Below are 144179 nucleotides of genomic sequence, written 5' to 3'. Positions count from 1 at the left end.
GTATTCTTGGCCTACAACTCCCAGAAATCCTGGCCAGCACAGCTAGTGGTGAAGGGTTCTAAGAGTTTTAGTACAAGAACATCTGGGGACCCAAAGTTGGGAACCACGGGTGTAACAGAGCATCATACTAGGACTCTAGAAACCTAGATTCCAATCCTTACTAGACCATGTAAACTCACTTGGGGTTGGTAAAGGTAAAACACTCTTTGAACGTCTCACATATCTAAAAAACCTGTCAGGGTTTCTATAAGGGGGAAGTAACTTGATAGAAAACAAGACAACAATGTCTTTTTTAAAAGAGGTTTTCTATCTTTAAAATTCTAAATAGCAGAGAAGGACAACATAATCCTCTTCAAGATGGGAATAAGAGTCTCTGATGAATGTAGCCAACATAGATGGGAGAACACTTTGTTTTAGTTCATGGTTTAAAGAATTTACCAAAATACCACAATTTCAAAAACTGAATGCAGAAGAAAGTGAAATTGACAGTTTTCCCAAATCCTTCTCCAGGTATTTTGTCACTTCTCTCTTCTAGAGATGACAGCTTTCCTTGCTAGAAATTGTACATACTGGTCAGAACAATGCATTGTTCCAAAAAAAAATCCATCTCTGCTCTCACACGACTACTGCAAGGGCTGCAGCCAAACTTGGAGGAAAACTGGGAAAGTCTGAAAAAAAGCCCCAGCAAGAGCACTTGGTCCTTGGTAAGAGGAAACAGCTAGAATAGGAGAACACAACACAGACAATCTAAGCTTTGGTTAGTCTAAAAGAAAGACATTTCAGAAGGTTGAGAGGAATTGGCAGGAAATGGGTACTTCCTGCTGAAATGACATAAGCCAAACAAAGGACCTAACCTAGATGTCAGTGGCTAGAGTTTCATGGCTCTGCAGTCCCCTTCCCACAACCAGCAAAAGCAGAAGAGAAAGTGGAAAACAAATATATTCAAAAGCCTATTCCTTGAGTAAACTACTCAAATCACGATCCAGCATTTCTTAGCACAGAATTTGGGCTACCTCGAGATAGAATTTGGGGAAATTCCTTTTTTTGGATTACAGTGTCTGGAATCCCCACAGTAGCATGCCTAAGTGGGAGCTATAGTCTAAAATGTAAGTGGGGGCTATAGTCTAAAATGGTGGTCCCCAACCTTGGGCCTCCAGATGTTCTTGGACTACAACTCCCAGAAGCCTTCACCACCACCTCTGCTGGCCAGGATTTCTGGGAGTTGAAGTCCCAGAGCATCTGGAGGCCCAAGGTTGGGGATCACTGGTCTAAAATGTACATGGGAGCTATAGTCTAAAATGTAAATTTTCCAAGATCTGATTTTATTTTCATAACAACCTGGGTTAGACTGGAAGACACCAACTGATCCAAAGTCATCTGATGACCCTCATCACTGAACATTGCTTCATTGCCGAATCATCTTTCTGGTTCTTGTCTGGCACCCAGATCATGACACTGGTACACAGAAGACAAAACCCTATCGCCAACATAATGTAAATGGCATAGTTTTTGAATGTGCAGAGTTATGATGTTTGTGTAGCTATTATCTGTCATGCACCACGTCACACAACAAACAATGTCTACATGGACTTCATAGCACTACATTGTATCGAAAACCCACAAATTGATATAGCTACCTGCATGCTGTCTGCTTCCATTATGAGCACACCACTAATATCTATTGTTTATAGCCAAGCCCTCGGATCACATCTGCTCAGATGCATAAGAGAGAGACTCCAAATTCAAGGATCTCCAAAACACATTTCTCAAACGACAAAACCTACCCAGTATGGTTAAAGAATAAATTAACTGGGCAAGATGAATACTCAGAAGCAACCTACTGCAAGACAGACTCAAAACAGAAAACAACCAAACAGCACTAGTTGTCATATACAGCCCACAACTGAGAATATTCACACACATCATAAATGATCTCCAACCCAGCCTTGACGAGAATATTTCACTAATCCAATCACCTGGTGGCAGGGCTATACTTGCCTACAAACAATTTGACAATCTCAGCCAACTATTGACACACAGTGAGTTGCACAACACTTATATAATGATGGGGACTGAAGCCTGCTTTCAGGAAAACATACATTAAAATGTAGCAGTTAGCTTTTAAAGTGCTAAAATGTTGTTTTTCTTTTGTGTTTCTTGTTGCAATGTTGGCAAAGAGGAATGTGGCTACAACTCTGAAAATGATGACTAGAAAAGACACTAGATTTATACTGAGCTTGTATCTAACAACAGCTCAGTACCATATCTTGCACCATTTGAGTTAAAGCAGCAATAGGATTTTAGCTAGAGTCTAGTCCAGCACAATCCAGAGTCATAGTGGTTATTAAAGTAACCTCTGTGTGTATATGTGTCTATTGTGGGGTACCTCTGATATCATAAAACTCATTTTCTTATATATATAAGAGATGCATCTGAGATGAATGGTCACTATGTGGGCTGGGTGGGGTATCTCTGATATCATAAAACGCAATTATATATATATATATATATATATATATATATATATATATATATATATATATATATATATATATATATATATATATATATATATATATATATATATATATATATATATATATATATATATATATATATATAAGAGATGCATCTGAGATGAATGGTCACTATGTGGGCTGGGTGGGGTATCTCTGATATCATAAAACGCAATTTTTATATATATAAATTGCGTTTTATGATATCAGAGATACCCCACCCAGCCCACATAGTGACCATTCATCTCAGATGCAGATTAACGATAAAAGGGCCATTCCTTTCCATTGCTATTGCAACAAGGGCCCTCTCCCAAATCAGGAGCAAAAATGTACACATTTATGCCTCCACAGAAATGGGGATAGTTGAGTGCCTTAGACTACAAATCAAATATATTAATAAGTGTAAGAATCACTGTTTACCACCCAGAAATGTGAACATCTGCAACTGCTTTATAACTAGAGGTTATAAAATAAAATGTAATCTTTCTCTGAAAGTGGGTAGATTTAATTCAAAATTTAGTCTCAGAGCACAATAAATGTGATTGTCACAATAATATTAATGTGCCTCCAAGTCATCTTCAACTTATAATGACTCTCCCAAGGATTGCCAGGAGTAAAAAACTCGGAAATGGTTTATCAGTCTCTTCTTCTGGTGGCACTACAGGAATGTGGAGCTTGCTCAAGAACACAAAGGTGCAAGGGCATGTAACCTTATCAGCTACATATACTTCATGAGACTGAGGCTGGTCCCCCTCTCCCAGCCGACAAGGTGAGTTCCAACTCCCAGCCCCTGGTTCCACAGCCAATGACTCCAACCCAATGAGTTACACTCGGTTCATGCAGGTCAAACTAAGTGTTTAAAGAAACACATCTTCTCTTCAATCAACCTGTGTTCCCTCCCAAAATATACAAGTAACCCCACTCACCACATTTGCAAATTAAGGCTGTTATCTTTCAATGACCAATTACAAAATAAAGCATGCGAAATGCACTACAGGCAAATAAGGAAAATGATATGTGTTTCGTCTTTATTTGTATTTATTGTTTTAGTTTATTGTAAACCTCCCAGAGTAGTACAGTACATCTGCACTAATGGGGTAGTATACAAATTAAATGAATAAAAACAAATAAATGCTACAAAAAACAAACATCTATTACCGCTTAGAGGGGTACCTCTTCTAAGACCATCCTAAACATTTCAACCAATCTGACCCTGTTCCGTCTGGCATGCCAATAACTTGCAGTTCTACTACTATGACAGCAGCAATCACACAATTACAAGGTAATAAAATTTCACAATATTAGTGTTGTTCATTCACAGATGGAAAATAAGCAAAATCCTTTCCCTCAAGCATTGACACAAGAGTTGTTGCTATGGTTGGTAACTGGTATATTACTTGGTTATGTAAACAATTTGGCCAGAAGGGTAGCAACGGTAAAGGACGGAATCAAACTCAAGTAGCACAGAACAGATAATCAAGAATCAATAACTTAAACAGAAAAGTGCTACTAGGTGTTCTTCATGTGCCTGCCAATGCTTGTGTGCCCACTGCTTCAACTTGCATCAGATCTGCTTTGTGAGAGGGGGGAATTCTACAGTGAACAGCAGCAAGAGCAGCAGAACCAACAAACAACAATTTAAAAGTTCAGGCTGGGAAGGGGCTCTATGGGTCACTGAGTTCGGCCCCTGTCAAACTCCCGACAGCTGGCTCCACAGTCAGATTCCTAAACCACTGAGCTATCCAGAAGTTCAGTGTGGTCATATAAAATATGTAATATGAATTGTTTTCATTACATTACAAATGCCGGAGCAGGTGATACCATTAATCGACCATTAAGAATATATAACACACAAAAAAGCAGTGAGCTTTCGAAGATAAATGAACTTCTTCAAAGCTGTGCATCAAGTTCTTATGGGTAGTTCCAAACTTATATGCTGTTATTAATGTCCCAAATTCACATGGCTGATGATGTTGAGGCCAGGTTCATTTTTTAGATGGAGCCAGTGCAGTATGCAACTTGGTTTCGAACTACTCCTCAACTAGCAGTTTGGAATTTGTGGCCCATTTCTTAAAACAGAGGACAATCAGACAATCTGTTTTAAGTACAAAGAGCCAAAATCATCTTCCAGTGTGTGGAGCCTTCTTATATTGCTGGAAATGTGAGCCGAAAGCACGTTCTCTCCTCTCTCCTGGCATGACCACAAAGAGATGAGAGCTGGTGCTTTGATATTGGATCAACTACAGCTTACAATGTCATCTGAAGATTCAACCGTGGTTTATCTCTAGTTTGTTTACCCAAGCTAAGTTTGTAAATCAAGATTTGAAGTTTGCTGGTTCCAGCAAACCACAGTTATGACCAACCTCAAATCTGGATTCAGCAGGAACCACTCTCATAATCACAGTATAGTTTGCATATCTGTATTCTCAGCTATGAACCAGTTCACTTTCAAAAACCTGGGTTTTTTACTATGGTTATTCTGCCTAGAAGTTTAATAGTGCTCCCTCATTTACTAAGAGTACAGTAAACATCTGAATAAGGAGGGATTAAAGTGGGAAAACAAGAAGCACTTCTAAAAACCAAAAGTACTGATTTCAGGAATATTCATTTTGCCATCTGCTTAGAGTTAAAAGACTAGATACATCCTGACAGCAAATGATTAATTGATCAGAGGAAGAAGAAAAAACAACACCCTCTCCCTTTCCCCACTATATGGAGTTCTCATTAATCCAATAAAATACAGTGCTTTGCTTACATTGCATCTACCTCACATTGTTATGCAATAATTGGGCCAGTTACCACCCAGCAATGGACTGGCTAGATTGTACACTCCGTGCACCCTTAAGACTTTTTTTCCCCCTCACGCTCCGCAGTCACTGCTGCAATCACAGCTTTGCAGTTCCCATGAAACCCAGCCGAAAGATGAAAGATCTCGTGCATATGCCCACACAAGATAGGCAGGCAAGGCATCATGTGAATGAAGCAGGTTGGGTCCTACAGGGCTTTGGATGCCCACTTTGATCCGAGAAACAGACTCCTCAAGAGCGCAGAACCCAGAATTTGGTCTGCTGCCGAGATGTCACATTATCTCTTGGATGCATCAAAGGCTAGAAGCAGTTATCTCAAAATAAGGGAGCAAGGAGGCAATGAGCCAGCACTGGGCATGGTCTACATCTTACGCTCTGATGTGGCAGACATCATCTCCAGCTATGGGGCAGGTGGATGCCAACCATCTCCTGGAGGAGCAGGACAGGAAAGGAAGCAAGGCAGGTGAAAAATGCCTCCACTCTGGACCCTCAGTGCAACACAATAAAACTCCCCACACCACGCAGGAAAGAGGTTTGCTTTTCCTTATACCACCCCCCCCCCGCAACATCTCTCTCTCACACACACACACACACACACTGCAGCAGGATGATGAGTTTTGGAAAACACCATTCCCATCAGCCACTCCAAACACAACAGAAATTCAAAAGCCTCTCCCTCTCCCCTGGCTCTCCCATTTAAAAGTAAGAGAGAAAGGCTCGGATGGGGATGGGGAGCCTGGGATTCTTGCCTGGGCCAACTTGACTTTCCCCCAAATAACTGCTTCCCCACCACCACCACCACCACCTTCTTTGGACCTTCGCTGGATCCCGGCCTGCTTGCATTGCCGCCGCCTTCCCGACCCTCCGTTCAGCCCCGTTCCCGGCCAGCCGCCCCCCCCATCTCACTCGATGCCTCCCACCTTTCCGCAGGCCTTCGCAGGAACCGGGGGGAGGGGGGGCCTCTGAGCTCCCCTCAGGCGCAGAGGGGGTTAATCCTGCCGCCGGTTGCCACCCGCCAGAGGTTATTTCAGGCGCTGCGCTCGCCCCGGCCAGCCCTTGGAGAAGCGCTCCCCGGACGCGGGCGGGCGGGCAGGACACGACACCGCCGAGATCACCCCCCCGCACAAGGCGGCGAGGGTACCCAAAGCGCCCCCGAGCACCACTTCAGCAGCCCCAGCCAGCCACCCGCAACGGTCCCCGCTCTCCGGGCGGCTGCTGCTGCTGCCGCCGCTGCCGCTGCTGCTGTTGTCTCGCCTGCATCCCCTCCAACTGCCGCAGCACCAGAGTGCAAACACAGCCCAGCACCCGGGCGACATACATGGGGGTTTGTTTTTGTTTTTATATATATATACAGTATATATCTAAAAGGGCCATGGTCTTACCTTGGCTGCTCTGGGCTGCAGGCAGAGTCCCATTCTCTCTCTCTCTGTCGTTTCTTTCCACTTTGGGGGTGGGGGGGAGAGTGCGGGGGGGGGGAAGGGATACTTAATTGCTTTGATTTCCCCCCTTTGCTTTCTTTAGGAAATGGACTGATGATGCTGTGCTCAGCTGGCGCGGGTTCCCATTCTTTCACGAACACCTGTTTCGAGACGCTGGGGGGGAGGGAGGGAGGGGGGAGGGAGGGGGAAAAAGAGGACTGGCGAAGGGGATTATTAATTATGTCATCTTGGGAAGAAGCAAAGCCCGGCGGACCGCCCGCGATTTCTTTAAGGGAGGGACGGAGGGACGGAGGGAAGGAGAGGAGGGGATGAGCCAGATGGGCCGGGGCCGGGCTTCAAACCAAAAATCAATTGGGGGGGGAGAGAAAAGGGGGGGTGTCGAAAACACATCCACAGAGCGCGACTATCCCAGGCAGCTTAATAATGGGCGATGCTGTCGCCTGTGAGCATGCTCCGGCCGGAACCAATCCTTCCCTCTGTTATTCTTCGGAATAAAAAGAATCCACGCAGGAGGAGGAGAAGGAATCCAAACGGAAGCGTCTTCTCGGCGCCTCCGGAGGGTGAGGGAGCCTCGCCGTCGCATAACCGGGGCCGCTCGGCATCGAGCTGGCCGCCCTTCGCCCGCCGGGCGCCGATCCCCGTTCCTTCTTCCCCGGGCCCAAGGCACACCCGCGGCCGGGGCTCCCCTTCTCCGCCGCGCGGCGCCCCGCCGATCCCCCTGCGCACCAGCAATCTAGGCCTCTCGGAAACGGGTTTGATCTTCTTAAAGATACAGTGCACCGATTCGCCTTTCGGCGAGGGAGGGGGGACGGGAGGGAGCGCGGTGCCCGGCCCGCGGGCCGCCCAACGGGGCGCCAGAAAACGGGCCCCGTGGGCGGCGAGAGAGCCCCGACGCCGCACTTTGGCAACCCCGGCGGAGCTTCCCTGAACTCGCGGGTCCTTGGAAGGAATCCCATTGCTTCCAATGCGACTTCCTTTCGAGGAAGTGGCTTCCCCGCATCCCGAGCATTTTTTTTTCCAGGCTGTTTCTGTTTTAAACGCAGAATAGACCCTAAGCACACGCGGGCATGAAACCGCTGCCTCGGACAGCAGATTTTGAGGGTCATGGCAAGAGAGCAAGGGGTTAATTTATTCGAGGGGTTCTTGTTCGTCCATAGCGGCTTTTCTGCCTCTTGTGTCAAAATAACTCGGTTGCGTTTGGATAGCAAGGACCTTGATAGGGGGCTGGGGGGGGGCGGCATTGGCAGCGGTGCTTCAGGCAGCGAGTTGTCCAGGGTCGGCGCCAGCGGGTAGTTTATCAATAGAACGCGTACGGCGGAGCAAAGGATAAGTAACCGCTCTATTGACCACCTCATTGGGCGGATGTTGCACTCCGAAATAAACGCAACAAGAGTTCCTCCCGCGAACGTGTGAATAGAGGAGCACCGCAGACTGTCGGACACGAGGTCCACTCAGATCACCCGCGTCTCCAGTGTAGGTGCCGCTGGGTTCACAAATGTGCCCAGAAGGACTGGCAAGGTCAAACAGCCTTTTGACCACCAAAGCTTATGGTAGGGTCCCTGCTCAGCTCTGTGTACACGGTGGTGCTTACGAGGAAGTAAATCCCATTCAACCCAGTGCGATTGACTATCAAGGAGACCCATAGAAAAGACTAACACTGTAAATCTGTCGGTGTTCAACAGCTGCCCCAGGAGTAGATTCCTGGCACGTAAGGGTCCCTTGTAGCATAGAAAGGCCGCGGGCCTAAACATACTGCCAGGGGAGTAAAGGGCACTAGTGGGATTTACTTCAGAGTAAACTTGCATGGCAGACTGTTATCCTACGCATACCTGACAGAGAAATGGAACTCCACTGAGTACAGTGCGACTTACTTCGGAGTAAACACCCATGGATGGTCGCGTCCGAAGTAGCATCGCATGCACAGCTGCCTTTAGTCCCATTTGGATAGAATAAGGATGGAATAAGGAGGCTGAAGGTTGGTCGTTATTCATCATCAGACATCATAACAGCAGAAAAACCTTTCTCGACTCTGCAGTTCAGCAGAGCTTATTTATACCCCAATAAGTATTTGTATGGAATCTGTAGTTCCCCATCGCCACCCCAAAAGCCAAGTGAATCTGTTTCCTAGGGAGGTCTACTCACGGGTAAGAAAGCACTCCCCACCCCCACCCCTAACGTTGGCTGGGAATGGGGAGCCTCACCAACAGAGCAGGTGACAACCACAACACACCAGCTGATGGGTTTGCTCTCCAGCTTCTCCCGGCTGTCTCCAGAGCAAGACAGAGAGAAAGGGGGGGGGGGGGAAGAGATGGGTCCTAAAACAACCGGCAGAAAGGGCGCCCGGCGCACCTGCGCTACAGGAGCACTATAGGGCGAGATTTTTTTTTAAAAAAGGAAAGAAAGCCCCTTCTCCCCCCCCCACCCGCCCCTGCTTCGCTCTCTGCCGCTTCTTGCTCCCGGCCCAGCCTGGCGGCTTCCGAGCTACTCACCCGGTCAAAAGCCGCCTCGGCGCCCCGTTGGCGAAGCTGGAGGAGCGGGCGAGGGCTCCTGGGAAGGCTCGCTCCTTCGCCCCACCAACCCCTCGCTGGTCGTCTTTAGGGTTTCAAAAGATCCCCCGCCAGTCCCACCCGCGACCCACCCCGAGGGCCCGGATCCGCCACCGGGTGTTTCCTTTCCCGTTCAAAGAAGCGCCCTCGGGCTGCCTGGACGCGGGCGCCGCAGCCGGGGAAGCGCGGGGACCCTTTGAGGCGCGCTCGCTCGGGCCAGCAGCCGCATCCTTCGCGCCCGGGCCGGGCAGGGATCACGGCCGGGCCAGGCTTCCGCCCCCGCGCGAGGCTTAATCCCGGCGAGGAAGTCGCCCCCGCAGCTGGTCGCCCCCGGACCGATGTTCAGGGTTAAGCTTTTCCGGAAGCTGGCGAGAGGAGGGGCCTCTGAGCGTGTGCAGAGTGCATCGCCCGCCTTTAAGCGCCTCAGCAGACCCTCGGCAGGGTTCTTCGCCTGCTCGAGTCCCCCGGGCGACCTTTCGGCGCCAACCGGGATCGCAGCCCCTCGGGGAAAGGGTCGCGTCGTTACCGGCGCGGGGGGGAGGGCGTGTGACGGCATGAATCGGTACGGAGGAGTTTTCCAGGGGAAAGGACGCTCCCCCTGCACCCCGAAGCGATTTTCAGCAGGAAAACTGAGGAAGACGCCTAACAGAGAGGTCTCTGAGCGCGTGCAGAGTGCACCGGGACGGTGCCTGGGGTTATGTAAATGATGATGGCACAGAAAAGCGGCGCTTTGAAGATCGGAGGGAAGTTTTGGCCCGTCTCTTCGCTGTCTCCTGGCTGGCCTTCCCTCCCCCTTCCCTCTCCCCCCCCCCCGCGATTCTTCGGCAGGAGAAAAAAAAAGCGCCTCTGGGCCTCGTTGCTCCGGCGAGCAGCCGCGGGGGGCCAAGGGGCCGGGGGCTCCGGCGGCCGGAAATGCCAGCAGCCCCGGGCCTGCCGCCTGCCCAGCGCGCCAGCAGCCCGAACCGCCTGAGCTCAGCAAAATCTGGCCTCCGGAGGCTGGCCGGCCCGCGCGCCCGCCCTTCCTCCGCGCTCGCCCCCGCCCCGTGTCCGGTCACTGGGTCAGTCGGAGCCGGAGAGAGCGCCTCAAAGCCGGGGAGCGGGCGGGAGGATCGGCCCCCGCTCTGGGCAGGGAAGGGGGAATTAAGGACTGACGGAAGGATGCAGCCAAGCCCCAGCCTACCACCGCCCTCGTCATTCTCACCAAAGCCAGCGGGAGGACCTCTGCGGGGAGAAAAATGTGCCAAGACTTTTTCCTGGTGCTCTTTCGGGTCACAAAGTCCAGGCTTCTTCCCGGAGGAGAAGGCCGAGAGGGCAGCAGTCAGAGTGACCATTGCATGGGATGGCATCTACTCTAAGCCCATGAACTTGCTCAAGAGAGCTGGAAAGCCAAGAAACTTGACTTCTGCGGGACCTGTGTGTGGAAATGTTGTTATATGGGGGTTCGTGTGGTCAGGTCTCCTTTGAACCTGGATCGGGGCAATTATGGGCTTGCCTTTGCCCCAGAACATCCCCCCCGCCCCCCCCAATCTTTGGGGAGGAGATTAGCAAATCACCTGCATCCTCTTCTACTGGGTCCCCTGCAACATTCAGTCTGTGGCACAAAAAGCACGCAGGTGGGCACACCAGTTTTACATAAAACTGGAGGCACAGGGGTCTTTTTAAGGAGAAAGGTGGGGTAAAATATTTTAAAACAAAGAAATGAGATTGCAAGTTTGTCACTAACACTCCTCTGAAACTCTACTGCTTTTGCTGTTATGTTGTGAAGCCATACTAGGGAACCTTAAAACAATCTTCACTTTTGTTTTATAGGGTGTTTTTTTCACTTTCCCTTTGCTTAATATCTTAATTAATTGCTTTGATTTTTTTCAATGCTTCATTTATTGTTATGTTATTGCCTTCAGTTGCTATAATCCTCTCTATGACTGAATGATTGTGGCATCCATTTTAACACTACTGAATAAAAGACAACAAACTATTTATTTATTTATTTGGGGCATTGAAAAATCTGTTGTGGAAACACACAAGAGATTTTGGCAAGCAAAATTAATCACAAATTGCTTGCCAGTCTTCCTCTAGTCTTCTACCCCACTCCAAAAATCCCTGGGTAGCCAAAGGTGGAACAAGATGATTTTTAAGTTAACACTCCTTCCAAGCCATCTGGCTGGATGCAAAGGCTCAAAGGACAAAGTAAGGCTGGCTCAAGGGTCACTCATGCAAACACACTCTTTTACATACCTATTAACCCCCACACACACACCTTTCCAGAAAGCTTGATATAGAATCATTCATGCTGGTCCTAATGAAAATGATTGGACACAAACATTTCCATACCAAAAGAGTAAAGCTATTCCTGCTAGACTTGTGAATTAGAAAGGTGATTTTGTCAGACCGCCATCACCAAAGAAAGAAGAACATGCAATAGGTAACTCTGCTGCTTGTTAACTTATTACTTGCAGGTTGTGAGGCATGACAGATGTGTGTAAAATTAGTCATGTTGTGGAGACCCCTCTCCCCCTTTTCTTCTCTTGTACTGAAACCTAAGGCTGTTTGCGGACGCTGAAAGACAAAAGATTCAGAACCAATTGCAATGTTTCTTCACATAGCACATAGTGAAACAGTGAAAGGGACACCACTGTAAAAGGGAATCAGATCAATTAATGGAGTGTGGATTTGTCCATGGCCACTAATTGGGATGCCTTTAGATCTCCTCCAGTAACAGAGGAAATAGGCCTCCATTAGTCCATTGGTGGGGAAGCATGAGAAGGAGGCTGCAGTTACACCCGTTTGAATGGGTTTGTGGGTCAATGTACTATCATTGGCCAAGATGGGACTTTGGTCTGACCCAGCATGGCTGTTCTCATAATAGGCGGAAAGTAGTGTCGTGATTCGTGTTCTGGCCCATGACAGAAAGGGGTTCTGCTACCAATCCCCATTCAGACATGAAGCTGAATTTGGGACAGCCACTCCCTCGCAAGGATGTTGTGAAAAGAACAGGCAGCTGGAGATCAAAATCAGTAGCAAGAGCTCTATGGAATTAAAACAGAACATAAACATAATAAAAATTTATGGAATTACATTTGAAGTAATTACCTACCCTCAGGTGATGGAATGGCATGAAAGGGAGAGAAGGGTTAATGATAGCAGTAATGAGAGGTAAGTGAATATTCACTATTTATTATATTTTTAGCCTGCCTTTTCACTGAAAAACAGTGGCGGTCAAGGCTACTAGCAAACATCATAAAACAAACCAAGCAGCAAAAACTATTAGAACTGTCACCGTAATCAAAATTATTAAAATCTCTATGATCAGTCGACCATCAAGAGGAACAAAAGAATGAAAGCTTAATTATTAACATGAGTCATGTCTTAAAGCTAAAGTCAACATTAATCCTAACTAGGACCCACTGAAATCAATGGTACTTTAGTTTATTTCAAGCAGTCCCACTGAAACTTCCCTCTCAACACACCCTATTTATTTCCAAAAGCATCCTCTAGAAACCTGTTGGATTTTGCTCTCAGTTGTACAACTGAAAATTCTAAGTTGATATTGGAAACAGTTATGTAAAACAAAGGGGAATCAATCTACTACTACTACTACTACTACTACTACTACTATTATTATTTATTTTATTTATATCCCGCCTATCTAGTCAATTAAGACCACTCTAGGTGGCGGCGGCGGCGGCTACTACTACTACTACTACTAATACTAATAATACTAATAATACTACTAATACTAATAATACTAATACTAATACTAATAATACTAATACTAATACTAATACTAATACTAATACTACTACTACTACTACTACTAATAATAATAATAATAATAATAATAATAATAATAATAATAATAATAATAATAATAATAATAATAATAATAATAATACCACCAAGAGGATGTCAGAGTTAATTTTGGCACCTTTAATGAAATCCAATCTGCTTTTATATTTTGCTTGCAAAGAAGGGAACCTTGCTTGACTAAAGAAACAGATTGCTTTCCAATGAACTGATCCTGTTTTTCAGCATAGATTTTGGTCTTTCACCGGAGTTCTTTATTAAAACTGTCTCATGGCTATTTGTTGATCGAAGTTCCCCTTCTGGGCTGAGGGAACTCCCTTTCCAACACGAATTAAGTCTTTTGATTAGTCACTTCCACTAGAAGATTTGTTGTTGGTGGTGGTGGTCGTTTTTTGTTTTTGTTTTTTTTTCTTTTTAATTGAAGTAGGTGCCCATTTCCTATGGGGAAAGAGGAAGCCAGAGATAGAGGCCCTGTGTTTTGTGAAAGGAAGACTATTTCAGCTGGAAATAATGACAACCCAACGACTGAGATTAGAGGAGAATTCACAGGTGAATCATAGAAGGGTAGCATGGGGCTCCTGCTAAGAAGGGCCAATGCAAGAGATCAGTGTTGGCCTGAGGACTGCCAAGTTTCAGAATGTCAGCCGACACTGTGAGAAAGGGGTCAAAAAGGGTGATACCCTCCACCCAAGTGCTATCCCCTGGAAAGTGGAGGGGGACCAAGCCAGCAAAGAAGTGAAACAGGACAATGAAGAAAAGGAGCATCCGCTGTCAGACCTGAGAGAAAGGAGACGGAGAAAAGGGAGAGAAGGAGGGGGGGGGAAGAGAAAAGGGAGGAAGCTATAAATAAGAAAGACCACAAGCAGAGAGGAAAGAGTGAAAGGGGAAGAGAGGCAGAAGCCAGTATGGTAGAGGTGAGGAAGTACAGTATGGACAGAAGGGTCGGAATGGTTTTTGATGGCAAACCCATGGACAGAGAGAGGAACTATCAGCCGTCCTGAAAGTCTTCCTAGTGATGTGAATGAGAGCGTAAGGGAGTGGAGCTGGGACAAGAGGGCTCAGATAGAGAGAGAAAAAAAAGGAGAAAGCCAAATGGAAGACCTCTCAACCCCAGTGGGGACCTTCACCCACAAGATGGTGGGGAATTGTCTTCCCTGAGAAGACTTCAAGAGGGGGAGAGTGGTGGACTGATGAAACATTGCTGTATTACCCAGTCCCAGGGGATCCTTGCAAGATGTTAAAACTGGGACCCACAGAACTGGGAAAGTCAGACACCCCAGCGCATCATGCAGTGAACCCCCTTCATCTCCCTGTTGGAGGAGAAGGTGGGAACGGAATGGTTGTTACCTGTTAATCTGTTATCAGATGAGTTTGAAGAAAAAGTTGATGGGAGAGGTTTGATCATTTTGAGTTTCTGTGGCCAATCTGTCCCCTGTATCCCGGCTGCCCTGGAGGGAAGCAATCTGACATCATAGATGGAAACAAGACATCATATGCCAGGAGATGGAGCATATGTGCCCTAGAGGCAAAGATACAATATACAGAAAAGTCATAAACAAATACTTCATTATATATGTGGAAAACCAGCAATATATCATCATCATCATCATCTTAGAACTGCAGAGCTCGAAGGGACCCTACAGATCATCGAGTCCAGGCCCTGACAAGGAAACACAGTGTGGAATTGAACTCCCGAGGTCTGGCTTCGCAGCCCGATGCCTTAACCACTGAGCTATCCATTCCAAATGAGTTTGGGGTTCATGGCTTAATATAACAGAAAGACTTGAAAGCCATCTCCTTCATGAATGGGGGAGGGGAAAGAAAGAAAAATAAAACAGAAAGACCTCTTGGGGAGTTACCCAGGAGTTTCAGATACCTGGAGCAGTGATCAATAAGAGCTTGAATTTTTCTCTTGCCTGCCAGACCAGTTTGCCTTTAGCAGATTTCACAATACAAGAAGCTGCCGTACATGTCAGACAATATAATCGATTCATCTAGACTATAATAGTGCGCAAGCAGCCATTGTGATACATAAGCAATAATATTCTCCTCACCAGAGGTAAAATCTGCACAATGAGCCCTAGGCAAATCTAGTACAGTGTTCCATAAGACCCTCGTGGCTTTTTAGCAACTCCTGGAAGTCTCCAGAATTGGTTGCTTTGCATTCAGACTCTCAGCCAGAGCTGTTTCGACCAATTTTGGCAGCCAGGACAGTCATGACTATCTCCTTCCCCCTCACCTCTCCCAAGGCATGGTTGTGCACACCCCTCACAGAGGGAGGGAACATGGTGCCACCTACGAGAAAAAGTGTATGCTTTCAACAACCACAAGTAATGCAGTGAAGGAAATCTAAACAGGAAACAGAAGAGGAGAGGTGTGCATGGTCAGTTTTTGTTAAAGCAAGTGGAATCTTTTTTTTTTTAATTCAAACCCTCTAAAATTAAGATCAGTTTACAATCAATGTGTGTTGCCACCTGTTCTATACAAACATTTTTCTTATTATTGTACTTTAATTTATAATGGAAAAGCTAAAAAAGAGCAATGGAAAGACAGATGCTAAATATCAGACTAACATGCAAAGTAGAAAATGAGCATATTCAGCAAAGGCAAAAAATAATAAAATGAGAACATTCAACAAAAGACAAAAATAACATTTTTAAAAGAATGAATAGCATGGACAAAAAGAATTTGGTCCATGTCATGAGACAAATAAATAAGTGCTGAAATGAAGAAATGCAACAATCATGACTTTAGATCAGAAGGAGGAGCAGAAGAACACAAACTAGATAGATAGATAGATAGAGAGATAGAGAGATAGAGAGATTAGATAGATAGATAGAGATAGATAGATAGAGAGAGAGAGAGAGAGAGAGAGAAAAGAAAGAAAGAAAGAAATATACAGAGATGATAACATCTGATCTCCAGCCCTTTGTTTGAAATCTATTATGAATATTGCTAAACAATCTAGTCTGTGTATTCTTGCTGAGCCAACTCATTCTAATTCTTCCTTGATACTGTATATCAAGAATTAATTATCTATCATTACCAGTTACTGGGATTATATCAAAATTGTGGAACATCTTTTAGCTTAAGTTTTAGGGGGCCCTAGTATAGTTATGGGCAGGGCCAAAGAGTAGATCCAAAAATGTCAACATATCTGTGTCTTAAACATCTAAATTCCAGGAGCTAAAACCCTTAGGCATTTCACCTTTCTAGAGTGGCAGAGACAGCTCTACGAAGGCTTGGAAACCACCAAATAATGGTATCATAGGAAGGGATATGGGTGTCTGATGAACCCCTAAAGGCTGGGAATAGAAGGGCTGGATTCAGGCCCAGAACCAAAGGTTGTCCACACCTGAACTAACCAGGCTCATACAACATTTTCCAAGAAACATAAATGTACACAAATCTTTTAACCACCACTACCCACCCCTTTAGCAGACCGTTCATCTGCTGTAATGCAACATCACCACAATAGCCCACCATGGAACTTTCTTTCTCCCCTGATGCTCTGGGGAATCTTTGTTTCCACTTTCTTATAACAAGCAATTGTTTCATGCCTTTAATGAGTTACAAGAAAAACAATACCAAAAAAAAAAAAACTTAAAATCAAGAGACTTCAGTGCCCAGGGAAGTGAAAAAAAAAAAGTCATAATTAAATAACACAGGCAAAATAAAGCTAGAAATAAAATTTAATCACATTATAGAATACAGCAGATAGTTTGCTTTAATATCTATCAGGAGTTTCAAACTTGGTTATTTATTTCCTATTTCCTTATTTCTACTTCTCCAGATTCCTTAATGAAGACTGCTGACTGCAACACCTCCTTTCTCAAGCTGTACACAAATCAAACAAGATGCTAACAGCATAAAGAGAACCTTCCAGAATGATCACCAAACAAAAATCCAAGTAAGCTATAGCAGGAAGCCTCTAAATTGGATTCATATTCATGCAATGCTTCACCTCATTCTTGAGCTCTTGGTAAATTTACCGAGCTCATTCAAGAGCCCAGTAATGAGGTGAAATGTTGCATGCTGGTAATTACCCAGGAAGATAAAATACAAGTCATGTGTTTGTTTCAAGGGTGAACCTCTTGAGTGTTCGTATTGGCATAAACCCAGTTGCATGACCCAACTAGAGCAGACTGGACACAAGTGTTGATTTATCCCTTAGCAACTGATTCCATGGACCTTCACCTATTGCCCCAAACAGGGTCAAGTCTTGCCTGATTTTTAAAGCAAAGCAAGATTGACCTTGAATGGGTAATGACCAAGGCATATCAGTGATCTTCAGGTAGGACTAGGAAAAGATTCTACCAGAAATATCTGAATAGCTAACAACACTGGATTAGATGCAGCAATGACCTGACTCAGTGTAAGGCAACTTCTTATGCTCCCATGATGTACTCCAGTTGGCTCTAAGATACTGTTGGATTGGATTTAGGATACTATACAGTACTTTTATTTAATACCCATTATGGTGTAATGGGTATTCCATACATAGTGATGCATGGAAGTGAGAGCTGGACCATAAAGAAAGTTGACCGCTGAAGAATTGATGCTTTTGAATTGTGGTGCTGGAGGAGGCTCTAGAGAATCCCCTGGACTGCAAGCAGAACAAACAGATCCATTCTGAAGGAAATCAACCCTGAGTGCTCACTGGAAGGACAGATCCTGAAGCTGAGGCTCCAGTACTTTGGCCATCTCATGAGAAGAGAAGACTCCCTGGAAAAGACCCTGATGTTAGGAAGGAGTGAGGGCAAGAGAAGGAGATGACAGAGGATGAGATGGTTGGACAGTGTCATTAAAGCAACCAACATGAATTTGACTCAACTCCGGGAGGCGATGGAAGACAGGAGGGCCTGGCATGCTCTGGTCCATGGGGTCACGAAGAGTCGGACACGACTAAATGACTAAACAACAACAAAATTGTGTAATGGATTAATGATGTAGAACTCAGAAGACCTGGGGTTGAATCCTGCTTAGCCATGGACACTCACCAAGGAGACTTGCATTCATAAAACCACTTCATAAATATTTCACTTATATTGAAAGCTGTACTAGGGTCACACACTTAGAAAGTTGGGTTATAAATCTAATAAACGAAGAAATGTATAGCTGTGTAATTATTAAGAAGATCCAAGACAACTGACCATTTTAAAGGATCCAGCAGAAAACGTCAGACGCAGAGTGCTGGAGCATGAGCTCCACTTCCCCTTCACACACTGGAATCAGCTTTTGAGGGGATTCCCAGCAGCAACCAGGATCATGGGGCTCTGCCTGCAGAAGGAAAGGAAAATGTGCATATATGATATGCTATTAGTATATTGACTCTAGAATTTGAAAATAAGTGGTGACAAATAACTTAGTTACATATAACTAATTATTTTGGGTCTAGTGAAAATGTAATGAAGTTATGTTTCAAACATAATATAATGAAAAAGATTTAAATTACTGTACTAGTATAATGGCTACTTACTATTTAGTTTCCAATTTTATTTTAAAGAACATTCTAATGCATTTTAAATCTTTGACATTTTTGTGTGTATTAGTTTGCATAAAAGTTTTGAAAATTTTTTATGGCCAATATGGTGACTTCTGCTTTCTTCATAATAAAATGACTCCAACCACTTACAGCATTTTTGAGACAGATATCATTTTTACATTATCCTTGAAAAGATATGAGATCCGCTTTGAAGGCCTTTGAACATAACCTGTTTCTAAATCAGTGGAAGCTCTTCTAGCTGGCTGCTGTGGTTAAGACCTCATATCTAAATAAATATGTCCCCCAACTTTCTCATGTGTCTATTCTTTGATGTTACTCCAAAGTGGAAGCATCCCGGGGGGGGGGGGGGTTCAGTGTCCATGCCAAGATTGAAGACAAATAAACAAACACTATCCATGTTCTTGAATATAACTTAGCTAATTGTATCACTAAGATCAATTTACTTTTCCAGTAAAACTGCCATGCTGATATCACCCTACAGTACATGAAGTGAGGCAAGCTTTAAGACTAAAAATTATTTCAGCATTTACCTTTGTAGATTATCATCTACTTTTAAGATACCTCAATTAGTGTCCCAAGAATAGACTGTAATCCACAAAAACTGACAATGAAAAAATGTATTAGCATTAAAAGATACAATAATACAGTTGTTGCTATTACTGAAATAGATTAACATAGTTATTTCTCTGGAATACATTACAAAGACTTTTCTGAATTATTCTACTTAGAAGTAGAAATTAGTTCCACACACACCAACCCTAACAATAATATTGTTGCTTTCAGCAACAACCTTTCATAATGGGTGTATCATACCATAGTCACTGTCTCCACAACAAAATTGCTGAGGAAACAGAACTCCTTCAGGTGGAATATGGAAGTACTGCCTTTGCCCAATCCTCAACAATTATCACTGCATGAGAGTGCAGAGATGATATTGTACAAGAAGAGCAAATCTACATACTGTACTAAAAGACAATTCTGAAAATTTGGGCAGCCCAAACAAACATTATAACTTTAAAACTGGCCTTTGAATTGCCACCATCTGGCTGCATATCAGTCACACTTGTTGAAAAACAGCCCTGACGACTGTTTTATGTTTGGGTGAGAAGGGGTTAACTGGTGGGATGCTTCTGGCATTTCCCCCTTGCTTGGTGTCACTTTGTGAATGGTATGAGGACAAGAGGGTATCCAGTAGACTATTTTGACTGCTGTCATTGCTGTTACCAACATTCAGGCTGCCCTTTGCTATATAGAGCTTGGTATCCTTTTTCTTCTTGGCCCACGTGCAAGATACTGTGCAGCAATAGTGAGCCATTTCCTGCCATTCTGAATCATGGGTACAGAAGTCCAATATCCCACATTTATAAACCAGAGGTGTGTTTTTTTAAAAAAAATCAATTTTATTTCATGTTATTCCCTGCCTTTCTTTTCGATTATAAAAGACTCAAGGCAGCCTTGTGGAATGATAGCAAAATAGAAACAGATAAACACAGATAAAACTTCAATAAGTTCTAATAACAACATGTAGTTAAACATATTATCATGTTAAAACAATTGATAAATCAAAACAATGTAAAATCATTTAAAGCCATTGAGAAAAAAAGAGGAATAAGTGAAAAGGTACAGCATCTCCCATTAAATCTCCTCCACAGCAGTCAGACAGTTGGCCTAAAAGTTACCTGTCAGAATAGAAATGGGTTTGGCTGCTACCTCCAAATTATTATCATTTTAAAATGTTCCTTGCCACATCAGCCAGCAACCCTGGCTGTTTGCTCTCCCACATTCTTCCACTGTTTCTTCCTCCTCACATGCCAGGAAACTTGTGAGGTCCAAGCCAACTGGAATATCCATGCCTAAGCTTTGCCCACACCCTTCCTAAGAATAAGAGAACAAGAGAAAAGAAAGAGGAAGGAGAGCAGAAGAAAGAAAGTGAAACAGGAAGACTCTGTCAAATAATGGCATCTTAGAAGGAGACTGGATGCAATATAGATCTGGAATATTTATTTAGTGTTTGGCTTATTAAAGGCCTCCGAAAACAAACTTGTTCAAGAGTGACACAATTTAAAACATGCTGATGAATATTGCAAAAAAAAGAAAAAAAGAAAAGGAAATTAAGAAAAATAAAATAAATAAATCCTGATCAAAAACAATCAGTGCTATAGAATGAAAATGCATAACAATATTATTATATAAATTATAATGATAATTGTGGGCCCTCGAGTCAGTTCAGACTTATGGCAGCCCTGTCTGAGGTTTTCTACATATGTTGTTGTCTGCCACCAAGTCAGAATCAACTTATAGTGACCCTCATAGGGCTTTCAAGGTAAGCAAGATATTTAAGGAGTGGTTCTAGCAGTTCCACTCCCCTAGTCGGCTTCCATGACTGAGCGGGGATTTGAACCCTGACATCCTGAGTCCTAATATGTCACTCTAACAACTGCACCACACTTGGTATGTTTTCTACATACAGTGGTGCCTTGCTAGACGATGATAATCCGTTCCATTGAAATTGCTGTTTAGCGAAATCATTGCCTAGCGAAAAGCATTTCCCCATCGGAGTGCATTGAAACCTGTTTAATGCTTTCCAATGAGGAAGAATCATCGTTGTCTAGCGAAGATCGGCCATAGGAAAGCCGCTTTGCAAATGGCCAATCAGCTGTTTAAATCGCTGTCTTGCGAAGCTTAGGTCCTGAAAACACCCGTTTTGCGAGCGCGGAGGGAGCTGTCAAAATCGTCGTCTAGCGAAAATCAGTTTGCGAAGCAGGGAAAAACATTGTCCAGCGAAATTCCCCCATAGGAATCACAGTTTTGCGAATCACTATAGCGATCGCAAAAAGTCAATATCTAGCAAAAAAAAAAAAAAAACCTGTCATGCGGGGTAACTGTCTAGCGAGGCACCACTGTATACTTAAAAAGAGATTCCCATGCCTTCCTCTGGAAACATTCTACGACTCTGCATCTTCTCCAAGGGTACAGGGGCTGATTTCTATCCTGGAACTCACTCAGCTATCCAGTCAGCAGATACAAATATAAAAGCTATAATAAAGGGGGGGAAAGTCATGTAGCCTTATGCAACCCAAAGGCATTATGATAAGTGATAACTTTATTAAAGCTAGAATAGTCATCTGTTGTAAGAGATCTAAACCATGCCACAGGAACTAGAAAAAATGACTCTTAAAACATGTGCACATGGAAAAAATACTTAAAATGTAGTCATTTATTCCTGTCTGAGCAAGTGACCCAGATCATTTGGGCAACAACAACTGCTTCTAAAAATAAAATTTCTAGCATTGTAGTGAGCCCCATAGCTGGATTGTGTGGATAAGTCCAGGAACTGTAACATAGAGCACATTCACTTGGAAGCCGTATTGCTGCAGTCAAGCCTCTGCTCATGACCTGAATTTGATCCCAGTGGGTTCAGGCAGCAGGCTCAAGGTCGGCTCCACCTTCCATCCTTCCAAGCTTTGTAAACTGAGTAGCCACCTTGCGGGGGAGGGGGGCAAAGTGTTCTTTGTGTAATTACATTGTAAACTGCCCAGAGAGTGCCTCAAGCACTATGGAGTGGGATACAAGTCAAAACAATAAATAAGAAAAGAAATAAAGTCCCAATCAACCAATTAATTGCAATTTTCAGAGATACAGCTGTGTTAGTCTGTTTCAGCAACAGCAAAAAGGAAAGCACAGTGGCACCTTTGGGAGTACAGTGGCGCCTCGCCAGACAGTTACCCCACATGACAGGTTTTTTTGCTAGACATTGACTTTTTGCGATCGCTATAGTGATTCACAAAACAGTGATTCCTATGGGGGAATTTCGCTGGATAATGTTTGGTCCCTGCTTTGCAAAACGATTTTCACTAGACAACGATTTTGACAGCTCCCTCCGCGCTCGCAAAACAGGTGTTTTCGGGACCTAAGCTTCACAAGACAGCGATTTAAACAGCTGATTGGCGGTTTGCAAAGCGGCTTTCCTATGGCCGATCTTCGCTAGACAACAACGATTCTTCCCCATTGGAATGCATTAAACAGGTTTCAATTCATTCCAATGGGGAAATGCTTTTCGCTAGACAATGATTTCAGTGGAACGGATTATCATCGTCTAGCAAGGCACCACTGTAATATATTTATTTTAGCTATTTCACTGTGAGAAAGAGATTACAATCTACTTCTTCAAACATGTGTGTGTGATGAAGCAGATTGCAGTCCATAAAAGCTCACAGTGAAATAAATTTGCTAGTGTTTAAGGTGCCGCAGTAATTCTCTCTTTGTTTTCTCCTGAATCCTGTTGCTTAGCATAGGAACTCAGTGGAATTTATGGAGAAGTGGACTACCAAAAACCCACTGATTCAATGGGCCTACTCTAGTTGGAATTTACTGCACAAGCTATGTCATTCCAGCCACTGAAACTTGAACTGCAACTGCAGGGGAAATGAATAGTTGTGTGCACGCTTACTTGGAGATTTCTGTCTAATATTTTATGATGAAACGCCACCAAAAATCTATAGCTCTGCTTTTAGGAAGCTGTGGCCCTCCTGCTGGACTTGTATACCTATTATCTATAAACATTATTCTGTCTTCTATCAGGGCTGTGACTGATGGGAGATGGCATCCAACATATGGAACATATTGCATATATTTTCCTGGTGAGTACAAAAGCAGATGTGAAAAGGGGAGGCATTTTGACTGTGAAAAGAGTGCAAGAGGGAAAGGAGAACCCTTCCTTTCTCCACCTAGGATCCCCTCAGCAGCCATAAAGGTTTTTGAAAACCAGAACCATCGCACAAACCATAACATACAACATTTTATATATCTGTCCTGTTTTCACTATGAGATCAAGAAATCTGGGAAGCTTATGCATGACAAAGAGTTAATTCCAATGTGCAGGGACATTCTGAAGTCTTTTACTTTAATGAATCTTAAGCACGGGTAATTGTGCACTGGATTGCAGCCAAATCTTCACAATTAAACTGCAAGAACCACAGTTCAATCCAGAAACACCCACCACCCATATTTCACCACTAGTGTTCCAAATGTTGGGAGTATGTGGTGGAATCATACAGAACTTTCCTTGAGGCCAAAATGTTCGGTCGGGAGGAGCAGTGAGTAAGTGGGAGGGAGGAAACTATATCTCTCTGATCCATAATTCTTCCCTCAGCCATCTTGGCTGGCTTTCAAAAGATGAAAGAAGAGGAAGCTGAAGCATATCTTTCTTCTAGCACTTGACATGCCAGTTGGTCTGCAGAGGTGTCATCATGGCTGGTTCTGTGGAAAGACGATGGTTTATAAGAACTAAATTACAGCTCCATGGGAAAAAAGTCAACTAGTCCACTTATGAACAATGCTGTTGAAAGATCATATCTATGAACGTTACCAATAAATAATTTCGGTAGAAAACAAAGGAGAAACATACCAAAATCCAATCCAGGAGTGGCGAACCATCGTGCTCCAGATGTTGTCAAACTGCAACTCCCATCAGCATTTGCCAGCAGATCCAATGGCGAGGAATTATGAAAGTTTCAAGGAAACAAGTCTATCATGAACACCTGGAAGACAGGCAATTCTTCATCCACTATAGCTGTCAAACATGTTCCACTAGTCTTACCTGGTATGGTTCTGGGAGGGCTAAATCAAAATGGTTCCTCTTTGTTTCTGATAACTGCAGGCATCCTAATCCTCAGCTCATTTACTTGGAAGCTGTAATACTGCAGTCAAGCCTCTGCTCATAACCTGATTCGATTCTGGTGTGTTCAGGTAGCAGGCTCAAGGTTGACCCAGCCTTCCATCTTTTCAAGGTTGGTACAATGAGGACCCAGCTTACTGTTGTTTGCATAATCATGCTGTAAACCACTGGTTCTTAACCTTGGGTTACTCAGGAGTTTTGGACTGCAACTCCCAGAAGCCTTCACCACTAACTGTGCTGGCTGGGGTTTCTGGGAGTTGCAGTTCAAAAACATCCGAGTAACAAAGGTTAAGAACCACTGCTGTAAACCACCCAGAGAATGCTCCAGCATTGGGGGCACTATATGACAAAACAACAAACAATCTAATGTGTTCCAAGGTAAACTTGTCTGTTCTTCCTTTCAACGAATGTCTGCTCATTCCACTTTTTCATGCATTTACATTATCTAAGTGACAAGGTCTTTCCAACCTGGACATAGAATTTGTGATGGGCTCGTAAATCCTTTAAAAACAAATGGAGAGGGAGGGATCTCCTCCATTTGCACCAGTCATACTCAAGAACTGTTTCCAGCATGGAAAGGACTATGTTGCCTCTTCTAGCAATGCAAGGTGTAAAAGATTAGGAACCTTTCCGGGGGGGGGGGAGAGCTAGCAACCCCAAGTAGGCACTAACATGATTGAATAAAGAGACTTTGAAGATTTAAGTCTTGGACTGGATGAAAGAGCTTCGGTTTTTCCCACATTCAATACAACACAATAATGAAACAAAACCTCGGGTTCTTTCAATAACAAATGAATTTGTGAAGCTCCACAGATTCTTATCTAAAAGAGCTGAAATGAAATTCTTACCTATCCTAAGTCAACATATAATTTAAAGGTTGGCAATTCTTCATAAGGATGACTACTTTGCTGTAGTGAATAGATTGTTGGACTAGGGCTCAGGAGACCTGGGTCCAGCTTCCATGGAAAATCATTGGGGAATGGCAATGACAAACTACTCTTTGAACTTTTCATTCTACGTGGATCACTGTAAGTCAGAAGTGACTTGATGACACATAAATAACAAACACTGCACAATGTGTAATAAGTTATTCCACTCCTAAAAGAGAAGTGCCTAGAACAAGGAATCAAGGCTCAATGTTTGGCCCCAAAGTTAGGAAAGCCAGATCACTGTACAATTTATTTATTTATTTATTTATTTATTTATTTATTTATTTATTTATTTATTTATTTATTTATACCCCTCCTATCTGGTCCTTGGACTACAAGAGTAGTCCAAAAGGTTTCAACCCATTTTATCACAACATTCAAGTAAAGTGCAAAATATATTACAAATAAGCATTCTTCAACCGGGCCTTCTCGGCGGTGGCTCCTCGCCTCTGGAATAACCCCCCTGACATTCGCCCGGCTCCCTCGCTGGGTATTTTTGAACTTGAATTTATTGTACAGTCAAAGACCCAAAAATACAAGGATAAAAACATTACATAAAATACACAAAACAAGTTAGATATCAAAAGATAGCAGGAATAAAAACTTGAATCATACATCTAAACACAACACTTTACGGATTCTTAAAACTGAGAACAAAAACTTAGCCACTGACTGTGATATTAAGTGGTTCTCTCCGGACAGCAGAAACTTAAGGTAGTCTGCGGGAGGTATACTAATGCATTTAGACATTATTGGGTGGAGGTAATGGGTACGTTCAGACTTATATAAACTACATTCTAAAATGGTGTGTGCCAGAGACTCAACTGTTTCTTCCCCACAGGGGCATATCCTTTCTCCATAAGGAATGTTATTAAACCGCCCTTTTAACAAGGCTGAGGGAAAGCAATTGAACCTAGCCCTTGAGAAGGCAAAACGATACCTTGGTACATTGATTTGATATAGATAATTTGGTAACTTGGGAAAGATAAAATTTATACCAAAGTACTTTGGTGAGCAGGTCCTGTCTGCACCTGCTAATGAGTACTGAAGATCTATGTCTTTAATGCGTTGCACAAGCATTGTCTTGATGTTGTGATAAGGCTGACTCAGGAAGAAGTCCATAGAGAAGCCTAAGAGATGTAATTTATTAGTAAATCCCTTGTGCCATGAGCTGGTAAAGACATCTTTTTGTAAATAGTGTATATACCCACTGGTTATGGGAGCATATACCACCTTCAACCAGAATCGGAATGCATGCAACCAGGCTTGACATTCCACCGATTGAAGGCCAGCCTCCAAACGCAAAGCAGCTGAAGAGCAACATCTTGGCATAGCGAATAGGATTCGCAGTGAGTTTGACAGAACATTTTCAACGGAGGAATTGAAACCATTTATCCAGATCGCAATACCATACAGGAGCTGTGCAAGAATTTTGTACTTGACTATCTGTAGAGCAGCAGGGATAAACTGCCCACCCTGGACATAGTGGTATCGTCTAAGAACTTTGGTTGTATTATTAGCCACTTGCACTGCTGCTTGTCTATGGTACGCCCAGGAGAGGGTACGTGAGAAGACAATTCCCAAGTATTTGAATGTTTTAACTTGTTCTATATGTTGGCCTTCGATAACCCAATCTTTAACTTTACTATGTCTAGAGAAAACCATTATTTTGGTTTTCTGGAAATTAATTGTTAATAGGTTGTTCCTGCAATAACTCATAAATGCACGTAAAATACGTTTGAGACCAACTTCTGATAGTGACATGATAACTGCGTCATCTGCATATAGTAGAAGAGGCACACTGATTTTAGCCAATTTCGGGGAGTGAAATTCAGGAGCTGTGCAGCTTTTAGGAAGGTCATTTAAATACAGATTAAATAATGTAGGCGCCAGAATACAACCTTGGCGAACCCCTCTCTCTGCCTGAATGGGGTTTGATAGATTCCCATCGACTCCACATCTTACCCTAATTGTGGTCTGTTGGTAGAGGCTTCTAATAAGGTATAGTAGCCTCTTATCAATCGAGGAAGAGTAGAGTTTTTCCCATAAATTTCCTCTGGGTATTGAGTCGAAGGCAGATTTTAGATCTATAAATGCTGCAAACAGGCCATTCCCATGACAACCCATATACTTCTCTGCGAGGTGATTCAGTACTATACAGTGGTCGAAAGTGGAGCGGTTCTTCCTGAAACCAGCCTGTTCATTCCCTAAGATCTCCTCCTCCTCAATCCATGTGATTAGTCTATTGTTTAGATATCTAGCATAAAGCTTGCCCACTATTGACAGGAGGCTAATTGGTCTATAATTTGAGGGTTCGTCTTTGTTCCCCTTCTTATAGATTGGTATCACTATTGCCTCTAACCAGGAGTATGGAATTTGCCCAGTGTTATTAATAAATGTAAATAAATGTGATAAAAGGGGAGCCCACCAGTCTACATTGGTCTTTAAAGACTCTGCTGGTATTAGATCGGGTCCCGGTGCCTTCCCTGATTTTAGGCAAGCTATTAGTGGCCTTATTTCATTTTCGTTTACTGGGTCCCAGTTTGGCAATTTGTTTAAATCTAAGAATGTGATGTTAACAGTTTGTGCAGGTTTAGTTTCCTCGAATATTTTAGTGAAGTACCGTTCCCATATATTTGCCGGGATAGTGCAGTAAGCTGATCCTGTTTGGGCACCTAGCGCTCCAGAGACCAAGGCCCAAAATAGCTTAGAGTCTTTGTTTAGTACTGAGTCAATCAAGATGTTCCATTGTTTTTGAATTGATTGTTTCTTTTTCTGGGCAATCAGGGTTTTATATTGGTTTTTAACTATGTAGTACTCCCGGGGGAGAACTGCCAAATTCTTCTTCCTATACTGCATGTATATTTCTCTAAGTTGGTTTTTTTTATGGGAGCATTCCTTATCAAACCATTTAGGAGTATATCTTCCCGATTGTTTATGAGTTTGAGATTGTTTTGGGCTTAGAACAGATTGTATTGTTAAAACTAGGGAGTTGTAGTTTGTTACGATGGAAGTCAAAGTAGATTTTGTAGGTGCTGTTATTAAGTTTCTTAATTTCTCACTGGTAGGAGATTTTAAGAGACTGGAGACTTTTGCATTAACTTCATCTGTCCAAGTTAGATGTTTATATCTTACAGATAAGACATTGTCACTTAAGTGATGTTCAGGGGGAAGATGTATTGGGTTTAGCAGTGACAAGGTTAGGAGTAGGGGTAAATGATCACTATCTGTTCTATGTCCAACGGAGAATTCCTTAACCAACCTGGTTAAAGTTGGAGAAATTAACACATAGTCTACCACACTACTGCCCCTCCCTGATACAAAAGTAAATTCTGCGCAATTATCAAACAATGCATTGCCATTTACAATATAAAGAGTAAGGCGTTCTGCCATCCGTGCCAGGCATATCCCACTATAATTGATCTTCAAATCTTTTGATGTTCTATAATTCATCAGGGTGTGGTTCTCTACAGAGTCTGTACCCCAGACATTGGAGGGGTAAAAGATGTCATTATTTGATCCAGTTCTTGCATTCAGGTCTCCCATAAGTATCACATATGCATTAGGGAATATAGATTCTAAGTTTGTAATATAAAGTTCCAATTGGTTCCACATTTGAGTTATTTGATTTTTAGAAGACAATGGAGGAATATAAGCATTGATGATCAGATAAAAGCTTGACCTGATAACAAGTAAGGCAGCCATAGCAATTTTGTCACAGGGTGGAAGCGATTTGACCCTAGCCTCCATAGCAGTAGAGAACATTAGAGCCATCCCTGCTTTGGGGCGGCCCTTTCCACTGCTAGGAACTGCATAGCTGTTAAGTACCAGATAGCCATTCAAACTAATATTATCAGTGCTCCAGGTTTCCTGTACTGCAATTATATCGTGTAATCTTAGATAATCGAATATTCCTGGGTCACCCTGTCTGGAGGCCCAACCAGCTATGTTCCATGAAAGGATTTTCAATAAACAGGCCCTTGACGTTAAGGTTGTCTTTTGGGCCTCAGTCTTGACATCTGGATATACGACAACCTTTCCATGTGATTGGGATATCTGGGGCATCCAGCTAGATTTCATGGTGCTGGTGTTTAAGCATTCTGGCTCATTGCAATGGCTATTTGGTCAATACATATAGTTCCAGGTGGGTCTATCCTCGTAGCTGCTATAATCCCACCAAAAATGGTTTAGATCTCTGTGGCTAACCTGATTAAAATCAGCAGGTTGCAGATCCGCCTTAAGATTTGCTCTGTAGTTAGCAGAATAATTTGTATTTCCATACATGTATGTGGGTCTCTTGTAAATTCCCCTTCTTTTCTTAGCTGTTGCATATCTGTCTCGTATCAGGACTGGGATTTGTCTGCAGTTGTTTCCTCCCACTTCATTGTTGACCACCTTGGCAGTAGTCATCTCCGAGTTTCCATTGAGTGGAGAGTGTATGTCTGACAATAGAATCTTTGAGGTCTGTTTGGTAATTTGTTTCTTCTTTTGAACAGGTGCTTCACCTTTCTCTGCTGGAGGCTTTTTGGTTTTTTCCCCCATTTTCAGTGTGTGCCGTTGATTTCCTTCCTTTGCAGTCATTTCTCTTGCTTTTCCTTTTCCTTGCTGTGGAATTATTTGGTCATCTTTATTCCTTAGGTCATTTTGCATTACATCTAGCATTTGGAATAAGGGTTTAAAGTCCATCCTTCTACCTTTTTGGGTAAGATGTATGAAGCCCTTCTTACCTTTGTTGTTTTTATTAACCTTACAATTTGGTTGTCTTATGGAGTTAGTTGGTCTCCCTCGCTGGGTATTTTTAAAAAACAGTTAAAAACACTGATGTTTCGGCAGGCCTTCCCCTCAACCAACTCCTGATCTTCCCTCTTTTTCCTCTCTCCTAGTGTCTGTTCCATCTTGTCCAAAGTTTCTCCCCTTATTTAAAATTGTTTTAATTATTTTGTATTACGCTTGTTGTAAGCCGCCTAGAGTGGTCTTAAGTGACTAGATAGGCGGGATATAAATAAAATAAAATAAAATAAAATAAAATATAAATAAATAAATAAATAAATAAATAAATAAATGAATGAATGAATGAATGAATGAATGAATGAATGAATAAATAAATAAATAAATAAATAAATAAATAAATAAATAAATAAATAAATAAATAAATAAATAAATAAATAAATAAATAAAATAGCAAAAGACAGAGAAAAGAAATAGTGGCTTAGGTTTTTAGTTGGGATGCCAAAATGATAACAGATGACAAAGGAAAAGCAGCTCAGTTCCTACTTACGTAGCACAGTCCCCCACCCCCACCCCAAAGAGAGTCTATGGCCCTCTTGGCAAATGTGAAGAAGATAGAACTGCAGCTTGAGATTGATAAGCCTATAGTCAAGGAATACCTCATCACTTTGAAGGAGCTCAAATCTCCAAGGTCAGATGAACTGCATCCAAGAGTATTGAAGGAACTGACTGAAGAACTTGCAGAACCACTGTCTATTATTGCCTTGAAATCATGGAGGATGGGTGAAATGCTAGATGATTTGTTCCTATCTTCAAAAAGGGGGGGGGGAGAAAACCCTGGGAACTACAGACAAGTCAGCCTAACATCAATCCCAAGGTAAATTCTGGAGCACATTATCAAGCAGCCACTCTACAAGCACCTTCAAAACAATGCAGTGATAATTAGAAGCCAACACAGATTTGTCAAGAACAAATTCTGCCAGATTGATCATGTCTCATGTTGTGATTGGGTAACTTCCCTGGTAGATGGTGGGAATGCTGTAGATATAATGTATCCTGACTTGAGCAAAATTTTTGAAAAAGTTTCCCATTATATTCTGATTAACAAGCTAACTAGGTGTGGGCTGGATAGAACAACTGTCAGGTAGATACACAGTTGGTTACAGAATTATAATCAGAGACTACTTATCAATGGCTCCTTCTCAATCCTGGCCCTGGTGGTTCCATATTTTTATTAATGGTTTGGATGAGGGAATGCAGGGAATACTTATCAGATTTGCAGATTACACAAAACTGAATGGAATAGCTAATGCTCTGGAAGACAGAAACAACATTTATATAAATCTTGATAGGCTTGAGCATTGGGCTGAAAACAACAGAATGAAATTCAACAGGGATAAATGCAAAGTACTGCACCTAGGAAAAAGAGAACAAATGCACAGCTGCAAAATGAGGGATACTTGGCTTAGCAGTACTACATGTAAGAAGGATCTTGGAATTTACTTTACTTTACTTTTATTGAATTTATACCCCACCCCTCTAGACAAATTCTACTCGGGGCGGCTTACATGAGTAATAAAACAAGATAAAAATAACATCCATAGTAAAACCTAATATCAAGTGTCTATATACATATCTACATTATCAAGATGGGAATAGTTAAGAAACAACAACAGAAAATAAGTTAATTGACTGGAAGGAAGGCCTGCTTAAAGAGCCAAGTTTTTAAATGTTAAAAACACTCAGCGAGGGAGCCAGACGGATTTCCATTGGGAGCATATTCCACAGCCGAGGGGCCACCACCAGGAAGGCCCGGTTTCTTGTTCTTTCCATCCAGGCCTCTCTCGGCGTAAGACCCCTCAGATGTCCCTGCTGGCTTTGTCGAGTGATTTGGGTAGACCTGGGTGGGAGAAGGTGATCTGCCAGGTATCGAGGTCCCAAACCGTTTAGGGCTTTATACGTCATCATCAATATTTGAAATCAATGCGGAAACGAATGGGCAACCAATGCAAAGCAGCCAGGGTGGGGGAGATATGCTGATATTTTCTCACCCCACTAAGAATTGTTGCCATTGTTGCAGGTCACTAACTCAATATGAGCTAACAGCTAATATAGTTGCAAAAAAGGCAAATGGTATTATAGCTTGCATTTGATAGATAGATAGATAGATAGATAGATAGATAGATAGATAGATAGATAGATAGATAGATAGATAGATAGATAGATAGATAGATAGATAGATAGATAGATAGATAGAGATTGATTGATTGATTGATTGATTGATTGATTGATTGATTGATTGATTGATTGATTGATTGATTGATTGATTGATTGATTTACAGCAGTTTGGATACCCAGTGTGGTATGGTGACTAAACTGACAACTGTGACTCTGGAGACCATGGTCCTAATCCCCACGTGATCATGCAACCCACTGGGAGAGTGGAATTGGTCAAACTCCAGAGTACTTGACCACTGTCGAGCCACCACCTCCTCCTTGGACCCTTGCCCGGCCTGGCTAATCAAAGCAGCCAGGACGATAACAACAAAATGGGCCACTGCAATAATAAATGGGTCTTTCCTTGAGGTCAGGTTTCCCTCTGCCCTCAAGGAGACACTCATTAGGCCCATAAGAAAGAAACCTAATTTGACAGTGGATGAAATTGGCAATTATAGGCCCGTCGCCAATATTTCTTTCATGAGCAAAGTGGTTGAGAGGGTGGTGGCTGACCAGCTTCAGGCACATCTGGATGAAACAGATGCCCTGGATCCTTTTCAGTCAGGCTTCAGGCTGTGCCACGGTACAGAGATGGCATTGGTCGCCCTGTACGATGACTTGTTGAGGGAGGCCAACAGCGGTAAAATTTCTTTGTTGGTCCTCCTCGACATCTCGGTGGCCTTCGATACCGTCGACCACGGTATCCTCCTGGGGAGGCTGTCTGAGTTGGGTATCGGTGGCTTGGCTCTGGCCTGGTTCCATTCCTTCTTGGAGGACCGCCCCCAGAGAGTGCAGCTTGGGGAGAGTATTTCGGCCCTGTGGAATCACAATTGTGGGGTTCCACAGGGGTCGGTCATTTCCCCAATGTTGTTTAACATCTATATGAGGTCACTGGGTGGAGTCATCAGGGGTTGTGGAGCATCGTGTCATCAATATGCTGATGACACCCAGCTCTATATTTCATTTTCACCAACTGCAGGTGATGCCGTCCTGTCCCTCCAGCACTGCCTGGCGGCCGTACAGCAGTGGGTGCAGGAGAACGGGCTGAGGCTGAGCCCGGACAAGACGGAAGTTCTGAGGGTGGGTGGTCCTGTGGATGGTGGCTTGGGAAACTCCTCCATGTTTGGGGGGGGTGGCCCTAGCTGCGAAGAGTGAGGTCCGCAGCCTGGGGGTACACCTGGACCCGATGCTCACCATGGAAACACAGGTGGCATCGGTAGTCCGCACCACCTTTTTCCACCTGTGGCGGATTGCCCGGCTGCGACCTTACCTAGACACGGAGGCGCTCACTACCTTAGTACATGTGCTCGTAATTTCTAGATTAGACTACTGTAACACGCTCTACATGGGGCTTCCTTTGAAGCTGATGCAGAAACTTCAAGTGGTGCAGAATGTGGCGTCCAGACTCCTTACTGGAATGAGAAAATATCAACATATCTCTCCTACTCTGGCCATGTTGCACTGGCTGCCCATCCGTTTCCACATTGACTTCAAAGTGTTAATGCTTACATATAAAGCCCTAAACGTTTTAGGACCTCGATACTTGGCGGAACGCTTACTCCCAACTAGCTCTACCCGTGTCACCCACACGAGCCAGGAGGTGAGGCTGAGGAGCCTGATGCCGAGGGAGGCCCGGAAGGAAAGAACTAGAAACCGGGCCTTCTCAGCGGTGGCGCCTCGCCTCTGGAATAACCTACCTCCGGAGATTCGCGCTGCACCCTCACTGAGTACTTTTAAGAACCAACTTAAAACGTGGATGTATAGGCAGGCCTTCCCTTCCAGTTAATTCCTGTCCTCTTTCCTTTTTTATTCCTTTTCTCTTTATTTGATTTATTTTGTATTTTTCCCATCTTGCAGAATCATTTAATTAATTAATTGTTATAAATTTTTCTTGAACTTGTTATCCTTTATGTTGTAAGCCGCCTAGAGTGGTCGAAATGACTAGATAGGCAGGGTATAAACAAACAAACAAACAAACAAACAAACAAACAAACAAACAAACTAACTAACTAACTAACTAACTAACTAACTAACTAACTAACTAACTAACTAACTAGCTAGCTAACTAACTAACTAACTAACTAACTAACTAACTAACTAACTAACTAACTAACTAAATAAATAAATAAATAAATAAATAAATAAATAAATAAATAAATAAATAAATAAATAAATAAATACTACTCCTTAAATACCTTCCTTACTTTGAAAGTACTATTTGGGTCACTATAAGTTAGTTCCAACTTGACAGCACACAACAACCACAAAAACAACAAAACTATAGTCTCCAAATCATGTACTAGTTGCCCTCTTTTCAGCCCTGGTTAGGCCTTATCTTGAATACTGTGTCCAGTTCTGGACATTACACTTTAAGAAGGGTGTTGACAAACTGGAACAAGTTCAGAGGAGACTATATGAGGTCGCTGAGTTGGGTATGATCAAGTGGTTTGAAACCAAGCTCTGTGAAGAAAGACTGAAAGAACTGGGCATGTTTGCCTTAATAAAAGGTTGAAGGGAGCTATAATAACGCTCTTCAAGTACTTGAAAGGTTGCCATACAGAAAAGGGGCAAGATCTGTTCTCAATCACTCCAGAGTACAAGAAACATAATAATGTGCTTATGTGACAGGAAGCTGAATTTCAGCTGACTATCATGAAAAAACTTCCTGACTGTTAGAGCAGTATGACAATGGAACCAATTGCCTTGGGAGGTGATGAGTGCTCTAACGCTAGAGACATTCAAGGGAAATTTAGATAACTATCTATCAGATATACTTTGATTTGGATTCCTGCATTGAATCCAGATGAGAGGTCTGGACTCAGTGGACTCACAGGCTCCTCCCAACTCCATTATTTTATGATTCTGTGATAATGAAAGTGTAACATAAAACAACACAACAGAAGCATGACAGCAATAAAACCAGCAGGTAAAAGTACAGTAGTAGAAACCCCATTAAGTTTTCCTTTTAAAGTTCTTTAACAGCCTAGGTCATTTTAAATGGTTCATCTTAACCCACCCACTCCATACAGTAGCTATTCCTGGTTTCTAATTTATATCTTTTTGTGCTGTTTCCTGGAAATAACACTACAACAACGTTTCAAACAAACGGGCAGGTTTGTGCCGATTGTTACAAATGTCAAAAGATGCAGTTCTACCTGGGTAGAATGCTGAGATTGGGTAGAATGCTGAGATTCGTCATTGAACACGTAATTTTATTTCACAACTTAATATCAGGCTCTCTTGTGTTGAGAGGAATAATGTGCGTGCACACAAACTCAGAAAGTACCCAGACTTGATGGCTATGTTGTGATTTTGCCTTCAATAAAAGAGGAGATGGGCTAAAATCAAAGTGTGTGTTCTAACTAGACTAGAACTATTGAATCAATTGGATTTACATAAATGTTGACTCAAAAATCCCACTCATTTAATGGCTTGCCTCTGTTTGGAACTAACAAACTCAGTTCAGCCTGTTGGCTACTGCTATTCACACAGAGCAGCTGATATCCTGTTAGTTATGCCCGCTGACGTAATGCACACTGCATGAATCTCAGTGTCAATGCAGGCATTTGCTGTTGCATATTAAGTTGTGAAATTACATTATAGCAGTGTAAAAATGTAGTAGGATTCAGGGCAATACTGGACCATAGCCTTAACCTCCTGGATTTCAGTGAAAGAGCGTGACAGCTATGCAAAAGGAATCAAACTTTGGGAATGTGAGGCAGATGAGACAACCAGTCTGAGAAAGGTCTTGTCTGGGAATCGGAGCAGGAAGCGCGCTGGGCTGGGGTGTCCCCTTCAGAATTCAATTGCAGGGGCTTTCCAGACTCTGGATTTCAGCCTGTCCAAACAGCATGGTTTGCCAAAACCTACAAGAGAGAATTTGGCAGAATTTCCTTTCACTCTCACTCACTTTTCCAAAGAACTTGTACTGTCTAAAAGCAGCAAGATTTGGTGCCCCAGGCTGTAACGATCTGTCAATTGTCACAAATGTCAAAAGATCCAGTTCTTTGGGTGGAATGCTGAAGTTCATCATTGAATAGCATCATTTGCTCCGGCGTCCCTGTGTTGAGCAATTATTTTAAATACAGCCACAAGAACTCACTCTCTCACACACAGTTTTTTTAAATGGATGTCAAGAGAAAACATATGCGGAAGGTCTTATTTAACTCACAAGAGGATGTATTTTAATTTTTCCAACTTCTTCTGTTGCCTTTCAGTTGACACAATGACGTTAGCCTGACTTTTCTCCCCAAAGCCACAGAGACCTTACAATTCTGCAATGTCGACTTACCAGGGAGGTGTGAGAGAAGTAACACAGTGCACCCTTGTATATGTTGAGTTTGTGGTTATCGCACTCGCTTCCAAGAAAGGAACTATAATGACTTCTTGGCTTTGCTGCTTTCTAGTTTAATCAAGTCATAAAAGGCATACTTAGGAATATTTTCCAATTTCATAATCAGAACAATAGGATCTTTGTTCTTATTTTGAAACATGCCTAACAATGATTGTTCTAATTAACCTCTCGTCATTCTTAAATCATTCTTTTCATTGCCTTAAAAAAAGAGTAAGATAAATGTGCAGGAGAATGTAATACAGAACAATGTAAATCAACAAAACAAATCACATCTAGTTTGCTGGTGGAAAATAAAAATAAAAACGGTACAACAAAAGAAAACTATAGCTAAACAGGTACGTTAAACATGTGTCCTGCTCCCGAGATAATCCCTGGACCAAAATAATGCTTACTAGAATGTAAAGGAAGTCAGGTTCAGGAGATCTAGAGCCATCCTCTTAAACAATCAAGGCAAGGCAGCCCAAGACTCATGAAAAAAAACTTTCAGGAGAGCCAAAAAGCATAGCCAAGCAGCCCAAAAGGCATGTATAGCAGGGGTAGGGAGAGAAGGCAATTACAAACCAGAAGATATGTTGTCTCCTATGAACACACACCCTGTTTGAGGTTTACATCAGTGGTCTCCAACCTTGGGCCTCCAGATGTTCTTGGTCTTCAACTCCCAGAAATCCTGGCCACCAGAAGTGGTGGTGAAGGCTTCTGGGAGTTGTAGTCCAAGAACATCTGGAGGCCCAAGGTTGGGGAACACTGGTTTACATGGCTGGGCTGGCTAAACTCACCCTTGGCTTAATGGCAGGTATTTGGCCAATGTGTAGAAATGGCCAACTGAAAGGTTTGCCCTGATGTCTCCCTTGGAGGAAGACACTCCCTATTCCTGAGAAAACCCCTTCTCCCAAGGAGACCTTTCTTGTATCCTTGCAGCCTCTGTCAAGCTTTTATACCTCGGTGTTTGTGTGAGCTGGCAGGCAACCCAGCCAGTACAATAGGCATCCTCATCATGGCAACTGCACGTGGGTACCTACCTGGATGTACCGTTGTAATCAAAATCATTCAACCCCATTGCAAATCAGGCTTATTGTCAAAATTTACTGACTTTTGGCTGTTTGGATTGAACAAATCATACAAAAGATATTGAAATAACTCAACACAACAAATGCTTCAAGTGTTTTCCCCAAATTCAACTGAAAATGCAACTCTGAACGCATTCTGCAGCCCAAAATTATTCAATCTCCTGAATAGAATCCCTCACAGCAGCCCAAACATGCAAAACAGGTGCTGTCTCCAGTATACCTGATGCAACTAAGGAAGGGCTTCATGAGTTGCACCGGGTGTGCTTGAGCTGGAACACATGGAATACCTGAAGTGGTGAGCGGTTTTGACTGCATGTTAGAAATATGGCTAAGTCAAAAGAACGGTCCAAAAAGTTAAGAGAAGAGAGCATTGCCTTTCACAGGCAAGGAACAGGATACAAAAAGATAGCGAAAATACTGAATGATCCTAAAGACACCATTGGAAGCATAGTTTGCAAGTTGAACAATGATTACACTACCTGGATGGAGCAGAAAAAGGAAGCTATCAATGGCTGCACCCAGATTTCTGAGAAGGCAAGTTGAGAAAAACCCTCGAGTGACTGAAAAAGCTGCGCAGCAAGATTTGGTAGCAACAGGCACTGTGGTTTCAGTTTGCACAGTAAGGTGCATACTAAATGCAACAGGTTTCCGTGCCAAAACTCCAAGACATACACCACTATTGTCCCAAGAGCACAAGAAAAGCTGGCTCCAGTATGCTCAAAATCATATAAATAAGCCACAGATGTTTTGGGATTCTGTTCTGTGGAGCAGTGAAACAAAACTGGAACTTTTTAGTCCGATGGATTTGCAGTATGTTGGGAGGAAGACAAATTAAGCATACGCTGAAAAGAACACTCTGCCTACAGTTAAGCATTGTGGTGGCTCAGTGATGCTCTGGGGCTGCTGTGCATCTTCTAGCGCTGGAAAGCTGCAGCATTTGGAAGGTAAGATGGAGTCATTGAAGTGTCAGGAAATCTTAGGAGAAAATGTCATGCCGTCTGTAAGGAAATTGAAGCTTTGGGCATCACTGGACCTTCCCATATGACAGTGATCCCAAGCATTCCTCAAATTCCACCAAGGTTTGATTGCAGAAGGAGTTGTGGAAGATTCTACAGTGGCCACCACAGTCACCTGACTGTAGAAAATGCTTCAAGTGGTTTCCCCATAGAAAATTTCTGGTGGGATTTGAAGAAGGCGATTGCAGCACACAAAAGCAAGAACATTACTGAACTGTAGCCGAATGGGCTAAGATTCCTCAGAAATGCTTCCAGAAGCTGGTGTCTGGCTATGCATCTTGTTTGCAACAGGTCATAACAGCAAAAGGAGGCTCAACTAAGTACTAAAGATGCTTGCGATGAAGAGGTTGAATAATTTTGAGATTGCAGAATTCGTTAAAAGTTGAATTTTCAGTTGAATTTGGGGGAAACACTTGAAACATTCATTGTGTTGAGCTATTTCATTTGCTTTCGTTTGATTTGTTCATTGTAAACAGTTGAAAGTCTGTAAAGGTTAACAATAAACCTGATTTGCAATGGAGGTTGAACAATTTTGATTACAACTGTATCTTTAATTAACATTGTTGGAGTTTTGCAACCTCGCAAGCTGCTTTTAGTAAGTTTGGCTACGAGGGACTGTTCTGGACTCGGATGACTGTCAATCTATCCAGCACCTTCGAAATGTTCCTTCCCTACCTCTGAATTCAAAGACCGCACCACCTCTCTGCTGAGAGCGATTCCCTTTCCAGAGACTGTTGAAGTCTGTTACAGAAGACAGTCGTGTTTGTCAATATTCTGTTTGATCTGTTGAACTGTAAGCAATGAAACCTTTTATTTTTTCTCCTACTAGTGTCTCAGACTGAGTTACTGTGACTTTAAGTGTCAGCTAATGAGAAAAGAGATGTACTACTCTGGGGAATTTGAAGCTATTCTGTTCTGTGAATCCCTGCACTTCTGTTGTGAAGCTAGAGGAATTTAGCCACAAATACAAAACTCTACAACATTCACTTCAATTCTTTTAGATACCGTGACATTTTCTTTTATTTTATTTTGAAACTGTCATTATGCTTCTGTTCCTGCCCCTTCTTTAATTTGGATGATTTGTTTCCTGGTTTTATCTGGGTTTGAGTGTGTGTGTGTGTGTGTATGTATTTGTATGCCCAATTTTTTGTTCTTGTTCTTTTATGACGTAAGCATAATAAAATGGGGGGGGGGGAGATTTCTTATTATATCTTCTTGTTTTTGTACACCCTGTTGCGTCCCTTTAAGCTGTAGCAAGTGCCTGAAATATAAAGGTGAACACTGAAAGTGAGATCTGACTACAACAGAATGGACATCCATCACTGCCCTGATTGGCCATAAAATAAAACCCACTCCACTGCTTGCCCTGCCACACTCCATTACTGACAGCTCAACCTTTCAGAAGAGCTCTGCAATAAGGCATGCTCCTTTCGAACTACAGATCTCCCCAGGTCTTACTGTGGCACGGAAAATATCACCACCATCTTTGCAAACAGAGGCCAGATTCCCTTCTGGTAGTCTAGCTTGCCCTGTCTGCCTATAGGCCACCAAACAGCTGAGTCCCCATGAATTTTATATGTAGGATCACCACAAAAACATGGGTCCCAGGATGAGTAGTCTGTAAGCACAGATGGATCTATGATTTGATGGTAGTTTGGTGAGGATCCCATATAAAAATCATGTGAAATCATGAAAGGGGTGGAAAGGAAAAGAGCAAGAATTGAGTGTGGTGGCAAGTGACTGGGGGGGAATAGAAAATAGGATGGATTTGGAAGAGGTGAGGAGAAGAGGTTAGTTGCGGGATGTGCCAGAGGGGGAGGAAGGTGGTGGCGGCTGAAAGGGAAGAGAAGGAAGGCTTGTCTTGGCTGAGTGGGGGCTGTCAAAAAAACCCCCCCAAAAAACCAAATAAACATGGGAAAGGGGTGTTCCTATATGTGGAATGGATTCATTGGAATCTTCTTTAAAATAAACAAACCTCTGGCAGAGGAGCAGAAAAATTCACTCCCATGACAGAGCAGTCCCCGACTGCACATGCCTTGTATGTACACTTACGTTTGTGTGTTTGTGGGGGGGGGTTCAACAGAACATGGAATTTATTGTATTCGTGAATGGAATTTATTGCCGGTGGGCTCGAGCCCTAAGGAGAGTCAAGCTTGATTAGTACTTCAGTGTGAGACCAGCTGGGAATTCCAGGGAACTTTCAGTGATGCTTGGAAAGAATCTTCTCTGAGACCTTGGATAGCCCCTGGCAGTATCTGTCGATATTATTAGGTTGCCTGGGCCAATGGTCTGGCTTAGGAGAAGGCTATTAACAGACTATTTCCCATAACCCAAACAGTTAGAGAGATATTAAAGTGGGATAAATTACCTTGGAAACTGGTTGACAAGCAAAGCAGAAGGAATCGCATCACTGATGGATCACACGTGGCCCCCAAACCTGGTCCACAAAGCCAATCCCACTGCAGCACATCTACCCACACACCTATCTGCTCTGAAGTCCATCGAAATGGAGGAATCATGACTTTGGAAACATCCAGGGAACGTGATTCATCTCTAAAACAAGGCACATCCTCTCCTGTTTTAATCTCCAAATCTATTTTTGAGAAACTGGAAGTGACCTTTTGGATGCGACTAGTCCTGTGGTTGTTCCAGAGGGTGGAAAATAACCACCCAGGCTCAGAGACCACCCTTTCCACCTTTAGAGATAGTGCTTGCATAAATCAAACAAGTCCAGTCTCTTGCAAAGATACTTTACAAGAGAAAGCTAAGGAACAAGGACAAGGAAGAGTGGAAGGGTAGGCGGCAGCAGCCCACAGAGCCAGCTGAGTAAGGATGAAGTAAGTAATGAGTGTTTGCTGTCTGCCTCACTCTCACATCCTCTCTGGCACCCATCCACATCTTTACACAATGCAGGTGGAACATTTTCACTTGCTGAGCTGTTGTGTTTTTCTACCCACTCTCTTGGCCCTGGCAAGACATTTTCAAGGATACTGCTGCTCATGTTGAATTGGGAACAGAAGAGAGGGGCCAATGCTGCTCCCTAATTTAGTCAAAAAAGAGGGGAAGGGGAAGCTTAAAACCAAATCTCTGTGCAGATTACATTATTTAACATGTGGATGGGGAAGGACACAGCATTGTGTCCTAACTGGGTCTTGCAAATATTACTTTTTAAGATCAGAGCTGGATCATAAAGAAAGCTGACCGCTGAAGAATTGATGCTTTTGAATTGTGGTGCTGGAGGAGACTCTTGAGAGTCCTCTGGACTGCAAGGAGAACAAACCTATCCATTTTGAAGGAAATGAACCCTGAGTGTTCACTAGAAGGACAGATTCTGAAGCTGAGGGTCCAATCCTTTGGCCATCTCATGAGAAGAGAAGAGTCCCTAGAAAAGACCCTGATGTTGGGAAAGTGTGAAGGCAGGAGGAGAAGGGGACGATGGAAGATGAAATGGCTGGACAGTGTCTGCGAAGCAACCAACATGAAATTGACACAACTCCAGGAGGCAGTGGAAGACAGGAGGGCCTGGCATGCCCTGGTCTATGGAGTCATGAAGAGTCGGACACGATTAGATGACTAAACAACAATTTTTTCAAACTCTACAGCCAGCATGTCCACTGGTTATGCAGATTGTGGGATTCTGGGAGATGTCACTTCCAAAATGGAACATTTCCAAGTACATTCCAAGTACTATTTTTACCAGTGTATTCTGGTCAAAAATAATCATAGTCTTTGCTTTTTAATCAGTTTTTGATTTTGCCTATATTTCATGCATCTCCATGATTCTGAATTGTGCAACACTTGTTACAAATAAAGAAAAGAAAAAACGATGACAATAATTTTTTGAGGGATAATTCCATTTCTTTTGCAGTTTATCTGTAGCTTTTGAGATAGTCCCACAGTTACAGAGGTGTGCACTCACTAAACAGTAGATGAGGAATATTCTAATGCTGGCTCATACTATTGCCTCTTGTGGGTGCTGAGGAGACAACAAGGTGGAAGAGCAGACATATTGTACCATGAGAGACACCCAGTTTGTACCATTCACTTTTTAAAGAAATCTTTCGGAGAAGTAGCTTGTGTTAGCAGAAGCAAAAGGATTGGGTGCCATAAACACTAACCAGCACAACTGAGGAAGTGTCTGAAGGAGGGGATTGTAATTCATGAAAGTTCACACTGAAATACATTTGTTGATTTTAAATGTGCCGGAATACTATTTTTTTAAAGTACAAAAGTAAGCACTTTAGTAATCCCCAAGAATCTGGAGAGTAAATAATTAAACTTTGGAAACAGTAACTAAAATGGCAACTGACTACTAGTTGGGTGTTACAAATACAATTGTAACTACAGTAATTACTATTTAAAATCAATGCCACCAGCTCTGAACTTGCCAAATGTCACATCCATGTACTGGAGGCCACAGGGCTCTGTCTTCCTCACTTGTTGGTATCTGTTCACTTGCCCTCTAAGTATATGCAGGCAGTGACAAAACCAAGACCAGAAAGCTTGCTTTCCATGTCACTCCTCACAGAAATATTGTATGTCTCTTGTGTCGTGACCATAGCTGGCCCTACCATTAGGCAGAGTGAGGTGGCCACTTCAGGCAGTAGATTTGCTAAGCTTGGAGAGTGCTGATGGCAGGATTTGCTACCATTTTTTAACCAACAGAACCTGGCTAACTTCAGTTGCTTATGAACCTTGATATGAAGGGGGACTGGCCCGAGGCACCATTTGCTTCTGCGCCTGAGGCAACAATATTTCTTGGGCCAGCCATTGCATAGATCTAAGTGGATCCATAAAGTCCCGTTCATACCTGAACTACACAAAAAGAAGACACGATAAAGGAGTTTTAAATCTTTTTTCAAGATCATTTGAAATTAATTAGCAGGGTTCTGTAATCCTCGAACACTGGGGGAAAAAATAAGTAAAAGTTCCATGTACAGTATTTGAACTTCTGAAAGGAAGAGGGTACAGGCAGTTGCTCGCAGATGATAAAAATAGTCCTTAATCTTCTGGGATAATGACTGTTCAAGGGAGGAAAAAGTTAGCAGTTCTGGGAGATATTACATCGCTAAAGTGTCAGCGGTGACACCTTAACCACAGTAGTCTTCTAAAAGCCACACAGATTCCTTTCAATGCAGCTAAAAACAGGGCAGGGTGATCACTTAGACCTTGCTCCCCCCCCCCCCAAAAAAAGGTTGCTCTACAACTTAAATAGAAATACAGAACAGATCACCATAGTGTGGAAGACGGGACAGGTGAGTTTGTCTGCTCGGTCTGCTGTTCAGATATTAACAGGTGTGTGAAAATGTCTAATGGCCAAACTGTACATTGTTGTCACTTGTCATAAGACTGAAATCACATTCATGGTCCACATTTAAGAGTATCTCCAATGGGGATGGTGCCAAAGAAGGCACCTGGTGAATTTAGATCGATTCATCATTTGTCCTTCTGGGAAGGGGATTCTGTTCATGGTAGGTTTCTGCAGGAGCTGTGCAGCATAAGATAGACATCATTGGATGCAGCGGCAGTTGTAGTATGGGAATGTGGAAGTGGGGTGAAGTTAGCAGAGTGCAACATTGAGTTTATTTATTTAGTTAGTTATTAGATTTATATACCGCCCATCTAGAACATGTCTACTCTGGGCGGATTACATATAACAAAAATAAACTAAAGTAAAATCCAGATTAATCACAGAGTCCAAGATGGGAAAGGAAGAAGAAGAAGAAGAAGAAGAAGAAGAAGAAGAAGAAGAAGAAGAAGAAGAAGAAGAAGAAGAAGAAGAAGAAGAAGAAGAAGAAGAAGAAGAAGAAGAAGAAGAAGAAGAAGAAGAAGAAGAAAGAGAGGAAGAAAAAGAAAAGAAAAGGGGAGATAGGCTAGGTAATGGCTGTAGGGAAGGCCTGCCTGTATAGCCATGTCTTCAAGTTAGTCTTGAAGGCCTTCAGTGAGGGAGCCGGGCGGATCTCTGCAGGTAAGTTGTGCCAGAGGCAAGGGACCACTGCCAAGAAGGCCCAATTTCTAGGTTTTTTTACCACTGGGCCTCTCTTGGCATTAGGCTTCTCAGCCGCCCAGACTGACTGGAGTGGGTGATACAGGTAGAACTGGGCGGAAGAAGGTACTCTGCCAGGTATCAAGGGCCTAAAACCATTAAGGGCAGTAATGGTTAGCACCTTGAAATCAATGCAGAAGCAGATAGGTAGCCAGTGTAAGGCGGCCAAAGTGGGGGAAATATGGTGAAATCTTTTCACCCTTGTTAATAGCATGGCCACCATGTTCTGGACCATCTGGAGCTTCCGCATCAGTCTCAAAGGAAGCCTCACATAGAGAGCGTTACAGTAGTCTATTCTTGAGACTACGAGCACGTGGACCAGCATGGTGAACAACCCTGCATTTAGATGGGGATGCAGCTGGATGATCCGCCGAAGATGCATATGGGCAGACTGAACCACGGATGCTACCTGGGTCTCCATGGTAAGCACCAGGTCAAGATGGACCCCCAGATTGTGAACTGAAATCTTTGTGGTGAGAGTCACCCCCCCCCCAAAAAAGAGAGGGAGTTCCCCAAATCACTGACATCGAGGCCACCCACACACAGGACCTTCATCTTGTCTGGGTTCAACCTTAGTCCATTCAACTGCATCTATTGCAGAACAGCCTCCAGGCAGTGCCCAAGGGACTGAAAGGCATCCACTGCAGATGGAAAAAAAGGAGATGTAGAGCTGGGTGTCATTAGCATATTGGTGACATGAAGCTCCACACACACCCTCCCAACAGCCTCATATAGATGTTAAACAGCATTGGGGAGATTGTCTGGTTTAGCGACAGGAAAATATGCAGAGTTAATTGAAGACACAGACACGTTCTTCTTCAGCAAGACACGTGTATTATACAAAATGTACAAATATACAGACTGGCAGCACTTCAGCGTAGCAGGCAATTATCAGACAAACTGGCATAGGGGATAGCAGCAAGTGATAGAGAGAGAAGAAAAAGTTATGTACACACTGTTCTCTTATATACATTTACAAAGCTTCTTCAGTCCAATCAGAGGACACATTACTTCATCTTCTGCACCTGGGTGTCTTCTCATTTTCAGACATTGCATCATCTCTTCATCAGTCACAGTGACTCAGCAGTCACACATCTGTTCATAATGGCAGTTCATTAATAACACATTTAATCCAGGTTCAGGCCTACAAAAATTACAATATCCTGACAGAGATGATCGAACCTTGCAGGACCCCACAACTGAGGGACCATGGGGCCAATATATTCTCGCCAAGCTGAACTTTCTGGGGACAGCCCTCCAAGAAGGACCCGAGCCAAGTGAGAGCAAGGCCACCATCCTTGATCGGCAGCGATCAAGGACCTTGTCCGCTTCTACAGATGTCACAGGTTGAAACTTGAGTAATTCTCAATGGACAAGGCACTGCGCTGGATGTCTCAGCTCGATCCACTGTTTTCAAATAGGATGCAAGATCCCGGCAGATGGCCTCCACTTTTGATTTTTAAAATGCTGCAAGTGGCCTTTCGGCTCTTTCCAATCTACCTCAAGGATTGTGATCTCTTGGGTTTTCCATTTGATGGTTGCTACTACTGTAGATGGACAGGGACATCATCCCCACGGCACGTTCGATGTCATGTTTGGCTTTTAGGCGTTTCAGTTCCTTTTTGAATTGGCACTCAAGAGCAAAGTAGGGTTGCCACAAGGGGTCCATTACTTGGATGATGCTTTGTTTGTAGAAAGCAAGGCACTTTACAACGCTGGAGCCTTATTGGGGCATTCCAAGAGCATGGCGTCCCCTTAGATGAGGAAAAGGCAGAGGGACCTTGCCCAGTCTTGACTTTTTTGGGAATTGAGCTGGATACCATTTGACAATCCCATCAGCTGCCAGGGGCTAAGCTCTTGGAGATGAAGTAGCAGCTTAGGAGATTGTTGCTGCAGGCCAAGGTCCCCTTGAGGAAACTTGGCTGAAGCAGTAGGGCATTTCAATTTTGCCTGTAAAGTGGTCATCCCTGGGATGAGGGAGGACTTGGAAGTATGGCTGAGCTTTGGGGATGGGCTCAATAAGGTGCAATTTTGGAGGACCAAGTTACGGTTAGGGGTAGACTTTCAGGTGCAGACCAATGCAGCTGGATCCCTTGGTTACGGTATTTATTTTGGGGGAAGATGATGTGCAGGGACTTAGTTGGCAGAGTGGCAGGCTGGCGGCATCACAAGGGACCTCGCATTCTTGGAGCTGTTTCCAGCAGTGGGGGCCTTATGGCTGTGGGCAAAAAGCTGGGCTAACTTGGCGGTTACCTTCTGGTGTGACAACCAAGCAGTTGGGCATGTGGTTAACTCATTTACACCCTAATCCCAAAGAGTGTTGGGCCTAATTCAGGCCTTTACCCTTTGGTGCCTGCAATTTAACATAGTTTTCCAGGCCTGCCATGTACCAGGAGTGAACAATGCCTTGGCTGATGCCTTGTCCCATCAACAGATGGACGGGTTCAGAGAGTTGACATCAGGGGCACAGGCTCAGCCAGATGTCCTGTCAGATGAGTTGTGGAATGTTGGAGAGCTGAGTCCAATTGTGCCATAAGTTTGGCAGTGGCCCCCAGCACATGGCACAGTTTATCCACACCACGCACAGATTTTTTTTCTCTCCTTTTGTGAGAAGGAGGGCTGGGGCAGGCATGGCCTGCCCCAGTGGAGCATCTGATGCAACCTGTGGTGTACCACCATCAGAAGGGCTTGGCACCCAGGTCAAGACAGGGAAAAATGTCTGCCTTGGAGACAGGTCCTTTTGTTAGAAATGCGTTTGATTACTGAGATCTGCCCAATAAGGGCGACAGAGGAGGATGCACACCTCAAGGGAGACAAGGACAGTGATCTTTTGCAGCACAGAGATCTGTTACCACTCACCAAGTACCAGTTCTAGAAAGTTACTTCCGAAGCCTTATAAAAGGCTGGCATTCAGGGGTGGTGACTGGGAACACAGTTCCTCTCGCATTGGAGCCACATCCATGGCGGCTGCTCTAGAATACAGAGCAGAGGAAATTAAGAAGGTAGAGTGGTGGGCATCCCACAGGTATCATCACTCTTACCTGCATTCCCTGCCATAGTGCTAGGTGCTGGCATTTGTGATGCATTCTTATCGTTGCTGTTCCAAGGATACGGTCGTCCTGGGTTCTTGTTCTGTTATGTGGCCACAGCTATATATTTTGGGCAGCCAAGGATGCTAGTCGGGCCATTTGGGTCCAGAACTTGGTTCTTGGAGCTTGGACCATGGTGGAATGGAGGGCATGGAGAGGTCTGCTCTGGGATGATTTCCTTGAACTGGTGCCTCCGGGTGTGGCCCCTGACCTTGTGATGGTTCACCTGGGTGGCAATGACTTGGCCCAAAGAATGGGCAAGTGGCTGATTCTGCAGGTCAGTGAAGACTTGTGGGCCTTTGTGACACATTTTCCCAGAACGTGCATAGTGTGGTCAGCAGGATCCCACGCCTGGCGTGGAATGCCAAATGTGACCCCAGATATATTGTTACGGCCCAGAAGGGAGTGAACTGAAAGGTTGGCAGGGCCAGCCTGGGGTCTGTGCTAACACATCCTGACATCAGGGTCACCTGTTCTGAGCTGTACAAGGAAGACAATGTGCACTTGTCCAATAAGGGGTTAAATATTTTCCTGTGGGATTTACAACAAGGGGGGACCTTAAGGATGGGATTTTCAGCCAGGTGGGATGCATAGTTCCTATACCTTGGCAGGTAGTGCAGAACTGCCCAGGTCTTGGTGAATAGCGGGGGAGGGGGGGACACTCCCAGAATTGCATAAGCAGAGGTTCAGTGGAGGGAAGGGGAAGCAAGGGGACCCCAGGGGATCCTGGGCACTTTGGATCACGAGCCTCGGGTGGAGGAAGGCCTTGGGCTACTCCTGCATTTGGATGGCTGAAAGTGTGCTGTAGAGTAGGACAGTGTGCTTATGGAGGAGAAACGTGCTCTGGAGAGGTCTGGGCTGGAAGGTCAAGGTCGACTCTTCGAGACCTCTTTGCACTACGGTAGGCCCCCTTGTGAAAGGAGACGTTCAAGTCTGAAATGGTTTAATAAAATTGTGGCTCTAATTTAACCCCATTTTATTGTGTCTCATCTCGCTATTCTGAGCTGGGTGGGTAAAGGGCTGCCTTCTAAAGTAGGCTCCTCTATTACAAGTGCTGAGAGAGTAAACCTATGTCCTACATTATGCAATAATGATGCTCAATTCTCATAATGCCATAATTTAAAAAAACATCTATCAGTGTATTCCTGGTATACTTGGAAAATGATTAACATTTTTTTCAAGGTGACTATCTACTGGGTTATTTGTAAAGAAAAATACACTTTTCTTTGACTGCTTTACATTTCTTGAACTTTAATTTCTGATGCTGCTGATTTCTTTATTCTGTTGATATGAAGGCTTAAATAAAAACGTATCGTAACTCCAAAACTGGACGGGCTTTTCATTCCAAGAAAGTAAACAAACACATATTCATGTATTTTTGTTGATTCATGCAACAAAGTCTCTTAAACATGAATTGTTCATATGAACAAAAGAGGAGTACATGGAAGTTTCATTTTTTTTCATGTTTCCCTCTTTTCTTTAACCTTTCTTTTAACCTTTGCCTGTTAAATTGACCAGGTATCTTTTCATCCAATAGCGTCACAAAGGGGAAGGGTTGGGAATTTTGAATTTCCAAAAGGCCCTGGACCCAGTGAGGAGTGTTCTTCCCTTCACTGTTCCTTCTGAACAACTGCATGCTCACCCCCTGGTGCCCTCCATCTGAGATTGCTGCGCGACTGCTTTCTTGAGTCCTTTCCTTTTCCCCCTTGAGTTTTTGGGGAACTGCCCCCCCCAAATAAAAATTTCTTTGGATTCTTTCTGCTGCTGCTATCCGGAAGCCTGCCCTATGCCAGTGTGTCTCTTGGGGATTTTTTTTAAATCCCCCCCCCCAGTCCATTAATTGAGGATTTCCCTTCTCTGTGGTCCTTTCCATTCTTGGATCATTTTCATTAGCTGACTGTTGACTCCTTCTGCAGCTAAAGAATGGAAGGGGAGACATCAAGTGATAGCAGTTGGGTATATCTCCCTGTATTCTACTAGTTTTGTATTGGGGAGGGTTCTCTGATTTTCACAAATATTTATTTATTTCATCATGTTTCTTCTTATGGATTCTGTTTCTGTTATTTGATTAATTAGTCTGTATATTTATTCCGCTAAAGATATATATTTTGGTGGATTTGCAGGGGGCACTGTTTTGTTTGCTTCTGTGTGAGAAGAAGACGGTATCTGTGGCTGTGGCAGTGTGCCACTGGGGACTGTGGGTGTTATTGGTTTGGCACAGTTTGGGGCAATTCTCCTCTGTTGCTCTCATAATGATTTGTCTTTATCATGTACTGTTGCCTGTTTCAGGAGTAGACTGGTTTTCTGTCGCCTTGCCTCTGTTTTTTTGGAGCCATTTTTAATTGATTCATTAGGTCTTTTTTGTACTACTATCAGAAAACACGAATAAGGAAAAATGAAACGAAATGTCCCAAAAGAGTCCTTTTGTACTAAAGGGAAAGACTGGTGTATGAAAAACACAAAAATGGAAAAAGGCCCACCCGAGAGAATGTGAGATGAAATGAATAGGAAATTTCTGGGCATGTTCATGCCTAGCTCTAGCAAGAGTAAACTCATGGAATCATTAGGAAATTGATACATCAACATTTATGTGTTCAGTCAGTTGGCCTGCTCTACTTGGCACTCAGAACTGGATTTAAACCAAAGTAATCCCCAGCAGAAAGTTGAGAGCCTACAGATGTTTTTAGACTTCAGCTACGAGAAACTAAAGCCATCATGGCCAATAGTGAGGAAGTCTGAGTCTGAGTTCGGGTCCGACAACACATGTGGACTCAGTGCTTGGGAGCATTGTACTAGACACTTCTTTGTTGCTTAGTTTTCTGCAAAGAAAGATGAAGTGCAGAGCCATGTCTGCAGGATTGCCTGGTTTGTAGGAGGTTGCAGCGTCTTAAGTTCTGTACCAGGTACATTTGTAACGAGGATGGGGCAACGCTGGCTTTTCCCCAGGGAACCAAAATTTAGAGGACACCAAAATTTAGAGATGAACCTACTGATGAATATCAGGAAAATGATACTCTTCTCCCTTCTTCCTTTTTGAAATAATAAATATTCACTTTCTTTCGTTCACATTGTCTTCCTTTTTTTCCTGGTGGGGGAGGCATGCTTGCACCCATGCATTAGGGTGAAGTGGATAGGAGATAGCACAGATTGTACTCTGAGCCCAAATTGCTATCCACGGCTTTGAAGAAGGGCATTTTAAATTGAAGCCCCATCAAATGAAAAAAAAAAGTCACTGACGGCCTTCATTTGACCTGCTTAGAGCAGCATGTCTTGATCATAGCACAAAGTAGGAGCAACATTTCAATTACTATCATTTCCAAGACAAGAGATTGTTTTTTAAAAAAAGTAGAGACAGCAAGAAAGCCATTAAGTACATGAGAGTCATCAGAAGGTTGCGTGCGGGTGCATTCATGGACGGAAGCAGAGCATAGATTCGTTCTGTGCTATCATCTATTTAGTGTCTATCTGCATTTGTCAAAGAAGGATGTTTACTGTTACCAATTATTCCAAACCCAATTTTTGTTGACTTTCTGTAAACTAATAAAGAACAGTCCATTAAAGCAGAGATGAGGGAAGCAGAACCACATAATAGATTATTCCATCCTTATGTCACCAATTGGATTAGGAGCGTAATTCTAGTTTAATTAATTAACAAGTTTTATGCTCCCAGCTAAAAAGGGGTTGTCACCTCATAGGCATTACTCCATGTCCCATCTCAATCTTTACAGAATTTTCCATGCTTTTAAACAGGGATAATCATCTGAATTTATTTGCTTCAGCCATAATATCATTACAAAACAATAACAGTCATAAAATACACACACACACACAAAAGGATAGCAAACATTAAAAAAAGGTTAATGACAACCCATCCAGAGCAGACTTCATCATCGAAGCCCATTTCCTGGAGATCACAGAGCTAGACGTGATTATTCAGTGAAACCAAAAATGATGCTTTGCATTGAAGCTCCTCAAATGCCCCAGCCAGTGCTCATACTGGCTTGTGGAATCTGGGAGAAGTAATCGAAAAAGAACGTTTTGAAGCTCTGGGCTAACTCCAGGAGGCAGAACGATAGGGGACTTGGCCTCAAGAACAGCAGAGTGCCCATTGTCCTAACTGTACCTCCATTTCCAGTTTCCACAAAGTACAGTGGTGCCACACTTTACGACTGCCCCGCATTAAGACAAATCCGCTTTACGATGATCTTTTTGCGATTGCAAAACGATGGTCTAAATGGGGGAATTTCGCTTTGCGATGATCGGTTCCCTGCTTCAGGAACCGATACTTCGCAAAACGATGTTTTTTAAACAGCTGATCGGCGGTTTCAAAATGGCCACCAGGTAATTAAAATGGCTCCCCGCTGTGTTTAGGGATGGATTCCTCGCTATACAGGCAGCGAAAATGGCCGCCGTATGGAGGATCTTTGCTGGACGGTGAGTTTTTACCCCATTGGAACACATTGAACAGGTTTCAATGCATTTCAATGGGGTTTTTATTTTTGCTTTACGATGTTTTCGCTTAACGGCGATTTTCCTGGAACGGATTATCGTTGTTAAGCAAGGCACCACTGTATTGCAGAACTGTGGAGCTAGAAGGGACATCAAAAGTCATTGAATCCACACCCCTGCTGAAGAAAGAAACCCACAGGCAAAGCAGCCCTAACAGTTCCCTTCCAACTCTGTTTAAAAATTCCTAATGAAGGAATTTCCTTCTAAGGTAGTCCATTCATTGCCGAAGAGCTCTCATTGTCAAGGTCTTCTTAAAATATAGTCAATACCTCCTTTCTTGTAATTTGGATTGATTAATTTGGGTCCTGTCCCCTAGAGGCACAGAAAACAAGCTTCTTCTATCTTCAAAGCAAGCTAGAGGTTATGATATAGCAGCCCTTCAAATATCTGACAGTGGCTATCATATCACCTCTCTGTCTTCTTTTCTACATGCTAACACAACCAGTTACCTCAACCATTCCCTAGAAGAGAACATAATTTCCAGACATTTTATCATTTTGCTTGCTCTCTTTTGCCTATGTTCCAGCTTGTTGATCTAGTTCTAAAACTGTGGTGTCCAGAATTGCACACCTGATATTCCAGGTCAGAGCTCACCAGAACAAAATTGATCTCAATTGGTGCACAGTACTTCTGTTGCATTAATGGGTTTTTTTACCACTAAGTCAAGTGAAGCCACCCCCTTCCTCTAACAACTTTTACAACATGTTGAGAGCACCACTGACATTTCAAAAGATTCCATACTGTGTCATGTGCCAGATCTGGCCCAAAACATTTGGCTGCCCCCCTCCATTCCATTCATTTGGACTAAGACTTGAGTCTTATTTCAACTCTAACTACAGGACAGAGTTTTCTGTTACAGTTTAGGAGAAAGTGGAGGCCAATATGAGTGGCAAACTGCTCTGTGTATCAACAAGAGAAGTGGATTGTTCCCTTCCTGTTCCCAGCATCTGGCAAACTGCTGCTTCCTTTTTCCTCATGGTAACCCTGCAGTGCCATGTTCTGCAGAAAACTCACCCCGACTACTTTGTTATTTCCTCAACACTCACAACAGAACATGAGATTCACCACAAGCCAGCACCTGAACCATGGAATATTCCTCTTCCACCATTTAGTGAGTCCACACTCTTTTAAATATAAACTGTTTATAGGCAGTCTTAACACACAGCTTTCCCAGACAACTATCAAGTATCAACCATGTACTGAATTCTTCCTGAGCTCCATTTTCTTCACAACAGATCTGCTCACACCCAGATCGGACCACTGCAGTGTGATTTACGTAGGTCTCCCCTTGAAGACTGTTCCAAAACTCCACCAACCACAGAATGAAGCATTCAGATGGCCAAATGCAGCTTCTGGTGTTCCATTTTCAGAACAATCCCACTGATTCTCTCTCACACTCACTCTCTCACTTTACAGCATTATTGAAAGTGCTGTGTAAGTGGGGAACCTAAGTGGGGCACATGAACCCCAAAACATGCCAGTGAAGTCTGAGAATGCTCAGGATTAGAGAAGGCTTATTATATGATCCAACATATATACTAAAAAGCAGAGCAGCGAATTAAATCCAGTTATCGCAGTCAAGAGCAATGATGTCATCAATTCTGCCTCCTTGAGGGTTCTGGGGAGGCCATAATCTACTTATTACCTTTAACAGCAATCAGATGAGAAGCTACACATCATGACATGGCATTCAATAAACAGATTGCACTGGGAGCCTTTTAATTCTCCTAAGCAGCATCGCCACATGTGAGAAGGGAATGGAGCAGAACCAAGGCCTTGGTACGTTATTTCCTGAATGAGCTCAGGAGCAATAAATCTTAATCAGGAAACTGCCCGCATTTGACTAGTAATTTAGTTTAAGATGCATGTTTGAAAATTACAATGGCAAGGAAGATTGCTAGAGAGAGATCAGATCCTTGTGGCAATACGAACTTGGTGGATCATTTGTAGCTTAGCAGGTCCCTAGGTACACGGGGGTGCCCTAAGCACACCAACAGCCTGCACACAGTTTGGTTGTTTGAATTAAGTTCCAGAAATCTCCTGCCTAAATTAAAAATTTCTACAAATAACACAGATTGGTTGCAATCTAAAAATGTAACTTTTCCAAGCTCTAGGTGGAACAGCATCTTCCACTGCTGAATTTGTTCCAAGGTGGTGCCACCTCTCGAGTTTAATAACAATAACAATAACAATAACAATAACAATAACAATAACAATAACAATAACAATAACAATAACAACAACAACAACAACAACAACAACAACAACAACAACAACAACAATAATAATAATAATAATAATAATAATAATAATAATAATAATAATAATAATAATAATAATAATAATAATAATAATAATAATAATAATAATAATAATAATAATAATAATAATAATAATAATAATAATAATAATGTGCTGTCAAGTCAGTTCTGTTTCATGGTGATGTGACCTTTTTCAGGGTTTCCCATGTGCAGAGTAGTCAGAAGTGGCTTACCATTCCTTTCTTCTGGGGCGATCCAGAAACTGTGCAGCTTGCCCAAGGCCACCCAGGCTGGCTCTACTCCTATTATTACAAGAGCGCTGGGAACCAAGAGAGAGGCAGTCACCCACATGGCCTTCAGAAGACACAGGAGAGCTGCTTGCCTTTTATATTATCCAACTCCTGTCCCGCCTGCAAGACGGGTTCCTTCTCCCATACAACAAATGAAAAATTGATCACCTCCTATATTTTGCACTGTACGAAAGAAGCCTCAACTCTATCAGCTGTTCATATTTCAGGGGATTTGCAGCAAACTGGAATGCAACAGGCAGGACTTTGTCCTGTAAAGAGAGGTGCTGCCCTCTAGTGATTTTTAGAAACAGCAGGTTTTAATGGATGGCTGTAAACCTAAGTGGACACCTCTGCCTATCTGCCTGTTTCTCTAGTGGTTCAGATGTCTATGAATGCAAGGCTTGATTTCTCTCAGTTTGAGAGAGAGAGCCATAGTTGTGTTCTTTCGTTTTCATTGGAGCCTAAGGCACTGAATTTGCTGCCGACTTACAGTACTAGACATGCAGAGAAGCTTCCTGTATTCTTGCTTCGATGGGCAACAGCCTGACCTGTGCTAAGATTTGTATGTGGTGTTATCATTCACAAGACCTCTTTCTAGTCTACCATTCATAACTGTTATACTGAGAGTACATATTTCCATGACTGCTGTTTGCCATGGTACTAAAGGCCTGATCCAGAAGCACACTTTGGGGGCGGCGGGGAGAGGCAGTCCTGTGCCTGCTTACCCAGCAGTAGGTTCCATTCAGCTCATTTGGACTCTGAGATATGTTTGGGTTTGCAAATGTCTAGCTACAAAGCACGTTCTTCCAGCAAATGGGTCAATGTGAATTGATCTAAAATATAGGGCCCCAGGAACAAGACAGCTGGGCCACCTGCCTGCAACATCAGCTATAATGAAAATACAGGCATGCAAAGCACAGCCACTGGCATTTATTGTTCAGACTCTTGTTAATAATTGGTAGGTTTTTCCTTTTCCAAACTTAATCACGATCTACTAAGAGTCATAAAGGGTAGTGTTATGTAGGGATTTAGCTTGTCCACTGGAAGGCTTAAATTGAAGGGAGAACAGGAGCACCCCTGCAATGCTTCCAATGGCCCCATGCCTCCTCCCCCACACCTTCATGATCTTTAAAATATTTAGAATTAAGTGTGCCTTCCTCCTTTATTAGTTATTTTCTATTCTGCTCTCTTTTGTTGTAGTTGCTGTTGGCGGCTCGTATTTCATTTTAATTCAAAACGAGCACGGGTGCTCATCCTTGCATGATTTAGGAGCCCTCCAATCTCTCGTGCTGCTTCTTCCTTCTCATCTACCGAGGCATACCTGTTCTTGGCTTGTCCCCTTCCAGGTCTATCCTGGGGCTAATTCAGATTTCCACTCTGCTCACTCGTCTCCCACCAGGCCGCAAGGTGTTTTCTCCTTTTTCAACATTTGGAAGAGTTCTGTTGTAGTCATGTCCAGGATGATGGCTTCTACTCACCTGAGGATGATCAGGGGACTGGAAACCAAGCCCTATGAGGCTGAAAGAGCTGAAAATGTTTAGCCTTGAGAAAAGGGGATTGAGGGCAGATATGATAGCACTTTTGAAATACATGAAAGGCAGTTGTACTGAGAAGAGGCAGGATATGTTCTCACTCATCCCAGACTGCAGGACACATGATAAAAGGCCCAAATTACAGGAAGCCAGATTTAGGCTGAATATAGAGAAAACATTCTTAAATGTTAGAGCTGTATGACACTGGAATCAGTTACCTTGGCAGGTGGTGAACGCACCCATGTTGGAGGCATTCAAGAGAAAATTGGCCAACCTTGTGTCAGATCTGCTTTGACTGGATGACAGCATGGAGCAGGGGCTTGGACCCCATGGCCTTGTACGCTCCTTCCAACTCGATTATTTTATGATACTTTGATGCTATGAATTCCACAATCACAAGTACAGTACTGTATCACATTTTGCAATGACAAGTACAACATTATTAATGTTTTATTCTAGAGGTGTTAACACTGAATACACTTATATTATAATATTATATTAGGAGGCTTTGGGAATTTCAGCTCCTTAAGAACATAAGAACGTATAAGAAGAGCCCTGATGGATCAGGCCAAGGGCCCATCTAGTCCAGCTCCCTGTATCTCACAGTGGCCCCACCAGATGCCTCTGGCAGCATACGAGACAACTAGATACCTGTCTCCTGATACCATCCGCTGCAGTTGGTACCTCCCTTTTAAGCCTGGAGATTATACATCCTCATCGTGGCTTGCAACCTGCAATGCACTTTTCCTCCAGGAATCTGTCCAATCCCCTTTTAAAGGGATCTAGGCCAGATGCCATCACTACATTCTGTGGCAAGGAGTTCCACAGACTAACAACACGCTGGGTCAAGTAATACTTTCTTTTGTCTGTTTTCACTCTCCCAACACTCAATTGGAATGGATGTCCCTTGGTTCTGGTATTGCGTGATGCACTTTATTCATCTTCTGCATTATTTTATAGTGCATTCCCCTTCTCGTGTCAGCAGGTGTGTGAGTTCAGCTGGCTGTGACTTGATCTCAACATTTTGGTAAGGAAGCAATTTGTACAGGTATGCATAACACACTATGTATGTACAAATGTTGACATGGGGAGTAATTTTGGAACTAGAAAACACAGTTTCTGAATCAGAAAGTACAGTCAGAACCCCATATCTGCAGGGGATTGGTTACAAGCCCCCCAGGGATGCTGAAAACTGTGAATAATAGTGAACACTATAATAATAATAATAACTAGCATGGTAAAAGAGCAAAATCCAAGAATATGTCTTTTTCACCTATATCACCAGAGCTGGCCAACCAAGGGAGCCAGAGACCATGGTATGTATTCTTCAACAATAACAATACCTAGCATGGTCTCGGGCTCCCTGTGGCCAGTTTGGGTAAATACGTTGTGAAAATACTTATTTCTAATTATTTCCTTTTATCGTTTTCAAAATTTCAGACTACGGATAAGTGAAACTGTGGATACTGATCCACCGGATGCAGGGGTCCTACTGTATGTCCAGCCTGAGAGAAACGGATGTCTACCCAACTGTCTGCAGTACTTTTGCAGTAATGTGCTCAATGTTGAAAGGGAGACAGAAAGGAAGCACTTTCTATTTATAGACATTTTAACTGGACTCCTATTGGCACTTGCATAAGATATGAGTAATTTGCCATGGCTACAGCTCATTAATGAAGTGCTGGGGTACATCCTGATTGCACAAATCAGGCACACGACCAGGTATGTGACCCAGACACTCCTTGGCATCTTTCAATTAGCCTGGGCATGTTACTCAAACCTTATACAAACACCAATATGCAAGCTCATGATGGCACCAGCAATGGAGAACGTGACGGGAGCAACTTAGTTCAGAGGCTGGCAGCCAGTCTGGCATGCAGGAAGTTGCAGGTTCAGTCCCTGACAGCCACGCTTTGAAAGGTGCTGGAAAAAGGAATTTACAGGAACAAATACCCCCAATAAAAACAGTAAACAAAAGCAACGCCAAAAACATGTTCAAAGCAATAAGGCACAACAGTCCATTCAAGATCCTAACCCAGGTAGCCAGTCCATAAGGGAAAGCTTGCCTGAAGAGGAACGTCTTCGCCGGCTTGTGGAAGGACAGCAAAGATGGGGCGAATCTGCCTTCCAGTGGGAGAGGGTTCCAAAGACTGGTAGAGTCTTTGAAACATAGCTGCATGTTTGATAGTGCAGGGATGGTGTTAAAATACTGGTATGTGTTTCAAACACTTAGTTTTTTTTTTCTTAACGGGCTCCTTATAATATCTTTTTCATGGCAAGGGCAAGAAAAAATGTCCAAAGAGGCAAAAAAACCCTCCAACCAACCCAAAAGGATCAAAGGCTGCATTGTGTGACTGCACCCGTCCTTATTCATTAATTACTTTCATTTTTTCCCCTAGCTCAGGGTTTAGCAATGTTCCTTTTGGTGCAAATGCTGGAAGATAACTTTTTGGAGCACCAGCCTAAAATCCTCTCAGAAGGCCAACATGGGGAGAGTTAACAATCAGTGGGATCGGTGACAGGGGATACATTTACAGCTCACTAATACAAAATATGTTTTTTAAAAATCATGCAAAACGCAAGCTTTTGTGGGTGAATCACATGATCAGAGGGACTGTTGGCATCATCTTCAGGACTCAGCCAATCCCAATGGTGCTGCTGCTGCTGCCTTGGGAACCCAACCCATTTTCTCCTGGATCTTTATGACCTCACAGGGGCCCCACCTCTCTGCTGGCAGATAAAAGGGGCTTGCTGGGTAGGGCAGGAGGCCAGAAGGGAGGCCAGTGGCCAGTCCGGCAGAGAGAGCAGCAACAGCTGCAGGGGACCCAGCCCTTCTGCCCAAGGCAAGTTCTCTTGCAAAAGCAGAGAAACTTGCTAAGTGGACTTGCGAGGTAACAGCTCGAGGCTGGCGGAGATCCGTGGCTTGAAGCTGGCTGATGTCGACAATGGACCAGGAGGAAGTCAGTGGATGTTGGCAGACAGAAGCTGGTGGAATCTCACAGTGGAAGCTGGCTGAGGCCGCCAGGTGGAGGCCGGCAGAGGTTGGCGGATGAAGCCAGGGGACGTTAACCTCCTGAAACCAGCTGGCGGATGCTTGGTGGATATTAGTGGATGGAAGCCTGGGCGTGTGTGTGAATGGCTGGTGGAGTGAAGGTGTGTGTGTGTGTGTGTTGGGGGGTGGCTGGTGTGTATGTGAATATGTGTGTGAATGGGCTGGCTGGCGTTCCATGGGGATGTCACTGGGGTGTGAGTGTGACCCAAGCATTCGGGAGCTGGTGGAGGCTGGCTTCAGAAGCAGAGCGGAAGAGATGAACGGGTGGATATTCCTGTTGGAAGCCAGTGGATGTTGGCAGGTGGAACTTTGGGATGAAGTTGCCAGAATGTTGGTCGGTGGATACACCTGGGTTGAAGCTGGTTGACGGGAGTGGACAAGGTTGTCCCTTAGTTGTTGTTTTTTCTCTTTCTCTTGCAGGGTCCGAAGCGTCTTCTTCCCCAGGGGCATGCAAGGGACCAGAAGGCAGCCATCCTGCTGGAGCTGAATCAGGCCCTTGTCTCCGCTGAGGATACCCATTTAGCCTCCTTTCCAAAACCAATAAAGAATTTTCTGGAATGGTTTTGAAGTGTTGTCTTGTTTGTCAGGGGCTGTCACGGTGTGTGTGTGTGGGTGTGTGTGTGTGTGGGTGTGTGTGTGTGTGTGTGTGTGTGTGTGTGTGTTTCCCTCTTTTGTTTAATCTTCCACCCTTTGTCTGTCGAACCACCCAATAGTTCTTCGGGAGGTGCCTTCTGTGGACCCTGATGGGCAGTAAAACAACAACTCCCAAGGAACACCACAGCACCTTCCTTTTATTTACATATCAGCAACAGGAACCAGAAAGGCTGGAGGAACAGATAGTGCTGGCAAATCCCTTGAAAACCCTTCTCAGTGGGGTGGAAGTTTGCTCAGGAGTGCTGGCTTGGGTTTCTGGGCTGCAGTTCCTGGACTTCTTGAAATGAAGTCCAAAAGCGCAAAGAAGCACCACCCCTGCCTATGACAGGGCTGGCCCCACCACTAGCTGGACTTAGATTATTCCCTCAGGCAGCAGGGCACTGGGGGTGGCAAATTTACCACTCTCCCTCCTGCGCCCTCCTGCAGACTCCTACAGATTTTCAGGAGGAACGGTGTCACCCGTGGCTGTCCTGCTCCCAAATTTGCTTGCATAACAAGAACATCTCATCTCAGGCGAGAGGATCCAGAGGCAGACAGAAGCTCTGAGAAGTGATACAACGGCTGGAGTCACAAAGGTGGTAAGAAGTATGGCAAAGGAATGGGTGGAAAATAACCAGGGATGCATAAAAAAATTAAAATGAGATGTGATTTCTTTCATTCTAAGCTGTCCAGCAAACAAGTGCTCCTCTTAACATTCTTCTAACAAGTTTGGAAATTTTATACCCACCATTTCACATAACTTTCCAAGAAATGAATACTACTTACTTCAGAACAATACTCTACCCAGTGGTTGGCCCTACCCTTAGGCAGAGTGAGGCGAATGCCTCAGGCAACATATATCAGAAAGTGGAAGCAGGAATCCACTGACTGTTTCTCCTGAGCCCTCTGGCCATTCCCAAGGTCTGTCCAGTTTGTCCTGCACCCTCAAACTTTGCCTGCTGGTATCAAATATAGTAGAGAATGCTATCTTGTCAGCAGTGTTGTAATAAAGATGCAACCTGTACCTCAGGCAGCAAAATTTGGGGGGCAGCTCCCTTCCACATTATTGAAAATAGGGCAGAATCGGAACAAATCTGTCTCTGTACATAAACATCCAATATTGTTTTGGTTTTTGGCAGGGGTAACTTCAGCCAATTCACACGACAAGGCTGACCAAAATGAATTCACATACACACAGAACCTCAACACACATTAAGGTAGGAATAGAAGAATTGGGTCTTGAGTTCCAATCTGCTCAGTTTCTTTACACACAAACTCAAAATCTGTCAGTTTATGTAAACATTATTTTATTTCCCGTTACACAAAGTTTCATATTAAAATGAACCGAGTTTCATCTAAAAGGCTTCCTGTAACAAGGCAAACTGGTCAAGCGTTCAGCATTTAAAGGCAACCTTATCCTGAACATTCCTTAGGAAATGACAGTCAAGAAATGATTTTGGCAACTCACCTATTTTCACGATTTGCTTAAGACACCACCAGCGGTGAGAATTAAACCTGTTCTTCCCTTTCCACCCCATGATATTGTCCTATGTGTCAACTACAACACAGAAAAGGGCACTGATTCACTTCGGTGTTTCCCTTAGGGAAAAAAAGCAGAGAAAGGCACAAGAGAAAGGCATGGCCGGATCTGCCTGAATACAAAAAGGCAAAGGAGGACAAGCAACAGACCAGAAAGGGAGAAGTGCTAGCGTTGGAATCTGTGGAACTAAAGCTGGCCCCTCAAATTCAAGTGAAGGGACCCAGATCCTTCTTTACTTATTTCCATGGCAACAAGCTTGTTTCCATGCACCGTTTAGATGACGTCAGGTGTTCCTAAGATCTTTCAGCTGAAATCACGGTCTGGGAACACGAGGGGGGCAACCAGAGTCCACAGGTAGAGGAGAAGTCCAGCCCAACTCGAAGAGATTTTCACCCACACGGCTGTCCAAGGGCTGGTCAGCTCTTGGTGTTGTTGGTCGGGCCTAGGAGAGAGAAAAAAAGGAACACGCAAAATAAATACCAAATCAGGTGGAATAGCTAATACCTTAAAAAACAACATTCAAAATGACCTTGATAGGATGCAGCACAGGGCCGAAAGCAACAGAATGAAATTCAACAGGGAGAAGCGCAAAGTCCTGCACCTCGGAAAAAGAAACCAGCTGCCCAGTTGCAAGATGGGAGGGGAGAGAGACCTGGCTCAGCAAAATAGCAAGCAAGAAGGATCTTGGAATTGTTGTAGATCAGAAGCTGAATATGGTCCAGCAGTGTGATGTGGCTACAAAATAAGGAAAATGCTATTTTAGGCTGCATTAATAGAAGTATGGTTTCCAAATCCCGCGAGGTGCTAATTCCCCTCTATACAGCACTGGTTAGGCCTCACCTTGAGTATTGTGTTCAGTTCTGGACACCACACTTCAAGAAGGATGCTGACAAATTGGAACAAGTTCAGAGAAGGGCGACAAGGATGATCAGGGGGCTGGAAACAAAGCCTTATGAGGAAAGGCTTAAAGAACTGGGCATGTTTAGACTTGAGAAAATAAGACTGAGGGGTGATATGATAGCACTTTTCAAATATTTGAAAGACAGTCATACAGAGGAGGGGCAAGATCTGTTCTCAATCATCCCTGAGTGCGGGACATGCAACAGTGGGCTCAAGTTAAAGGAAGCCGCATTTCAGTTTTACGTCAGGAAAATCTTCCTAACTGTTAGAGCAGTATGACAGTGGAACCAGTTACCTTGGGAGTTGGTGAGTGCTGCAACACTGGAGGCATTCAAGAAAAACTCAGATAATCACCTGGCTGATCTGCTTTGATTTGTATTCCTGCATTGAGCAGCGGGTTGGACCTCATGGCCTTTTAGGCCCCTTCCCACCTCACCTTTCTATGATTTCTATGATTCTATAAGTCTTTCAGTTCAAGACACATTCCAAAATGTTATCTTTTATGCCTCATCACTGCCATCATTTCGCCTCAAAGGCCAGCATCCCACTGATATTCCCAGCTAATGCGGGGCCCAGTGAATCTATGGCATTTATGGAAGTGTGGAGTCAGCAACTCATTCAATGGATCTACTCTAGTTGGAAGCAGTCCTTGCATTACACCATAACCCCACATTAGCTCCCACAGCTGCAAGTCCGAGAGACATGATGGGCAAAGCAGGTAGTCCAGACCCCAAGGACAGCTAATGAGCTTTCTGTTGCTTGAGTATGCAAATCAATGGCACGCTATTCTTCTGCTGAGCTCTCTCAGAGCTTGGAAAAAATTGTTTTGTTGAATTACAAATCCCAGAATTTCCCAGCCAGCCCAGATGACGAATCTAAGAACTGTAACCCTGGCTCTCCCAAAAGGTGAAAGGCATCTGCTTCCCCCAGGCACTCAAACAGATACTGGAGCAGAAAAACCATTAAAGAGCTGGTAGTTTTCAGTCCTTTGGGCATGAAATAAAAATGCCTCTCAAAAATCCTGTGTGCAGAGAAGAGCTAAATGCTAGAAGTTTTACACATGCTATAGGCTGACATGTTTTATTTATTTTTGATGTATTTATTTATTTATTGTACTTATATCCCACCCTGGACGGCTAACAAATGACACAGAACAAAACATTCAGTCCAAAACAGCATGTGAGAGTAACAGAAGAAACATGAAATCATAAAATTATAGAATATAGCAAACCCTCCTCCAACAGGGATAGCAAATCATTTAAAATTACATTCAATGCATTGAAAGACCTCTTGGAGGGGAGGATGGAGAAAATGCCTGTTTCAAAAGCACTGTTTACACCTGCTTTCTGAAGGACAGGAGCGTGGTGCACATCCACCGACAGTGAATTCTATAACGTTGAGACCACCACTGAGAAGGCCTGGTGCCTGGTGGACATTTTCCAGGCCTCACCTGGGATGGCCACCTGCAACAATACATCCTAAGATGATTGGTGGCTCAAGAAGCATATCTAGGAAGAGATGCTCCAACAAGTATTGAGGTCCCAAACCATTTAGGGCTTTATAAGTTAGATTTGGGACGAAGCAGACAGGCAACCAATGGAGGCTTGCCGAAATCAGGGAAACATGATCATATCTGGATATTCCCACAATCAATTTGGCAGCCACATTTTGTACTTGTTGCAGCTTCCCTATCACCTTCAAAGGCAGCCTCATGTAAAGAGCATTGCAGTAATCAATCCTTGAAAATACCGAAGCATGAACAAGTGTGGTCAGGAATTTCCTGCCCAGATAGGGCCACAAGTGTGCAATCTGCTGGAGGTGAAAAAAATGCAGCCATTTACTTCTCCACAGAGAATGCCAGGTTGAGGAGCATTTCCAATTTGCAGACCTGCTCCTTTGGAGAGAGTGTGACCCCACTGAGACCAGGCAAACTACCCCCTAGCTGGTCGGCCCTCGGCTCCCCTCCCAACAACAATATTTTCTCGGGATTCAATTGTGGTCTGTTACCCCCCCCCCCGTCCAGTCCATTACTGAGGCCAGCCATCACTCAAAGGCCTGGACGACTTCCACTGCTGATGTGGTAAAGGTGAGACACAAGTTGCATGCCATCCGCATATTGGTGGCAGCACTCTCCAGAACTCTGGACGACCTCCCCCAGATGCCTCATGAAGATGCTAAGCGGCACTGGGGAAATAATGTTGCAGGACCAAGCAATAAGCAGAACAAAGAGGCTTCCAGGTCAAGTGGGGAATTATGTCCAGAGGCCCAAGATAGTCTCCCTTTTTGCATCTGACAGCACTGAACACAAAATGTCAAACACTGACAAAGTGTGGCCTCCAGATACTTTGGAACTGCAAATATCATCATCCCTCATCAATGGCAAGGCTGGCTGATGGAAAAGGTGGTCCAACCACATCTGGAGGACCACAAGCTGTCTGCATCTGGCCTAGATGCTGGTTTGCAATAAAGCCAAGCTGGGGAAAGTGATGACTCCCCCAATGTTTCTGGACCTCAGTTCTCATTAAGCCCAGCTTGCATGCTCAGTCGTGAGGGATTTTGGGAATTCTAGTCCAACAGTATTTGGAGCATGGAAAGCGACTCTCCTTTTAAAAAAAAAAAAGAAAGAAAGGAATTCATTTTGGTTACTTACCATAGTATTTAAAAAACCGTTACCATTACTTTTTAAGGGCTAATAAGGAACAAACTGAGTGACCGATTAGATTGATTGTTATTTTTCTTTTCCTTGCTGTTAATTGTTTAAAAAATTTTAGTACTGCTAGAACAATGGCACAAAAAACCCACAAAAACATGACTCTTAAAAATACTTTTGAACATTAAATTAAAAGACATTTTAAGTAAACCAAAAATATTATTTGTCATACCACATAAAGCAATTTTGTTCCCCCTTGCTACATCACTTCTGGAATGTGACTTTGTAACACACTTATAACTAAAGAAAAATTATTAGTTACAGGCAGCTACATGACTTCCATGCTCTGCAGGTCACACAAGACCTCTCTCCATGGGTTGCAGGTTCCACAGATATACAATTTCTTTCTTTAAGTCCTGTTCATGGCCATCTGCTCTGTCACTGGTCCCCTGAAATGTTTATATTCAAATGTCATCTACCATGGAATTCCAACTGCAAGAGCAGAATGCTACAGTTCTTGCCCAACTTCTAGGCTTCTCAAGAAGGCTACCATGTAAACCCAAGGGTTGTACTGGTCTCAATGGATCTCTGGGTCACTGGGGTTCACATGCTCGTATTTTAAAAATCGTCCATGCCCAACAGTTTATGCATGTTGGATCAGTAACTGATGCATCCTTAAGCAATAAGTTCATAACAACAAGGAGAACAAAACACCCCCACAGGACTGAGATTCTTTCTTGCATTTTTCCCATGCCCAGCTAACATAGGAACAAATTTGTTTAAAGGTAGCATCTGTCCACAGCTGGACTGCAGCTGTGATTTAGAGAGGGTCTGATGCAATACGTCCCCAAGATCCCAGACACAGAACACTGCAGCATCATTCAGTATCGCAACCTCATGTGCCCTGGAGTTTGTTCTTCAAAATCATTCTGGCAGCCTTCTTAAATTGCTTTCACTGCTATGGTAACAGATCCTCTACAGAAGGAGCTGCCTTTTTTTAAAAGCACCTGGAAAATTCTGTTGCTACAAAATCCAGCAAGTGAAAACTGGAAGGAGCACTTTGCATAACAAGACTATTGCACCAACTTCACAGGTAACTGATTTGTTTTGGGCTCAGCGTGAAGTGCTAGTTTTCAGTGTAAAATGCACACCCCATCCTCAACCATAGAGGACCCTTCCCACAGACCCTTCCCATTTTTTAAAATGGGAATTTTAAAAAGACCTGAAAAATCCCCTTTGTGTCTTCTGGTGGTCAATTTTTTAAAAAAAAATCACAAAAGAGGGAGACTTCAAACATGGCAGAATTGCCTCCCTCCTAGAAAAAGCAGCTGGTTGGATAACTCAGTCATTTAGGTATCTGGCTGTGGAGCCAAAGGGTGGGGCTTTGATTTCCCCACTGTCATCTCAGAAAGGCCAGCTTGTGTGGTCTTGGGCAAGCTGCACAATCCCAGGGCACTCCCAGGAGAAGGGAATAATAAACCACTTTTGGGCATTCAGTACCCAGGAAACCCTAGAAAGAGTTGCTGTAAGTTGGAATTGACTTGACAGAACACAATTATTATTATTAGTAGTATTATTAGAGAATACAGATAGATTTTATAAACCATTTTTTAAAAATAGATTGGAAGGTGTCTGGAGGTGCAGTTAGATACCTAGGGGCTCCCAGACTGCTTGTTGCCCAACTCGGCAACAAATCTTTTAAAGACCTGGATATGCATCTCTAAACTGCCAAATCCCATACAAAGCTATCAAGACATTGAAGTCAAAGTCAGCACTGCTTCATGCACTGCCAGATACCTCAGTGGTTTAGGCATCTGGCAGTGGGGCGAAAGATGAGGAGTTCAATTCCTCACTGTGCCTCCTTGATAGGGGCTAAACTCAATAATCCATAAGGTCCCTTCCATCTCTGCAGTTCTAAAATGATGATGATATCCCTCCTATCACTCAGTGTTACTATAGATGATGAAAACATAGGTAGCACCTTTTCTTTACTGCCACCTACAGTATTAGTCAGGTATAATCTAAACCAAATCCCTTATGAATACACAGTGGAAATGAAGAACAGATTTAAGGAAGTAGATTTGGTGGACAAAATGCCTGAAGAACTTTGGATAGAGGCTCGTAACACTGTACAGGAGGCAGCAACAAAAACCATCTCAAAGAAAAAGAAATGCAAGAAAGCAAAATGGCTGTCCAACAAGGCCTTACAAATAGCAGAGAAGAGAAGGGAAACAAAATGCAAGGGAGACAGGGAAAGTTACAGAAAATTGAATGCTGATTTCCAAAGAATAGCAAGGAGAGACAAGAGGGCCTTCTTAAATGAACAATGCAAAGATATAGAGGGGGAAAAAAGAAAGGGAAAAACCAGAGATCTGTCCAAGAAAATTGGAGATATTACAGGAACATTTTGTGCAAAGATGGACATGATAAAGGATAAAAATGGGAGGGACCTCACAGAAGCAGAAGACATCAAGAAGAGGTGGCAAGAATACACAGAGGAATTATATCAGAAAGTTTTGGATATCCCGGACAACCCAGACAATGTAGTTGCTGACCTTGAGCCAGACATCCTGGAGAATGAAGTCAAGTGGGCCTTAGAAAGCCTGGCTAACAACAAGGCTGGTGGAGGTGATAGCATTTCAGTTGAACTATTTAAAATCTTAAAAGATGATGCTGTTAAGGCGCTACACTCAATATGCCAGCAAGTTTGGAAAACTCAGCAGTGGCCAGAGGACTGGAAAAGATCAGTCTACATCCCAATCCCAAAGAAGGGCAGTGCCAAAGAATGCTCTTCTCTATGAGTCTAAAATGCCATTTCTCTTTTCCATCAACTCCAGGTTTTGGTTCTTCAAGCTCCTGATATTCATTGGGATTACAGTGGGGGCCTTCTATATTCTTAATGTACCATTCGCACCTGGTTAAAAAAAAAGCTTTGCATTTCTGTGTAATAAATGCAGTTTATTTATTATTTATTTATTTATCACATTTTTATCCTGCCCTTCTAGACAGGAGTCTACTCCGTTGGGTTGGGATGTAACATTGTGTCTGTCTATATGCCTTTGTACTACCCCCCCCCAATCTCTACTGGTCAATGTAGTCACTGGGATTTGCAGTCCAACAGCATCTAGAGAATCATTCTTTGCTTACTCCTGTTATAGGGAAGCCACCAGGTTCATGAGAATTATATTGTGTGCAAGGTAGAGAACATAGACTTTTCCTTCAGGTACAGTAAAGCACTCATTTCAGATTCTAGCAAGGGTATGCTCAAAATCCTACAAGGTAGGCTTCAACAGTATGTGGACCGAGAACTCCCAGAAGTACAAGCTGGATTTCAAAGGGGCAGAGGAACTAGAGACCAAATTGCTAACATGCGCTGGATTACGGAGAAAGCCAGAGAGTTCCAGAAAAACATCTACTTCTGCTTCATTTACTACGCACAAGCCTTTGACTGTGTGGACCACAGCAAACTATGGCAAATCCTTAAAGAAATGGTAGTGCCTGACCACATTATCTATCTGCTGAGAAACCTATATGTAGGGCAGGAAGCAACAGTTAGAACTGGATATGGAAACACTGATTGGTTCAAAATTGGGAAAGGAGTACGACAAGGCTGTATATTGTCCCCCAGCTTATTTAACTTATATGCAGAATACATCATGCGGAAGGCTGGACTGGAGGAATCCCAAGCTAGAATTAAGATTGCTGGAAGAAATATCAACAACCTCAGATATGCAGATGATACCACTCTGATGGCAGAAAGTGAGGAGGAATTAAAGAACCTCTTAATGCGGGTGAAAGAGGAGAGCGCAAAAATGGTCTGAAGTTCAACATCCAAAAAACTAAGATCATGGTCACTGGTCCCATCACCTCCTGGCAAATAGAATGGAAAGATATGGAGGCGGTGACAGATTTTACTTTCTTGGGCTCCATGATCACTGCAGATGGTGACAGCAGCCACAAAATTAAAAGACGCCTGCTTCTCGGGAGGAAAGTGATGACAAACCTTGACAGCATCTTAAAAAGCAGAGACATCATCTTGCTGACAAAGGTCTGCATAGTCAAAGCTATGGCTTTTCCAGTAGTGATGTATGGAAGTGAGAACTGGACCATAAAGAAGGCTGACTGCCAAAGAATTGATGCTTTTGAATTGTGGTGCTGGAGGAGGCTCTTGAGAGTCCCCTGGACTGCAAGGAGAACAAACCTATCAATTCTAAAGGAAATCAACCCTGAGTACTCATTGGAAGGACAGATCCTGAAGCTGAGGCTCCAAAACTTTAGCCACCTCATGAGAAGAGAAGACTCCCTGGAAAACACCCTGATGCTGGGAAAGTGCGAGGGCAAGAGGAGAAGGGGACGACCGAGGATGAGATGGTTGGACAGTGTCACTGAAGTGACCAACATGAATTTGGCTCAGCTCCGGGAGGTAGTGGAAAACAGGAGGGCCTGGCATGTTCTGGTCCATGGGGTCACAAAGAGTTGGACATGACTTAATGACTAAACAACAACAAAGCTATAGCATTCTTGGACTACAGAGCCCTCACTGGTGACCTGCCTCTTCATATTAGGCAGCAGTCAAAAATTATACCATTAAAGCACTCTCTCAATCATTCCTTGCTGATTCATTATAGGGATTATTTCTCAGTAAGTGTTAAGAGTAACAGCTCCACGGATGGTGGTCTTCCCCAAATAGCAATGTTTTTCACTCTCACCTTTGTTTTTAACCAGATCTTAGAAAATGCAGGTATGCCATTAAAAGGGGCGATGAATTGGGTTTCAAACTGCTTTAAATATCTGCTGTTTTTTGTTGCTGGCTGTTTCTTAGCATTTTTTTTAAAAAACACAGGGTATTGTATGGGGTTCTTGCCTCTGCCTTGGCAGAGCAGTGGAAAGCAGCACTTGAGTGTTTTAAATGAATTGTTTAGGCTATGTTATATGTTTATAATGCCTGTTAGTTGCTTGAAGGATGCCACAAGCCAAAAATAGAAACACTCAAATAAACAAAATGCTATGGACAACAGACATCAGGGATACCTCCTTTGAAAGTTGTAGCTGCCCCACCAGGGATGATGATGGTGTCACCTGCAACTCCATCAAGCTCCCCTGATGGAGCTTAACTGCAATCCTCACAGCAGATGAGACTGTGAAAATGTGATTTTTCCCAGCACTAATATATAGTGAGCTACATGTGCCTGCTACAGTGTGGTGCAGTGGACAGAATACGGGATTAATACTCAGGAAAACTGGTAATATCACTCCTTAAAGGCTTCACATGGCATGACAACCCTATCAGGGTTGTTATAAGTTGGATACAATTTGATGGCGCATAACATCCACATCTTTTATAATGCAAAACACTTGGGGGGGGGGGAATAGCTGGGCCTTGAATGGGCAATTTAGACCCAGCGGTCTAAAGACCCACCTTCAATGATGTGGGGAGAGCCGTACCCACTCTCAGCCCCAACCACCTCAAATTTCACACATCGGTGGCCTTGGACCTCCGGGAATGCTGGAGGGACAGGGATTCTGGCAGCAGATTTAGGCCCCAGGGGCTGCATGGGCCTGCCCAAAGACCCCACTCTGCATTAGCTTGTCAAAAAGCCCCTTGCTGGCAGAAAAGCAAAAACTGCTAGAACTATTTTGTTGTAACGGATCAACACAGCTGCCTGCACATTTCTAGTCTCTCTGGAGCCATGACGAAAAGGACTGTCATGATGAGCACCTGCCCCCCCCCCAAATGTTTCACTGAACCACTGTATTGAACTGTGCAAGTTTTCTCTTGAAATAATACCTTGGTTTTCTTCTGCAATAACATTTACTAGTATCCCATGGAACTCTTTCCTGTTCCTTGCCACACCAATTCCTCCTCCTTGGATACAGTTCTCTGTTATGAATCTGTGTCATTGCACACATTCACTTAAAACATCTTGCCCTGTTCATCTAATGGCAGGAGGATAGGAAAAAATCCAGGTGACCTTCAGGATCAATGAGGAACACTTTAAAAAAAAGACAGCGCATGAGATTCCACTGAGAGAAGCTGGGCTAGATCCTGCATAACTTCAACACTGATGGAGAGGATAACAACAGCAAGAATCCCTGCACAGTCAATTCCAAAAGAGGCCTGCTGTACTCATTTATATGCTCCTTAGGAAAAGAAGACAAATCTATCCAAAGCAAACTGTGACTAGATTCAAAATGCAAAAAGTATCTAAAATGTGCCTTTTCAAACTACACACTTGAGGACATCCCCATGGTAACAGCATTTTTTTAAAAAAATCTGGTTAAATACTGTTGCTGTTTTTTTAATTTGTTTCAACTGATTTTATTTTATGCATTTGTCTTCATCTATTATTTGTGACAAAATGCCTTGGAGTTTCTTCTTGCTTAAAGGTGATTTATGAAAGCATGATTAATAAGCCAATGATGCTTTTTAATGCTGCCTCCTCAGCAAGCACATGGGGGGGGGGAGCTGAAGTACACTGAATATTCTCCATGAATAGCTGTTCTTCATGCCGCAGTGCCTGGCCCTGTGGGAAGATTCTCCAAAAACTCTGCCATGCTTCTCTCTGGCACACAGTCTGGCTCTTCGTTTTTTGGTTCTACCAGAGAGCAAGGGGAAGGGGCAAAGTCTGGTCTTTGTTCGTTTAAAGCCAGTGCCTCCGCCATGCCAGGTTACAAGATAAACGTGACAAAGAAGCGTGCCGCAGAGCTGCCTGGCAGGACTGCAGGTGTGAGAGGGCGACAGCAAATCACACGCTAAAAATAACCAGGATGGAGGATAGATACATTAATTGTCAGAAAAATACCAAGTTTTCCGTCTCAAGCTGTGAGCCTTGTGCTTAGCATTTCCCTGGAGCTCCTTAGCTGGCAATATGCCTTCTGCCTGCCTAGACAGAGCGGAGTTCATCTGAGGAGACCTCCTCGTCCTCCTTTCCAAATCCTGATATGGCGAAACTGCTGCTCCATCCTAGCCAGCAGCAGGTAAAGGGCAAAGGGCCATAAACCTAAGAAGAGAGGTGCCATGCATACCCCTCAGCTTAGGTAGGCTCGCTTCAAGCCTACAGACTCTCACTTTCTGTGTTCCAACTGCCCTTCTTCCTGGAAAATGGTTCCGTTTTCATTTGTTTGTTTTCTTCCTGAGATGCCCAGGTGAAGTTTTTTGCAAAGACTTCAGTTAAATTACTTGTTATGGTAGATGTGAATCGTGTTATTTAAACCTTTTTTTTTTTTTACTCAAATGCGCAGCATCTCTCAGCCAATATAGCCACTGGCCCTCCTGAGACATCTGGGAATTGTAGACCAAGAAATAACTTTCCTAAATATGCAAAGTCAGGTGTTCCTCTCTAGGTGGCCCCATTTTGTTCCTCCATTACTTGATATGATGTTATCTGGTTCACTTTCAGAAGGAATCAGCCAATGGTGGGGAAGAGGAGCTCTTTCAGCCCTGGGGTCTGATTCAGTTCCACAGAATTCCACTGGGCCACATTCCAAAGATGAGTGGGGCAGAAAGAACAGACTTTTCTAACCAAAACATTATTACTTCGAAAAACTAAGCCTTAGAAAAGCAATTTAAGGCTTTTAGAATTGGGGGAGAGGGAGGAGGCACATACAAAATTAAGAAATCACAAAACTCTGTGCTTTTTTATACAGTGGTGCCTCACATGACGACATTAATTCGTTCTGCAAAAAATCACTGTTGAATGAAAACGTCATCATGCGATTTTTAAAAGCCCACAGAAACACATTAAAACCCAATTAATGCGTTCCTATGGGCTTAAAACTCACCGTCCAGCGAAGATTCTCCATAGCATGGCCATTTTTGCTGCCCGTGCAGCGAGGAATCCGTGCCAGAAAACAGTGGGCGGCCATGTTTTTCACCCGGCAGCCATTTTGAAACCGCCGATCAGCTGGCCGAAAATCGTCACTTTGAGATGACCCAGGAATAAACAAGCTGAAGCAGGGAACTGATCATCGCAAAGCGAAATTCTCCCCATAGGGAACATCGTTTTGCGATCGCTTTTGTGATCACAAAATCTTCAACGTAATGTGATTTTGTCATCAAACAGAGCGCTCGTAAAGCAAGGCACCACTGTACCTTTCTAATAAAGTAATTGCACACAAACACGCACACTTTTTAAAGCAAATGAGCCCTGTGGTGCAGTGGTTCAACTGCAGCACTGCAGTCAAGCCTCTGCTCACAACCTGAGTTCTATCCTGAAAGGTCCAAGTAGCCAGCTCAAGGTTGAATCAGCCTTCCGTCAGTAAAATGAGTACCCATCTTGCTAGTAGGCAAATAGTCCTTTACTTTTTTTTTTAATTTAACTTATATGCCGCCCACTCTACCCAAAGGTCTTTGGGCAGCTTACAACAATTAAAATTCAATTAAATACAATAAACAATAAAATAATTAAAATACTATTAAAATACAATTAAAATTGCCATCAGGACCCACAGTTGATGTTATTTCAATTAAAAGCCTTCTGGAACATGAAGTTTATGTTGTAAACTGCCCATGGAGTGCTCTATCACTGTGGGGCAGAATGTAAGTCAAACAACAATAGCAAAAACAATAACAATCAAGACATCAACCTCCAGCAGCAGCAGAGAGTTCTAGAAGCATTGTATCACTGTCGACAAAAAAATCTGTCTTTTGTTTCCATTTGACACATGGTGGTTATGGCAGTGGCAGGACGAGTAACCCAGGAATAAACAAGCTAAAGACGAGGCTGTGGCTGCAAAAACGTTTTCTCACATTTCAACAACCAAGCCGAGCACAGCTTCTCGAAGCACTCCTTCATGAAGTTAATACTTAAAACACAAATAAAGTGGGAGAGGGACCCAACATTTTCTGAAGAATAAAGCTACCTTTTCTTTGAGACAAGCATTTTAAAAGTCAGAAGGAAACAAACCAGGAGTCTTCCCAGAAGAAAAGAATTCCAAAGAAAGATTGAACAATCCCTGGATTTAGTCACCACTGGTCAGACATCCTGAAACGACAGGATGCATTTATAAGACCGCTCCCAAAGATACAGAGGCATGAGAGGGCGCACCTATGAGGAGATGCTGCTTGGTCAGGAAAAACTCAACAGAAGGCTGCAAATAGTATATTCATGAGGCATGAACCTCACAAAGTGATCCAAGATAACGCATTGGAGGAGTCACAGGGAACTTGGGAAAGATTTCAGAGCAGATCACAGTGGTCTAGAGAGAGACATGATTAGGTCTGCCTCTCATTGGGAGGATGAAGTTGCCACCTCAGGCAGTGTTATGAAAGGGTGGCTAATGGTCAGTTATGTAAGTTATTATGGCTGCCTTTTGTTTGTTTGTGGGGTTTTCTTGTTAGCAGAGGGGAGGAGATGCCTGCAGGATTTTCAGTGGCATATATACAATTGCACTCATTTCGCACGCTAGCAAGGTTATGCTCAAAATCCTACAAGGTAGGCTTCAGCAGTATGTGGACTGAGAACTCCCAGAAGTACAAGCTGGATTCCAAAGAGGCAGAGGAACTCGAGACCAAATTGCTAACTTGCGCTGGATTATGGAGAAAGCCAGAGAGTTCCAGAAAAATATCTACTTCTGCTTCATTGACTATGGGAAAGCCTTTGACTGTGTGGACCACAGCAAACTATGGCAAGTTCTTAAAGAAATGGGAGTGCCTGACCACTTTATCTGTCTCCTGAGAAACCTATATGTGGGACAGGAAGCAACAGTTAGAACTGGTCATGGAACAACTGAGTGGTTCAAAATTGGGAAAGGAGTACGGCAAGGCTGTATATTGTCCCCCAGCTTATTTAACTTATATGCAGAATACATCATGCGGAAGGCTGGACTGGAAGAAACCCAAGCCGGAATTAAGATTGCCGGAAGAAATATCAACAACCTCCGATATGCAGATGATACCACTCTGATGGCAGAAAGTGAGGAGGAATTAAAGAACCTTGTAATGAGAGTGAAAGAGGAGAGTGCAAAAATGGTCTGAAACTCAACATCAAAAAAACTAAGATCATGGCCACTGGTCCCATCACCTCCTGTGAAATAGAAGGGGAAGATATGGAGGCAGTGTCAAATTTTATCTTCCTGGGCTCCATGATCACTGCAGATGGAGACAGCAGCCCTGAAATTAAAAGGCGCCTTCTTCTTGGGAGGAAAGCGATGACAAATCTTGACAGCATCTTGAAAAGCAGAGACATCACCTTGCCAACAAAAGTCCGAATAGTCAAAGCTATGGTTTTTCCTGTCGTGATGTATGGAAGTGAGAGCTGGACCATAAAGAAAGCAGACCGCCGAAGAATTGATGCCTTTGAATTGTGGTGCTGGAGGAGGCTCTTGAGAATCCCCTGGACTGCAAGGAGAACAAACCTATCAGTTCTAAAGGAAATCAACCCTGAATGCTCACTTGAAGGACAGATCCTGAAGCTGAGGCTCCAGTACTTTGGCCATCTCATGAGAAGAAAAGAGTCCTTGGAAAAAACCTTGATGTTAGGAAGGTGTGATGGCAAGAGGAGAAGGGGACGACCGAGGATGAGATGGCTGGATAGTGTCTGTGAAGCAACCAACATGAACCTGACACAACTCCGGGAGGCAGTAGAAGACAGGAGGGCCTGGCGTGCTCTGGTCCATGGGGTCACGTAGGGTCGGACACGACTAAACGACTAAACACACACACACACATATCCAAATATCCTAGGTGGCTTTAGGTAGTCTGTAATGGCAGCAGGGAGAATTTTAGTCCAAGAACTTCTGGGGACACAAGGTTGGAAAACACGGTCTTAAGTGGTTTCTTAAATCAGCCCTCATCAATGCTCAGTGTAAGGCAACATCATATATATTAAATGAAGTCAGATCCACACAGTATCTGGTAATTCATTTTGCCCCTCCCTTCGGTGATAGAACCAAGCTCAGAAAAATTAATATTTTTGATTAGATTTCTCAGAATCCTGCAATGGCCATGTGTAATAGCTATAGTTCTGAGAAATATTTTTCCTCAAGTATAGGAAGAACCACCCTGTAAATCTGGAGTGAAGAATCTGTGGTCTTTGTGATATGGAGCCCAAATCTTATAATCTCTAGGCAGTAAAGCACTGCCATCAGGGATTATGGGAGCTGTAGTCCAAAGAAGACCTGCAGGGCCAAAAGGCTTTGTTACATACAGCACTGATGTTACCTGTCTGTCATGGGTTTGGAGGGAAAGTTCCAGCCTATGGGGAGTGGAAGGCGGGACATCAGGAGGAGGGGCTGTACTGTATATATATGTGGAGCGTGTGAGGAGACGCTGGGATGTGAAGAAGCAGCAGCTGGGAAGAAGAAGCTGGTGTGGGAGTCTGTGTGTCAGACAGGGTACTACTGTGTGTCAGAGTACCAACCTGATAGGTTCAGGTGTCTGTATGGTTAGCCAGAACTGATAGGTTCAGGGTCTGTGCTTCAAGTTAAGGGTTCTGTGTGAACCAAACTGTATGCATGTATGAATGAGAATAAGCCACGTTACTTTATCTTATTCACCTGATCATTTTATTTTCCCTGTGTGTTATATTTAAATAAACCTTATTCTTTTATTGGTTAAAAATCCATCCCTGGTCTGTGTGACTTCTTACAGGGAATGGTTGGTGGCAGCTTAGTTAACGTGTGGCAGGTCCCAGTAGGTCTGGGTTTGTCACATTGATTGGTGTCCAGCGTGTGGGATACGACTGGTCCAGTTGTCCAGCGGTCCAGCAAAGCCTTGGCAAGTGTGCCCAGAGCAAGGGGGGTCTAGTCAGGGACAATCTGAGAGCACGTAGGTAATCTTCTAGGTGTACCTCACGGGGGGGTGCACTAGTAGAAGAACGTGTAACCTCAGATTGGGGACTAGATTAGGGAGCTCTGAGGCAGCCTGTTTTGGCGGGAAAAAAGCTGAGGCAAAACTGTGAAATAGCAGTGAGCTAGCCTGCCTGCTGAGAGGCCCAGCAGAGGGGGGTAGACTCTAGCTCGCAACTGTTGCAAATTAGTGCTGAAGGACAGCAGCAATCTATAGGGAAAGCTGGTTCTGAGGCAAAAGAAAAAAAAAGTGGTCGTTTTATTTTGAGGCTTGACTTTTTAAAGCAGCCTGTTCTGAGGGGGGAGTATGCCCTTGACTCGAAGCCAAATGGCAGAAATGGGTGAAGTGAAAGACCCCCAGGTTGACCAAGGTTCTGAGGATGAATTTGGCTCAGTGCAGGGTGACAGCACAGGAGAGCAGAACCCAGAACTCAGAAAATTGCTCATAGTCCAACAGCATGAACTGAGGATGAGGCAATTTGAAATGGAGGAAAGGGAAAGAGAAGAAAGATTAGAGAGACAGAGAATGGAAATGGAGAGGGAGAGAGAGAAAATTGCTCTGGAAAGAGAAAGAATGGCGTTTGAATTAAGAAAATTGGAAATGATGAACCAGAACAATAATAACAATAGGGATTCTGAGGGAGGCCAATTGTCTAAAGCTGACCTGAAGAAATTCCCTGTGTACCACAAGGGAGATTGTCCTGAGGTGTTCTTTTCCTTAGTGGAAAGAGCGTTTGTGGACTTCTCAGTGAGGGAAACTGAGAAGATGACCATCATGCGATCTTTAATCAGTGGCAGCCTGGCAGAAGTCTATGCAGAGATGCCACAGGAACTGATGAAAGATTTTGCAGAGTTTAAAAAACTGGTGTTTGCCAGACATGGGATAAATGCGGAACAGCTGAGGCAAAGATTCAGGTCAATCACCAAGAAACCAGAGCAGACTTTTACCCAAGTGGGGGCCCAATTGGTGAGGCTGCTAGAGAAATGGCTATCTCAGGAGGGGACAGAGACCTTTCAGCAGCTCAAAGACTTGATAGCGCTGGAACAGTTCTATTCAGTCCTGCATGGGGAACTGAAATTCCAGGTGAGGGAAAGGAAACCTAGATCTGTGGCCGAAGCAGCAGAGATCGCAGATTTTATTTACCAGATCAGAAAGCCCTTAGGTGAGGGGAAATCTGTAGGTAAACCCAAAGAAACCTACAGCAAGTACTCTCAGGGACCAGGGAAAAGCCAGCAAGGGGGAGGGGCCCATGGTGAAGGGAAGCCCTCAGACATGAAACCAAGACCTCAGATTTTGGAGGGAAAACCAAAACAAGATGAGAAAGACTCAAAATATAGCAGAAAATGTTATTTCTGTCAGGGAAAGGGCCATCTAATCTCAGAGTGTGAGAAATTAAAGCAGCTAAAAGGAATTGTGCCTCAGGATTCGAGTGGAACCAAGCCAAAAGCTGTGTTCTGTGTCCAGAAAGAGCAAAGCCCCTTGTCACTGAGGGAGCCTGTTGCCATGGCTACTCAATCTGGAACAGTTACATCTGCTGATCAGGCTGAGGAAAATGGTCCTCTTGTGGAGGTCAAGCGCTGCTTGCTCGTGAGAACAGATTCTCAGTTGTTTGAAACCGCAGGGGTGGACGTAGGAATACTTGACCATCAGTATCGGGGGCTGAGGGACACTTGTTCCCAGGTGACCCTGTGCCATCCAGATATTATTCCTAGGGAGTATATAATCCCAAATGAGAGCATGAAGGTGGCAGGGATTGAGGGGCAGGTGATCTCTCTGCCAGTAGCGGAGGTACCTGTCAACTTTCAAGGCTGGAGGGGAGTTTGGCGGCTAGCGATTTCATCGACTCTGCCAGCAGCCGTGCTCGTGGGAAATGACCTGGCTGAACATGTGAAACGGGTGCTAGTGATTACACGTTCACAAGCCACCACGGGGACAGTTCAGGGGGGTAATGATGAGCCAGAGACGGAAGCAGGTGGGGGGAGTTCAGAAGCTGTGGTGGAAACCTTAACCACAGACAGCAGATTTGGACAAGAGCAAAAGGCAGACGCCACTCTCCAAAAGTGTTTTGAACAGGTGACTGACGCCCAGCTAACACCTGAAACCCCAGTGAGATTTCTGGAGAAAAAGGGGATTTTGTATAGAGAGACCCTGAGGAATATCTCAAAAGGGGGAGATGGGATCAGAAGTCAGCTGGTGGTACCTGAAAAGTATCGCCCCATGATCTTACAAAGGGGGCACTCTGACATGTTTGCTGCACACTTAGGGGTGAACAAAACACAGCAGAGAATCACACAGAATTTTTACTGGCCTGACATAGGGAAGCAGATCAGGGAGTTCTGTAAACAATGTGATGTGTGTCAAAGGCAGGGGAATAACCGCGACAGGACCAAAGCAAAGTTGTGCCCTTTGTCTGTGATTGACACTCCGTTCAAATGCATAGGGGTGGATATTGTGGGACCTTTGCCCAAGGCCACAAAGAGGGGGAACAGGTTCATTCTCACCATTGTGGACCATGCCACGAGGTACCCTGAAGCCATTCCCTTGACTAACATTGAAACTAACACAGTGGCAGATGCCTTGGTGGGGTATATGTCCAGGATGGGATTTGCCTCAGAAATAATCACAGATTTGGGCGCATCGTTCACATCAAAGCTCATGAAACGCTTATGGCAAATCTGTGGAATTAAGCACAAGGAAACCACTGCCTATCATCCTGAAAGTAATGGGTTAACTGAGAAGTTCAATGGGACTCTAATGCGCATGATTAGGGCTTACTTGGCAGAGAATCCAAACAATTGGGACCAGAAGCTGCAATCCCTTTTGTTTGCTTATCGATCAGTGCCACAAGCCAGTACCGGGTTCAGTCCATTTGAACTTTTATTTGGGAGAAGGGTGAAAGGGCCCCTTGATTTGATCAAACAAAATTGGGAGCAGATCACCCAGGATGACCCACAAGACGTTGTGACATACATAGACACCTTGATGAATGACCTAAAGAGAAATCTAGAGCTGGCAGCAGAAAACCTGCAAGCTCAGAAGGTCAGACAGAAAACATGGTATGACCACAAAGCTAGAGAGAGGCACTTTGACCCAGGGGAGGAAGTGCTTTGGCTTAGGCCCTGCAGAGAGAACAAACTGCAGCTCAAATGGGCAGGACCATATAGGGTCATTTCCAAGATGTCAGACCTGAACTACCTTATAGAGCAGGAGGAGAACCAAGCAAGGAGGGTGGTTCATGTGAATGCCCTAAAACCCTACTACAGAGGGGAACAGAGGGTTTTATTCGCGATAAAAGCAGCTGAGAGTGAGGAAGCTGAATTACCCTTCTGGGAGGGTAGAGGGGAAGTAAAATACAACCCAGAGGAGGTAAAGATCAGTCCTGCACTCACCCAAGACCAGCAGCAAGAACTAAAAATGCTGCTCATTAAATATCAACAGGTGTTTTCCAACAAGCCGGGGATAGTGAAGGGAGTGATGCATCGGATCCACACAGGGGATGCACCCCCGCAGGCAGTATCCCCATACCGAGTAACGGGACCCTATAGGGACAAGGTGCGGAAGGAGCTGGACGAGATGCTTAGGGAGAACATAATCGTCCCCTCTTCTAGTCCTTGGTCCTCTCCGATAGTCCTTGTGGACAAGCCTGATGGGAGCATTAGGTTTTGTGTTGATTACAGGAAATTAAACCGTGTAACCACTCCTGATGCCTACCCAATGCCCAGGCTAGACAACCTGATTGAAACCATAGGGGGTTGTCGGTTCATCTCATCATTGGACCTGGTAAAGGGATATTGGCAATTAAGAATTGATCCCAGGGATCAAGAAAAGACCGCCTTTTGCAGCCCTTTTGGTCTCTATGAGTTTCGAGTCCTGAGCTTTGGTCTCAGAAATGCACCAGCCACATTCCAAAGGCTGATGGACCAGACCTTGGCAGGGCTCAGTGACTTTACAGTGGCCTACATTGACGACATAGGGATCTTCAGTAATACCTGGGAAGATCACCTGATACACCTGGAATTAGTGCTGCAGAGGTTAAGTGCAGCAGGGCTAACAGTAAAGGCCAGCAAGTGTCAGCTGGGTAGCCCAGAAATAAAATACTTGGGTCACATGGTAGGGGGAGGAGTGATAAAACCCCTGGAGGCCAAAATAGAAGCTGTTCGTGATTGGCCCAGACCCAACACCAAGAAAAAAGTCAAATCATTTCTTGGGTTGGTGGGCTACTACAGAAAGTTCATCCCGAGGTTTAGCGAGATTGCGGCTCCGCTGACCGATCTGACGAGGAAGAAGGCTGATGACCGCATCCCGTGGACCAGCGACTGTGAGGAGGCGTTCCAGAGGTTGAAGCAGGCGCTCATCAACTATCCAGTGCTGCGTGCTCCAGACTTCGACAGGGAGTTCATCATCTACACCGATGCGTCTAACAGCGGGGTAGGAGCAGTTCTGTGCCAGGAGGATGAGAATGGTGACCAGCATCCAGTGTCCTACCTGAGTAGGAAACTTCAAAAAGGTGAGAGACATTTGGCAACCGTGGAGAAGGAGTGTTTGGCCATAGTCTACGCGATCCAGAAGGCCAAGCCTTACATCTGGGGAAGACATTTTATTCTGTGCACTGACCATTCACCACTGCAATGGTTAAAGACAATGAAAACCCACAATAGTAAACTTATGAGGTGGGCTTTAAACTTACAAGACTATGACTTTGAAGTGAAGGTGGTCAGAGGGTCAGTGAACTGTGTTGCTGACGCCTTGTCAAGAAGACCTGAAGAATGAAGACGGCGAAAGAAACATGGACTATATATATATATTGATGACAAAGGTTAAATGTACCTGTTTTTTTGAACTTGGTTTGTATGAATAAAGGTAAATTGATGTAATGTATATGGTAAATGTTTAAATGCCTAATTGCTATGGTTAACTTAGAATGTAAGTATAAGTAAGTATGATATGGTATGTATAACTGTTGTTGTGTGTTTTATCCAGGTTGTTTTTTGGGAAAAAGCACCTTAGCTTTCCCCCTACAAAACAACTTATAAAGAGGGGAGGTGTTACATACAGCACTGATGTTACCTGTCTGTCATGGGTTTGGAGGGAAAGTTCCAGCCTATGGGGAGTGGAAGGCGGGACATCAGGAGGAGGGGCTGTACTGTATATATATGTGGAGCGTGTGAGGAGACGCTGGGATGTGAAGAAGCAGCAGCTGGGAAGAAGAAGCTGGTGTGGGAGTCTGTGTGTCAGACAGGGTACTACTGTGTGTCAGAGTACCAACCTGATAGGTTCAGGTGTCTGTATGGTTAGCCAGAACTGATAGGTTCAGGGTCTGTGCTTCAAGTTAAGGGTTCTGTGTGAACCAAACTGTATGCATGTATGAATGAGAATAAGCCACGTTACTTTATCTTATTCACCTGATCATTTTATTTTCCCTGTGTGTTATATTTAAATAAACCTTATTCTTTTATTGGTTAAAAATCCATCCCTGGTCTGTGTGACTTCTTACAGGGAATGGTTGGTGGCAGCTTAGTTAACGTGTGGCAGGTCCCAGTAGGTCTGGGTTTGTCACAGGCTTCTCCTCACCACTGCTGTAAAATACAAATGCAAAAATAGGCAATATCTTTACAAACCACTAAAAAATAATCATACAATACATGCGTTTTTGTGAATTTTTTTTTTAAAAAAAAACTTCGTCAAGTGTATACCAGTGTGAAGAACTTTTAAGTCCAAAAGTTCTTGGCAAGATAGATTTTGCCAGGCACATCTGTTTTAGACGTCAGACAGGAAATAGTACGGTTGCTGTTTCGTGGTTACAGCGGAGGCAGCTGTGGGTTGAGTGTAACCCTCAATTCATCGAACAAAGAAGTACAGGTTATGTGCGCGCGCACACCTCCCCGTTTGTCCTTTCTTCCAAACGGACATGTTTCTGCTTGGCCAGAGAGGTGGAGGGTGACACAGAACAGTCCTCAGTCCTCCATCTGGGAACTGGGATGGTAATTTAGTAAACTCACTAGGGTAGAGCTTATTGGTTGTAGTTTCCTTTGGACATTTTGAGACTTCATCTCATTGAGTACAAATTGTGTGCATCCTGAAACCATACGTGTCACCCCAGCTGTGTATGAGGAGCCACACAACACGATTTCAGCCAATGGTCAGAATCCTAGTGGTGATTTATGACAGAGAATTGCTGCTAATTAATATGTTCCCAGTCACATCCTTACTTGCATGCCCTTTGTGCAACTAGGCATACCAGCATCTCATTAATTCATAGCTATTCACCAAGACAACTTAAGTGACTTCACTTACACAACAGCATATCATCCGTAGGATTCTGAACAATGCTTAAAAGAGGATAAACTGAATGGCCACAGCTCAGGATGTACATGTACGACCTCCAGTATCAGAAACAACCTTAGATCCCATAGCTAACTCGTTCTCCACTGTACAAACAGAATGCTGCACTAGGCAGGCCTTCAGTCTATTCCAACATATTCCTTAGGTCTTCTTAAAGAATAAAATCCATTTTGAAGCAGCAGTAGAAAAGATCAGAAGCCCAGGAAAACACACAACTTTCAAAACCCCAAGCGCACTTTGAGATCAACACTGAACACTTAACAGCAAATGCCAAAACCTGACACCTACTACACAGACATGACTGTTTTCAAGCGTAACCAGTCTCCTCCCCAACAAAGGAGCAGATCTCTGAGAAGCAGGGGAAATCTTAAGATCCAGCATCTTGGTAAGGCAAACACCATTCTTCTGATACTCTATTCTAAAGCTATATGGAGCTCGAAAGCATTTGAAACCACACCCAGAAACAGGTGAGACAGCAAGGAAAGGTAGCACTAGTAACATATACCTAGATCGGCAGATCCAAGCCTGATGTATTTTGAACCAGCTCAAGTATCCAAATGATCCTGAAAAAGCAGTCCACAGGTATGATAGAGACAGGTCATCTAAACCTGGACATTATATGGGTACCATTATTACTTGCCGTTATTTCCCACCTTTCCTCTGCTGAATTCAAAGCAGAGACCCAGCCCTCTTCCCCACAATCATATCCTCACAGCAACCTGTAAGGCAGGTCTGGCTGGGAGAGTGCGGTTCGTCTGAAATTACCCAGCGGCCAAAAGCTTGTTGCTTGGCATCATAAATCACAGCGGAGCAGGCCCACTGAATCAATGGGGATTTGGTGCGCCCACTTCTCGGTAAGTTCCATTTTTTTTCAAATGGGTTACTATAGTTGTGACCTATTTTTGCATAATAAGTCACAGTTCGAGTAGGTCTGTTTGAATCAACAGAACTTACGGAGGGGCTGACTCACTAAGCTTGCATTGATTCAGTGAGCCTACTCTAGTGCAGTGGTTCTTAACGTGGGCAATAATGCCCCCCAGGGGGCGATTTCATTTTTCAGGGGGGTGGTAGAATGAAAAGGGGCGGTGTGGGGGTGAAAGAACAGAAGGGGGCAGTAGGGGGGCGCTGGAGTGAACCAAACCTGTGAAGGTGACTACAGCCGCAGTGCTGGCAGTAGATCCAGTGCTTCTGCTGCCGCCAGATGATCCAGCTCTTTCTACCTGCCACGTCTCACCTTTCTCCTTCAGGGCAGCACTGAGTGTGGATTGGGTGGAAGGAAAGGGTCTCCTGGGTCCTCGTCCTCGCCCCGTGAAGCGCTGCCTCGCACCCGGGTGGGGAGGGAGACTAGGTAGGTAGGTAGGTAGGTAGGTAGGTAGGTAGGTAGGTAGGTAGGTAGGTAGGTAGGTAGGTAGGTAGGTAGGTAGGTAGGTAGGTAGGTAGGTAGGTAAGATATCATCACCTCAGGGAGGGGGGTGATGATAACTTCCTCAATGGCTCAAGGGGGCGTTTCTTTCAAAAAGGTTAAGAATCACTGCTCTAGTGCAATGTACTGTGCTAAGCAAAAGGATTTTAGCTAGGGACTTCCATGAGTCAATGGGGATAAAAACCTGGATCACCAAAACCCCATTCTAACACTCTGGCTTTCACGCCGCCTATCCAGAGTGTACATTACCGCAGCATGAAATGTCTGGCAGCACCAGCTCCGACGCACCTGTACCAGTTGGTCAGCGTCATCATGATGTAGAGGGAAGCCAAAAGGAGGCAGAAATGGAAGAAGGTGTAGTTGTAAGACACTCCATCTTCTTCGTTGTCATAAGCTCTGTGACCCTCACTGTCAGAGCTGGGGCTGCTCCCTCCCAGCATAGCTGGGCTCTCCTCCGTCAGCATCATCTTGTTCACTTGGGCGTGGTCAGAAGAGCGGATGCTGAAAGCAAAGCAAGCAAGAACACCAGCTGTCTACGATTCCCAAAGAAGTGCAACCACCACGGGTTATGACTGTTGCAACAGTAAGCCAACAAATAAGAAATGCCTGCAGAGGATTTCAGCATTCCACTTTTAAGAGATGTCAACAAAGAGGCCACTGGACTCTTCCAGCTTCTTTATAGTAATCTTTGTTTGCTATAATTGTTTTTTTTTTACTTCTCATTGCCACCAGAGGGAGACTGGAAACCAGAAGAGAGATAATTTCGATGTATTCAGAGTTCAGTATGGCCAAGCTGATTGGGGCCGATAGGAACTGGAGTCGAGCATCTCCAGAAGGCCACATGTCTCACCTATCCCTTCTTTACATGTGTTCCTGGCTTAGAGCCTGGGACTAATATGTGCCTTAAAACAGCAGTTAAAGGCAAATTCTGAAAGTAACTGGAAAGCATTATGTTTTCCACCAAAAAAACTTTGATCCAACTAGTAACACTGCTTTTGAAATGCAAATTGATTATTTTATCATCACCCAAAAAAACTACTAACAAACGACTACTGCATGTTTGCAATTTAAATGTTTGCAGTTATACCAAGAAAGACATTATTATCACAGTGGAGGCCATCTTCCTTAATCCAAAATATGCTGCCTAGGGCATTAATTATTTTGGGAGGAATTTACCATTTTGAAGTTTGACCTCCATCAGTTGTTCATTGGCAAATGACTGCAGATTCTTACCTTATGAAAAAGGTACACAGGATGAATATCACTAATCCCACAATACTTGGGGCATCCCACCACTGCGTCGGCTGTCCACCCGCAGCTGTGACAGATGTGCTATTGCTCTCTGTTCGTATCAGAAGCGTTGGGTTGCAGTATTTGTCTGCAGAAAACAAGACAGAAGATTCAAGGTTTTAAATAACCAACAACTGCACCACAATCTAGAACTTGACACAAATCCTTATGGGCCTGGATGCTGCTCAGTTCACATGGGTGTGTGTGTGGATGGAAGCCCAATCTGAACAGAAGGGATGGGCAATGCAGCCAGATATTCTCTTTCCCTTAAAAAGTAACACCTCTCCTTTTGGGGCAAAAGTTCTTCAGTTCGATGGACAGTCTCTCCTACAGATGTAAATGCTCACCTATCTTGCACCTGCATGCAAGAATGAGAAATCCTTTTCCCCTCATTTTTGAGAAAATGGTATCTTAGTCTCAAAAAGATAACTCGCAATTACAAAAATGATTCTTGCAGTGGTTAAAACTGCTGTACTGCAGTCAAACAACTGCCAGGGTTCAATCCCAGGTAGCTGGTTTAAGGTTCACTTAGCCTTCCAACCTTCTGAGGTCAAATGAAAAGCCAGCTCACCATGTGTGTGTGTGTGTGTGTGTGTGTGTGTGTGCACGTGCGTGCGTGCGTGCGTGCGTGCGTGCGTGTGTTTCATGACTTTTAAGACTTTTTAAGACTCAGAAGCATGAGATTGGTTGTTTCTATCTTTTTCAGTAATCACCGAGTCTTCTGCATTGCTCTGTATGTATGCATTCCATATGATAATAGGGCAACGCTTATTGCCAGGACTGGAGTGAGTGCCTCCTCAGGTAGAAGATTCATGGGGCACCAACAGGGTCGTAGAGGGCAGAGCTGAGGCGCTGTCTGTCACATGTAGAAATGGGATATTTGTATTCGTATCCCTGGGGTACAGGTGCCTGGGAGAACCAGACCCTCCCCAAGAATCAGCAGGTCCACTTACTGCTCACCACATGGTACACACAGCAGTCACCATTCACATCATGCCAATTGCTGAAGTAACCTGGCCAGCACTTCACCACATTCCTGCATAGCCAACCACTCTGGCGAGGAGGCAGGATGATGAGTTTCCCCACTCAGCTGCTGAGCGGTAAGTGAGCCAGCCAGTTCTAAGGGACAGGGTCTGGTTTCCATAGGCACCTGTGGTGCCAATAGCCGTATTCATATCCCAAGGGAAACATACGAATATCCCATCTCTAGTCACTTGGCCTGCTTCCTTTCCCTAAAATTAGCCTGTTTGCCCTCGTCTGTGGTGGAATAAGCTGTGTCACAAACTGTGTCTCAAGACAGTCAAGTTATCTCTTTGGGACAGGGCGGGGGGTACCATGCTGCCTTTCCATCAGGCAATGAAATATCTTGGGAGAATGCTAAATACTGGAAGAATGCTCCACAAATATTGTTGAAAGGGCTTTGCTTCAAAAAGTAGAGATACGCTATATAAAGAACAAGTTGATTCTCCTTACCTGGTACGTTTGCCAAGGATGACCAAGTGACATACATGGTGTAGAGCGTAATGATGGAGGCTTGCAGCAAACCTGAGTGAGGCTGAGCATTCTGTGGATGCAAAAGTGAGGAGGTAAATATCATAAAAATACAGAAGCAGCTTCTGTGCAAATCAGGGATCAAACCAGAAGTGATGTATGATGATTGTTGTTTTTTGCAGGGCATGGCCTGAATTCAAGCTGTGCAGATTTGTGTTTTTGAACTACAACTCCCAGAATTCTCCAAGCAGGAATACTCCCTAGGGAATTTTTACGATTTGTCATCCAGAAACAGAAATCTGTACACTTCTACTCTGATACAGAGTGCACCAATTGGGACTAAGGACTGAGAACTAAAGAGATCAGGCAGACATGGAGAATTAATATAATTCTTCCCTCCTTTGAAGCCGGTATGTCTTATAGAAAGGATGGATTTGTATTATTTATTTATAGGATTTATATACTGCCTTTCTTCAAAACTGATACTCGTAACAGCTCATGGTAATACTGCATAAAAATAAAATCATACATAAAAACAGAATTGAAATCAAGGCAAAATTTAACCATTCAGGACACAATTTTAAAAATATATCACTAAAGAAAAAATTGAGGAGCTAGCCAGTAACAAGTCCTTACTTCAGCAACTGTTCAGTTGCAAAAAGTCTATCTGAATAACTATAACGGAGGTCGTAACAGCAATATTTGCCCGCCAGCATAAGGACAAGAGAGTAGCAGACAATCGAGTCTTCCTTGAGGGTGGTCCGGAGCCTAGGAATGGTGACTGAGAAAGCCCTCTTTTGCACACTTAGCAGATGCATCTCTGAAGATACTGAGGAGAAGGGCCTTCCCCCAAATCTCAGAGTCTGGGCTAGTTCACATGGAAGAGTAAGTGAGCCCCTAACTCTTTTGGTGCAAAAGGCAATACTATTTGAAGCATTTTTTTAAAAAAAGTGTGTGACAAATGGAAATATATATTTAAACATTGTGCCCAGTATAATTGTTGCACAATGCAGCTAGAGGCAAAAGGAAAAAGGAAAAAAAGGGAAAGGGAAAAATAAAGAAAGAAATGAGTGGGAGATTAGCAGGAACCTGAAAAAAGAAATCTCCACAGCTTTCCATTTGCATTTATCTTGATCATTGCTTAATCAGCATATTGTTCATAATGCATTGCTGTCATTCAAACATCACTGCCAAACCAGTCAGCTAAATCTCCTCTTTGGCCAGGCTCTGTGCCTCCTCCAGAAGCTAAGTTTCCAAAAAAACAAACAAAAAACCCTACTCATAAACTCAGAAAAGCATGATTCAAGCATCCAAAAGGAACAAAGTGCCAGCACAGCTGGCTTAAGTAGCCTTGTTACCTAGACATCTGCCCATGACTTCAACAGCATCTTTCCTTATCAGTGATGAAGGAACATGCAGTTATCCAGATGTTGCTGCACTACAACTCCCATCAACTATCCCAATTAGCCACCGTGGGAATCGCTTTCTCTATCTATCTATCTATCTATCTATCTATCTATCTATCTATCTATCTATCTATCTATCTATCTATCTATCTATCTATCTATCTATCTATCTATCTATCTATCTATCTATCTATCTATCTATCTATCTATCTATCTATCTATCTATCTATCTATTTATTGCATTTATTACATTTATTACATTTATTACATGTATTGCATTTATGCCCTGCCCATTTAGTCAATTGATTACTCTGGGTGGCTTCCAACATGTATAATAAAACATTATAAAAGATAACAACATTATAAACATCAATAATCAAATTATTCAAGATGGAAAAAATAAGAAGAAATAAATCAATAGGTGTTGCAGTCCAGCAACATCAGGGACCCCTTGTTCTATCCCAATTCTAATAACAAAATATAATTCTTTCTCTCCAAGGACTAGAAAAGACACCCCCCCCAAGGCAGCATCTTACCTGGACTTTTGGCAGGACGGACACCACTGACACAACGACACAGAAGATGAGGTTCAGGCTGATGAGAACCTTGTTTTCAGTACAGCCATCTGGTTTTGTGTAATACACATAGAGGAGCACCACAGCAGCGATGGAGACAGCATAGAAAAAGAGGGTGAAGATAAGGAGAGCTGCAGAAGAGAGAGAGGAGGATGTCAACACATAGCAAGGCAGCAAAAAAAAAGAATCCAGATACTCAAGGGTCCCCCTACTCACAGGTGCTCAATACCATATACAATGGCAGAGCCTGGGAAAATTACTTTCAGAAAAAGTGGGGTTGGAAGGAAAGGATGACAAAATGGATGGACTGCTATATGACAAGGAGGAGGAAAAGCTGTACTTGTTTCATACACTCATTGGTATCACAATAAATTTGGAAGTGTAGGTGCACATCAGGTACTCAGTGTGGTGTGTAGTGGATACAGTAACACTCAGGGAGACCTGGTTCAAATCCTCAGCTCTGCCATGGAAACTCATTGGTGGGGAGTGGAACTTGTACAACTACTCCTTAAACATCTCGCTTACTGTATCTTGAAAACCCTATTAGGGTCAATATATGTCAGGTCTGACTTCACAGCACATAACATAACATCTCTCCCCTTTATCACAACAATACACCCACAACAACAACAACAAAAGAACACTGATCACCATAATCACCCAATCTCCTGAACAGGACATAAAGCTGATCCTGCAGCAATAAATACTCAACTATCTCACAAACTGCAGCAGAGCAGAGACCGAGTTCTGACTCCTTTCCTCTGAAGATGCTGGCCACAGAGACCGGCGAAACGTTAGGAAGGAAAATCTTAAGAACACGGCCAAACAGCCCGAAAAACCCACAACAACCATTGGATCCTGGCCATGAAAGCCTTCAAGAATGCATTCTTTCTTTGCTTTACGATGTCTCAGTTTAAAATTTATCCCTCTCAAAAATTTATATCACACACCTTAATGTTTTGGGGCTGGCAAACAAAATGATAAATATGTATATACACACAGAAGTGGCTAACAATGTGGCTATATAAATAAGTCAAACTAATTAAAAATTTAAAAAACTAATTAATTCAAATAGATAATAAAGAAAATCAAAACATGTATTTATTGACTTGTATCCCGCCCATTTGTTCTATACGACCACTCTAGGCGGCCGTTTTCAGTTACTGTACATAGTTACAAATGCCAACATTTATAGTTCTTTGATTCCTGGGAGAACTGGAGTGACTGATTTTTTTTTCTGGCACCTGCATGAAAGCAACAAGAAGGCAACAACCTTTCGTCACTGTTTTTTTCTATACAGACCTGCATACCAGCACTTGGTATTGCCTTCATCTGCATTGCGTAGCCAGATTTGATTCCAGGAGTGGGCAAAGTCGATCAAGAGGATGAGCTGGATGAGGATGAACAGGAAGGAGCCAACCACACCGAAGTAGAACCAAACTAATTGACAGGGGAAGAAAAAGGGGAAGCTTGAAAGGTTCCACAAGACATCAACCACAATCAATGACATGAAATAAAATTACCTCTTCTGTGTATGGTAGGATCTTTTATAAAGCCCTCATTTAGAGGTGTTTTTAGTACATGTTTTATCTGTAGCCCACCTCCCTTCCAATGATCTCAGCGGAGTGTACACAGTTCTATTACTCTCCATTTTATTCCCACAATGAGCACGGGAAGGAGGCCTGGAAAGAGAACATGACCAAGTGAGTTTCACTGGCCAGTGAGGACCTGGATCCAGTCCAGAACTCTAATCACTCCACTACTTCCTCCTGGGCTATTGAGTGATTTGATCCAGCACAGTGAAGTGACTAGAGCTATGAATCATCTCCTTAAGAATCTAATTCAAACCCCGCCCACCAAGGCGTTCTGCACAACGTACCATAAAAAAAAAATTCAATCCTCAACAGGTAGAAATCCCCAGTTCTATCATTAGACAAAGTGAGGCAGCTGCCTCAGGCAACAGATGTTGGGGAACCAACCACAGTGAGGTGTTATGGGAGGAAAATCAACAGGAACATAGAGGTTTGTCTTTTGAGTTCAGTGTGATCTACTCTGGCTGCCAGCTCCCCAAGCATTCAGGCAAGACACAGTCTAGCCCTAGGAGAAGGCAGGGTTGAAACTGAGACTTTTTGCACGCAAAGCAGGTCCTATAGGCCTAGGGCATTTGTTTCCTACTGTAGCTGTGCAGGCCATGTAAACATCCTTGTCTCCTTCCTAAGCTGGGTGTGTTGTGATGCAGAGTATTGTTCCATGGGCAGTGTTGCTCTCAAGATTCAACTGCTAGACAAACTGATGGTTTGCTTTTGTATCCAGAATGGAAACAGTGGCTTCAGCCTGTCCGTCACCTTAGGCAGCAAAAGAGCTTACAATGGCCTTGACTGTCCTCCTATTAGTACCTCTAAGCTCAGCTGGCAAAGCCAGAAGTCCCAAGTGAACCCAAACACATTTGTAACCAACCAATGCCTCTCCACATGATCATCTTCACTTATTCACTTGGTGACCACCATTCACTGTTAGTATAACCAATGTGGATATTTTACTCTCAGTCTAATAGCCACTGTCAGGTGGGCATCCCGAAAAGAAGCAGTGACCAACATGAGCCAGCATGAACAAAGGTCCGTTTCCACACTAGTTTCGTACACTAGATGGTCGGGCTCTTCACCCATATGTGCTTCTGTGTCTAACTAAACCAGCATGTAAATTCACATAGCTGATCCACAAAGCCAGAAATGCACGCATACATACAAGTCTGAAATGAAAAAACAACAACATAGTAAAAATTTTACTCAAAAGTAGGTGTCTACGAGAGAAGGAGCAAAGGACCGGTCTGAACTGGTAGAGCAAGTCTTAAGTCTCCACATCCCTGAATAAACCGCCTCAGCTTACCTCACTCTTCAGCTGACAGGAGAGTTCAAGCCAAACTCAAAAAGGGAGCAGGACCAACCTTGCTTTTCACTAATCACAAGGAAAGAGTGACAGGACATACTAGTACAATGTATAATTTGAGGCACTGCACAAAGCAGCATCTTGATATTATCATTATCAAGGACAATTTTAAGAATACACTGGCTCATATACTTGGAATTTTTTTTCTTTTTCTTTTGGTAGGACTGTTGTGTCCCACTCCACTTCTTATTCTCAAACTGTTAGGTGACATAAAAAAAAAGCAGAACATCCCTATTAGTGGCCCCAGCACTGACAAGGTCCCAGGCAAGTCAGTGAGGACTTAACATCCTTTAGAGACTTGAAAAGATACACCACTTGTAGAGATATGAAGGAACTCTTATACCATGACAAGTTTCATTCCTTTGCATAAGAACTACCCAGTTCACCTCCAGAAGGAAATCATCTCTATGGAAACCTACAGCTAGAAGTGGAAGTATTATCTCTTAACACTTCTGCCCTCTACTCCTGAGAAAGATGGCTCCTTTTTCAAATACTATGGATCAAGGCCCTCATGACAGGTCAGAAGAGCATGGAGCAACCAGATATAAAGCTGCTGAAACAACATTTAATCTTGTCGTCCTCCTTGATTGAAAGTTCTGATTCACCTCAACTTGGACTCATCAGTGCTGTCCTAGTGAGGCAGGATACTTAGCATGGTAATAAGACAAGACTGTAGCTAAAGGCTTAAAATGAACAGAGGACTGGAGGGAGTGCTTTACTTTGTTGTTGTTGTTTAGTCATTAAGTCGTGTCTGACTCTTCGTGACCCCACTGACCAGAGCACGCCAGGCCCTCCTATCTTCCACTGCCTCCCGGAGTTTGGTCAAATTCATGTTGGTTGCTTCGACGACACTGTCCAACCATCTCATCCTTTGTCGTCCCCTTCTCCTCTTGCCTTCACACTTTCCCAACATCAGCGTCTTTTCCAGGGAGTCTTCTCTTCTCATGAGATGGCCAAAGTACTGGAGCCTCAGCTTCAGGATTTGTCCTTCCAGTGAGCACTCAGGGCTGATTTCCTTCAAAACAGATAGTTTTTTTTTCTCCTTGCAGTCCAGGGGACTCTCAAGAGTCTCCACCAGCACCACAATTCAAAAGCATCAATTCTTCAGCAGTCTGCCTTCTTTATGGTCCAGCTCTCACTTCCATACATCGCTACTGGAAAAACCATAGCTTTGACTATGCAGACCTTTGTCGGCAAGGTGATGTCTCTGCTTTTTAAGATGCTGTCACTTTCTTCCCAAGAAGCAGGCGTCTTTTAATTTTGTGGCTGCTGTCACCATCTGCAGTGATCATGGAGCCCAAGAAAGTAAAATCTGTCACCGCCTCCAAATCTTCCCCTTCTATCTGCCAGGAGGTGATTGGACCAGTGGCCATGATCTTAGTTTTTTTGATGTTGAGCTTCAGACCATTTTTTGTGTTCCTCTTTCACCCTCTTTAAGAGGTTCTTTAATTCCTCCTCACTTTCTGCCATCAGAGTGGTATCATCTGCATATCTGAGGTTGTTGATATTTCTTCCAGCAATCTTAATTCTGGTTTGGGATTCCTCCAGTCCAGCCTTTCACATGATGTATTCTGCATATAAGTTAAATAAGCAGGGAGACAATATGCAGGCTTGTCGTACTCCTTTCCCAATTTTGAACCAATCATTTGTTCCATATCCAGTTTTAACTGTTGCTTCCTGTCCTACGTACAGATTTCTCATTTCTTTAAGGATTTGCCATAGTTTGCTGTGGTCCACACAGTCAAAGGCTTGTGTGTAGTCAATGAAGCAGAAGTAGATGTTTTTCTGGAACTCTCTGGCTTTCTCCATAATCCAGCGCACGTTAGCAATTTGGTCTTGAGCTCCTCTGCCCCTTCGAAATCCAGCTTGTGCTTCTGGGAGTTCTCGGTCCACATACTGTTGAAGCCTACCTTGTAGGATTTTGAGGATAACCTTGCTAGAATGTGGAATGAGTGCTTTACTGTACCTGAAGGAAAAGTCTATGTTCTCTACCTTGCCCACAATATCAGGAGTAAGCAAAGGATGATTCTCTAGATGTTGTTGGACTGCAAATCCCAGCATCCCTCATCAGTGACTACACTGACCAGTAGACATCGGAGGGGGGGTACCCTTGGCTTCAAAACAAAGGCATATAGACAGGCACAACGTTACATCCCAACCCAACTGCATTTATTACACACAAATGCAAAGCTTTGTTTACCAGATGTGAATGGTCCATCAGGAATATAGAAGGCCCCCACTGTAATCCCAATGAATATCAGGAGCTTGAAGAACCAAAACCTGGAGTTGATGGAAAAGAGAAAGGGCATTTTAGACTCACAGAGAAGAGCCTCATAAGCAGTGCTTCACCACTAAGGGTGCTTCTAGATTGAGGACTGCTGCTTTGTACAATGAAAGGACACTGCAGAACTTTTCTTTTTTCCCCTTAAGGAATCTTCTTCAGTAAAAAAATAATAATAAGGAAGAAAGAACAGGAAAATGTGGGAAGAGTCCATACTGAAAACAATGGCCTCTAGGCTCCTCACAAACCTCAGTGAATGGCATGTCAAAAGCCCAGCTTAGAGGAAAGAGCTATGTGGCTGTAATTGTGCAAGTCATATATATTCAGAGAATTCACTATGATGAAATACATGCCTGCCCCTTAGATCCATCTGAAACAGCCATTAGAAAGAAAATACAGGCACTCTCTCCTCTTTGTGCACACGTAACATATACATTCAACTGACTGTACACATAGAGTCAATCTCAGAAGCAGGTTTCCTACTGAATAATCTTGGTCCAGGTAATCAAAAATTACAATTACTGCTATATTTTTACCTAAGCTTTCATAGCTCCAACATTCTTTCTTCAAAATTCATGAGATCATTAGTTCATAGTGATCAACTGTATTCTTACCAATTTTTTATTTTTTTTAAGATAGGTTAGAATTGTTTATAGGGGTAGGCAAGAATGGTGGAATAACTGTCATAAGAACATAAGAAGAGCCCTGGTGGATCAGGCCAAGGGCCCATCTAGTCCAGCTTCCTGTATCTCACAGTGGCCCCACCAGAGGCCTCTAGGAGCCCACGAGACCACTAGATCCCTGTCTCCTGATCCCCCTCCCCTGCATCTGCCATTTGGAGGTACTTTCCTTTGAAGCCTGGAGATTTTACATCCCCATCATGGCTTGTCACCTGTGATGGACTTTTCCTCCAGGAATCTGTCCAATCCCCTTTTAAGCCCAGTCATCATCACCACATCCTGTGGCAAGGAGTTCCACAGACTAACAACACACCGGGTCAAGAAATATTTTATTTGGTCTGTTTTCACTCTCCCAACACTCAGCTGGAGTGGATGTCCCCTGGTTCTGGTATTGCGTGAGAAGGAAAAGAGCTTCCCTCTATCCACTTTATCCATCCCCTGCATAATTTTATATGTCTCAGTTATATCCCCGCCCCCCACGGGTGTCTTTTCTGTAGACTAAAGATCCCCAAACGCTGTAGCCTTTCCTCATGAGGGAGGTGCCCCTGCCCAGTCATCATTTTAGTCACTCTCTTCTGCATCTTTTCCAGTTACACAATGTTTTTTTTGAGATGCAGTGACCAGAACTGTAGGCAATACTCAAGGTGCAGTCTTACCAGCATTTTGTATAATGCCATTATAACGTTGGCTGTTTTATTTTCAATCCCTTTTTTTCATAATACCTAGCATGGAATTGGCCTTCTTCACTGCCACCGCACACTTTCATCAAGCTGTCCACCAGCACACCCTCCCCTGCCAGATGCAGGGGAGGGGTATCCAGAGACAGGTATCCAGTTGTTTCGTGTACTCCCGGAGGCATCTGGTGGGGCCCCTGTGAGATACAGGAAGCTCTGCTGTAAAGATTTGCACTTCAAAAACTGGACCTGATTCTGGACGGAAGCCACCTGCAAACCTGGAAGTACTGTACACAACCATGAGCTCTAATGTACCAAAACAGGGTACAGAATAAACATTAGTTTAATGCCCACAGGGAAGAGTAGAGTCAATTTATTCTCCTGTGCTTAAAAAAAAAACAAAAAACCAAACTGACAATACACACTTGAATTGATCCAATTCTCTTGTGCAAGTGAGACCTGGCTCAAAGGTGAAAAGTTTATATTGTATTATTAAATTTCTATCTGGCTTTTTAACTGGAGCCACTGAAGGTGACTTGCAACCTGAACAGGATAAAAATCTCCCATTAAAATTCTTATACTGAAAAGTAAAAGATATGACCCTGGAAATATATTTTGAGAGACAAGAAAATAAGCTGTTAAAGTTTTCAAGATACTTAACCTAGTAATACATACAAATTTAGAAATAGACACAGTAACCAGAAGTGGTTCTACTTACCATGTAAAACAAGACACACAAAAACCAGGCAATTGACTTTGCCCTCAATGCCTAGAAATGGGTTTTACCCAGGTAGCTGGTAAAAAACATAGAAATCAATACACAGAGAGAGAGAGAGAGAGAGAGAGAGAGAGAGAGAGAGAGAGAGAGAGAGAGAGAGAGAGAGAGAGAGAGAGAGAAGACTTGGTAGTGCAACCTGTACAGTGGTGCCTCGCATTACGACGTTAATTCGTTCCAGCGAAATCGCTGTAGAATGAAAATGTCGTAATGTGAAAAGAAAAAAACCATTTAATGCATTCCAAAGGGCTGTAAAGTCACCGTCCAGCGAAGATCCTCCATAGCCACCCGGTTGGCATTTTGAAACTGCCAATGATCTGCTGGAAAATCATCGTTTTGTGAAGAATCGGTTCCCGAAGCAGGGAACTGATCATCACAAAGCAAAATTCCCCCATAGAAAACATCGTTTTGCGATCGCAAAAAGTTCATCGTAATGCAGTTTTGTCGTTAAACGGGGCAATTGTAAAGCGAGGTACCACTGTACTTGGTTCTTCAAATACAAGACTCACAATGTTCGATTTATTCCCTATGAATGCCAACTGCAAGCCTGATCACCAACCTCCTAGCCCAGTCTGACTCTTTGGTGGAATACAGTGAAATACAAAGCCACCCTAGAAAGGGTGGTCAGCACTAACAATAGGCTCACCCATTCTGTATCGCAGCTCTAGGATCCTTGCTGTTCCTCACGCAAATCATCAGCAAGCCAAACAGGAAGAAGAAAGCAGCTGTCGCAAAGCACATGCGATAGACGGATTTGTGACCCAAGAACGACTGGCAGTTAACTTTGCCTGCAACGCCTAGAACAGTGCTGCTGCCATCACAGAACCCAGGTAGCTGGTAAAAAAAAAAGACAGAAATGAAAATTGCCTTAGCTTACATATTCCTTGTATTTTACATCTACCTTTTCCTTCAAATGAACTCCAAGTGGCCTAAGCGGCATTCTTTGTTCCCTCACAAAAGCTCCAAGAAGCAAACTCAGTCGAGAGCTTATTTCCAGCCTGTGGTCAGCTAGTTGTCTTCGTGGATGACTGGTGATCTGAACCCAGTTTAAGCTCACTTTGCCATGGAATTGAATAATCCAACAGTGACGTTGCACAGACCAACTTAATCTCAGCAATGAGTTTATCATGATTATACCCTACTTGAAATTATTTTTTAAAAAATCTCCCCCTCTCTCAATGCTGAAATCCAGTGGCTTAGTGTAGTAAACCACGCTAGAGCAAACCACTGAGATTTGGTAAGTCAACCCCTCCACGAGTTCAAATGACTTTAAAAAGCCTACTCCAGTTACAACTTGCTATGCTCAAACAAGCTGCAACTCAATTAGGCTCATCTGAATCGAGGAAGAAGTTGACTTATTCAATCCCCACTGATTCAATGGGCCTGCTCTAGTGCAACTTACTAGATGAAGCAACAGGATTCCAGCCAGTATGTATACAGTATGTGTGTCTGTCTCCAGTCTCTATATTTTTGTGAATCATCCCTTCTCTGTGGCTTTTCTCCCTCTTTCTTTATTGGTTTTCCCTCACACACACATTCCCTGTCCATCTTTCCTTCCTCTCTATGGCCTCTCTTTGTCTTCAGGGCTCCTGTCTCTCCCCCACCCTATTCATTCTCTCTCTCTCTCTCTCTCCTATCACTTTCTCTTCCCCTCCTCTGTGGCATCTCCTCCCACCCGCTTCTATGGCTTCTCACTTCCTCTGTGTTCAGTGACATTTATTAACGTGATACATTTGCAGTCCTGATCTACCGTCTTGCCCAAAATAAGCCTTATTCAACTTCATAAAACTCATTTTTCTCAGGGACTGGCTGCTAAGGAATACTGCAATAAACATGTGCAGCCACAGTGCATGAAAAATTTCCTATGAAAAATAAGTATTTTTAAGATCATGCATCTTCTAAACAATATGGCAGATCAACCTCAAATAGAGCAAAGCTTATAGGTGGAAGCAACTGTCTCTGTGCTGCAAAAAAAATAATAGAAAAATTAGTTCACTATGAATAAGGAACAATAATTTCCTCTTTCATTAGAACAACAATTACTACTGTAAAAGTAGCTGTCCAAACATCTCCAAATCTGTCACACAGCAAACCTATACTATACTAGAAGCCTGTCAAACCGGGGGGGGGGGGGGGAGGCAAATCAAGAATCAATTAAAAAGTTACAGTGTTTTGTTTGGGCTCCTTCCTCCTCCTATCAATAACAGCTTGCACAACACTGTACTGACTGTCCATGCAATACCAGAGGTGCACCCTTGCCCACCCCCAACCAGTAAAGCCAACACAGGGCCTCAATGCCTGGGGAAGGTGGGTCATAGGCCACCTGCTGCTCACCTTGTGGAGTTCTGCCTCCACTCCTGGAATGATCATGATAATAGATACCAAAGTACCCAAGAAGAGGAATAAGGTGAAACTCAGGCGCGTGATGGTGGAGTTCTTTGTAGACGGGCAGCAGCCACACAAAAGACAGGGCGCCGAACCACAAAGACATGATACCTGGCCAAGAAAGAAGAGCGACAAACAGTGATTAGAAGACAAACTCGGTTTCAAAATAGGATAGCAGTAGATCACAAACATATGCTCCTTGTTCCAGTGTTCTACCCCACAAAGCTAGCCATGGCTTTTCAGAGGAAAGGCCCAGGAGTATGATTTGTCAGCAGACAGGGATTGATGACCTTATGCAACCCAGGGACACCCCCCCTCAGGTTTTAGGGTTCCTATTCACATCAGCTCCAGATAAGCTAGCCAACCTCTGGAGACAACGGGCACTGTGATGTGAGTTACCTAGAAGGCATTAGGCTGGGGGAAACGGGTTTAGGCAGCAAGTCATTTCAGGCAGGAATCTTTCCCACCAATCTTTGAAAACAGCTGTACAGGCGGGGAAAGGGGCCACATACAGAGAAAATGCTTTCCATCTATTTGACACCTATGTTGTTGCATTCCTGCTGTGTACCTCAGTTGAGAAGTTGGGGAGGTCTCCTTCCTAAGGCCAGTCCTACAGGCAGGATGAGGTGGTCTCCTCAAATGCTAGGTGCCAGGAGGCAGCAACAAGCAGTGGGAGGAGAGTTGAGCAGGAGTTCTACTAGAACAATATGTATCCGCAGTGCCCTAGTTATTCAAGGGTCCAGGCCCAACCATTAGAAAGTAGCTTCAAAAGATCAGCTGTGCAGAATCCCAATGATTTCACTGCACTGAAACTAAGACACAGTTGTTACAATATTCATGTGCTTGCTTTCTCTCCTTTAAATGGAATAAGACATGCTCCCACATTTTAGGAACACAGGCTAATGTCTTATGGGTATTATCAAGACATGTTGAGTGGAAATTTCCAAATAAGGGCACGAAGTAGAAATTTTATATTATTCAGTGAAAACTGATTTCCCTAAAATATGCTAGGTAGGGGAAGACTGACATTAAGGAGAGAAACAGAAGTCTGCATCTCCAATAAATCTTCATTGTTATTTTCCCCCCAACTGTTATGATTTTAAAATGCAACATGCTTGCATTTTTCTATATTCCCAATAGGGACGTGATGTAGCATCTCCAAAGCACTAGCCACTAAATGTGGGAAGCACTTTATATGCACTAGATCAACCATATATTGATTCAAGATGTACAAGCACGGTCTGGACTCATGTCAGTCTGAAAATACAAGTTAAAGTATTAGTAATGCCTGGTCTCCATTTAAAACAACACCAAATCCTTTCCACATAAACACAGTAGCTGCTCAGGGGGAAATACTCAGCTTCTTTGGCACAGCATTATCTAAACCCAGCATGGGTTGGCAATATCTGTATTTGTCTCCCCTGGGAATTGAATATGAATATCCCATCTCTAATCAATGTGCTGCTTAAGCTTGATGCATTCATTTTATCATGAACTTTCATTAGCCCCAAACTTAGACACTTCTTCCCAAAACATGGAAGCAGTTTTTTGCTATTTAATTTTTATTTTGTTGCAAATTATCTTGTGTATCTGCACAGCAGAGAAACATTTTATCTACCCAAGAAAAAAGATGATGTAGCCACACGCACTATTAGCAAGTAAGATAGGATTTTGACTAAAAACTTGCTCATTCTTTCCTTTTCTTTTATCTATTTACAGTACAAAAACAATTTAGATACATCCAGGAACACACCCTATCAAAGAAGCCAATTCACAGTTCACTTCCTGGATTCAGCTACAAAAAAAATCTCAGAATTAAATGGCAAAATACAAGGCAATCAGGAAATGACTAGACTTCCATTTCCATGTTTGTTTCAGAAAATAATGGGCCAATTAAAATGTATCTATGCATATACTATACACAGCCAACACAAACTGTATTTCTGTTTCTATCTGCTCCTAAGCACTTTTAAGCACTGGCGTGGATACAATGCAAGCCATACTGAGGAACTAGCAGATGTTGCTGGAGCAGATTCCAGTTCTCATCAGCACCAGTCAGTCTGGCTCATGATCACTGATTATAGGCATACTAGTTCTCCACTGGCTGAAATCCTGTTGCTTATTTGTACTAGAGTAGGCCCACTGAATCACTGAGGATGTGGTGAGCCACTCCTCTGTAAGATCCTTGGTTCAAATGGACCTACTCGAGTTGTGGCTTACTTCAACACTGCAACTAGAGCAGGCCTATCTGAATCAATGGAATGTATGGAGGAGTTGACTCACAATGGGCCTACTCTAATGCAACTCAGCACAGGATTTTGGCTTGTGTCTGAAAAGTCAGAGGCGTCCTATCTCCAATTTAGCAGCTGGAGAATAAGTCTCAGAGAACCAGACTTTTACTGGTATCTGTAAGGAACAGTCTGGGAGTTCTTGAATTTACTTTAATCATAAAGTGCTGTCTTTCTAAACCCACAAAACTGTGATAGCTTGTAGAAACAATCCACATTCACATCACAGTTCCAGTACATGATTTGCTTTAATGACCCACAGGCTGCTAACACAGCTGCCTGAGCCTAATTAAAGCATAGGTGGCAACTTGTTCTTTTTGCAGCCACATCAGAACAGAACCGGGCTCCTCAAATCAGAGACTCGCTGTAGCTCACCCTCATAATACTACACGATGGTAGTTTAGAAAGATTATTACCTGTGTAAATTAGATTTTAAAAGTCATTGTTGTTTGACAATCAAGGAAAGCTAGGCCCTTCACCTGTCACATTTATTACCATTTCCACACCAATCCATTTTCGCAATGGTAGGCATGGTAATCCATTCTAGTAATTTAATTTATCTTAAAACATTGTACCCATGCAGTGTTCTAAATCTTTCAAATTATTGTAATAGTTCTTTGCATTTTTTACTCCTTCCTTTGCTTCAGTTTCAATCTTATGGGTACGCTTTGGTTGTCTGCTTGAACAAAGTTTTGTTTGCTCAAACTACTGCTTTAAGTCATGTCGTTAACTTTTAGATTCTCCATGAGGAAAAAATCATTTCCTCATTTCTTTTAAGAAAACATTCTAAACAGGGCCAAATTTACAGCTTTACACTGCACTGATGTTGTTTTGTTTTGGAAAGTTTTCTACCAGTTACAACATCCTCCCAGTCCTATTTCTTATTACCCAACACGAAACTACATATTGCAACAGGTTTTCCATCTGGCAGAGTCCTCCTTTCCTGGATCATCAGTAACTTCCTCAAATCTATAATGGCACAAAGAATAGCATCAGCACCTCTAGTAGTCCAGAATTGGGTAATGACATGGTGGGACCCATTGCTACCTCAAGATTAACAAACACTATACTGTTATTACAAAAGTGTACTGTGCTAATATATTTCACCTGGCATTTGTTTTTATTTGGGGGTTGTCCATAATCCTGGACCTGAAACTATAGCTTATTAGCTTCTCTATAAAGCCAGCAGTTTCCTGCTTTCCTGCTCATAATAAACTGTACTAATGCAGAAATCTCTGTGACTAACTCAGGGAAAGAGATGGTTCACACCTTTTTGGCCATGACATCGTTGCTTATAGCAGAAACTTACAAGCTAGTCTGCATTTCAAAATTACTCTGTCATTTATTGTAGAACTGTGATGCTCTGTACTTGTCACGCTATGTCCCAGCGTCAGCCCTCCTAATGAACAGTGTGAGACAGCCAATTTTATTCATTATGAAAGGGCGTCAAAGTAGCCAGGTGCTCAGTCACCATGGGTGTCAAAATAAATTGACCATTCTTAAGCACTACACACCTTGGCTTGAGGTGACAAAGGACATGAGCGCCTCCTCTCTCCCAAGCAACAAAATGTTTTGGAGCTTTTTTAAAAAACTGGGCTAATAATCTGGCAATATATGGAGTTTCCACCTGCTTTATGCTTCTTGCTGCTTTTTATGGAAGCCAACACATCTTTTAAACATTTTTAAAATGCAATATTTGCCTCTACCTGGAAAACCAGTAGATATTACACAACGTCACAATGGCCATCCACAATTTGACTACTGGCTTTAATTAACAAATTGACTGCCCAGGTTAGAGCTCTAGAAACCGGAAATCCTGCAAGCATTTCCCCCCCCCCCAAACCTGGCTCCCATTCTCAGCATACATCCATGCTATTTATTACTCGTGTATGCTTTTCTCCTCCCTGCCCCCAGACTTCTGGAAAGATGTTTCTTACTAGAAATGATTATGTTTAATTTTAAATCTAACCTCAGCTCCAGAGGTAATAATTCTGAACAGGCTTGATTTGCCCAATGTATTTCCTTGGCATATTTTTAATTAAATATATATTTTAAAAGGAAATAAAAATCTAGGAGCAACCTTGCTCTGCACACTTAACTGAAATAAAGCTCTACAGAATGAAGCAATGGGGAGTGGAGTTCAGGAGCAGACATGGGATATTTATATTCATCTCCCGGGGGGAACAAATACGAATACCAGCACCACAGGCGCCTGGGCCAATTTGATGACTCCCCCAGAACCAGCAGGCCCACTTACTGCTCGCCGTGCGGTACAACCAACATCATTCATGTGGTGCCTGTAGTGGAAGAAGCCTGGCCAGCGTTTCCCCGCCTCCCTGCACTGCTGACCACTCCAGCGAGAAGGCAGGGTGATGAGTCTCCCTCCTCAGCTGCTGGCAGTACAGGGAGGCGTGGACGCATCAGCTGGGTTACTTCCATGACTGGCACAATGTGAACAACGACAGCCACACACAGCAAGCGGTAAGTGGACTGGCCAGTTGTGGGGGGCTGCATATCAATGTCTACTTAGCAGTGAAGTACCTGCTATATATGCAGAACTTAGTTAGTCCCTGGCATCTCCAAGGAAAGCTTCAAGGAGACAGGTCTCTGCTTCAAACCATGTATAGTTACTTGAAGTCAGCACAGAAAATGCTAAAGTCCAAAAATCCTGAGCCTGGAAACACAGATCCCAGAATCCCTGAACCAGCATAGAAAGGGGGTGTTTAAATCCTTCTGTTTAAAGCCAACAGCTATTTTATTTATTTATTTATTTATTTATTTATTTATTTATTTATTTATTTATTTATTTATTTACTTATTTACTTATTTACTTATTTACTTATTTATTTGATTTATATCCCGCTCATCTGGTAAATCTATACCACTCTGAGCGGCTATATCCCAAAGCAAGGAAGTTCAGAGCACAGATCACTCTATCCTGTCCCATCTCAAAGCATGACCACACTTATGTACCCTTCTGTCTCTTCTTACGTGGCCTTAACCTCCTTGAACAAAACAAAATTTCATTCCTCCAAACACAGGTCAGTTGGACTAGACCACAAGGTTATGTAACTGCAAGGCAGAACTGTGTTGCAAATTAGCTGTATTTAGAAGCTACACTATCAGATGTTGTGTTTCATTCCAACTGTTTCAAACCACTAGTGACATGCTCTATAGTGGTAGGGTACTTTCCAAGCCTAAGTAAACCGCTGTACAGTTCACTTAGGATGGGAAGACAAAATACCAGAAAAAATGTATCATGTTAACATGTTTTAAGTGAGGATGTGTGATTTGGTCCCCAGGTGTTCTTGGACCGAAACTCCCAGAATCTTTTGCCACTAGCTGTGCTGGCCACGATTTCTGGGAATTGTAACCCAAGAACATCCGAGGACCCAAGGTTCGGAACCACAGTTCTAGTTCTACCTGGGAAATACTGGGGACTGAACTTGGAACTTTCTGAAACCAAAACATGTGCTCTACCACTGGGCTATGGTCTGTCTTAAACAACCTAAGTTCTTCAAGTTGGGATCATTGTAAAATCTTCTTTAAAAGCCTGAGAATATTTTCCTGCCAGTTGATTTAAAAAACACTTACAAAATATTGATGATGGTGACACTCTTATATATGAGTCTGAAGGCAAAGGAAATTCCCACTGAATTCAATGAGTCTTACCCCAAGACTGCAAACACACGCAGTCAGCCTTGTCATAATATTGCATTACACATAATCTCTCCCACCCAATTCCACCCCCAGTTTTGCCTTCCAGAATGTTGGTGACACGAAAGAAAAAAAGCAGCACCACAGAGAGGAGAGCATTAATAAGCCCCATTTACCAAAGACATGTTATGTAATTAGTTAAAGGTTCTTGCGTACAACCCTCAACAGCTTTGGGGATTGTACTGAGCAAAGGAGCAGAACGATATTTAAATCCCAATCTACAATACAGGAATTCAAAATATTCTACCCTATATACTTATTCATCTTTTCTTTCTCTTGGGGGGGAGGGGGAGAAGCTTAACATGAAAGCCACTATTTTTGAGAGCTCTACAAAAAAGTAAATTTTGTAGCTACAGCTTGCAGTAAAAGGTTGAAAACACAGCAGGTGGACTATATATTTTGCGGCCTAAACAGCGCCCCTCCCAATGATATCAAAGTACTTGTACACACATCCAAAATACACAATACCTCAAGCCAGGCAAGTGATTTTGACACACAAGGCAGGAAGTTCTACTAAAACATCATCTCCTCTTTGGCAGAAAAAATAACTCCCCACCATGCCCTGGCTTTCATGACATCCCATGTCTTCCCATGGTTGTGTGGAACAGAGGCATAATTCCTTATTTGTAACAGTTATCGCACATTAATGTATGTTGCTCAAAAAAGATAATTATTTGTTTGTTTATTTAAAATACGTTTATGCCACCTTTCTCCCCAAAATGACCCAAGGTGGCTTACATCACTAAAACAGTGTTTAAAAGCTAAAGCAGTAAGTATACAAAAGTTTTAAAAGAATTAAACAAGTACTATGTTAAAATGGTAACCAAGATCAATATTAAAACACATTTAAAACAATAGAGCACAACAGTCCATTTAAAACCCCTCGCAGGCAGCCAGTCATTAAGGAAAAGCCAGCCTGAAGACAAAGGTCTTTGTCTGCTTGCAGAAGGACAACAAAGATGGGGCCAGTCTAGCTTTCCATGGGAGGGAGTTCCAGTCTGGGAGCAGCAACGGAGAAGACCCTCTCCCATATCCCCACTAAGCACACCTGTGGAAGGTGGTGGGACTGAGAGAAAGGTCTCCCCTGGTGATCTTAATGCCCAGGAAGACTCAGAGATGGAGATGCTAATGCTTTTAAAGGAATGGTTTGCTGCTCATAGATATATAGAATATGGGACAGTTCTGACCTTAGGTTTAAATGCAAGAATATATAAACTTCAGTTGAGTTACTGGAGTCCTTTGTGAAGTTTCACATACATGAGGAATGGAAAACTAGAATGGAGCTTCAGCATCCGGTTCTACAGAAAGAAGGTGGAAACCTCTGCATCTCGCCAATGTTGATAGAATTGTTGTAGGGTTGGAAGGGACCTTGGAGGTCTTCTAGTCCAACCCCCTGCCCAAGGCAGGAGACCTCATACCATCATCTTTCCTTCCTCCATCCCAATCTCCTCCTATCTTTCTTCTTCTCACAAAACTCAAGAAAAGGAAAGGAAAAAATATATAAACCCAGCTCTGATAGCAGAGAGGTAAGCTTCCATGTCATATCCAGAGCTTTGAAAATTTGTTTTTGGAAATAGAACTGGGAAAATCTTCCTGGCCAGCAAAGTTAGGGGCAACGTTGCCTAACAGATTCTGGATGTCCTAGTCCAACCCTATAGTCCTTAGGCATGAGGTCACAACTCACTGGTGCAGAAGCAGTGATGGCATAACCCCCCCCCCCAGATGCTGATGGACTGCAACTCCCATCAGCCCAAGCAGAGAGTGAGTTGATGGGTCTTGCAGTTGAACAGCAGCGGTTCCCAACCTTGGGCAACGCGGGTGCTCTTGCCCTGCAACTTCCAGCAGCCGGACTGGCCAAGGTAGTTCTGGGAGTTGCAGTCCGAGAGCACTACTCAAGGGTGGGAAACCAAAGCAGGAGCGGGCGCTGAAACTTCAGCTGGGCACTCCATGTAACCGTGGAACCGACGGTTTCACCGGGAGACTCCACAAGCTTGACCCTAAGGAGTCCGATCCCTTTTCGGGGTATGAGCTCCGCTTCGAAAGTCCCGGACCCAACGGGAAAGCCGGCTGGCGCGCTTCACCCGGGCGCGCACTTGCCGCCGTTCCCTCGTCCACGCCAAGGGACACTCCCGGGCGGGGTCCCCGGGGAGAGGAAACGGGCGGAGGCGCGGCGGGCGCCCTGCCCTGCCCTTGACCGCCTAAAGGCCCCCTCGAGCCCTCGCGGGTGGGGGGGGGGGGAAGAGCGGCGCGAAGCCCCTCCGAGGAACGGGCGCTCCCGTCCCCGACCCCGCGACGCCCGAGGCGAGGCAGCCAGAGTCGCGCCGCTCTTGGTGGCCCCCGCGCCGGGCCGCCCGCCCTTCCGAGGACCGACCCGCCCAGAGGCGCCCTCTTCTCACCCGGCCCGGCGGCCCCCCCCCCCACCGAGCCCTTCGCTCGCCCACAGAAACCGAGCCAGCCCGACCCGGCCGAGGGCGCCACTCCCCCCCCCCCCGCGCTTCCTTTCCTCCGAAATCCCCGTCGCGGCAAAGGCGAAGGGCGGCCACTCACGCAGCTCAGGACGGAGCAGACCCCCAGGCAGGCTCCCATGGCGCGGGGCCCGCGGCGCGAAGCAGCAGCAGCCGCCTCGAACTTCTCGCTCGGCCCGGCGGCGGCGGCGGCGGCGGCGTCTCCCCGACGAGGGCCCCCCCCTCGCTGGCCTCGCTCCTCCGACCCGCCCGTCTACCTGCCGAAGCCCGTCCTCCTTGCTCGCCCCCTTCCGCCACTTCCTCCTCCACCGCCACCCCCTCCTGGTTCGGCTCTTTCCGCCACCGCTCGGGAGCGGCCCGCCTCCCGGCGCCTCTTCCTCCCCCACCTGGCCCGCGGGCGGCGTCGCGGACGCACCTGGTGGTTCGCCAAGGGCGCGCGTCGGGCGCGGAAGCCCGGCCAGCGCCGCGGCGGGGCTGAGTTGCATGTAGGAAGCGTTGTGGCGCGTGTGTCGTGGATTGCCCGCGGGGGGGGGGAGGAGAAGGGAAGGGCTTGCGCTGAAGTGAAGGGGCCGCATCGGGCTCGATCGGCCCCCGGGGATGGAGCGCCAGCCAGATCCCACCCACCAAGGCGGGGGGAGGTCATGCCAAGGGAGGAGGAGGGGGGCTGCGTTTGGAGGACCCCGAGCGCCGGCCTGAAGGGCTTCTCCCGCTCTAAATGCCGAGGGTTCGTCTCTCGCCTCTCGTCTCCCCCTGCCACCCACCCCCGCTGGACACGCATTCTTCTTGGAAAGAAACCCGCGTTTCTTTCGTTTAAAAAAGGAGCCGGCCGGAGAGCTCCGTGGTCCAGCTCTGCAGCCGGGGGTTCGATCCCCTTCCGTGCCTCCTGCGAGCGGAGCCAAGCCTGCGCGTCCTCGGGCCGGCTGCACAGACCCAGAGGAAGACGGACTTCTGCTGATTCTCTGCCTCGGAAACCCTGAAACGGGTCACTGTGGTGTGTGTGTTTTTTTTTAAATGTTCTGTGCGACAATAAAGACTTGATGGCACATGTGGACTGGTATTAAAGACATCAGAATGGATTAGTGTGGTAATCAGTCAACTCACACTAGAGTATATGTACATGAGAGAAAAAGAAAACCAAATGGTCTTTTTTTTTTTTTTTGCTCCCCATATATGGTTATTTTCAAAAATGGAGAGAGAGTGTGTGTTACTTGTTATGACAACCCATTATTTACAACACCCTCATATTCTTATTAAAAAGACTGGCATAAAAAGTAACAGTGCATTATTTCATTTAAAAAGAGAACACTGCAAACGGGCTGAGAAAGCTGACTATGATTTACTAAACCTCTGCTGGAAATGAGTGATTATATAGTGCTACTGAAAATTAACTGGTCAGAAAATTGCTGCCATTAGCCAGCCTTTTCCAGAAACATCCCCGACTCCTGTCATATTACTGCATGCTGGCATTGTTTCAGGTGGATTTGTAGGGACATCTACCCAGCCTGCATAATCTCATGCTTTTAGATAAAGCCCTTGAGAGCAACTTGCCCTAACGTGCAACCCACATAGAGCAGATTGGAAAAGAAGTGAAAGCAAATTTTTGGTTTAGTCAGTACTTTTGTTGGATCACTGAAAATTTTGAAGTACAGTAAGCTTTCAAATGTTCTAGAACTCTTCATCTAGAAAAAGATGACATAAAACTTGGGGTTAGGTAGGAAGTCCCAAAATCAGACCAGATGTGATGTGCATGGCTCATACAATCAGACCGTCAGAAAAGCAAAAGTTAGATTTGTATTCTGCCTAAGACAAAGGAGCTAAAATTAGCCATTTGTCAGCTCATCATCTTACCAAAGGTAAACACTGGGCTTAGATCCCGACATATGCCAGTTGACTTGGATGAAGCCACCAACACCTGTCATAGGATTGGAGCAGACAAGAGTGGATTTGGTGTCAATATTTACACCATGGGAATCTATTAGGTGTGCCACCAAGTTAAAAAGTCAAATTGATGGCCATACCTGGTGGTCAGAAGAGTTATCATTGTTAGTGTGCTGTCGTGGAAAAGCTTCTTCTTACAGCAATACAGATTTCCAACCAGCTGAGTCATAGTGGTATTTCCAACAGCAGATGCAATTAAATACCCATATGACACATTCAAAGAAGGGCATGAAAGTGCACTCACAAGCAGAGCCTGGAAATATTACATTTGGAAAATTACTCACATTATGAACCAGAGGTGACTACAAACTGAAGTAACACCTTATCTTCATTAGGTAAAATATTAATCTGAATTTAATTTTGCACGGAGGGCTACTTATACCTGGTAAATAAACCAAATTATAAACCCTAATTTGTGCCAGAGGCTGTTACATCTTTGTGGGGCATTTCCCCACCCCACTCTCGAAGCCAACAAGAAACTTTGTGTTTCAGGGGGCAATGTGGGTGTGGGGCAGGGGCAATCTCGGAGTAATTGACAGCCTTTTTGGTCTTAAGAGTGGAGTGTAAAGAAGATTCCAAACCATGCTTCAAGGATGCTTGAGACTGCAGCTTCAAGAGGACTGACATCACCTCTCACAGACATATGACTTCAATTTTTGGACTCTCGACTAAAAATTTTCTGCACTGTCCATGAAGGGCCTGTGCTAAGTCTGAAGATGTGGGAGGTTTTTTTTCCATGAAAGCTTGCAATTTGTTTGAGTCTTTTTAGTGGTCCAAAAATAGTATCACACCCTCTTACTGTACATCGAGGGGACCACATGGCCTTTTCCTAGTTCTTTTGGAAGACCGTGACTTCTAGAATCTCCTACCATAGCCAACAGTCATGTGGGTTGGGGCATTATGGAAGCTGCAGTCACACCAAGTAACTTTCCCAAAGATTTTAACCTCTGCAGTGATAGGAACTCTTATATTAAAATCAGTTAACTTAGGAATTCTGTTAGAAATGTGCTAAGAGACTGGGCAACATAATTCAAATTTTAAATGAAACCGAGTAACTTACATTGATATATTGCACAAACCTTTAACCAATATCAAGTCAATATTACTATTAAGTTATTATTAGCTACCTAAGGATAGATTTGTATTGGAACAGTAGGACTTTTGGAGTAGGATGAGTGAGATACAGCTTCTAGTCCCCACAAAACCATTAAACTCACTGGATGGCCTTGGGCCCGTCCTCACAGGGTTGTTGTTATGTTAGAATAAAGTGGGGAAGTGGACAGCCATTGGGGAAGAAATAGTTAATAAATTGTTCAAATAAATATCCATCCAGTTTCCAATTAAGTAAGAAATGCATAAATGGATCATTAAAACCCTGAATGTCATTTGTGAATTAATCCATGAACACTAAAAGAAGTAAAATCATGGACTGGATTTTTCACTGTCTTTCTGGTAAGGCTTTTAATGCAACCATGTAAATGTAAATGTAAACACTAATTTGAAATTGATTTGCTACAGAAATCCCCCTTTGAGTGTAAAATAAAATGAATTAGATGTTTTAAGCTTATTGACACGCAGTTTAAATTAGTAACCCTCTCCTGCACCCTTTCTTGTCTCTGAGCCTCGACCACAGTCACTGAACAGAATTTTCACTCCAGTGGCCGCAAAACCCTTTCAAAGAGGAGAAATGTTCCCCTGGGAACTAGTGAGACAGGTTGCTTTTTGAGAGCGGACATAGCAATGAAAAATGTCACTGTTTCTACTTGGGCAAATGGTGGAGTGCAGAGCGAACCCAGAAGAACGGAGAAGCATATTCTAACCTCTCTAAAAGTACCAAGGATCCAAGGCGTAAATGCAAAACCTCTGTTTAGGAAGAATGAGAGTGGAAATACTGGAACAGATGCAGAAGTATGGGGAGGGGGAGAGAACATAAAGAAAAGCACTCCTTAATCAGGAGTAAAGCCTCTTTGATCAAGCAGTTTATTTCCATAGTAACCAATCAGATGCTGGCGGGAGGCCCACAACCTATCCCCTTGCATTCATCGGAGCTGTAGCTGGCTGGGGCAGTTGGCCCTGTGTCCAATCCTAATGCACGGCCATGAGCCCCCGCCAGGAAAAAGGAGAGGAAGTAGTATTCGCCAATGTTTCCCCACCCACCCACCTACCTTTAAGAGAAGTAAATAGGGTCAGGAGAGGTTTCCATTTATTGTCCTGACATTCATCAGTAGATTCCCCTCTCCCTTTTGGTGCCAGGGGGCAAAGCTCCAGTTGCACCACTTTATTTACAGCCCAGCCACTCATGTTTCCAAGCAGCCAATACAGAGAGGCATATTTTTAGCCAGGTACTGTCATCCTGACTGTAGTAGGTGCTGATATTCTGTATCTCCATCAAACAGCAACTCCAGCCGGTGGCTGTATGTGTATAAGCACTGGAGGCATGGCCAGCAGCTATGAGGCTGCGTCATCCCTGATTCTGCAAGAACGGTTTTGCATGGTAAATGTCTGCACATGCTCTCTGTCTGAGTTACATCCATTGTTTGACCCGCTCCTTAGCTTGCTCACCTTCCAAGGGTTCAGCACTTTCATTGTACAGACAGAGAACATGATCCCAATCCTCTACTTGCTGCTTAGAGTCATGGTTTGTGTCATCCGAGCATCAGGACCTGGTGATTAGGAGGATCATGGTTACCGCCTGCCATTCTTTCCAGACATATTCCTTCCTTCTGAATGTTGCTATCGAACTCGTGATAGCCAGAGGGAAACAAATTTTCCCAGCAGCAATATATTTTTGTGAGATATCCCTGCTTTATGCAAAGTAGTTTGACAGATGACTTAGTCTTCACTGGAGAATAAAAATTTATTAGGGGATTAGCTAGAAGTGGATTGTGCTGCTCAGTTTTGAATTTCTAGTAAAAAAATTCCTTCGGGCTGCACAGCAGAAGTACAGAAAGTCACAGAGCAAAATAGCTTCAAGTTCCCCAGATAGTCCCTCTGAATCATTTGTAAGAGAAAGGATAAAAAGTATCATTATTTAAAATTGTGAACAGATCAGCAGGAAAGGAACAACAAAACTGCATCCAGGAGAAGAAAGGTACACTCCTCAGAGAGGTGGGTCTCTCTTTGAATTCAGAGGTGGGGAGAAACAATTGCTTAGAATGACAGTCAGCCCACCCCAAAAAAGGCCCTCCCAGTCACAGATGATTGATACTGAAATTGCCACAGCTTGCATTTTGGGATTTTCGTTGGGCCACTGGCTGTTGGGACTGCCACGAGGAGTGCCTGCATCTCTATGTCACTGGTTATCCTAGGAGTGCAATGCTGGAAATCAGGACTCTATGGGAAAGCTAGGGAGAGTTTCTCATTTGCCACCCTTGCCAGAATCTCCCAGCTGGTGGGGCCATCAGTCCTCCTTTCTGGGGGATCCTGGGAGTTGTCATTTAAAAAGGGAAACATTTCCAGCCTCTGCTCTGCACAGAGGCTTGACTCACCTTGCATGGCAGCTGAGGATAGAACGAACCCTTGCCCGGGAGGAAATAATGACGATGAGATTCTTATTAGGTTATTCCTTTCTCCAATAGCAAAACTATAACAATGTCGGGATTGTAACCTGGTGTTGAATATCTGACCTCCTTTTCCGGTGTCACCATAGGATTGCGTTGTTACGGCACTTTTAAGGTACGGCTGCACTCGCTTTGACACCATCCAAATGATGAAAACCTGTCAAGCTGCTCTCGAATGGATCGTTTTGATAGTACCAGATGATAGAAAAGAAATGTCGGAATGAATCACTGGGACCAAGCCGGAAGGATCTGGAAAAAAGAGGGAGAGGATATCCCACTGAAAGAAGAGTAGTTTAACCCAGGGGATTCCTGCCTTCCCTGACAGTGGCTGCTCCCTGTCTCCTGCCTAGCCATCCCCACTCCAGTTGAGATGGCTCCAGAGCCCATCCACATAGTAACGTATCCCAAATTGCCTGGCTGCTGAGCGAATTCTGCTTAGCTGCCGGGACTATATTTAGATTCCTGTGAAAGGGGTGAGCCAGTTGCCTGGAGCCAGCGGAGCATCTGAGGAGGATGTCAGTGTAACAGCGGCAGTCAGGGATGAAAAATAACCAAGCGCTTTAAGTAAATCCTTTGGACTGAGCCGGGGCCTGGGAGGGGGTGGGTGGGGGGAGAGGCATAATGAAAGCCAGCTCTATTTACAGCTGGGACTGGAACAGAAGCTGGCTGGCCCATTGGTCCCTCCTCTATAGGGCAAGAGAGGGTGAGAGAGCCGGGCCATTTCGCAGCTGAGGGATGGGAAAGGAGCCCCCTTTCTCTTCCGCTGCTGCTCGTTGGACATTCGAGTTTGGAAAGAAGGGCTGGCCTCATTCCATCAGGAGTGGCACAAAGGCAGACTTGAGGGCAAAGGTCCAGAGTCCCACTCACAACAAGGAGTACACGCGTGTGTGGTTGGAGGGTGCACTAAATGCACCAGAAATGGATCATCCATGTTCCTTTTACAGCACGGGGGGGGGGGGGGGAAAGGAGGAGAGCAGAAGATCATGTGTTGAAAATAAAATGAGGTTTGAACCATTTCTTCCCCTGAAGAAGTCAAGAAAATAACCCTTTCGTTCAGTTCAAGGGGATAAAAATTTATTGTCAAGCTACGTACAGACCATGGTATCTCCCTTCTTGGGAATTCAAATGCGTATCAAGCGCATCTAATTTGTGGGCCATTGGCCTGTTTTTCATATTTTCTGCCATACTTCTGTTAAGATTTTTGAAGTCTCTGTAGCTTACAAAGGTTCTGCCAGGATCCCTTGGGAGGTATTTCTTCCAAGTGCTTTCAGTTCAGTTTCATCACTGGATTCTTCCTCAAAGAAATCTGTCATCCTTCTTCTCTCTCTCTTTTTTCCTTGTATAGTTCCTCAGTTTAGGCTTTGCATCTTCTCTTTATTCATCCTGGTCAGATAGCATATTTCCCTAGCATATTTCTTTCTACACCCTTAATTTAGATTTAAATTTCCCTTTGAGCTATTGAATCTTATGGAAAAGATCTCTTGTTTTCCCCTTTTTTATTGCACTCTTCTATTTATTTGCACTTATGATAGCTTCCTTTCACCCCATGAGATAATTGCTGAGAAAGTACACTGTGGATTCTGGCCTTATTTCTGTCACCTTTTGTTTTTGCATCTTGTCTCTTCTTAACAATTGCGTTTCTTCTGTCATCCTTATAGGTTTTTCTTTTCTTTTGACTATAGGAATATGTTTGTTTGCATTTTTCCTAGATAATATCTTTGGTTTCAACCCACAGGTCTTTGGGTTCATGGTTGGTTGAGTTTATTAATGCCAGTCTATTTTTGTATGCACTTCCGGTTAATCAGAAAAGTTATTTTAATTCTAGCTTGGCACTATGATTCTTTTAATGTTCCTTTATCAGTTTTCCTCTTCATTTTTGATAATAGCAATTTATTATCAGTACCACAGTTTGTTCCTGATCTAATGATGTTTTCCCCATTAACTCAAAACTGCACTTACATCTCTTACCCAGTTCTCAAAATATTTGGGTTAGACCTGATCCTTTCAGACATTTTACAGATTTTGCAGGCTTGACATTAACCCTATCTCTGCTGATTTCTTTCTGAATGTTCAGAATTCAGACTTGACATTATAGCCCCTCACTGCCTGTGCTGCATTTAATCTCAGTATTAGAGCCATAGCTTTTCCTCTGAGTTTGTCATTTCCAGAAAAAAGCATCTTGTAATTCTCTGACTGAAAATCTCCTACTCTTGCCCACTTCCGTGCATTCCCATAAAGTAATGCAACATATAAATGTTCCATTTCTTGCTTTATGGTTTCCAGTTCATCTTGATTCATATTTCTCATGTTCCACTGTTCAATTTTATGAAACATGCAGCACTTTCCTTTTTGCCTCTGTGCACATTAGGCACAAGGTGTCCTTTTACCTTTAATCTCATTGATTCATTAGCACCAGCACTATCGATACTTGTCTTTCACCCTTTTCCAGCAGTTGACTGAGTGCCTTCTAACCTGGGAGTCTCTTTTTTTTTTTTTTTGGACTTATATACCGCCCCATAGCGCTACAAACACTCTCCGGGCGGTTTACAATTTAATTATACAGGCTACACATTGCCCCCCCCCCCCAGCAAGCTGGGTACTCATTTTACCGACCTCGGAAGGATAGAAGGCTGAGTCAACCTTGAGCCGCTACCTGGGATTGAACCCCAGGTCGTGAGCACAGTTTTGGCTGCAGTACAGCGTTTTAACCACTGCGCCACAAGGCTCTTTCAGTGTTATTTCTTGCTTCATCTTGGATTGTCTCATCATAGTGTTTTCAAGGTATGCAATGCTTCACAATTGCCTCCTTTTGCATAGTACTAAACAAAATTAGCTTGAGTACCACCACCATTGTCTGTGAAAGATTCTCTTTCAAGGTCACCTTCAGCTATCTCTGCTGCCCAGTAGCTGCACTCCATAAGTTTCTCTGCCCCCATCACCAGTGGAACTATCCATTCTTTTCTGATTATATGACAGTTAAATATGAAGATGGATTATGCTTCTTAGGGTACAACTCCACAGAGGCAAAAATGCAAATAGATCCATGTGAAGTCACACCCAGGAAGTTGGGATTCTCTGGGTTAAGTCACTTCTGCCAATCACATAGGAGTGAGCAGAAGGGAGGAAATCAGCCTTGTTTGCTGCTTGTTAACTAGTTGAATCCTATCCTCTCCACTCCTGGTGCCTAGGTCTCCCTGTTTCCCTCTTCCTTTCCCTCCCCTCCCCTCCCCTTCCTGTCATAGCACTAAGACAGCTGGGTAACCAAAAAGGGGAAAGAAAGAAGAACTGGAAATCAGTAGATAGGAGGAAATCTTAGGGTCACCCTGCCCTAACCATGCCTCCTGAAAATCTGTACAAAATCACGTTAAAATGTCCTCCTCCCTCCCTACTGAATCCTTGTTTGTTTGGATGTTTTCTTTTGGTCAGCCAGCTTTGGGGACTTGCTCACACATTAGTGCTAGATTAGGAAGCCTTACAAGAGGAAGGAAAAAAGGGAGGAAGGGGGGGGGAGAAGCAAAGCTAAGCTTCATGTGGAAAGGATTCAATGCTGTCAGGAGAGGACTCAAATGGGAGCCAGTTTCCCCATTGATTTGTGTCTCTCCCTGCCGCTTGAGCTGGCTAGAATGGCTTTATAAAACAATGGCTACAAACCCCTCCACATTAACTGAAGTAATCACACCATCCGAACCAATGCAAATGTATTTGATTCTAAAAAAGTAGAAGCCACATAGAGGGGGGAAATTCAAACGTGGGGGAAGGACTCTGAGCTGCTTTGCAGCTACTGTACATGACTTTTAGGTCATGTAGTCAATGGAAAGCAATGTGACTTGGATCTCAGCCTGGGACCCTGCTAGAAGTCCAGGCTTGGCATGGAGTCTGGCTTTCTGACGGCATTGCTCTCAGCTACACTGACACACTCAAAATGCCCTCACCCTGTGAAGGTGTGCCTCCAAGGGAATGTTTGGGCTACAACTCGTAGAATTCTCTAGCCAGCAAAAGAAATTAGTAAACCATCACTAGTGTTAAAAAATAACAGAAAAATAAAATCCCTAAATTCTGACTACCAAACAGATTGACTGTAACAACACTCAAGATAAACGTGTTAGTATATCTGGTATTTTAAAAATGATTGACATACTTAGAAAGCAAACCAACCAACCTTTTATTAAAGAAGGTTGTCTATTTTTCACTCAGTTTGTCAGTTTCCACAATTTGACCATTTCACTACCTATCAGGACACAGACGGTTGAGGCAAAACTAGAGTCTGGTTGGGGGGGGGATAGGAAAAGCTTGAAAAATGTAATTATAATGTAAAACATGATTATATTGTTCAAGTATTCAGTTAATATTTATATCTCAAAGCATAAAAGACTGGTGATGGGTGCGAATGCACACACGCACCCCACATTTAGGCTGAGGCCCCCATTGTTGTCATTGACCTGCCTGTGTCTCAAAAGCCACAAACAAATAGTCGTTACTGTTATAATTTATTTTTAAATAGTACAGTTTTACTTTCCTGATACATGAAAACAAATGAAATAAATGCTTTGTTGGTTTTTTTAAAAAAAATAAAAACTTGAATGCTACAAGATGTGGAATAGTTGTATAAAGCATGCTCTTGTTTAGGTCACTGTGTCCTGAACACCCACAACGGAGCAGAAGGAAGGGGCTGTTCTTGAGCCTCATGTTATTCCTCCTCCACAGTTAGCAGGGCCTTTCCCAACAAACTATAAAACAACCAGAAAAGTTCCAGTTCCACCACAAAAAGTAGTGAGGGTGGGCCCCTTTAAAATGCAATTGCATCATAAACTAATTATTGGGGTAGGCAATTAATGAGAGATAACTCACTTGATAGCCATAGGATGATGGTGGAGACTTCTCAGTTTCTTCTGTCCTCCCACTGCCCTGTCATGCCAGCTGGATGAAGAGTCCTTCGGGACATGAAAGCTTTCCTGTCTTTAACAGTGGTCTACTAAAGGTATCATCCTCCCTTGTTTTCAGATTGTGTACAAACACACACAGCCTTTTTCTCTTTTTTTCTCTTTGGCAGGTGTGTAGAAAATTCCCTGAATAGCTAACTAGGGCAGCCTCTACAAGCAGGCAAGGACAGGACATTGTTCACCACTCCAGAAGAACAGCGCTGAACTGTGGGCATCTCCCTTTGTAGGCATCTTTCGATCTTGAGAGACTACAGTAACGTGCTTTGAACAGAGGTCTTGGAACAGCATCTCATGTGGCTGAGAAGGCCAATTTGAGAGTGACAATCTCTTCTACGTGGATGACAAATACAGTCTGTTCCCTGCCCAGCTCCCTGATTTTGCTGCTTTCATGACTGCCTCTTTGCCTCGGCCTGCTGGACAAGAGTCTCTTCAAATTGGGAGAGGCCATGCTGCACCGCCCGCCTCCAGGCTGAACGCTCAGATGTCAAGGTTTTCCATCTGTTTGTCAGCAGTTTAAAATCACAGCAGAAGCTTTTCTCCCTATGAAGATTTGGACTAGAAGTTCCAGTGAGTAAGGCACACAGGAAGACACCAGGAATAAGTGCAGAGAATATTTACTTGCTGTACATATTTACATAGTGCTCACAGGAACATAAACATAGGCATTCAGCAGTCAAACAGACAGAACATAAGCATGACAGTCAAAATAGAACTGTGAAGGGCACACTAACCTTAATTTATACCACTCTAGCCGCCTAGAGTGGTCGCAATGACCAGATAGGCAGGGTATAAATAAAATAATTTTTAAAAAAATACTACCTCTAACCAATCAAATTAGTGGTTCACCTCATGGTAGTTAATTCCACACGGCTGTGTCCTTCTTCTCATGTAGGCAGTGATTAAATAACTTCACCTGCCCTAACCAATTTTTAATTACATTTCTTTTCTTAAAGACCTAACACTGTTGAGGTCCATTCCTAAGGCCTTCAGATCCCGCTTGCAGATGTCCTTGTATCACAGCTGTGGTCTCCCTCTGGGGCACTTTCCCTGCACTAATTCTCCATACAGGAGATCTTTTGGAAACCGACCGTCAGCCATTCTCAAACCAATGTAGACGTAGCTGTTTCAGTCATGTATACATGCTAAAAATTCCAGCTCGTTCTAGGACTACCCTATTTGGAACTTTGTCCTGCCAGGTGATACCAAAAATGTGTTGGAGGCAACGCATATGGAAGGTGTTCAGTTTCCTCTCCTGCTGTGCACAAAGGGTCCAGGACTCACTGCAGTACAGGAGTGTGCTCAGGACACAGGCTCTATAGACCTGGATCTTGGTATATGTCGTCAGCTTCTTATTGAGCCATACTCTCTTTGTGAGTCTAGAGAACATGGTATCTGCTTTGCCAATGTATTTATCCAGCTCAACATCTAGGGAGAGAGTGTCAGAGATTGTTGAGCCAAGGTACACAAAGTCATGAACAACAACAATTATTGTGTGGAGATAGTAATAGAGGGAGGTGAATCCACACCCTGGCCCATGACTTGTGTTTTCTTCAGGCTGATTGTTAGTCCAAAATCTTGGCAGGCTTTACTAAAATGATTCATAAGCTGTTGGAGCTCTTCAGCAGAATGGGCAACAACAGCTGCATCATCAGCGAAGAGGAAGTCCCACATGCATTTCAGCTGGACTTTGGTCTTTGCTCTCAATCCAGGGAGATTAAAGAGGTTTCTGTCTGATCTGTTGCAATTCCAAAAGCGTGCTTCAGCATGACAGCAAAAAAGATCCCAAACAGGGTCAGTACGAGGACACAGCCCTGTTTCACTCCGCTTCAGATGTCAAAGGGATCTAATGTTGAGCCATCAAAAACTACAGTGCCCTTCATTTCATCAAGAAAGAATCTGATGGAGTCGAGGTGGACATGCAATCTTGGGAAGTATTTTAAAAAGGCCATCCCTGTTAACCAAATCAAAGGCCTTTGTTTGAAATCCACACTGTGATTCTGGATAGACTCTGTCTGCAAACACCTGGAGCCTCCAGCACAACACGGGCAAGCAGCTTCCCTACAACGCTGAGAAGAGAGATGCCATGGTAGTTATTGCAGTCGCCCCTGTCACCTTTGTTCTTATCCAATGTGACAATGTTTGCATCCTTCATTTCCTGTGGTACTCCACCTTCCCTCCAGCAAAGACAAAAGACTTCATACAGCTCGGTGGTGATGATCTCTTTACAGCACTTCAGCATTTCAACAGGGATGTTGTCCTTCCCAGGTGCCTTGCTGGAGGTGAGGGAATTCAAGGCCGCTTTTATTTCTGCTAAAGTTGGTTCGCTATCCAGCTCTTCCAAGACAGGCAGGCACTCGATATTAATTAATGCCTCTTCGGTTACTACATTCTCTCTGGAATATAGCTCAGAGTAGTGCTGCACCCAGCGTTCCATCTGCTGTGCTCAGTCCTAGATGATCACGCCTGTAACAGTCTTCAAGGGAGCTAATTTCTTCTGTATTGGACCTAAAGCCTGCTTGATGCCGTCATACATTCCCTTGATGTTACCTGTGTCCGCTGCTAACTGTATCTGAAAGCATAGCTGAAGCCAATAATCATTAGAACATCTGGCAATCTGTTGGATTTTGCTATGACCAACTCGAAGAACCTGAATGTTGTACTCACTAGGGCAGGCTTTGTATGCTGCTAGAGCTTTCCTCTTTTCCTCGATGGCTGACATCAACTCCTCTGAATGGGCTTCAAACCAGTCTGCCGTCTTTTTGGTTTTCTTGCCAGAGGGTCTTCTTTTTGGTCTTCTTGCCAAATGTGAACAAGGCGGTGTTATAAACAGCATTCTTGAAATGTTCCCATCGTTCAGGTGCATCTGCATCAGCTGGGCCTGGAAGAATTTCCTCAAATGCTTGAGCAAATTCCTCCACTTTTCTCTGATCACGAGTCTTGCTGATGTCAATACGTGGTCTTCCTTCCTTTTTCGTGTGATACAATCTCTTTATTCACAGTTTGACTCTGCTACACACCAGGGAGTGATCAGTATTGCAATCAGCACCCTGGTAACTGCATGTGATGGTAATACTAGGAAGGCTAGAGCATCTAGTGAGGATCAAATCAAGCTGATGCCAATGCTTCGATCTTGGATGTCTCTAAGAGACTGTGTGTCAACGCTTCGTATTAAAGAACATGTTGCTGACACAAAGACCATAATAGCAGCAAAACTCCAGCAAGCGTTGGCCATTTTTGTTCATCTTCCCAATGCCAAAGCAGCCTAGACAAGTGGGTCAAGAACTGTGATCAGCACCACCTCTGGTGTTAAAGTCCCCAAGAATGAACAGTGGTTCTCTCTCAGGGATTTTTTAAATTGTAGCTGCCAGATCGTCATAGAATTTGTCTTTGGCTTCTGCTGCAGACGACAGTCTTGGTGCATATGCACTAATAAGGGTGACCAGTCCTGCTGCTCAGTGGAGCTGCAGAGACAGGATTCTTTCACTCCCCTCAGTACCTTTACCCATTGGGTAATTCTCTTAGCTTGCCTGCAATTGGCTCCATCCTGCTTAGTGTATAAATGAGATGCATCCCATATTTACCTGATGTGGGGTTTCCCATGTTTCTGTGTGCCTCTGATTTCCAGCCAAGCAGAACCCCTTTGTTTCTGGCAGCCAAGAGAAGGATGGACAATGGAATCTACACTGCCTGGAGTGAAACCTGAAACTGTTTCAGTCAGCAGAAGTCTCCACTTTAGGACTTAATTTAAACTAGATAGGGCCATGATTATTGTCGATCTCTCAGTTTTGTAATGCCCAGCCTAATAAAGGGTCCCGCAGGACTCAAAAGCTCTCCTGTTTGGAAGATCTTAGTGGTCTAACAAAAGTATATCCCACACTTGTTTTCAGATCAGCAACTAACTAGTGCTTTGTAACCAGTTACTTCCAAGCTTTAGGAAGATCTGATTTCTAAAACAAACTACAGAAAGTTCAAAAGACCAAAAACAGATAACATAGCTGAAGCTAGACCAGAGGGTGGGGTAGATCAGGTTCAGAAGCAGAAGGGCAATAGGCAAGAAAATTAGTTCAGAAAGAGGAACTTTATCCTGGAATGTACATCATCTACACAGGATGCTGAGATTCTATTGAGTCCTCGAGTCTGTGGTTTGGCCAAGCACCTGCAATGCAGAAGTCTCCAGTTATATTGGTAGAGTGGACAGAGTGCTTTAGCACAAGATAGGTCAGCCTGATAAGTCCATCTGTGTCAGAGTTGCCATGATGGCATAAGGAGTAAGACACTTGGGTCTGACTGCTACAATTTGGTGGAATTTATGCAACCTCGCATGCTGACTTTAGTAGGTTTGGCTGGGAGGGAACTTTCTTTTTATTATTATTATTTTAATAAATATTTTCAATAATATAACAACAAATAAACACAACATAACTAACATATCAGCTTGAAAAGAAAGAAAAAAGGAAACACAAATATAACATACCTTTTCAATGCCATGCTCCCAACACCCTCGGGGTGTATCTGTCCCATATTTCTCCAGAAATGTAATGATTCATGTCCAAAGGTATAACCTGTCTAAGCACATGAGAATGAATTTTCCAGGCTGGGGTGACTGTCAGTATATCCAGCAGTAACCAATTGTTCCTTCCTGCTTTGGAATTCAAAGACAGCCCCACCGTTCTGCTCAGTTCTTTTCCTCTCTCAATTGTCTGCTGGAAGCAATCAGATAGTCTGTTTGCTGAAAGCAGTCATGTTTGTCAGTTTGCTGTTTGATCTGTTCAATTGTAAGTAATGAAACTTTTTTTCTCTTTCTCTTATAAATGTCTCAGATTGAGTTACTAACACTGTAAGTGCCAATGGATGAGAAAAAGGGGTGGACTACTCTAGGGAATTTGAAGATATTCTGCTCTATGAAACCCTGCACTTCTGCTACACAGCTAGAGGAATTTAACCAGAAATACAAAACTCTGCAGCAGAGTTTTCATCGCAGTGAGGCTGGCACATTGCACTAATATTTCCAGTTCCCAAGCCTGACCTACAAAGGACATCATCAAAGAAGAAGGCAATATCCTCAGTACCTTTACAGTCTAATATGATCACAGCTTTCCTGAGAAGCCAGTTCCACTAGGCTTTGCCTCTCCTTGACAGTCATTCAGCCTTCCACCAGGCTATGGAAGACGAAGAAAGAAAAGTGAGCCATCCTGCAGGCTCAGCTGTTCAGCCATTTCTGGTTCCTTCTTTCCTTTAATTGCTTCTGTTCCAGGTGGTCTTCATAAAAACTACATTAAACAATCCAGGAGTACATGTATGTAGTGTTGCTTTGCACAATCAGGGCATCTTAATTTTTTTTTTAAGGATTCCTGGTAGCAAGTATAGGACTTACCTGTACATAATGTTTGAGCCTTCAAATGAATGAATGAATGAATGAATGAATGGGGGGGGGAGAAGCAAGGATAGGGGGATGGAGATAGCAGAGAAAGGAAGGAAGGACAGGAAGACAACTGCTATTCAGTAGGTTGATTAATCAACTGGATGTGTTAATTCCTTCAATGAGCGCATAACTACTACATATAGCTGAAGCACCCTTTTAAAGATCAAGTGAGTACTAGCCTATTAAATCAAAGAATTCTAATTGATTGAATCTATATATTTGAGTAACAGTAATAATCTTGAAGAAAAACATACATTTGATTATCAGTAGCACTGGAGAAAACCTATGTTTCCAGGTGTATCCAGGCAAATGCTACCCCACTTAGACATTTGCAAGAGGGGTGGGATCAGATAAAGATCTCCAAATGGCAGAGGTTCCTCAGACTTTTTAAGCCAACCTTGGTTTCTTGTTTTTCATAAATATATCACAAATAATTAACAAGTTTGGGGGGGAAAGACCATCTAATTAAGCCCAAATGCCTTTTGGTGAATATATATTTTTAAAAGACTGGCTGACTGAGTATGCTTTGTAGAAGAATCTTTTCGGCAGGGAAAGACATCGTACACGTGAAATGCTTTTGAGGTTATTTGGAAGGTAATGACCTCTGAAAGTCCCCTAAGAAATACAGGACAATTTCATTTCTGCTTCCATTTGCTGCCTTCATTGCAACCCCATTCGGAAATAATAAATACTCTGCTAAGGTGAAAAATGAAAGGGGGCAAACTTCATGGTGACCTGTTGCTCAAAGGATGGGGCAGGAGAACAGGGTGGGGCAGGGTGGGAAATGAGAGGTTGGGGACGAGGCAAAGAGAGAAGGAAACAGTTCCCCATCTTAAGGGATAATAAAGGGAGAGGGCTGCTTCCCTTGCTTCAAAAAAAGAACTGCCAGAAAAGCTAATCCACAACCCTGGCAGCTCAGACCAAGCGTGTGTAGGATGGCAAGTACCAAGTCTTGTACCAGCTGGGAGACAGGGCAGGAGGACAGCCCGGGAGGAAAACGATGGAGAAGAAACAGGCAGAAAGCATCTCTGTGAGAAGCGAAAGCACACACTCCTGCTTCTAAATAGCACGCAGGAGCAATTGTAGGGCTGCTGAGCCAGGGAAAGGAAGGCAGAGAACACAGGTCTTTCCCCCCCATCCCTTCAAAACAATTGGTAGATCCGGCAGGCGTATCAGGCAGGCAACTAACACAGTCTGCTGATACCCAGAGCATCCCGAAATAGGTTCAGCCAAGGAGAGGGATGCTTCAGGGGAGCCATGGAAGCTGTCAGGGAGCAGTGAGGATCCCATCTCCCTAAACAGCCTCTTGCTCTCTCTCCATTTCAGTCGGACCAGAGACTCCCTCCTTTGGGATCAGCCCCTCCATTTCTCTCCACAGTTCATTTGGTAAGTGTGTCAGCTTGCTCTTTCTGTCCTTGATATGGAGAGGCTTGGGATTTTTTTCCCTGTGTGTGGAGAAAAGAGGGAGGCAGAAGGGATCAAAATAGGAGGATGGAGGGAAACGTTACAGGTGGAGACCCGGATGCCACACTTCTGCATGTGTAGTCAGTCCGATTTATACAGCAATTGATGCATTCATTATCCATCCATGTAGTCAGTCTGCCTTCCTTGGGGATTAAAGAACAATGGCTAAATGGACAGATAGCGAGAGATGTCTAGTGGCTGCAAGACAGACAGACAGACAGAGGTGTTTGGCTTCCATGAGGAAACATGGATCCACATTGCAAGACATCCAAACTTTCCTTAAAGCAAAATTTTGCCCCCTTAGCCTGTCCATCTTCATGGCTCCATGTGTGTTTCCAGGTCTTCGGTGTGCATTATGAATTTCTTGAATAGAACAACTGCAATTCTAGTTGAGGGGATGATGGCTTAGACCCAGAGCCTGACCGGAATCTGTAAAAGCGCAAGAGTGGGTATTGCTTGCTTTCTCCCAGTTGTATTCATTCATTGTACAGTCTGGATGGTGATATCACAGTTGTGGGTTGTGATATCAAGTAGACAAGTGTGGGCATGTGTTGTCTGATAGGAGTTTATTTGTACAGACTTGGAATGTAAAAATGTCTTTCCCGGGGCTTTGATTGAAGTGATGGGCACATCTAGGATGGAGTGTTCCTTTGGAACAACAAATTGAAAAGTTGGGTACCATGTGGGGGAAGGGATTACACTGAAAGCGTATAAGGGGTGCTGGCAGCTGGCATCATTTTTTATCCCTTGTCATTTTTCAAGGTTAATATGAAGAAGGAACTGCACTAACCAATAATGTGTGGGTATTTTAATCCACCCCGCAATATTCTTCCTGATAACTCAACGATCGCCCATCCTGATGTTGCTTCACAGGATCTAGCACCCGGATCCCCTCCCGAGATGGTTCCAAAAGCTCTGCATGCTTCATCAACCAGTGCCCTACTTCTGCCCAGACCAGGCCCCCACCAGCTTTATTCTCTCACTGTCCAGCATTTTTCAACTGGGGTTTCACAGAATGAAGTCCAGTTTCCGTGATAGGTTCAGTCTACCAGCATCCTTGAGTCTCACACCAGGGAAAAGAATTCTGCCCTTCAACAGCTTCTAATCCTGATTAAACTGAGAAAACCAATTAAATGTGTCATTGTCTGAATTTGACCGTTCCATTCCCGAATGCATTTTGATTTCTAAGTCCTCCTTCCTGATCTGTTAGTTTTCCTCATGTAGGGGGATTCAAAACGTAGTGATTTGTTTGTTTGTTTGTTTTGTGCTGCTTCAAAAAAGTCAGTCTTCCATATGCTCTCTTTCTAAGATGGGAGAATCACCACATCATACTGTCCAATATTACAACTGAAGAAAATATTAATTATTTGCTTATTTATTAATATATTTGTTATAAATCATCTTCCTGCATAAAAGGGACTCATGGCAACGCACAACTCTGAAAACAAAAGATTCACATCAAGACCAAAGTAAGGCATCTTTAAAACATCCAGGGAATGGGAGTGAGGGGATTAACCTTTAAAATACATCAAAAGCCAACCTAAATAAAAGAGTACTGATGGTCCACCCAAAGATGGACAAGGATGGGGACAATCTGAGCTCTCTGAGGAGACAGTTCCATAATCATAAGGCTATGGAAAATACCTTACCTCCATCAGCCTAACGTCTCTTGGCCATGGGACATTTAATTAGACCTCTGAAAAAGATGACACATTATTTGTCAATTGATAGTTTGTGGGGCAGAGCTTAGGCGTAAATAGTTCCAAAAGACTAACTATTTAAAAAAGAATCAAAACCAATATTTTGCAGCGCCTTAAAAACGAGATTTGTTTCAGTTGAATACAGTTCCTCAGACACATGGCCTTTTGCCTTCCTCCCTCACCATGAATGAATTGTAATCCATGGGAGCTCAACCTGAAATAAGCTTTTTAATCTTTAAGGTGTGACTGCAATACTGTTTTTATTTTTTAATTTTTTTAAAAAAAAATTATTTTCCCAGTAGTTGCTAAAACAAATTAACACATCTATCTCTTTGAAAATTCCTACTAGTTACTTGTAATTATCTCCTTTTTGCGATAATGTAATCATATGACATTACATTAATTGCGTATGAAAAGTGATAATGTACTGTATTTTGCCTCTGGGGTGTAACTTTAACTTTTAGTTTCTTTTATGGCAGTAGCAGCCTTTCTAAATGGTGGAGGAAGGATATCACAGAATGTTTACTGTAATGCAAACTTTGGAGGTTAAGCATTACCCTCCAAGTGGGTCTGGTCATCTTTGTTATGAAAAGCCTGCAGAGAAGGAAGGTTATCTCCTCCAGCCCCCTTACAATGCAAGAAGTCCACTGCTATTGCACTCCTAACCGTTGGCCATGTGTATAGAAATCTCTGACAAAGGAGAGCCAATCCCTTGCTGCTCTGGTGTGTTCAGGGAGCTGAACTCTAAAACATTCTAATGCATTAAAAAAAAATTAAAGGCACTCCAGCAAATACTCAAAACACAAAATATGGGCAATGATCTGTCAGAAATAATTACAAAATCGGTAGGATCTATCCCTAGTATGCAAGAATAATAGGTCACATGACCCTTTTAATATTTACATTGACCCAATAAGCTTAGTCACACTCTGACAATCACATGAACTTTCACCACTTTGCTTAGTCAGCATTTGATGTCACCCATCCCAATGACTGAACTCTCTTACCTGGAAAGCCTTGTTTCTGAGCTGATATCAGATGACATGATCAGGGGTTATTCTTCTATGATGTCATAGACATCCATTACAAACCATGGAGACCACTTCCATACTCTTTCACCATTGCGACTGATGAAGTTAGGACTCCAAGAAGTTCTGGAAAGCCACATTTTCCCTATATCTCAGATAAATGAATAGATTCAGAGGGTGGCAATGGAAGATCTCCAATGTGAAAGAAAATGAATTATAGAAAGAAATGTTTGAGGTACCAAGAGCATTTAAATCTGAAGAAGCAGACACGGAGTAGAGGACATGAGGGCACCCTTCAGATATCAGAAGGCATACCAACTTGTCGAAGACTTTTGTTGGTTGCCTTAGAAGGTTGACTTAGAAGGCAGGTGAAATTTAACAGAAGGATAGATTTTGGCTGAACATTAGGAGGAACTTCTCAATGATTTGACAGTAGGTCCAATTGTTGGATGGGAGAGGGAATTCTCCCTCATCTGCAGTTTCCTCTGTATCGCTGTCTCTGAATTTCTGTGTATCTCCTTTTATCATCTCTTCAAGTAATACATTTCCTCTGTTTTGATGAGGAAAGATCCTCCTTACTCTTCTTCAACACACAGACATGCAGACTGCAGTTGTAAGCAGCCAAGCCTTGTGAGCAAGCCTTGGAGACAGATGGGAAAGTGTGGGGTGGGGAGGGGGGGAGAGGAAAGTGTCTGTAAGACTGTCTGGGAAAAGAATACCAGGGAGGATATTCTTTGACTGAAGTCGTGGGAGGCAGCAGCTGGTGGCCCTCTTTCCTTCGAAGCCGACTCCAATCATCTGAGCTGAGAATTAGCACACCATATTGCAGGGAGTCCATCCCTTATGAAAAGGGACCTGTCCAAGCAAATTGCTTTTTGTTAAGTCAGTCCCCGACTCTGTCTAGCCCAGGGTCATCTGGACTGGGCAGAGAGACTTTCTGGAGGTTCCTAGGCTCTAGTTTCTTTCAACCCCAGCCAGCACTGCCAATGGCCGAGGTGATAGGAGACAGAGGCAAAGAACCTCTGGAAGGCCAAGGGTCCTCATCTAAACAACTGGTAGCCGACAGGCAGAGTCACCAGTATTGAGCTAGGGAGATAAATGTCCTGACCTGATAAAGGCAGCAACTCCCCCTGTTCCTATCATGGGAGTTCAGTGGCAGAGCCTGGGCATCGCACACAGAAGGTATCCAACCTCTCAAATTAAAGAAAATCAGGTCGCAGAGAACTGCCCAATTGACCTGTAGGTCTCCAGATACTGGGGCACAAATTCTAGAATTCTTCACATTGGCCAGGCTGACTTAAGCCTAACATGAAACTTCCTGTGTCATTTCAGGGTAATTATGACTGAGGTAGAGCCAGTGCTGGATTTTGCTTCATCTGGGCGCACCGGCCGAAGGAACGCCTTGCCCGACATCCTGGGTTCACCAGCTGGGGTCAGTCCAACTGATTTGCCATTGAAATTGGCAGAAATGTCCCTAAATTCAGGTAGATATCATCTTTATTCTCTTGCCAGCAACGGCCATGTCTAATGTAACTCTCCTACTCTTAATGTTCTTTGTTGCTTTGATGGAACATGGTTCAGCTGAAATCTAAAGTAATGAGACTGTTTGCTAGTGATCTGTGAATGGGAGAAGGTAAAGGAGGACAGGAGGGGGTGGAGGAGAGAAAATGTGGAGGACAAACGGACAGGAATAACTTTTGCCCATCTGCACCAACCAAATTTAGTCGGTACATCTGTCCTCAGCATGGACAAGACCTTGTTGTACATGCTGACTATGCATCTAAAAGTTGCCATCAGGACCCACAGTTGATATTATTTCAATTAAAAACCTTCTGGAACAGGAAGGTTTTGACTAGGCACTGAAACATCATCTGTGTCGGTGCCAGACAAATCTCCCTTGGGAGGGCGTTCCATAGTCTGGGGGCAGCTGCCGAAAAGGCCCTTTGTCTACAAGCTGTCCCTCTTACCTCCTTGAGGGATGGCTCTTTCAAAAGGGCCCCCTGGCTAGATCTTAACTGCCAGGTAGGTTCATATGGAGGGAGGCGGTCCTTCGGGTAGTTGTTTAGGGCTTTGTATGTCAAAACAAGCACTTTGAATTGGGCCCGGGCAGCAACTGGTAGCCAATGTAATTTAAACAGAATCTGCTTAATGTGTCCCCTAGCGGCCTCACCACTCGCCAGCCACACAGCTCACTGGACCATCTTCAAAGGCAGCCCCACGTAGAGCACATTGCAGTAATCTATACAAGATGTTACCAGTTCATGTGTAACTGTCATGAGACTGCACTCGTCCAGGTAGGGCCGTAGCTGGTACAATTTTCGCAGCTGAAGGAAGGCACCCCTGGCCACCGAGTCCACCTGGGCTTCCAAAGTTAGACTGGGGTCCAGGAGCACCCCCAGGCTGCGGACCCTTTCCCTTAGGGGGAGTGTAACCCCATTTAGGGCAGGGAAATGGCCCTCTAGCCTGTCTGGTGAAGCACCCACTAACAGCACTTCCGTCTTGTCTGGATTGAGTTTCAATTTATTAACCCTCATCCAGTCCATTATCAGGTCCAGACATGAGTTCAGCACAGAAACCGCCTCACCTGGATTGGTGGAAAACGAGAGGTAGAGCTGTGTCGTAGCATACTGCTGACTCCTCAGCCCAAACCTCCTGATGACATCTCCCAGCGGTTTCATGTAGATGTTAAACAGCATGGGGGACAGTATCAAGCCCTGAGGAACCCCATGACATAAACACCATGGGGCAGAGCAACTGTCCCCCAGCACCACCCTCTGGACACGGTCAGCCAGGAGGGAGCGGAACCACCGTAAAACAGTGCCCCTACTCCCAAACCAGCCAGCCTATCCAGAAGGACACCATGATCGATGGTGCTGAAAGCCGCTGAGAGGTCCAGGAGTATCAACAGGGTCACACTCCCCCTGTCTCTCTCCCAACAAAGGTCATCATACAGGGTGACCAAGGCAGTCCCCGTACTGAAACCCAGCCTGAAACCCAATTGAAATTGATCCAGAAAATCCATTTCATCCAACAGTGCCTGGAGTTGCCTGGCCACAACCCGCTCCAACACCTTGCCCAAATAAGGGAGGTTCACCACTGGTTGGTAGTTAACCACCAGCCTTGAGTGCAGATTAGGCTTTTAAAGGAGTGGTCAAAGTACCACCTCTTTCAAGGTGGTAGGGACCACTCCCTCTCTCAAAGAGGCGTTCACGGCCTCCTGGACCCAAGTGCACCCCCCCCGGCAGATCTTCCAATTAGCCAAGATGGGCAAGAGTCAAGCAGAGTGGTGGTAGAATAGACAGATGCAAGTACCCTGTCCACATCCTCAGGTCTCAACAATTGAAACTCATCCATTAATACTTGATCTAAGCATGGCACACTGGACACATCCTCTGATTCTGCAGTAATGGTAGAGTCCAACCCACTGCGAATCTGAGCGATTTTCCCCTCAAAATGAATGGCAAACTCATCACACCGAGCTGATGAGCAGTCCGGGACCTCCAGCAAATTTCCTGGTTGAAGAAGATCCCAGACCACCCGAAAGAGCTCTGCTGGACGACATTCTGAGGAAGCAATACAGCTGGAGAAATATTGCCATTTCACCAGCCGTATTGCCACGAAATAGGCCCGATAATGGGCTCTAAGTCATGTTCGATCAGATTCCCAGCGGGATTTCCTCCACCTGCACTCCAGCCGTCTCCCCTCTCGCTTCTTCACCCACAGTTCAGATGTATACCAAGGAGCTGTCTGGGTTCGGGGAGCAGGGAGAGGGCACTTAGGCACTTTGTGTCAACCACATCTCCCTATTCCATAGGGTAACCTGCGCTTTGACAGGAGTGCCGACCATATCAGATGGATAATCCTCCAGAGCATTCAGGAAACCATCCAGATCCATTAGCCTCTGAGAGCGGATCATCTTAATAGATCCCCCACCCTAGCAGAGGGAAGAAGAAGCTAATAGACTGAACTTGACCAGGAAGTGGTCTGACCATGACAATGGGATCACAACCAGCCCCTCCACATGCGGACCACGATCTTCCAGTCCCATTGAGAAAACCAGGTCCAAGGTATGGCTCTTCTCATGTGTCGGGCCAATGACACATTGAGACAGCCCTATGGTTGTCATGGCGGCCATGAAGTCCTAAGCCACCCCAGTCAAGGCAGCCTCGGCATGGATGTTGAGGTCCTCCAGCACCAACAGCCTGGGAGTCCTCAACACCAGGTCTGACAGCTCAGGCAGGGAGACTGTTGGTACGCAGCAGGGTGGGCGGTACACCAACAGAATCCCCAATCTGTCTCATAAGCCCAACACACAGTACAGGCCCTCAAGACTTTCTCTCAAAGGGATAGGAAGCTTGGTCAAGGAGATAGAACTCCTATAGACTATAGCAACTCCCCCTCCCCGACCCTCCGAGCAACATTGGTGCTGGACTGAGTACCCAGGCAGACACAGTTGGGAGAGGGGGACACCACCCTTCTCTCCCACCCAGGTCTCAGTAATGCACGCCAGGTCAGCCCCTCATCCAGAATTACATCATGGATGAGGGCAGTCTGATTTTGTACTGACCTGGCATTCATCAACAGCACCGTGTGGCTCGAGGGTTTGCTGATATGGTCACCTGATACCACCTGGTTGGGGGTAGGACTAGAAGAGGGGATAGATGTAAGATATCTAACCTCTCTTCTCCTACATGGGCATGTTCTACCCCCACCGCCATTCCTTCCCCTACCCAGCACCACCTCAATGGCTGCCCCCTCCAATGCCCTCCCCCCTTCCTGTTCCCTCAAATCCACTGTGGGTCTCTACGTACGTAACCTGATGGCAACTGATAATCACAATAAAAGCCCCTTCTGAAGGGAGGGAGGGAGGGAGGGAGGGAAGGAAATAAATAAATAAATGCACGCACGCACGCACGCACGCACGCGCACGCACGCACGCGCGCGCGCACGCACACACACACACACACACACACACACACACACACACACATACATACATACATACATACATACATACATACATACATACATACATACATACATACATACATACATACATACAACATACTGGCAGCTAAAGGTTGCAACTTGTTTTACTGAGCTAGTCTATCTCATGTGCAGTCTTCTTTTTTTCTTACTGCCTTCAGCTTTTTCTAACATTATTGTAATTTCATGGTGTATGTTCACACTACAATGGCCTCGTTGCAGCTTCTAGGGAAAGTTTATGCTTAGTTTGATTTGGAACCCATTTATTTGTCCTTCTGCAGGTCCATGGCATCCTTAAAACTTTCCTCAAACACTACATTGCTAACGTTGATTTTCCCCCCTCTGTCAGTTTTCTTCTGCTCAGCTTTCAGTTCTGTACACAAGAGTTCAGAATGTCATAGTACAGATCAACTTGGCTTTGTCTAGCCTCCCATTAACTGATACTATATCTTTATCTCTTTCCCATCACACAGATAGATCTCAAGACATGCAGTCACCAGCCACAGAGGTACCTCCTCAAGCACCCCAGAGTCCAGAGCTGAAAGACACCTCCTAACCATTTCTCCTGAAGGCACGCAAAGCCTATCTGAAAATGAAAGACTACCTAATATCAGAAGACGTTTGCCTGGAGTTCTCTGGGATTACATGACCACACTTGTCTTACAAACTTTGGTGTGAAGGAGAGAGAGAGAGAGAGAGATTGAGAGACTGAGAGAGAGATTGAGAGAGAGATTGCAAGAGAGAGACAGAGATGGAGGAAATGTGCAGCCATGTGTTTTATGAAGATGAAAGGGGCTGGGACCTTGAAGGACCATTTCTTCTTAGGGAGGGTGCTTGAAGAAGTGAACAGAGAAGTGGGGAGGGTCAGAGGGTTTCTCTGTTTTCACACCTCTGCTGCAGAGCAGCATTGGGTTGGAGAGCGCAGGAAACGGCCTTATTCCAGGTCAGAATTATGGTCCTTCTAGCTATATTTTGCCTACCTTGAATGGCAGCAGCATTTTCCCAGGGTTTCAGATCCTCGAACATCTGAGATTGGAGCGTGAGATCCTGAGAGCACAACACACAAGTCTTGGCACCCTTCCATAAACTGTCCACCTCCTGTCGTAGAGAGAGGATCATACAGGTCATTCAAGAATCTGTGGGGGTGCGGTTTTTCTTTTTCTTTTTGTAACAAAGTGTGTTCTTCACTGTGATGTTGGGGTGGGTGGGTGGGTGGGGGAATGATTTCCTTGTTTGCCAGTTGTTGTCTGTCTGGTTGGTTGTTTGGTTCATCAGCAGATCTAGTCTCCTTCTTCACAAAACTTTTAGAGACAAAAGTTGCAAATGCGATGGCAGCTATTTGGCTTGTCCTTCATCCCAGCTGATCCCTGAGAAGGCAATTTTTTCAGAAGTTATTGCCTCGTGTCATTTGAAAATTAATGTGGCTTGTGGAATAAAACGACCCTCATCTCCCAAAAAGGAAGTCAGTGTGACAGTTATTACCTAAGATGCTTGCCGTGGCCTCACCAAGTTGGTTTTCACGAGGAAGTCAGTATACCATGCCTTTGATTTATTGTGGTACAATATTAATGAAGGCTTGGGGGTGTGTCACATTTTAGTCCTCATTGTTGTGAAGTTACTGTATATTTAAATGGGGGGGGGAGAAGGTTCTCCATCCTACCCTTAGCATCTATGTCTTCTGTTAAGACAGACATAAGGTAAAGGTAAAGGTTCCCCTTGACAATTTTTGTCCAGTCGTGCCCGACTCTAGGGGGTGGCGCTCATCCCGCTCTTCAAGCCATAGAGCCAGCATTTGTCCGAAGACAATCTTTCCGTGGTCACATGGCCAGTGTGATTTAGACACGGAATGCTGTTTACCTTCCCACCAAGATGGTACCTATTTATCTACTCGCATTTGCATGCTTTCGAACCGCTAGGTTGGCGGGAGCTGGGACAGGCGACGGGCGCTCACTCCGTCGCGTGGATTCGATCTTACGACTGCTTGGTCTTCTGACCCTGCAGCACAGGCTTCTGCGGTTTAGCCCACAGTGCCACCACGTCCCTCAAGACAGACATATAACCACACATGTACTGTATTTTCTCTTCCGTAATATAAACGTGGGCATACAGAGAAAACCCAGCGTGGAGAATCATGTTGGTGTTTGCACAAGGGCTGCAGCACTTGCCACGGCTAATTGGCAAGATGACGGGATGTGTCTCCATCACATGCCCAATTGCACAACCAGGATGTGCCTCAGCACCTCATAAATTAACCACAAATAGCCAGGCAAATTACACAAACCTTATGTGAAACACGAACAAGATTGTGCTCCACAGGTGTGAAGGTTTCCAATAAACTACTGCAATTGCATGAGACAGATTCAGAAAGGCTTCCAAGTAATCAAAAAGAAATATACATAAACATTATTTTAAAAGCACAGAGTCTACACAATTCTGAGTGTATTACATCTCTGAAAATTATATTGTCAGTCCTGAAATGATTGGTACTTTTTAACACCAGCCAAGCCACTTATCTTTGCATCAGATGGCACTTAACAATGGCTTGAACAGAAGTCGATGGGAATTCAAACAAAGCTTGAAAAGCCAAGGTTTATTTCTGATGTTCCAAATCTCAGTTGTCCTCCCCACATCCCCTACATTGAACAGATCCTGATGGGCTTTCATGTGCTCATACACCCATTGCAAACGCTCAATCAGATGCAGAGCTAATCTTATTTAAAGGCAACCCACTTCAGAGTTATACTTAACATGCCCCATTGTTTTCAGTGGCTTTGCACTAAAGGTGACATCTGGGTTAGGAGCATCAACATTTTTCAGTCTTGGCTGTCATGTTTTCCAGATCCCTGCTGCATTGTTGTCCCATCCTTGCTTTGTGTCAAGTTCTCCTGACAAGAAAAATGGTGCTATTTTTGGTCACATTTTAAAATTCGCCTACATTGTGTTGCATACTTTTAATGAATACCATTTTGTGTATGATTTGGTGTGCTATTCATGCTTTTTTAATGTATTCTTGGCTATCTCCAAAATGTACATGAACCTCATAAACTGTCATCATCATCATCTTAGAACTCCAGAACAAGAAAGGACTCTATGGATCCATCATATATGTGATTTTCTAGAGCAAGGTATACTTTATTTATTTATTTATATTTATTTACAATATTTTTTAGCCGCACCATTACCAGTACCTTCTGGGTGGCGTACAACATTAAAACTTAAAAACATTAAAAACATTTTAAAAGACAATATAAAATGTCATATATTAAAACAATTTTTAATATAAAATTAAATACTGGGCCTTGGAAGTTGGAAAATGGATGATCTTATTCTCAACAAAAATTCTTTTCCATTACTAGTATGGCTGTAACCCAAACCATTGGTTTCCTTTCCCATTTGGGGTGGCCCACTGGTGGCCTTCCAGACGTTTTTGGACCACAACTTCTATCAGCCCTAGGCAATAGAACCAATGGGGAGGAGATGCTGGAAAATGCAGTCCAACCACAGCTGGAGGGACAGATCCACCCATGTTTTAGGGCAGACCTTGAGATCACGAGGTTGCATTAACTGTTTAGAGATGGAGCAGACCTCGTGGAAGGGACAGAGGGAATAGTTTGCCCCAGTTTGTTATAGAGCTATAGAGTGCCTGCATCTGGTGAGGATTTGTTCATGCTATGGCTACTCATTTTGTCACCACAATTCTCCTAGCAGTCTGGATTTACCACCTCTGTCTAATTTTTGGTACTTCTTTTCTTTTTACTGAGGCTCCTGAAGACAAAATTGAATATGATTTAGAAGATCTGGGTTTAAGCCTCCATACTGTTTTACAGTACTTGCAAGGAGCTGGAGCAAGGGAGTTGCACATGTAAAAGAAGCAGTAAATGGACTAAGGTTGAACCTGGAAAAGATGGAGGTCCTGCAGGTGGGTGGCCCCGATGTCAGTGGTTTGGGGAACTCCCTCTCTTTTGGGGGATGACTCTCACAAAAAAATAATTCAGTTCGCTATCTTGGGGTCCATCTTGACCCGGTGCTCACCATGGAGACCCAGGTAGCGTCCGTGGTTCAGCTTGCCCATTTACATCTTCGGCGGATCGTCCAGCTGCATCCCTAACTAGATGCAGTGGCACTCACCAGGTTGGTTCATGTGCTTGTAGTCTCAAGAATAGACTACTGTAACGGTCTCCATGTGGGGCTTCCTTTGAGACTGATGCCGAAGCTCCAGATGGTCCAGCTGTTCTCAAGGACAGCTTCCAGCACTGCAAGACAAAATATGCATCAATTCCATCTCTCTCTCCTTAATGCATTTCCTATTGTGAGCAAGCAAACAAGAAAGATGTAGTGATGGAAATGCAGATATAGATGTCACCAGGCAATGGTGGCATCTGGATTCCCCCTCCCCCCCTTAAAATTCCACATCTCGGGCAGAGGGATTACAAAGACTCTCTTGGAAGCAGTCTGGGGCCATTGCACTGGGGAAGCGAGGCTATTTTATATGTTATGGCATTACTGCCATCACTACAGACAGTTAGCCCAGTTAAGGTGTTGGACTGGGATTTGGGAGACCCCAGCTCAAATCCCCATTGGATTATCTTGAACCAACCACAGTCTCTCTGTCTGACCCACAGTACCTCATAAGATTACTGTAAGGATAAAGTGAGAGAGGCATGTATGCCTCAATTAGAAAGGTGGGATAAAATGCAGGAAATAAATAATATCCCTGCTTAAACATGATTAATGCTTGCGTGACAGGCAAGGGCTCCTCACATTGGCTGGTCTGGCCTCAGTGATTGTAACGTCTCCCAACAACGCCTGCATTTGTGAGTTGAGGAAGACCTCTGTAGAAGGCTGTGCTTGGAAAATTACACATTTTTCCTAGCAGTTCCTCAAATTCCTGAGCCAGGCCACCTGGGACATTCTAGGATATCCTCACCTCTTGGATTTTTTTGAATTTACTTTATTTTTAGTCTGAGCAGATCAGCTTGCGGTGCTTCCCCTGTTACAATATGCTTTGGGTGAGCTTGCATGCCGTCTGATCCACCAGGGGGCAGAGCCATCCCTCCCTTCCACCACTAGGTCAATGTCGGCAGAAATTACAAGGACATTGTCTATGTTCTTGTTTCTCTTTTCTCCCTTGAAAAAATAGCCCAAGTATTGGTTCTTTTTTTGGGGGATGGGGGGAGAACCATGTTGAAAAGTTGCACGGCTGCATTCAGCTCACATGCCCTTCATGTCCTAGGTTGTTGGCACTGACTTGGGAGCAGAATCCCCAACCTCTTGCTCTCCATAATTTTCCATTGCTCTAGAGAAGCAGTAGTCAGTTTCCAGAGGTCTAGGAGCTGTACAGGCTTACCATTAAAACTTGAAGGGCTCTATATACTTTACCATTTCCCATCGTCCCCTCCCCCCCCCCAAAAAATGTCTGAATGGCTCATATTACCACTGCTAGAGATCTTAAAAGGGAAACCTTTTGGACTTCAACTTATAGAACCTTTCTGCCAATATGGGTATCTTGAACAATAACACCATACCACCCTATACATGCCATTCTGGTTTGATTCTGAACATTAAGTCAAGGCAGGACATGCACAGGGCTTAGACAGGAACGGGGATGATTGCCAGCCGGCATCCATCACAGTTGGTAACACCGGGTCCTGCAAAGCAGAAGGATGTCATATATTTTAAATAACTATTATTAATAATAGTTAACATGGAGGAGAAGGAGGAGGCAGCACGTTATTTCTACTATCCTCCTATGGTTTCCACTTTGCAGAAAGAATGCAAGAAAATCAGACACAGTTTCAGAGACAGCCCCAGTCCAGAAGGACGGCTGCTTTGTCTCCCTTCCATGCTGACCAGTTTCCTTGGAAGAGCCTGAAAAAGTCCCTTTTTTACTACAATCTCCAAATCCCCTGGGGCCTTGTTATCTGGGAGACGTCATCTGAAAAGCAATTGTCCCGAATTCTGGTTTGGAGCAGGTTCCAAATTATCCTTGTCCACAGGGCTCAGTACCCAAGAAGAATGGTGCTGAGCAATGAAATGGCTTGGTCAGCAAGAAGCTGTGACCCAAAAGCCCTTTGCCCTGCCATTCCCTCCTTAGCAGTTGCTTACACTGCTGCTCCAGCTGCGTTGTGTAACCATCTTGTTCAAGGAAGCACACTTGTTAAAAAGTAACTATTGCCAGAGGGAGGGGGCACAAGGATTCATTGTGCGGGACTTGTGTTTCCAAAAGGAGGTTTCATCTTGAAATGCACGGACAGTTGGACATGCTAAAGCTCATCCACCCTTTATACTATCCTCCTGCAGCAAGACCTCTTCCGGATGAGATGGTCTACATCTCCCATCATCCTTCATGCTGCATGTGAATACCGAGAATTGAAGTCTCATTAGGGGAAGGCTGGGGCATATTAACAACAACCACAGTTCTTAGGTAGATGATATTGTACTAGCTGTGCAGAAGAAAAAAATATCAGCAGGCCAAGGGGAAGCTTCATGTTTGCATAAACAAACAAGCAATTTTTTAAATTTTAATTTAAAAACTATAGCAGGAACATCCATTCCTGACAGATCAATGGAGACTGAATCTGCTGTATGGCCACAAAATGTTAAGTTCTCAGATGCACAGAATAAAATATTCAGTGGAGTAGGGCTAGAGTAGAGTAGAAGTCAGGGTGGATAAAAATCAATGATTTTTTTTTAAAAAAATCGAATGGATTTCAATCATGATTTACATTTAAAGAATCATTTTTATTTAAATCCTTAAAAACCATTTTATAAATTTAAATAATGATTTAAACCAATTTGATTTAAATCCAATCCACCCTGGTAGAAGCTGACTTCTACCGGCCTAGGGCAGATAGGAAAGAGTATTATTCCATCTTGCCCTGTATTGTATATTATCTTGCCCCCAAACGCACCCCACCCCCAGCAATAGCTCTCCAGGGTCTTAAGACAGAAAGGGGCTTCCTGCATAAAGATGTCCAGGAATGAAGTTGGGACTCTCTCCACTGCCAGTGGCCCTTTGCTGCTTCCTTACAGCTGCTCCTGAGTAGTTACTTTGTCAGCATCTTCAGGCAACCCCCCACCCCGCAGGATCTAAGCCAAGCAACTACAATCAAAAGCTGCTTCTGGCACTACTGTAGGGTCAGCAGCTGACTGGCAGGCAGTATCCAGTCGGGAGCAGATTTTATCTCTAAAATGCTTAGCAACCGTGGACAGTCTTTCTCTGCATATCCGGGAGAACAAGGTGAAGAGAATCTCATCAAAAAGCAACTCTTGGCTGGATGATAACTAGCCTTTTAAACTGTGTCTGTTTTTTCCAAGGTTTTCCTACACAGTACAACCAGCCATCTATTTCATGGAAAACATAGACAGCCTACAACTCCCATTTTCCCAGCTCACAAGCCATGTGGATTTGGGCTTATTGGAACCGTCATCGGAGAACATAGGAAGGATCCAAGTTTGGGACACATGGCTTTGGAAGGAGACTGCTGGAGTCCAGTCTCTGTTTTAAAATGCTTGCAAGCGAAGGTCCTCCCAATGTGATGGACTCTGACTAGTACAGCCAGTGGGAGTTCCCATCCAAAACATCTGCCAAGTACCGGCTGAGGGATGTTGCTCTTGGTAGACAGAAAGCATGCTGCCAGCCAGCTTTCAATAAACACTGTGCCACTATTCCGCTCTAAAGAGTGGCCTGAGAAAGGTGGGTCTTGGGTGTACCAAGTGGCAGCATGTGGCCTAATGGTGGCAGCCCAGGTGGCTACCTCTCCTGGGATGGCACTCCACACGGTGGCCAGGAATGAAGTTGGGGGCATGCCAGGAGGCTGATGCGGGTTGTGGGGGGGATTGTGGGTGTATGTGGGTATTAATCAACTGTTTATGTTTTGGGGAGCATACGTTTTATACACAGATTTTGAACTACACAGAGATCCAGCAACCCTAACCCCAGCATTGTTGAAGGGAGAAGTGCAATAAGTAAATAAAACGAATTAGATGCTTATAGAAATCCCACTCCTCTTTTCTTGTATCTTCCTATGTGGTCTCTTCCAGCTGCAGTGGTTTGTCCTTTTCCTGCAGAGGCTCCTTGAACTGACCTCTCTGCCCAGAGGTGACAGGGTGGGAGAAGAGAGGGAATCTGGATGAGTCATTCCTTCCAAAGCATCAGCTCGTAATCTTAGCTTCCATAAACACACATCACCCTGTTGTCTGTGCAGCTGCCCAGGTGTTGCCTCAGCACAAGTCCTACTGATGGCCCTGCTCTTAGAAATCTGATCATCATGAGCACTACAAGAAAAAAGAGAACCGTGGGGGGAGGGATTTGAGGGTGGAATTCCATTTCCACACGGGTTGCTCCATGTCTAGCCTTACATCCTGCCTACTTACCATTGACAATGTTGTACCTTATCCATCTGAAGACTGCTTTAGAAATTCCACAATTATCTAGGTTACTTAGTGCAAATGGACCGGCTGCTAACCTGAGCCAGATTTGCTTTTTAAAAAACAGGTACAGCCAGTGTTGGCTTTCTCAGCTTATAGCTGTGTATTTAAGAAATCTCTCCAGGAGCTAAATTACACACACAAAAAAAAGTTCTGAGAAGGCCTTCGCAGCCATTGTTCCTTGGCTCTATAATTCCCTTCCATGTGAAGGAAGGCTCCCTTCATTTTATCTTTTGGTGGGGAGACTAAGACTGTTTTATTCCAGCAGATGTTCTACAACTGATTGTTTGTTTAAAGAGAAAAGCTTTTAATCAATGAATTTTAACACATTCTTTTTGGGGTGTGTGTGGGAACCTAACTGTATTTTTAAATTGATCTTTACTATCCTATTCTTTTACATGCTTCATCTCTGCCTATTTTTGTCTGTAACATGTGTAGCTGTCCAAATGCACTTTCTGTAAGATCATTAAGACCATGTTCTAAAATTACCTGGTTGTACCAATGCTGAGGGACACCATCAGATTCCCCACATTGTCCTGGTGGTGTACAGTCTTTAAGTTATGTTGCACAGTCTGAGGTACAATGCAGAAGGTTACCACGCAGACCCAGGAATCTAGGGCATAAGTTTCTCCTTGCACCAGGCTGCCTCATTAATCATTATAACCTTCACAAATGCATCTGCTTCACCTTTTCTGTGCTGTTAGACAACCAGTCTTTGTTGTCAGCCTGCAATACTTATCCACACAAAATCTATACCAGTATCTTGAACTCTGGTTCTTGTTTGTCTGTATTGAACCACGGTGCTGTGGAGCTGGGATTTGCAGAGTCTTTCTGATGAGCAGGGATGATAACACCACCTTCACACCCTTCAAGATGCCCTGTTCTCTTTGAACTCTGTTGTAGCCTTCTTGGTGTGTAGCTCTCTGTTGTAACCTGAAAGTGGAAACTGTGGTGGGGATGGGGGCTTGTCTGTAAGATGCCAATGAGACCTTTGCACATTGAGCATGAAGGTCTAAGAAGATATATCTTACTGTATGTGGCTGAACACACTTGTTTGTGCTTCTGTGCTAGTGCTGTTTGAGATCAGCTGAACACACTTACACGGACCTCCGCAGAACTTTATGCGGAATACACAATGGTCTGACTGACATCTGGGGGAGAGGTTGGGGTGAAACTTATGTGCATCCCTATAAGCTGCCCAGAGTAGATTTATTTGAATCTAAGTGGGTGGGGGTAAAAGCCAAATAAATAAATAAATAAATAAATAAATAAATAAATAAATAAATAAATAAATAAATAAATAAATAAATAAATAAATAAATAAATAAATAAATAAATAAATAAATAAATAAATAAATAAATACAGAGGATAATTTTTTAAAAGCTGCTAACATGTTTGAGCTCCCTTTCAAAATTTAAAACCACATCTGGACATAGTTGTCCAGCCTTGGAACAAGTGATCAAGGACCCAAAGACTGGGGAATGGAGGCCACATGGTTAGTAAATAATCTCTCTCAGAAGCATGAGGAAGCCTTACTGATGCAACCACTGTACAGCAGCTAGCCAAATCTCCATTGGATCCTTATTTGCCTCCTGCAGGTTGGATGAAGGGCAAAAAAATACAGTCTCTGGCCGTAAAGAAGTGGCATATGACAGAACAGGCTGATATCACTCTCTGTTAAAGCTGCCTCCTGCAAGGTAGCTAGTTCTTGAATACTATGCAGGAGTTTGAACAGCATAAAAGAGAGCCAGACAGCTGGACGTGGGAAGCCTGTGGTGGCTTTAACAGTTTTCCAGGATTCACTTCACTTAATTAAATGTAACAGTGCACATACTCCATTCTCAGATTTCATTGTCTAAGTCAGATCCAAGAACTGCATCCAAACTCCAAACCTAAGCTCTGAGTCAGGAGAATACAGTCCCAAGCTGGAAGGAATGAAGTTCTTTAGGAGGGACAAATGGCTCTTGACTTGGCTTCTGCAGGAATCAGGAGATCATGGCCTGAGGCCATCTAGCAACTCCCTCCCCCCTCCCCCCCCCCCAGAGGGAGCAGCAGGTCAGCAGGGCAAAGTGACCTTGCAGGGCAGAGGACAGGCCCAAGGAGCTGCACCCTAGCCAAGAGGTCTAGAGCTGAGACCTAAGGAAAGGTCAATTCAGAGTTGGCAAGAGAGGACCAGTCAAGGTATAACAGTGGACTGGGAGGGATCCAGCAAGAATTTGTCACTCTTGCTTTTTTAACAGGGCTGAAATTCTGTTGCTTAGCACACTAAGTTGCAGTAAAGTAGGCCCGTTGAATCAGTGGGGATTTGGTGAGTCAACTCCTCCATAAGTGTAATTGATTAAAGTGGTCCTACTTGAATTGCAGAGGGGACCTGGTGGCGCTGCAGGTTAAACCACAGAAGCCTCTGTGCTGCAAGGTCAGAAGACCTGCAGATGTAAGATCGAATCCATGTGACAGAGTGAGCTCCCATTGCTTGTCCCAGCTCCTGCCAAATTAGCAGTTCAAAAGCATGAAAATATGCGAGTAGATAAATAGGTACCAATGTGGTGGGAAGGTAACGGCATTCCGAGTCTAGTCGCGCTGGCCACGTGACCACAGAAACTTTCTATGGACAAACGCTGGCTCTATGGCTTGGAAACGGGGATGAGCACCACCCCCTAGAGTCGAACACGACTGGACAAAAATGGTCAAGGGGAACCTTTACCTTACTTGATTTGCAATTTATTTTAGCATGGTAAGTCACAGCTAAAGTAGGCTCACCCAATCCCTACTGATTCAATGGGCCTACTCTAGTGCAATTTATTATACTAAACAACAGAATTTCAGCCCATAAGTGACAGGGCTAGATTTATTCATAAGACAAATAGGCTATAGTAGGGCCTCTAAATACAAGCTTGTTTATTTATGTATATTTGACATTTTACAAAATTGTTAGAGTAATGTATATTTTGAGTACTGCTCTGGGGATTCACATACTAGGTGTGACTTAGGATCTCAGTACGTTTTAATCTAGCTCTGATTAACAGCTACACAGTAACATTACTAGACCCCATTAAATGTTTGTATTTATACTGTA

At 43.9% G+C, this 144179-nt stretch overlaps 2 protein-coding genes and 3 long non-coding RNA genes across 9 annotated transcripts in view; 2 read left to right on the top strand and 3 right to left on the bottom strand.

Annotated features, from left to right (window-relative positions):
- The window catches only part of HIVEP3 (HIVEP zinc finger 3), a 340969-nt gene extending 331293 nt beyond the window's left edge, over positions 1 to 9676 (bottom strand). For 2 of the 3 annotated variants that reach the window (XM_072980262.2, XM_078380210.1), the window contains exon 1: positions 6706 to 7530. The gene's annotated coding sequence lies outside the window, so the exon portion shown is untranslated. Of the gene's footprint in view, positions 1 to 6705; positions 7531 to 9251 lie in introns of those variants that run through there. The other variant, XM_072980264.2, reaches the window with a different exon arrangement.
- A 2571-nt stretch (positions 9677 to 12247) lies between these two features.
- LOC140702097 (uncharacterized) lies at positions 12248 to 24358 on the bottom strand. Of its 2 annotated transcripts, none has more exons than XR_013538452.1 (3): positions 24218 to 24358; positions 14460 to 24158; positions 12248 to 12334 (listed from the first exon to the last, which is right to left on the bottom strand). It is a non-coding gene; the product is annotated as an uncharacterized LOC140702097 (long non-coding RNA). The 2 variants fall into 2 exon arrangements; XR_013538453.1 differs by lacking the exon at positions 12248 to 12334 and adding an exon at positions 13221 to 13583.
- A 36950-nt stretch (positions 24359 to 61308) lies between these two features.
- On the bottom strand, positions 61309 to 108068 carry SERINC2 (serine incorporator 2). 2 transcript variants are annotated; one of them, XM_072979459.2, is made up of 10 exons: positions 108050 to 108068; positions 99114 to 99275; positions 97426 to 97613; positions 94570 to 94649; positions 90726 to 90863; positions 89385 to 89554; positions 87425 to 87515; positions 85895 to 86039; positions 84950 to 85162; positions 61309 to 62000 (listed from the first exon to the last, which is right to left on the bottom strand). In XM_072979459.2, exons 2-10 carry the CDS (start codon positions 99147 to 99149, stop codon positions 61862 to 61864), a joined length of 1200 nt encoding a protein of 399 aa, XP_072835560.2. In that variant the 5' UTR covers positions 99150 to 99275; positions 108050 to 108068; the 3' UTR covers positions 61309 to 61861. The 2 variants fall into 2 exon arrangements, with proteins under 2 accessions (XP_072835560.2, XP_072835559.2); XM_072979458.2 differs by lacking the exon at positions 108050 to 108068 and adding an exon at positions 107717 to 107904.
- On the top strand, positions 108035 to 111170 carry LOC144584295 (uncharacterized). The gene is made up of 2 exons (XR_013538451.1): positions 108035 to 108119; positions 108454 to 111170. It is a non-coding gene; the product is annotated as an uncharacterized LOC144584295 (long non-coding RNA).
- Positions 111171 to 124693: 13523 nt separating this feature from the next.
- On the top strand, positions 124694 to 133503 carry LOC144584294 (uncharacterized). Its single transcript, XR_013538450.1, has 3 exons — positions 124694 to 124880; positions 129019 to 129170; positions 133146 to 133503. It is a non-coding gene; the product is annotated as an uncharacterized LOC144584294 (long non-coding RNA).
- Positions 133504 to 144179: the final 10676 nt, after the last annotated feature.

The sequence above is a fragment of the Pogona vitticeps genome, chromosome 9 (assembly GCF_051106095.1).
Source record: "Pogona vitticeps strain Pit_001003342236 chromosome 9, PviZW2.1, whole genome shotgun sequence".
NCBI lineage: Eukaryota > Metazoa > Chordata > Lepidosauria > Squamata > Agamidae > Pogona > Pogona vitticeps.
Note: the sequence above shows the minus strand (reverse complement) of the source record. Positions and strands in the feature narration are given on the sequence as shown.

Bases quoted from the DNA above. Each gene is read 5' to 3' on its own strand.
- SERINC2 (XM_072979458.2), bottom strand. From the start codon at position 107,755: ATGGGAGCCTGCCTGGGGGTCTGCTCCGTCCTGAGCTGC. The intron at 94,650-97,425 runs GTGAGCCTATTG...CATCAACTCCAG, and splicing joins AGAGCTGCGATACAGAATGG to GTTTTGGTTCTTCAAGCTCC. The intron at 87,516-89,384 runs GTAAGATGCTGC...TTGCATCCACAG, and splicing joins CCGTCCTGCCAAAAGTCCAG to AATGCTCAGCCTCACTCAGG.